This window comes from Gracilinanus agilis, chromosome 3 (genome assembly GCF_016433145.1).
Source record: "Gracilinanus agilis isolate LMUSP501 chromosome 3, AgileGrace, whole genome shotgun sequence".
NCBI classification, from domain to species: domain Eukaryota; kingdom Metazoa; phylum Chordata; class Mammalia; order Didelphimorphia; family Didelphidae; genus Gracilinanus; species Gracilinanus agilis.
The window spans coordinates 58,243,187-58,385,894 of NC_058132.1; the positions used below are offsets into that span (position 1 = coordinate 58,243,187).

Consider the following 142,708-nt stretch of genomic DNA (forward strand, 5'->3'; position numbering starts at 1 on the left):
GGGGGGGGGGGGGGGGGGGGGGGGGGGGGGGGGGGGCAGCTGGGTAGCTCAGTGGAGTGAGAGTCAGGCCTAGAGGCAGGAGGTCCTAGGTTCAAACCCAGCCTCAGCCACTTCCCAGCTGTGTGACCCTGGGCAAGTCACTTGACCTCCATTGCCCACCCTTACCACTCTTCCACCTATGAGACAATACACCGAAGTACAAGGGTTTAAAAAAAAAAAGTTTAAAAAAAAAAAAGGCTATGGCAGGGGCAGCTGGGTAGCTCAGTGGATTGAGAGTCAGGCCTAGAGGTCCTAGGTTCAAAGCCAGCCTCAGACACTTCCCAGCTGTGTGACCCTGGGCAAGTCACTTGACCCCCATTGCCCACCCTTATCGCTCTTCCACCTAGGTGCCAATACACAGAAGTTAAGGGTTAAAAAACGAAAACAAAAACAAAACAAAACAAAAGTCTATGGCACTATTCCAGGCAAAAGATGATGAGGGCTTGAAATGTATTAGGTGCAAGAGATATTGTAGAAATAGAAACTAGATTTGGCAATTGACTGGGGATATGTGGGGTGAGGAAGATAAAGAGTCAAAGTTAAAGCTGAGGGTGAAAATTTGGGTGAAAGAAAAGATAGTGATGCCCCTGAAAAAGCTAGGAAGTTCAGAAGAGGCAGAAGACAGATAATGAAGTCTGTTTTGGAAATGTTAAATTTGAGATGCCTACAGGACGTCCATATGACTTGTGCCTAAGAGATGGTATAAGAGAAACCATCCATGGCACGTGAAGAAGGAATAACAGACAGATAGACTAATGGTTATATGTAGAATCTATGAAATACACATTCAGGTTGTCCCCCAGCCCTTCCTCTTGTGGTGGCCTTCCAAGATGGGGAGTAATATCATGGAAACCTATATTTACAAACCTAAGTACTTAAATGAGCATACATAACTTATGGGTATTTCCCTGAGCAATCACTCAATGGTCCTTCAGTCAGTCATTCAAGCAATCTTTTTTTTTTTTTTTTACCCTCCCTATAATGTCATTGGCATAGGTTGGCAAAGTCCTACATGTGTCTAGTCCAGGCTTTAGTGCAGGGAACTCCTCTATCATGGTTATTAGTAGCTTAGTATCTCTGGTAAATCAGTCAACCAGCATTTAGTAGAAACTTACTAGGTTTCAGGCACTGTGCTAAGTACATTGCTTAGTAAATGTTTAGTAAATGCTTAGTAAAAAAAAAAAAATGCTTGTTGGATAATTTTAGAGTCTTCTAGTTTGACCTTCCTGTGACCATCTTGGCGGTTTTCCCCCCTCCTGTCAAAGTCAAGTGAGTCTTGCAGGAACCCTTTTTCTAAGTCCAGTCCTATCTTCTCCTTTATTGTAAGACCTCTATTTGCAGAGAATCTTCTGACCAGCTAGTAATCGGACCAAAAAGCAAACAATGAAACCCAACTGACCTTGCCTCAATTCCCAAAAACTAACTCCTGAATTTAAAACATGTCAATCAAATCTAAAGAACAAGAAAACTGGAATGGCAGAGCCAAGAGGGTGGAGAAGGTACACAGACCCAGCTGGATTCTACCTATTATCTTCCAAATAACTATGATATAATGACTTACAAGTAGATTTTGCAGGAGTTTAACTCACCAAAGACTGGCTGAAATAAATTTTAAGCCCAAAACAACTTAGAAGGCTAGCATGAAAAAGATATTGCTCTGAGTTGGAAGCAATATGCCAAGGCAGGGCTCCCCCCCCCAAAAAAAAAAAAAAGCTTTAGGGGTGGCCAAATCAGCAGCAAAGGCTTCTGGAATTCTTAGCCACAGATAATAAGGGGAATTGGACAACTGTTCAGAAGCTGATGAGAGGGGTCCTTTTGCTGCCTCTTGGTTTAAGACTCTTGTTGCATTGCCTATATACAGGACTGATCCAGGTTGTAATCCTGAGTTAGGGTCTCAGGGTGAGGAGGTACACTAACAGACACCAGTGCTTGTAGCCACTGAGGAGCAAGGGACCCTGGTCACAGTTCTAATGTAGAAAACAGTGCTTGGGGTTACTCACAGACCAGAGTACAGGTGAAGAGACTATTAAACATACCTCTCTTTATATCATATCACCTTGGAAGAACTAAAAGCAGGTAAATTCCCCAGAGCCAGCTCTAAAGACAGCTTCATAAAGATCTTGAAATTTAAAACAGTGATCCCTTCAGCAAAGTTATAGAGCCCAATGTTAAAAGTTTTTTAAGTTAAAAGAAAAGAAAAATGCTGGAAAATGAACAAACAACAACAAAAATGGAAACTCAACATAGAAAGTTATTTTGGTGACCAAGAAGATAAAAATACAAATTCAGAAGAATATAACAAAATCAATAGTGCTGTATCCAAAGTCTCAAAGAAAAATATGAATTGCTCTTATGCCCCAAAAAAGAATGAATGGAGGAGCTCAAAAAAAAAAAGATTTTAAAAATCAAATACGAAAAGTAGAAGAAAAATTAGGAAAAGAAATGAAAATTATACAGAAAAATCATGAAAAAAAAAGTCAACAGCTTGATAAATAAAGGCAAATAAAGAAATTAGTATCTTAAAAAACAGAATAGGCCAACTGGTAAAAGAGGCACTAAAGAGAACAACTCTTTAAAAGTAGAATTGACCAAATGGAAAAAGATATACAAAAATGCACTGAAGAACTTCGTAAAAGGCAGAATTGGCCATATGGGAAGAGAGGTACAAAAATTCATTGAGGAAAAGAACTATTTAAAAAATAGAATTGGCCAAATGGAAAAAGAGGCACAAAAACTCACTCAAAAAAAATCACATATTAAAATTTAGAATTGGGCAAGTGGAAGCTAATGACTTTATTGTAAAAGTGAAATTTGGGGAATGCCATTCTAAAAATATATATATTTCTATGGACAAGGGAAATGTATCAAAACTACATTTCCCGTGATCCAACATGGTCCAACTGATTTCCGTTTCCGACGTCTTGACGCAGGGGAGAGCTTAAATCTCCTGGGTTAGGAGGGAGTGGCCTCTTTTGCGAGTAGGCCATGGCCAGGAAACAGGAGACAAAATGGAGGCGGCAGTTTTGAATGCTTACAAGCGCGTGGTCTAATGATTTTATCTATCAGCATGGCTTTAATTAAAATACTAATATATATATTTATACCAGCCTTTATCATTTTTCATTTTTATAATTTTGGCAACCTTACAAAGTTTGGAAATAGAATTCTCAGTTTTCTAGATAGCCTAAGAAGAAGCCATGTGGCTCTGGGACCCAGAGTCTCAGAAGCGATTTTTTTCCTTGCCCAGTCTTCTCCCAGTTTTCCCCAGCCTAGAGGCTATTTCACGGGGAAGAGAGACAATGGCTTTAATGGCTGCAGGGCTGCGAATTATTTTGCTCAATGCACCGGGCCTGGTGACCCTTGAGGATACTAAAATGCCGGAGCCCAGCCAGTGTGTCTCTGCTGCTGCTCTCTGCTGCTGATCTCCATTCCTACTGCTGATCTCCTGACTACAAGCCTACACCATCGTCCCAGTGCCTGTGATCTCAGATCCTGACTGCTGGAGTCCAGAACCCCGAGCTCCAACATGGAGGACCCCCAGCTGCTGCCTTTGCTGACTTGCCGAGACCTCCAGAGACTGCTTCAGCTCTGCCGCAAACCATTTGGGTAGTATATTCCCCTTTTTCCCTATTTCTAGCCTTCCACGTGTTTCTCTAAAGGCCTAATTTAGCCACCCACACAAGCTCTACCTGTGGGATTTTCTACAATGACCCAACACCACGTGGACCTAGCGTTTACCCTTAATGGGGCCGAATGGCCTATTCAGACTTGCTTGTGATTAAAAACTGAACTCAGGGGAGAAATATTCACCCCCATAACTGCTCAGAACTTTGAACTTTTAGAAGAAAAAAAAACCCTTAAACTCAGCAGAACTCAATCAAAAGAACCTTAAATTGAAACCAGGGGTGAACTTTTAAAACCTCGGAACTGAATGAGCTTTATTTCTGTTTTAAAAAGACTGTATCTTACTGTATATTGCTAATTACTTTTGTTAATTAATCTTGCTTATTTCGTTGATTTTCCTGTTGCACTGAATCATTTTACGCTAATGAAGTTTCTGTTTATGATGTTATTATATTTACTAATTTACCTAAAGCTTACTGTATCAAAAACAATGCAGTTATATGTACCACCTATGAACATCTTATAGAGCACATGTCTTTTAAAAATTTATTCCGTCTTGGTAATTGCAAAGAACCTTGAAAGTTTCCATGCGTTAAATATTACCTTGTAATTTTACAAGAGATCTTTTTAACTTTTACTTTAAATCCTTAAGAATTGTTGCCTTAAATGGGTAGAAGCATTCCTACCCAGGATTTTTTAAAACAGGAAGCCAAGGAGCTCCTGTATATTCTTATCTGAGGATGATTATACCAGAAGGGTTCTTTTTTAAATATCACATTTTGCTATGGAAGCAATAACAGCATTTGCCAAGAGTTAAAAGTTGTAACAAGTATATAATTTTAAACATCACATTATTGTTTTAAAATGTGCTATTGGAAATAATGGTACTCTATTTGAATGTGCATTATGAATCTGCTATTTTGTAAAACCCACTTTCTCTCACAGAAAGTCTCATTTTTGGGTAACATAACCCTTCTAGTTCTAAGCTATATATATTTTTTTTTGATTTTAAAACAATTTTTTTAATGAGAGAAATTGATTTTCCCCTTTTCTCATCTTGTACTGGAAGTACATATATAATCATTATTTATCCTTTTTCTGATTCTACAGCAATACCTGAGCGTATAGGACTGTGAATTAAATGCCTCTCCGATTCCAGAAGGGAATATGAAAGCCATTAATAGTGCTAAAGAAAGCACATGGTCAGAGACTTGACTGACTAAGATCTGCATAATTGCAGCAGTTCTATGCCAATACTTTAGGGCGTGGAAATTGGGGTTTGAGTCCTGGAGTCCCAGTCTTTTCTAAAACTTTAGAGGACGTGGGTCCCCTCGACTTAGATTCCTAGAAAGCACCTAAGATTGGTTATTTATTTGGCTCACTTCCCTAAAAAGCTGATGATAAGTCAGATCAGAGAGAGACATTTCCCTTTAGTCCTGGCCCTGGATGGGTAATTGCACACTGCTGAATTCACTTTAATTAGACCTTCATTCAAAGGTCTAAGTTTATTTTCCCCAGATTTTTGCACATTTCATTTTCAAGTTAATTTTTTCTTCTTTTTTCTTGAATTTTCTTCTTTGTATTTTGCCATCCTTAGCTGACCTGAGGTACCTTTCTTTTTAGAAAAAAGGTGTGTTTAAGATTTACCTCACGGGGATATCTGTTAAGTTTTTTAAAATTCGATAATGTAAAAATATATGTATATTTATTTAACTCTTTTAGGAGTAATTTCACGGGAATTATATAAAATCTTAGAAGAAAATGTATGTTTTGTAATCTATAATGTAAAGTTTAAATTCTTTTGAGAATAATTTCAGGATAAGGATCTTGCCATCTCCCCAAAATCCAGACAACGAACTTGTTTTGGTGAAGACACTATGAAGATGTCTGAAAAGCCTTCACTGTACCATGAAGACCAAAAATTGAACTTTGGGGTGCAGTTGATTGAACTATGGGGAGTTGAAATTGAGTTGTATGTATTGTTTTAATTGTACACTGTTATGCCAGTGGGGGACAGCCCCCAAATTGGTTTTTTGTCAATGCGTCTAATTTTAACCATTTGTTCATCTATTTCTTTATCCCCAAATTCCTGAAAAATTTAGAAGTTGTTTATTTTTACAGGTCCAGCGAAGAAAAAAGGACTAACCTTTTTTTTTGCCGGACCTCACGGGGAATTGTAAAAGTGAAATTTGGAGAATGCCATTCTAAAAATATATATATTTCTGTGGACAAGGGAAATGTATCAAAACTACATTTCCCGTGATCCAACATGGTCCAACTGATTTCCGTTTCCGACAATTTAAGCTTTTGAGAATAATTTCAGGATAAGGATCTTGCCATCTCCCCAAAATCCAGACAATGAGTAGGCCATGGCCAGGAAACAGGAGACAAAATGGAGGCGGCAGTTTTGAATGCTTACAAGCGCGTGGTCTAATGATTTTATCTATCAGCATGGCTTTAATTAAAATACTAATATATATATTTATACTAGCCTTTATCATTTTTCATACTTATATTATGAGACATCAAGAAACAATCAATCAAAGTCAAAAGGATAGAAAAAATAGAAGAAAATGTGAAATAGCACAACTGATCTGAAAAATAAATTCAAGAGGGATCATCTCAGAATTATTGGACTACCTGAAAGCCACGATCAACAAGAGCTTAGTCATCATCTTTCAAGAAATTATCAAGAAAAACTGCCCTGATATTCTAGAACCAGGAGGTAAAATAGAAATGGTAAGAATCCAATAATCACTTCCTGAAAGAGACCCAAAAAGGATAACTTTCTAGACTATTATAGCCAAATTCCAGAACTCCCAGGTCAAGGAAAAAATATTACAAGCAGCCAAAAAGAAACAATTCAAATATTGTAGAGCAATAGTCAGGATAACACAAGGTTTAGCAGATTCTACAATAAAGCACAGAGGTCCTGAAATATGATATTCCAGAGGGCAAGAGAGCCAGAATTTCGATCAAGAATCACCTATGCAGCAAAACTGAGCATAATCTTTCCCCCAATAGGGGGGAAAATAGGTATTCATTGAAATGGAGGACTTTTGAACATTACTTATGAAAAGTCCATAGCTGAGTGGAAAATGTGGCTCTCAAATATAAGACTCAAGAGAAGCATAAAAAGGTAAACAGGAAAGAGAAATCAAAAGACATTTAATAAGGTTAAACTATCTATATACCTATAAGGAAAGTTGATTCTTGTAACTCCTAAGAACCTTATCATTATTAGAGCAGTTAAAAGGAGTTTACATAGAGAGTAAGGATGTAAGTTGAATAGATGGGATGACATCTTAAAAAAAAAAACAAAAAACTGGGAACAGCTGGGAAGCTCAGTGGATTGAGAGCCAGGACTAGAGACAGGAGGTCCTAGGTTCAAATCTGAACTCAGCCACTTCCTAGCGCTGTGTGACCCTGAGCAGGTCACTTGACCCCCATTGCCAACCCTTACCACTCTTCCGCCTTGGAGCCAATATACAGTATTGACTCCAAGATGGAAGGTAAGGGTTTAAAAATAAAATAAAACTAAGGCATGAGAGAGAGAAATACATTGGGAGAAGGGGGAAGGGAAAACAGAATTGGCTAAATTATCGTACATTAAAGGGGCATGAAAGAGCTTTTATAGTGGAAGAGAAGATGGGAAGCTCAGGAGGGGAGCATGTGAACCTTACTTTCATCAGAATTGGCTCAATGAGGGAAAAAATATAGAATTATATATATATATAAAGCTATCTTGCCCTACAGAAAAATAGGAAAATAGGAAGGGAAGGGGATAACAGAAAGCAGCTAGGGCTGATAGAAAAGAGGGCTAACTAGGGGATATGGTAGTCAGAAACTAAACAAGGGGAAATAGGATAGAGATAAATACACAGTAAACATAATGGTGTGAAAACTTTTTACAGATCTCTCTAATAAGGGCCTCATTTCTCATATACATAGAGAAATGAGAGAAATATCTATATGAATACAGTCCTTCCCCAAATGATAAATGGTCAAAGGATATGAAAAGGCAGTTCTCAGATAAAATAAGTAAAACTCTCTATAGTCATGCAAAAAAAGTTCTAAATCACTATTAATTAGAGAAATACAAACTAAAACTAAGGTACCACTCCACCCCTATCGGATTAGATATTATGACAGAAAAGGAAAATGATAAAACTTAGAGAGGATGTAGGAAAACTGAGACACTAATGCACTGTTGGAGTTAAGAACTGATTCAACCATTCTGGAGAGCAATTTGGACCTAGACCCAAAAAGCTATAAAATTATATACATTCTTTGATCCAGCAATACCATTACTAGGCTTGTATCCTAAAGAGATAAAAAACAAAAAGGGGAAGGACCTATATATACAAAAATATTTAAAGCAGTTCTTTTTGTGGGGGCAAAGAATTGGAAAGTGAAGGGATACCCATCAAGTGAGTAATGACTGAGTACATTATTGTATATGATTTTGATGGAATACTATGGTACTATAAGAAATGATGAGCAGGAGGAGCTCAGAAAAACCTGGAAAGACTTACGTGAACTAAAGCAGAATGAAGTAAGCAGAACTAGGAGAACATTGTACATAGTGACAGGAATGCTATATAATGAATAACTGTGAATAATTTAACTATTCCTAGTAATACAATGACCTAAAACAATCCCAGAGGATTCATGATTTAAAAGAAAAGTTGGGGGCAGCTGGGTAGCTCAGTGGAGTGAGAGTCAGGCCTAGAGACAGGAGGTCCTAGGTTCAAACCTGGCCTCAGCCACTTCCCAGCTGTGTGACCCTGGACAAGTCACTTGACCCCCATTGCCCACCCTTACCAATCTTCCACCTATGAGACAATACACCAAAGTACAAGGGTTAAAAAAAAAAAAAGTCATTGCTTTCAGAGAAAGAACTGACGGAGTCTGAATCCAGACCAAAGCAAAAACTTTTCCCTTTCTTTCTTACTTTTTTTATTGTTTCCTTCCACAAATTAATAACATGGAAAAATGTTTTCCATGATTGTACATGCAAAATCTATATCAGATAGCTTATAGTAAATCTGGGGGAGACAGAGAATTCAAGGCTCAAAATGTTGGAAACTGTTTTTACATTTTACATGGGGGGAAAAAATAAAATTTAATTAAAAAGAAAAATCTATTCCCTGCCACCCCTTAGCTGTAACCCAGCCTTGCCTCCTCTTCCAAAAGACTACTTAACAACCATTTTTTCCTCTGTATCTCATTGAAGACACCCAACATGATAGTGAGGAGGAACCAAGACTATAGTCTTTCAATGGTAGTCCCATATGTATAGAAATATACAACCTTTTTTGTTGTGGTAAAGAAGTAAAAATTTAGGAAATGCTCATCAATTAGGGAATAACTGAACAAATTATTATTGGATATGAATACAATGGAATACCTTTGTGTTCTACAAAAGGAGCAAAAGGGATTGTTTCAGAGAATCGTGGGAAGTACTTAAATGACTTGTCCAGGGTCACCCAGTAAATGTCTAAGGCTGGATCTGAACTTGAGTCTTGCCTCTCTCCACTGTGCTATCTACCTCAAAGAAGCAGAGAGGGAGCATTTCACGTTTCTTCTTTGGGACGAAGCTCGGCCATCATCATTTTGCAGCATTCTATTTCATCTTCTCCATTTATGCGGTTATCATCAATGTATATATGTTGCTTCCCTGGTGCTGCTGACTTCACTTTGTATCAGCTCAATTAAGTCTTCCTGACTGATGCTGTTCTCATCATCCATCTTCATTGTTTCCTACAGCACAGTCTTATTCCTTTCCATTCATACATTACTTTGTTTAGCCATTCCTCCGGAGATGGGCCTCTGCTTTGTTCCCATCTTCTGCCACTACAAGTGTTGCTAAGAAATTTCTGTTGTCTTCGGGGCATTTCTTTTTTGTCATTGACCTCTTTGGGGTAGATTCCAGCATTCAAGTGCTCTTAGCATTTGATGCTGCCTCTCCAGACCTCAGCCTAATAAAGTGAGTCTTGGGAGCCTCATGTCTGGACCTCCCTGGACAGTTCATTCTTTTTCCTCAAGTTTCCAAGGTAGCGGGACTGGGGAGGAAGGCAGGGGCTCTTACATCCTATGGCGTCCCCTTCCCAGAATCCGGGGGCTGAACAGGATCTGAGCTCCCTGATCATCCTTCTCACTCCTACCCCCCATCTGGCCAAGGTCCCATATCTCCATGGCAACCCCAAGATACAATCCTGACCCCAAGGAAAGTAAAGCTCAAAGAAGCATGAAGAGACCCATAGAGACTTGCCTGCTCCTCCTGAGCCCTCTCTGGAAGCAGCCTTCACTCTGAACTGGTCTGGGCAGGGAAGAACCTCTCTTCACCTGAAGCCTTCAGCCTGTCCGTGTCTCAGAGGGCTGGACACTGGCCGGCTGCCTTGGGGACAACACCAGTCTGGAAACAGACACAAGATGGACTGCCTCAAACCAAGGACTGCTTTCCTGACACTTTCCCTAAGACTGCTTTTGCTGGGGGCCTTCATTCTGGAAGCATCAGCTCTAGAAGTAGGTGGGTAGGACGGACCACCACTGGGGTGAGGCCCACAGGCCTGTCCTCCTGTCCTCCTGTCCTCCTGTCCTCCTCCTCGGAAATACTCCACCTTAATGGGCCCAAAAAGGAGAGTGAGATAAAGTGTTTGGGGAGTTCTAAGCGTAGTATGGGAACCCTTCCTCTGGGCGCTTGGAGATCTCTCCTCAATGCCCTCTCAAAGCCCTGTCTGGAGGGATGGATTCTTGTTTAATCAAGTCTTCTCCCCAGAGTTCATGGAGACAATCCGACTCTTGGAGTCCTGAGTCTTCAGGTGGAAGTACAGCATTTCCCCCCATCTGCCACCTCCCACCTTGAGCCTGGCTGTACCCATGACATGGTAAAATTGGTACCTAGTGCTCTCTCTGACTGCCTTCTGCTCCCATCTTTCCCCAACATCCAAGCAGAATGGGGGTGCCCAGCCCCGCAGAACTTATGTGTGAGGGAAGCCCAATGCCGAGGACACCAGCTTTGGGTCCCTCTCCCTTCCACCCCCCCTTCCTTCCTTCCTTCACCCCCGTCCGTCCTCTCTTCTCTCTAGTCAATGTGGTGGATCTCTGCGGCCAGATGCTCCGAGGGGAAGGGATGATCATCCGCTCTCATTCCGCTTCGCGGAGATTCTACTTCGTGGCCCTAGAGACGGACTGCTGGCTCACTGTGCAGGCTGCCTCCCCTCAGGACAGAATCCTGTTCCAGTTTCGTTTCTTTCTGGTCTACAGCCTGACTCAAGCGCCTCCTTCTGAGCCGCCCCAGATAACCTCCTCTGGGCTGCCCGGCCGCCTCAGAGAGGACCCCTGCACCGCCGGTTCCTATGTACAGTTCTATGATGGGTCCAAGGAGGGTCCCCGCCTTGGGAAACCACTGTGCGGACTGACCATCCCAGGCCCCGTCCTGTCCACGGGCAGGTCCCTGAGCCTGCGCCTGGTGACCAGAGGCCGGCAGCCCAGGGTGGATTTCGTTGGGGACTTCACCTCATTCCGTCTAGGTACCTTGTTGGGGTGATGAGAGGGAAGATGGGGCAGGATGGGCAGTTCAAGATGGCGGGAGCTAATGAGGAAACAGCCTGAGATAAAAAGAAAGAATCCTGGATTGGGTCATAGAATGGGGGGCAGGAGCGGCGTTTATCTCTTAATGGTTCCAACCATGATAAGTCTCTTTAGCTTTCAAGGATTCCATTTCTTTCTGTATATAATGATAGGTTCTACCAGGGCATCATGGGATGAGAGATTTAGAGCTGAAAAGGACTGTGGAGGACTTCTATGCCCTGATTTTTACAGAGAAGGAAACTGAGGCTTACAGAGACTATTACAGAGACTAGGGGACTTGCCCAAAGTCACACATGTAGTAAGTAGCAGAAGTAGAATTCATATTCAGGTCCTTCAATTCCAAATCCAGCATGCTTTCCATTTACACTTATCTCTACTCCATTCTGGCTCTGACATATTATTCTGACCTTCAAAGTCATCCCTTTCCCACTCCCAACCCTTATTCTCCAAAATTCCCACCACAAAAAAAAATAAATTAATATTTATATAGCACTTACTCTGTGCCTAACATGGCACTAAGTGCTTTAAAATGATCTCATTCGATCCTCACCACAACCCTGGGAGACAGGTATTATTATTATCTTTATTTTTCAGGTGAGGAATCTAAGGCAGAGGGGTTTAAGGGACTTGCCTGGGGTCACACAACTAGTTAGTATGTGAGGCTGAACCTGAACTCAGAGCTTTGAGATTCCAGGCCCTACTTCCTACCCAATAACCACACAGTGTCTGCCTTAGGTGTTAGAGGACACCAGCTCCCTAAAGACTCGTCTTAATAGTAATAATTGCTAGCATTTACAGAGCATTTCAAAATTTCAAAGCGCTTTATACACATTATCTCAGATAATCTTTACAAAGACTCTGAACTAGATACTACAGGCGTCACCTTTTTACAGATTGAGGAAACTGAGGCTCAGGGTCAAACAGCTACCAAATGTCATAAGTAGGATCCAAACATAGGTGTTACTAACTTTTTTTTTAAACCCTCACCTTTCATCTTAGAATCAATACTGGGTATTAGTTCCAAGGCAGAAGAACAGTAAGAGCTGGGCAATGGGGAATAAGTGACTTGCCCAGGGTCACCTGGCTAGGAAATGTCTGAGATCAGATTTGAACCCAGGATCCCCCATCTCTAAGCCTGGCTCTCAGTCCACTGAGCCACCCAGTATCCCTGACTCTTAAGTTCAACTCTGTTTATTATACCTTTCTCCTTCTGTGTGGTAAAGGGTCAACTCTGAAAGGCAGGAAGATGCTTTGGGAGGGCACTTGGGCTTCTTGGTGGTGGATGGAAGGAGACCAAGCCTCCAAAGAGAGACTCCTCTAGTAAATTCCCCTGCAGGAAAAGGAGAGCTATGACTACTATGACTATGGTGTGCTGCGGTTTGGAGGGACCAAGCCATTGTCATCAAACCCATTCACCTAGAGCAAGGGTCGGCAACCTTTTTGGCCGTGATAGCCGTATAGTGCTCACAGTGCCGCTCCTGTAACAGCACCTGAAAAAAAAAATGGACTTTATGGCTCCTGCAGAAAGAGCCATATCTGGCCCTCAAAAGAGCTAGATATGACCAGCTAGATGGCAGAGTGGAGATAGCAAGGCTTGGAGTTAGGAAAACCGGAATTAAAATCCTACTTCACACACTTGTTATGTGACCCTGAAGGAGTCATTTAAGCTCTGTAAAATGAAAATAATAACACCACTTTTCTCCCAGGGTTGTCAAGAGGTTCAAATGAGATATTATTTTTTTTTAATTTTATTCAATTAATTAATTTAGAATATTTTTCCATGGTCACATGATTCATGTTCTTTCCCTCTCCTCCTACAAGCCCCCTTCCTGTAGCCAATGAGCAATTCCACTGGGTTTTACATGTGTCATTGTCAGATATTATTTGTAAAGTGTATAGCACAGTGCCTGGTATGTGGGAGGTATTTAATATGTGCTCCCTTCCCCTTTCCTTCCTGTCCATATTCCAGAAGTCTGCTTCTATGGGCTCTGCTCTATGACGGGGTTATTCAGCAACCCTATTCCTTTTTTTTTTAATTTTTAAATTTTATCTTTATTTTATTCCAGTAACAAATCTACACATAAGTTTTCCAAAGTTATATGATCTATATTGTCTCCCTTCCCCCTCCTGGAGTTGACAAGCAATCCCACTGGCTTATATGTGTATGCTCAAAGCATAAGCAACCCTATTCCTAAAGAGTTTCAATCCCAAGATTGACATTTCTAGAACTAAAAGGGACTTAAAACATAAAAGGTGAGAATTAGAAATGATCTTAGAACAGAGAATGTCAGAGCTGAGAAAGATGGTCTAACACAGAATTTCAGGGCAGGAAAGGGGTTTTAGAAGTCATCTAAGGGGCAGCTAAAGTGGCTCATTGGATAGAGTGCCAGGTCTAGAGAGGGAAGGAGGTCCTGGGTTCTAATGTGACCTCAGACACTAACTAGCTGTGTGACTCTGGACAAGTCACTTCACCCCCATTGCCTAGCCCTTACCGCTCTTCTGCCTTGGAACCAATACATATTATCTGTTTTCCTCCAGAAGGTAAGGGTTCAAAGAAAAAAAGTCATTTAGTTTAATCCTCTCATTTTATAGATGAGAAAACTGAATCCCAAAGCTATAGGACCTGGTCAGCTGCATATACACACTCCTTTACCCTTCTACTCATGTTCATACACTCAACATCTGCTGAAACACACACACACACACACACAAGATGTTCTTGTGTATGCTCACTCAGCAACACATTATCACTATAATAAAATCTTTCACAAATTGGAAGAATCTTTTCAGGCATCTTGTCAAACTTTTCAACCAGCAGAAGGATGCTCTCCTCACCACTTCTTTTTTTTTTTTTTTTTTTAAATTTTTTTAAACCCCAATATCTTTTATATATATCCTTCTATATTAATTTTATTTGTTACAGGGCTAGGCAATGGGGGTCAAGTGACTTGCCCAGGGTCACACAGCTGGGAAGTGTCTGAGGCCAGATTTGAACCCAAGACCTCCTGTCTCTAGGCCAGGCTCTCAGTCCACTGAGCCATCCAGCTGCCCCTCCTCACCACTTCTTGAATGCTTCCAGTGATGGAAAGTCAACTGCATCCTTGGGTCTCTTGATAGTCAGCCCTTATATTCAGCTGAAATCCAATTTTCTGCAATTTTGACCCTCAGATCCTTTAGAACACACAGAACAAATCTATACTTTCTTCCATGCCATGAGCTAACTCCTTATTTCATCCTCTAGGAAGCTGACTCTTCCCCAGACTCGACGTTCTCAGAGGCTCCAATGGATCCTTACGTGGTGGTTTTCAGACCCTTCACTGCCTTTCTCAGTCTCTTGTTTGTCCTCTCACTTGTTGATTTTTTAAACTGTGCCTCCCAGAGCTGAAAATCAGAATTCCATCTGGGGTCGGACATTACAGAATATAATAGAACCACCACCACCCCATAATCTCCATGTTCTGTGGCTATGGATGCAGCCCAAGATGGCCTTAGATCTTTCAGCAGCTGAATCATCCTTTTGGCTTTGAGTTTGCCCATTGACTAAAGCTATAGTCTTTTTCATGTGTTTAGAATGCATTCCTGCCTTCCCACCTTCTCCCTAGGTCTTCCTCTAAGGATGGAAATCTTCCTTAAAATACCAGTCTTTCTCCAAGTCTCCACTCACATCCCTGTCTCTTACAGGAATTCTTCCCTACTCTTCCTACCCTCTAACAAGATCATGGTACTTTTTCCTCCATAAATTGTGTGAGGCCATGGAATGAACATGGACTCTAGAATCAAAGATCCTGGGTTCAAATCCTGCCTAAGATACTTCCTGTGTCATATAGAGGTGGCTTGGGAAAGGAATCAAACATTTATTACATATCTACTTATGCCAAGCATTGTGTTAAGTGCTTTACACATATCATCCTTGATTTTCACAATAGCCCTGGGAAGTATTATTCCCATTTTACAGATAGGGATCCTAAGGCAAATAGGTCAAGTCACTTGTCCAGATTACACAGCAATGGTGGTAAAATGGATAGGGCACTGGACTTGATGTCAGGAAAACCTGGGTTCAAGTCCTCCCTCAGACTCTTACCAGTTGGATAATCTTGGACAAATCTGTTCTCCTCTGTACCTCACTTTCCTTTTCTGTAAAATGAGGAGATAGGACTGGATGAGTTCTGACTTCTCTATAACTATCCAAAGACCTTGTGTTTTTCTATTTTCATGCTTGTGATCTCCCACAGTAGGATATAATAAGTTTCACAAAGGCAGGATTATTTTCATTGCTTCCATTCCCAACTCCTAGAACAGGGTCTTTCAATAGAAGGAATTTAAGAAATGTGTTGTGTTTTTTTTTTTTTTTCCAGTTTGCAATGTGTTCTGGGGAAAGCCATGATAATTGTTAAGATAAGTTGGAGTTATTGTCCCAATAAAGTTCTTTCAGTGCAGGATTTAGAAGATCTTCTCCCATGTTATCTATGCACATCTTCTAAGACCTTCATCCAAAACTTACATTAAAATAGGGGGCAGGACCAAACTTTCTGAATGCCTCCCTAAAGGGATTCTGGTTTCTTTAGTTGACTTGGAGCCAGGAAAACAAGTCTTCAAATCCCAGCCCAGCTAGATAAGGAATTAGGAGGTGAACTCCCTGAGCTTCCTTTTCCTTATCTGGAAAAGTTGTATTAAATTCAAGATTACCTGGAAAAGATGGTTCTTCTCTAGGCCATTGTGAAGAGAGTATCTGTAAAGGCTCAAACCCTCTAGGAATATGATTGATTGTTTTAAAAATTCCTAGAACCTCTTTCCTTCACCTCCTTCCTCTCGCCTAGCCATGGAATTGTGCCTGTCTTTCCTCAGATCTTTTCAAAATATCTGGTTTCCCCCAAACGTGGACAAAGTTTCCCTTTTTGCTTCTTAGGAATACTAAGGGGCTCAGGTCACTCTTGTCCAGGGTACCATTTCAGGAGCCAGGTCTTGTCATTTACAACTGATCCCAAAGGGAAAATCTCCTCCTTAACAAATGAATTCCTTGTAAAGCACTTATTGCAGGGCCTGTTCCTTTACTATCCCTTCTCTCCTTAGTCCCCCCCAAAGATGAAATAGACAGCAAGGCAATTTAACACTTGCTGAATGAATGAATGAATGAATGAATGAATGAATGAATGAATGAAGCTGATTTAGAATAAGAAGGCATGAGACTGAAATCCTGGTTCTGCTACTTGACATCTTGAGTGACTTTAAACAAGTTCCTGAACCTTCCTTGGCCTCAGTTTCCTCATCGATGAAATAAAGGAATATATCTATGTGGAAAGAATGTTGGGACCTGAAATCCTCCATCTATTACTCTCTGGTCTCTGGGCGGTCTTGGGCAAGCCTTCCTGGGCCTCAGTTTCCTCATCTATCAAATGAAGGGTCTGTATGCTCTAAGTAGGTCATTTCTACAGTTCTTGCCAGGGTGGATTCATTTGTCTAACGTGACCCTATGCTCTTTTCCTCCAGCTTTCCTGATCCCAAGGGACAGCATTTCTCCCTGTGGTCTGGGTGGCTATTTCCTCTGCCGTAACAAGAAATGCATCCCCCAGAGCCTGGTGTGTGACGTCTGGGGCATTGACAACTGTGGGGATGGCAGTGACCAGACTACATACCCCCCTGCCAGCTGCGGAGGTCAGAGTGGTAGGTATAGACCCCCTTAGTGGGCATTTGGAGCAGGGGAGACAAGGCCCTGAAAGCTCTTCCCACCTGAGGGCAAGGTTTGGATGGGCTTAACAAGCTGCCATTTCTACGGCACACTGATCTTGGCAAAACACTTTTCTATGATGACCCTACGAGGTGGACAGTGCAGAGAGGGAACTCGGGCTCCGGCGGAGGAAAGAACAGCGGATACCCTGGAAAGGGGCTCAGGATGTGAAGCTGAATCTGGGATCTACCATTTCTAGCCTGATGAGTCTGGGCAAGTGTCCCATCTTGGCCTTTCATTCCCTGCTTTTTGAAATAAGAAGGTTGGGCCAGATCAGCAGATCTCAAAGTATGGTCCCGAGGAGGACGTTTTAAGTGGGGTCTCCAAGATCAAAACGTTTTATGATACTAAGACAGACCAATTTCAAAGATGGTAAATGTCAGTAGATAGAAGTGACATACACAAAAGCTTTTTGGAAGGGGTCCTTAACCATATTAAGGAAGTCTCTAAGATCCAACTATTATTGCACTACTGCTAAGATATTAATTTCTAATATGGCAAATGTCAACAGATATAAGTCACATAAACAAAGAGTCCTTAATACTTTTTAAGGAGGTCTTAACCAAAATTATTATATTTTTCTTTCTTTCTTTTTTTTTTTTAAACCCTTAACTTCTGTGTATTGGCTCCTTGGTGGAAGAGTGATAAGGGTGGGTCAAGAGACTTGCCCAGGGTCACACAGCTGGGTCAAAATTATTTTTATAATAATATTAAGACATCATAATTTTGAATATGGTAAATATCAGTAGATATAAGCCACATAAACAAAGGGTCCTTAATATTTTAGGGGGTCTCCAAGATAAAAATTATTTTTGTAATAATATTAATATATGTTATTTTTGGAATATGGTAAATATCAGTAGACATAAGCCACATAAACAAAAAAGGTCCTTAATATTTTAAGGGGGCCTCTAAGATCAAAATTATTTTATAATAATACTAAGACATATTAATTTCTAATATAGTAAATATCAGATGACATAAACCACATAAACAAAAGCTCTTTGGTGGAGGTGGGGTTGGTTGTTAGTAATATTTAAGAATGCAAAGGGATTCTGGGACCAAAAAGTTAGAACTGCTGGGTAACTTCCCATATCTCCTCCAGCCCTAGATTCTGTGACCCTGACTTGCTAAAGCTATCCAGCTGAGATTGGAACCCCGGTCATCTGATCTTAGCTCTTAGGGTCCTTTCTTGATTTGAAAGTAGCAGGAGAGATGGCAAAGCCCAGAGGATTCTGGGGAGCAATGGCAATGAGCAGTGGATAGAAGAAGAGGATGAACAGCTGTTCAGAGTTTGCTCTGGACCCCACAGGAGGAAATAAGGTTAAACTATAAAGCAAAGGGGGAAGTAGATGGGAAGCAAGGAAAACCCTCAGTCACAAGGTAGAACTCCTACTTGGATAGGAGACCAAAGTCTAAAGTCCAAGACCAGCCAAAGAGTCTCTGTCCCTCGGTGGTCCTGAATATTTTAGTACTCAAAGGTTCACAGAGAGCTTTCCTCCCAGCATGAAGTATTATCATCACCTTTTTCCAGAAGAGTAAACTAAGGCTTAAATGGTAAAGTCTCTGGTCACACAGCCATCCTTGTGAGGAACCTGACCAGAATGTTCCCCCTCTATGTATTGTCTTCTCCTATTAATCTGAGGGAAGGGTTGGCATAGAGTAAGCACTTGATAAAAGCTCCCCCCTCCATTCATTTAAGCCCAAGAGCTGGGATTCACACCCAAATCTTGTGACCCCCACCCATGTCCAGAATCCTTTTTATTATGCCACTCCCTCCCTGGCCCCCAACTTTTAAGGCTTACAGTCAATTAATTAGCTAACAGTCATTTATTAAGGACCTCCTCCAGGCCAGGCCCAGTGCTAGGTCCTGGGGATTCAGAGCCAAAGGTGTCCGCCATGTTGTAGCGGCAGGTTGGAATAGATACCCTCTGAGGTCCTTTTCAGCTCTGACATGCTGTTTCCAGCTGTGACTGCGGCCACCCCGCCGTCTCCTGCCTTCTGGACATCTCAAGGGTCTCTGAAACCTGGCAGCAACAGCAGCGAGTCAGAGGAGAGCCGGCCTGCCCTCCAGGAGAGATCTGCCACAGGTAGCCTGGCTCTTCTTGGTCCTTGCCCAGTCTGAGGGCAGAAAATCTAGCTCTGGATGCCCAGAGCCCTCCCCCAGCTCCCAGGCTTGCCCAGGTCTCCCTTTCCCTTCTGTCACCCTGCAAGTCAAAGGAGGAATTCAAGGCTGAGTTTAGGAGATCTCTGTGAGGTCCCCTGGCCAGTAAGGGGCAGAGAAGGGACGGGAACCCAAGTCCCTTAATTCCACATCGGGGGCTTCTTTAGTTACACTGTACTGCCTCTCCTTGGCTGTTCCCTCATCCTGGCATGAGAAAACGGGGGAGGCCTTGGAGGCCAGGGGCTTCAGCCGGTGCTGAGGAGGTCTCTTATTCCTAGGGCAAAGGTCCCCAAGGACTCTGCTGGCATCCTTGGTGCTCCTGGGCTCTCTGGGCTCTGTGGTAGGCCTACTCTGGTGGTGCTGTTGCTGCTTCCCAGGCCCCCTTACCAGGACCAGGACCTTCAAAACACTCCCTAGCAACAGCTTTGTCTACACCGCCTGCTGCCCTGTGGATCTGCCTGGTTGCCTCCGCTCAGACCAGGTCACCCCTCAGGGGGTGGCCTCTGAGCATGTTGGCCAAGCTGGGGGGCAGGAGTCAGCCCTACCAGGGCTCCCACTACAGCTGGGGCTCCAAGGGAGACCTACCTAAAGCCCCCAGATTTCCCTCCTCCCCTCCCACCCAGTCATGTGCGAGTTCTGTCCCAAGATGTCGCTTCCCCCACTCGCCTGGGCCATCATCATCACCATCATTGGTAGCTAACATTTTTATAGCCGTTTTAGGCCGGCAAAGTGCTTTACACAGTATTTTATTTGAACTCAGCTGATCCCTAGATAGAAAGGCAAGGCACCTTGGATGGGGGTAGCACCTTTTATTAAAGAAAGACAAAGACCACAGGAGGAGCTCCCCTCCCCATTCCCACCCTCTTGCCCGGCAAGGGGCCACATTCCCTGAGGGCACCCAACAGGAAGGACCTCAGGGAGGTTTGTGGGGAGCCAGGCCTAGAGGTGGAGGGAGACTGGAAGAGAGATGACCTGGCTGCAAGGAGGCATTTTCTCCACCCTGGGCCTCCTCAATCCCTCCTTAGATTTGCTGTGGGGGGTGGAAGGAAACCGAAGCTCAGATCTGAGCTCTCACTCCTTCCCATCAGCCTCAAATACTTGGCATTCCCTGGTTCCCTCCAGCTAGTGCCCCGAAATCTCCTATTTCACCTCTTCCTTCCTGTGCATCCCCACCACATGCAAGCAGCAGCAACAGATGGTCAACCTTGGCCACCCCCTCCATCCTCCCACTAACCCCAGCTAGACTGATTCTGGGGGGACCCCAGCTATCTCCTGGCTGGCCTCAGGGATGCTATTCCCTCAGCAGCAGCCAGGCCCAAAACCTGACCCAGTTTTCTCTTCTCAGAGCTTTGCCTCGTACAAATGCTCTTTTGAGCTGGCTGTGCAGACGGCCCATTGTCCAGATGCGTTTCTCTGATGGCGCTGTGAGAAGGTTGGTGGGCTAGGTGTCCAGCTGTATGGGAGGGGGTTTAAGGAACAACACACTGATTCGGTGGAGACCAGAGTGCTGGGGCCAGTGGGGGCCTGTGGTGGGCTGGCACCATTCTCCCTCAGGTTCCTCTTTATCCCCGAGATTAAATTCCTAGGGGCCAGGGCCTGCCTTGTTTCCTCTTCTTCCCTCGAGCATCTAGCAGAGTGCCTGGCACATAGGAGCTTTAGAAATGTTCTGAGTTTCAGGGAAACGGGGCATGGCAGATGGATGATGGGGGTGTGGAGAACATGGCAGGCTGGTGCTGTCGGGTGCATGGAGGTGAGCGAGAGAATCTGCCAGGCTAGGGTGCTGAGTTAGCTCTGGCCAGAGAGTTGGCAGAAAGGGCATGGGGTGCCCCTGCTCCTCTCTGCCCAGGGTGGGGGGATGAGAAAGCTGGCTACTGGCTCCAGGGACAGGAGGGAACCCTTCAGCTGCAGGGCTTAGGTGGAAAGGAAGGAAAGCGGAGGAACAGGGGAATACTGAGCATATTCTTGTATCCCCAGCTGGAGATTTGGGGATTTTCTCTACCCAGTCTGCCAGGTGAGACAGGCAGCATGAGTTTCCTGCAGAAAGCAGGGCAGACAGGAGGGGTCCTGGGGCCAGATGCTGCATCCCATGGCCATCTGGTTCTGGCATTGCAGAGGACCTAGTTAGTTGGGTCCTCCTGTTCCCAGCCTGAAATTCCACGGATGCTGCTAGCTTTTCTGATGCACACGGCATCCCACAGTGCCTATCCCCTCCCCACCTCACCCTGTGGCTTTGCCCCCTGCCAACCCAAGGGGCAGGATCAGCCCAGCCCCAAGGCGGGTAGCAGCAAAGCATGATGGTTGCCTTTGTTTCTTACAAAATAATAATAATAATAATATAATCATCAATGTTGTCCTATCCAGGGGCAGTTGGCCCAGGAGTCTGCATAGGCACCTAGGAGGGGCAGGGGCGGGTGTTGGCACCGGCCTGGACGTGGTGTTGCAGGTCCAGGGGCTGAGGGGGAGGACCACCAGGGCTGGCACAGTGCAGCACCAGGTTCTTGATGCAGCCCGTGATGCCCGCGTCAAACCTGCCCCCGGTGAGTGTCGCTGCGTCCGGAGCCCCACCTGTCAGGGAGGAAAGGCTCGTCAGCATTAGGGGGATGTAGCCAACCTTCCTTCCTGCTTCCTCTCATCCCAGAGGAAGGAGGGGTCATGGGATCTCACAGATTTAGAGCTGGAAGGGCTTCTCAGGCCTTCTTTGTCCAATCCCCTCATCTCACTCATGAAGAAATAGTAAAGATACTTGTCCTAGGCCTGGGTGAAAGCTGAACCAGCTCTCCCTGCACTAGGGTGTTCTAAACCCGGTGGTCCTCTTAGGCTAGCCCTGAACCCCAAGAAGGTTCTTCTGGCCTCCTCCCCATCAGGCTCAGGGCTGTCCCCCCAGAGAACAAGGGAAGGCTATGTCTTACCAATGTAGATGCTGCCCTTGGTGTTGACTGCCACATTGGGTCCTGGAGAGCGGCCACTCACCATCTCCTCTCCATCTACCTGGATGGAGCCGCTCCTGCCCTCTCTGTAGGAATAACTTGGGTCAGGTCCTCCCTCCCTGCCCCTCCTGGGCTGTCTTGGGGGAGCTCCCCAGGGCCTTCCCTCCACCCCACCCCATTCTCCAAAGGTCACACCCACCTTGCTTGGTGGAACCTCCCATCTCCCCAAGGGTCAGCCCTCCCAGCACCAGTGTCCCAAGGCTGGGGGAGCAGAGCATCGACCCAGTGTAACTCAAGTGGTCCCTCCCAGAGATAGGCTGCCCTTGGTCCTACCTAAGGGCCGTCACTTTGTGCCATTCGCCATCGTTGATGGGATCCTCAGAGATGATGTGGGCCTCGCCACTGCCCAACTGGTAACTGTACACAGGGACCCAAGGAGGCATGAGACCCGGCCAGATAGGTGACCGGTCAGAGGATCTGAGGAACCTCCTGCCTCCCCTGGGGGACCCACAGTCTCTCTCTGGGAGAGCCCAGGAAGGGCTGGGCTGGGCTGGGGGAGTGGGGCCAGAGGAAGAAGGGAAGGGAGGGGCACAGGCCTGGCATGGATGGAGGGATGGAAATCTCACCTGAACACTAGGTGCCCATCCTTTAGCCCCAGGCTGATGAAGTCCTTGCCACGGCCTTCCTCTCTAGCCTCCTGCCACAGAAACCCACAGCTGCTCTGGAGGCCTGGCGGTCCCTCACCAGGCCGCACTATTCTCCCCCCTGCTTAACCACCCAATTCCCACCCATCCTTTACAACCCGGCTCCAGCACCACCTCTTCCAGGAAGTCTTCCCTGTCCCCTGTGCCACAGAGACCTTAGAAGCTAGATCGTAAACTCCCCTCCCCTTATAGGTGAGGAAACCGAGAGCATTCTGCGTCACCCTGAGACGTTTACTCTAAATTGTTCTATTTCTTTTTGTAGATGGCATCTCTCCTAATCAAACTAAAGGGTCCTAGAGGGCCTTTCTTAATCTGTTAGCCCTATCCCACTCCCTACCCCACTGCTCTGTACACAGAAAGTGCTTAATAAATGTTTTGGAGTTGATTCTAAATCCAATGCAAAAAACTTTCCTTCCTTAGCAGGGCACAGGGTTCTGTATACAACAAATGGTTAATATATGCTTCAATTAAATTTCACCCAAAATGGACAAGGGGAGAAGAGACGCCGAGGAGCCTGACTCTGAGTCTTGTGTTCTTTCTACTGTAGACAATAAATGCTTAATACATGCTTCAACTGAACTGAACTGCTGAAAGTTTCACCCAAAACTGACATGGTGAAGATTTGATGCCGAGAGGCCTGACTCCCAGTCTCGTGTTTTTCATATCCTGTTTGATAAATGCTTAAAACATGCTTCAATTGAATTGCCAAAAAATTGATGACAAAGTGAGAAGAGAGCCTGAGGCCTCCCCGCCGGCCCCCCAGCCCTGCTCACCACTCCCTGCCAGAGCAGGAGGCCGTTAGGAGTGTGGGTCCGAACTTCCAACTCGATGGTCTCGGGAAGGTCAGGGAGGCTGGACGAGGAGGAGAAAGGCTCGTTGGCTTTAGGCCCTTTAGAGACCCTCTAGTCCCATCCCTTTGTTTTAGAGAGGCGGAAACAGAAAGCTGAGCCTCCGTCTTGAGACCCAAATCCAGGCCGCTCTACCTCTGTGTCCTGAACCAGATTACAGTGTAACTGGGAAATGCAGAGCCGAGTCCAATACAGGAGAAGACGGATCATGTTAATATGGGCTTTTGGAAGTCATCACATACTTGGCACATATGGTCTGGGCACCCCCGTTTCTAGTTTTCTATTCTGAGTCTGACACCCTAGAACTGCCCTGTGGCAGGGCAAGCGAAGGGGGTGTGAGGGGCCCCAGCCATGGTTCACTTCAGTTCTAGTCTCCTCTGATGCACTGTCTTTGTCTCCTCCCCCAGAAGGCAGAGGATAATACTCAGAAGAGCCCAGCCCCCCTTTCAAAGGGCTTAAACTTTACAAAGTAAATTTCTCCTCTGTGTGTGTGTGTGTGTGTGTGTGTGTGTGTGTGTGTGTGTGTGTGTGTGTGTGTGTTACAGAGGCCTTACCTCCTAGGGAATACACGGCTTGGGAATGACAGGAATCCACCATCATGGAAATAGGCTCCATACTGTCCAGGAGCATCTTGGGAGGGAGAATGAATGAATGAATGGATGAATGGATGGATGGATGGATGGGGCCATCCTGTACAGCTTCTATTTCTCTAGATTCCCTCTCTCACTTTCAAGGACTCTGGGCTGTTGCTCAGGGAAAAAGGTTCCCCCACAACTTTCATTTTCCTTCCCATCCCCGGGCTACCTCAGGTCAACAATGCCCCCATGCTCTGTCCACGCAAAGGCAGACCCACTCACTTGGTACGGCCAGCCTGGCCTCTAAACTTTGTAAACCACTTTCTCTTTGCCACCCCCAATCCCCTATGCAAAGGTCTATAGGGATATGCACACGGTTAATTATTTGGCTAAATGCTTGGTGAATTGAATAAACCCAAGAGAGGCACCCATTTAACAGTCTGTGCCAATGGAGGCCTTCCCTCTTGCCAATCTAGACTAGACAGAAGCTCTGTGAGGCAGGGACAGTTTCTTAGCTAAGCTCTGTGCTTCTCCCACTGAAAGGACCGGAAGGAACTGATTGTGCCCAGACAAATGTGCCCACTGGCTATCCTGGGTGGGGGAGTCAGGGAAGGGAACCCCTGTGACCAGGGACCAGAACCAAAGATGAATACACACCATTGCCTCCACTGCCCTCCAGATGCAAGTCAGCTTCAGGAGCGCCTTGACCTGTGGGGAAGGGGGCAAGGCCTCGTCATCTGTCAGGCACTCAGCATTTGTCCATGCAGAGGCTAGACGTGGGGCCTAGAGTCAAATAAACTCTCAGAACATTGGAGCTAGAGCAGACCTCGGGCTGTCTGGCTCCCTCTTTCCCAGATGTGAAAACTGAGGCCCAGAGAAGGAAGGAGATTTCTCAAGATGACCTGGCAGTGCCAGGACCCAAAGCCAGGCTTTCCGACTCTAAGTGCAGCATGCCCACCAGGACATGTTTCTTCCCAGGAGTGGATCAGGGGCAGAAGGGCCTGGGCAGGAGCCAGGGGAAGAAAGGGTGAGTCACCTTTCTGACATCGAGGTCCAGTGAATCCAGGTGGGCAGAGGCAGCGGGCACCCTGGCAGGTACCTCCATGAAGGCAGGGCTCTGGCAGGAGGCAAGGGTTCTCAGCATGCTCACAGCGGTCTCCTGAGTGGGGAAAGACAGTAACTGGCATTGGGTACCCTGGACACTGTCATGACAGGTCTCTTTCCTGGAGGGCTAGGCAGCAGGCGAAGGAGAGGAGTATTCTTATTTCAGGCAGCCTCAGACAGGCTCTTACTTGTTACCCTTCCCCCAGCAAGGGAAGAAAGGTCTAGTAGAAAGAGAACTGGATTGGGAGTGAAACTCTGAACCAAAGTGAGTTGGCTCTAGCTCCTAAACCTTTTATCTCCAAAGTGTCAGAGCTGGGATTTGATCCCAAGTCCTCAGGCTTCATGGATAGCATTCCTTTCCCTCCAGAGCTCTGAGAGCCAACTCTGGGGCTTTAGAGAGCACCTGCTCACCTCCCTTTCCTGCCTCCCTCAGGGAGAGACCCTCTGCCCCTGGGCATACCCCTCTTCCCCGCTGCCCAGGGAGAGAACTCCACACACCTTTGAAACCATCACGGCACAGGCACTGGAAGTCATACTCGCCGCCAGGCATGCAGGTGGCACCATTCTGGCAGGGTTGGCGCTCACAAGGAGAACTGTCGTAGCACTGGCCGACTCCTCGGCTGCCCAGGAAGCTGTAGGTCAAGTCCAGTCGCTTCCCGTTCACCGACACCTGGGGCCAAAGAAGCAGAATGCTTGGATGAGGGGAGGTGAGGCCCACAAAGGGCAGCGATGTGGTCGCTGGCTGATTCATAATGGGCCAAAGCAGAGCCGAGGGCTTGGGAGCCCTGGCGACCTGGCGGCCAGGCGGCCTGACCTCATCTCCTCTGGCCTGCTGGGTGGGAGGCCCGGGGAGGTGACCTCTGCTCCCCAGAGTCCCAGAATCCTGAGCACATTTGCAGAGCCAGGGGACAGTTGAGGAGCCTGGAGGCCAGGAACGAGAAGAGAAAGATGTGTCTGATGCAGGAGACCCAGTCTCTGCCCAGGATGTGCCCAGCCCCCTCTGGGCTTCAGATGCCCAACTGTCAATTGTCAGCTGTCAGCTGGACTATTGCAAGAGCTGCTTGCCAATTGGTGCTCCTGCATCAAGACTCTCTTCTCCAGGCCATCCTCCAAACATTAAGGAAAGTGATTTTCCTAAAGCACGTCTGACCATTTTATCCCCCTACTCAAACTGCCATGGCTCCCTATTGCTTTTTTTTTTTTTTTAAATATTACCTTCTGTCTTAGAATCAGTATTCTGTATTGGTTCCAAGGTAGAAGAATGGGAAGGGCTGGGCAAGTGGGGTTAAGTGACTTGCCCAGGGTCACATAGCTAGGAAGTGTCTGAGGCCAGATTATAACCTAGGACCTCAAGTCTCTAGGCCTGGCTCTCCATCCACTAAGCCACCCAGCTGCCCCCAGCAAAGCAATTTAAATAGATGATCTCATTTGAGAATCACAGTAACTCTGTGAGGAAGGGGGTGGTAAGTGTAATTATTCCTATTTTACAGAAGTGAAAACTAAGGTGGAGACTTGCCTGCAGTTACAGTTTGGCAGGGCCAAGAGGTAAGAGCATGTTGGGACTTGAAAATGGCAGAAAGTAGAGTCCAGGACTGGGAGTTGGAAGGCTCACCTCACCGATGCAGCCGTGGAAGTGGGCACTGACGTTGGCAGCAGGTGGCAGAGCCACCGAAGGCTCCACACCGCCCAGATAGAGGAGGGTGTGCAGGTTGAGGCCTTGGCTCTTGCCAGGGGAGGATCGCTGCACTGGGTGCCTGCCATCTACACGGAGACTGCCATCCTTATTGAGTCGCTCCGCGGACACGTGGTGCCAGCGGCCGAGGGTCAAGGGCTGGGTACTCCGGAGCACGGCCGTCCCTGCAGTGTGCATCAGGCAATGGCGGGCTTAGTGTTGGCCCAGTTCTTAGGGAAAGGGAGAGGGTGAGTAAAGGGAGAAGGAACAGGAGCTACTAAAATAGCTTGGCACAGAGCCTTGGCATTTCAGACTGGCATTCAGCTGGGTGCAGGAAATGTATTTTGGAGTAGTCGTCCCAGCTGCCCTCTTGTGGAGTCCAGCTCGGGGCACCACGACTGGCACCCAGATCCAGCCGTCTATTAGAGGTAGCAGGGGCTTCTGGGTCCGTCTCCCTGGCACCCGGCGCAGGGTCCATGATTCTCACCCTCCTACAGCACAGGGTACTCACCCGAACCCAGTTCATAGCGGAATTCCAGGTGCCCACCAGTCATCGCCAGGGACACAAAGTCTTCAACAGGGGCGCCCTTCCCACCGCTGAAGAGCAGGAGTCCTTCGGGGGCCAGTGGTTTGAACTCGAGGTCCAGGCGGAGCTCGTGGTGGGTATTGGTGAGGGCAGGTAATGCCAGGTAGGAACTGGCACCCGACAGGGCTGGCGTTGTCACTGTCACACCTGGAGCAACAATGAACACCTTCAGCAAAGTTTCTGGTTATAAAATAAATCCATACGCATCACTGACATTTCTGTACGTTACCAATGAAAGCCATCAGAAAGAAAAAGAGAAAATTCCCATTCACAGTAACTACACACGATAGAATATAACAATCTGCTAAGACACACAGGAACTACAGAAACATAATTACAAAGCATGCTTCACACAAATGCAAATAGATCTAAATAATTAGAAAAATGTTATTTGCTCATATAATTAAAAAATACCTAATTTACTTATTCAATGCCATACTGATCAAACTACCAAAAAACTGTAGAGCTAGTAACAGAAGAGCAGCTAGGTGGCTCAGTGGATAGAGAGCCAGCTGGATTTGGGGGTTCCTTGGTTCAAATCTGGCCTCAGACACTTCCTAGCTGTGTGACTCTGGGCAAGTCACTTAACTCCCATTGCCTAGCCCTTCCCACTCTTCTGCCTTGGAACAATGATTCTAAGATGAAAGGTAAGGATTTTAAAAAATATAATAGAATTCATATGGAAGAACAAAAGACCAGGAATAGCAAAGGAATCAATGAAAAAAAAAAGATGGGAAGGAAGGTGGCCTAGGCATGGATCAAGATCTCATACCATATACCAAGATAAGCTAAAAATGGGTGCATGATTTAAACACTGAGGACAATATCTTAAGTAAATTAGTGGAACAGGGAAGAAATTATCTGTCAGATCTATGGATAAAGGAAGCGTTCATGACCCAACAAGAGAGAGGAAAATAGGAGATAAAAGTGATAATTTTTATTATATAAAATTAAAGTTTTTGTGCAAACAAAATCAATGCAACTAAAATGAGAAGAAAAGCAAGAAAATGGGAGAAAAGGGTCTTCAAAACAAGTTTCTCTGATAAAAATCTTTCTTTCTTTTAAAAAAATTTATTTATTTTTAAAATATTTTTTCATGTTTACATGATTCATTTTCTTTCCCTCCCCTCTTCCCTCCCTGAGCTGACAAGCAATTTTACTGGGTTGTGCAAAAGTTATCACTTGATAAAAGGTCTTATTTCTAAAATACATAGGGAATGGAATCAAATCTACAAGGATAAATTCCATTTCCCAACTGATAAATGGTCAAAGGATATGAGGTAGGCAATTTTCAGAAGAAATCTGAGTTATCAATAGTCATAAAAAAATTCTCCAAAGGGGTAGCTGGGTAGCTCAGTGGATGGAGAGTCAGGCCTAGAGATGGGAGGTCCTAGGTTCAAATCTGACCTCAGATACTTCCCAGCTGTGTGACCCTGGGCAAGTCACTTGACCCCCATTGCCTAGCCCTTACCACTCTTCTGTCTTGGAGCCAATACACAGTATTGGCTCTAAGACGGAAGGTAAGGGTTTAAAAAAAAAATTCTCCAAAATACAATTGATTAGAGAAATGTCAATTAAAATTTGGAATATACCACCTTACACATATCAGATTGGCTAAGACAAAAAAAAAAAAAAAAAGGAAAAATTTTAAATGCAGGAGGGGATGTTGGAAAATAGATACATTAATCTGTTGGTTGGCGCTATGAACTGGTCCAACTGTCCTATAGAACTAGTTGGAACTATGCTCAAAGGACTATAAAACTGACCCTTTGGCCCAGCATCACCACTCCTAGGTATGTATCTCAAAGAGATCAAAGAAAATGGAAATGGACTCATGTGGATAAAAATATTTAGAGCAGTGGTGACAAAGAATTGGGAACAGGAGCTCCTCCTTGTTTGGGGACTGGCTGAACAAGTCGTGGTATATGAACGCAGTAGAACACTATTGTGCTGTAAGAAATGATCAAGGGCCTGGTTTCAGAGAAACCTGGGCAGACTTGGAATTGGGAAGATAATCAACTTTGAAAGACTTAGTAACTCCGATCAACACAAGGACCAGCCACAATTCCAAAACACTTGTGACATAAAATGTAATCCATCTCCAGACAGAGAACCAATGGACTGGGTGCAGACTGAAGCATATTTTCTCCTCTTTGCTTTTTTTGGACAAGGCCAATGTGGGAATTTGTTTTGCATGACTATATATATTTGTTATGTCTCCCTGCCCCGCCCCCCCTTGCATTCTCAAAGCAGGGGCAAAGGAGAGGGAAAGCAGAGAATTTGGAATTGAAAGAAAAATAAATTAAAAAAAAGAAATTTTTTTGCTTAAAAAATTTTTTTTGGACTGAAAACAGCCTGAATGCAGACTGAAGCATATTTTTAAAACTTTCTTCATTATTCTTGGTTTTTTATGTCTGAATTTTCTTTTGCAACATGGTTAATATGGAAATACTTTGTATGACTGCACATGTATAATCTATGTCAAACTGTTTCCCTCCTCAAGAGGGGGGTAAGAAGGGAAGGAGAGAATATGGAACTCAAAATTAAAAAAAAAGAATGTTAAAAAAATTTTTGTTTACATATAATAGAGAAAAAAATTAGATAGGAAAAGAAGTCTCTGATCAGCATGCATGCTTTCTTTTTTTCCTTCCTTCCTTCCTTCCTCTCTGCTCCTGCTTCTTTTCTCTCAGTCCCATGGCCCATCGCCCCAGTTTATGGCACAGCCTGGCATCACCCACCTTCCATACACTTCTCCCCAAAGCGGCCCAAGTGACAGCGGCAGGAGTAGCCCCGGCCGTCTGGCCGGTTCACACAGGTGGCATCAGGTCCGCAGGCCTCTGGGGAAGCAGAAGGAACAGGGTGGGTGGTGAGGATGGCGAGGGGGAGGCACATCTGGGCCAAGAAAACGCCCTCTCTTTCAAGACATTGGGAGAAGGGAGGACACAGGCAGTTAAGGACGAGGACATTCCTAGGGTACCCCATAAGGGCAGGGATGGAGGCCGGAGCGGGCGGTAGAGACCGGGGGTGATGGCTATTAGAGGCCTAATCATATCTGCTGAACTCATAGTCTAGAGGTTCGGGGCTGGTAATTGTTCAACCTGGCTCTGGGTATGTGACATGTTTAAGTTTAATCTGTAGCGGGCAGCTGGGGGGGCTCAGTGGATAGAGAGCCAGGCCTGGAGACACAGGAGGTCCTGGGTTCAAATCTGGCCTCAGATACCTCCCAGCTGTGTGACCCTGGGCAAGTCACTTGACCACCACTGCCCAACCTTTACCACTCCTCTGCCTTGGAGCCAATACACAGTATTGATTCTGAGACAGAAGGGAAGAGTCACGTAAATGCTAGCGATGGTCGATTGTCGGGATTATCGTGCCGTCCCCTGCCCTTCCCACTGTACGGGCTGCCCCCCTTGTATGAGCCTCAGCGGTGGGGTGCTCCATACCTGGGTGACAGTGCAGGGCCTGGGAGTGTTCGCAGCGGCTCCCGGTGAAGCCAGCAGGGCAGGTGCACATGTAGCTGCTGCTCTCGGAATCCCGGCAGAGCCCCCCGTTCTGCAATGCGCCCCCCTGGGTCAGTCCTCTGGTGCTCTCAGGCCCTCCCTCCTCCCAGCCCCAAGTCCTGGTTTCCCTTCCTGGGGCAGGAGAAGGCTTGTGGGTGGGCAGGAAGGATGGGGGAGGGGGCAGAAGGGAAAGGACTTGAGGAGGGTATCGGGGGCGGCCCAGGCAGGAGAGAGGAGGGCAGAGGAGAACGTCACCTGACAGGGTCTGTCCTTGCAGGTGGGGCAGTGGGAGATGCCATGGGCTGTGAGGTTGAGATCCTGGAAAATCACTTCCTCGCCCTGGATCCGAAGCTCCCGCACACAACCTGAGGAGGCGGAGGATGCTGGGCCAGGAAGATGCCCCGTGCCCCGGCGTGCCCAGCCACATTCACAGACACTGTGCCATGCACCTCCCCTGGGGGCACGACTGAGGCAAAAGAGCCTTCTCCTGGAGCAGGCAGTTTTGGGGAACCTCAGAGGTCTGGGATGGGGTCCCCTTGGGGAAGGGAAGGTCGATCGTACCTACAAAGCCGCTGCTTAGGCCAGCCTTGGGGATGGCACCATAGTCTGGGTAGCCGCCCAGGTAGAGCTCCTCATTCAGGTCCAGCCCTTGGAATTTGCCCTGCAGGGGGATGCATGAAGGGACTGATGGGATGAAGAAGTGGTAGGAATCCCTGAGGACCCTCGGACCCTCCTCCAGCTGCCCGGCCTCTGCTCGGCTCTAGGCCCCCGGCTGTAATGGAAGAAGGGCCGAGCTCCTTCTGTGTCCCCTCTGATCCCGGGGCATGCTCCAGACTAGCAGGGACATGAAATAGAATTTTGCCTCCATCCCAAACTGGGGCAGAGCTGGTAGGAGCCCTTGGAGGGCCTAGAAAGAGCTCATGGGTGCTGGGGTTGGCATCTGGCTCATCTTCCCTCAGAAGAAGGGCTCCCCGAGGTCACGAACTTGCCTCTCCCAGGAACCCAGAAAACTGGCGGAGGGGAGGCCGTTTTACCCTTCTCATCCTGGGGGCTCCCTGTGGCTCTGTCTCCCCCGCCAGCCAGGCAGGGTATGGCTCAGAGGGTCAAAGAAAAGGAAGGGGGAGGGAGAGAGTGCCAGTGTCTCACCTGGGATGTCCCATTGATGGGGGACAGGTTGCCCACAATCAGGGAGCCCTGGGTCAGGTTTCGAAGCAGGGTCACCGTGTGGAATTGGCCCAGTGCCAATGGGGTGGGGTGGCGGATGGTAGCCATGCCAGAGCCGGCATCAAACCTGCTCAGGTCAAGAGGTCAGTGACAAGAGAGACAGGGACTGGGAACCATGGGAATTGGGGTGACATCAGTCTGGGGCTCTCCTACGTTCTGGGAGGCCTGGGCCACCCCAGAAGCTGAAACAAGGCGGGAGGAGTTCCTGGGTCCCACTCTGGACCCCAGGCCATCCACGCCTCTATCCCCATGCCCCAAACAAGATGGCAGCCCTCTCTTCAGGCCTATGTTTGCCCTCTCATCTGAATCCAGACCCTTTGACTGACTCTAGGAAGCCTAACCAAAAACTTATGTGTAAATTGTCATTAAAATAAAATAAAAGATAAAACTAAACTAAATTAATAAAATAAAAATTATATGGAAATAAGTTTTGCATGATTATGTGTGTATATATAAATATATATAATGTATATATGTACATATATATGTATATATAAATTTATAAAAACACATGATTATGTGTGTATATATAAAACCCAGACTGAATTGCTTGTCAACTCCGGGAGGTGGGAGGGAAGAAGGAAGGGAGACAACATGAATCATTTAATATTGGAAAAATTATGTGGAAATTGTTATTAAAATAAAATTAAAGATGAAACTAAAATAAAAAATAAAATAAAATGATAGAAAGCTTTCCCAGATGAAACCCATCTAGTCCTGCCCTCTAATTACTCTAGCAACACTTCCCCACTCTCCCACAGGAGGAGCTTCAATGGATTGCACTCATTTGCCTTTGGCCTTCACAAAGGGTTTGGGGCCAGGACCGTCTCCTCTGTCAGCCTGGGATTTCTTCAAGAACAGGGGCTGTAAGCTTCCTTGTCCCCCAGCTGCCTGACTGTCCCATGGCCCTGCCTCAAACCTCTTTAGGATTCTGAGGGAAAAAGTGGGAGTGTGGGGAGAGGAGGGCATCTCACCGGAACTCCGGCCGCCCGCCCACCAGGCCAAAGGAGATGAAGTCAGGTTGCCTGGCTGCCAGATTGACGGGGCTCCCAGGCCCAGGGATCTGCTTCTGCCCATTGTATATCAGCATGCCTGTGTTGAACAACCAGGTCAGAAGCGTCTTGTCCTTCAGCCGCTTCCCTCTTCCCATGTCCCTGCCAGAACCAGGCTGGCTCTGCTCCTACCTAGCCTCCCAACCCCTCCTTGCCCTTTGCCTCTTTCTGGGACAGCCTCTCACCCAGCTAGGCCTGCCACTAGTGGCCGGACCTCCCCCCGCCCCAGCTTCCCCTGCGGGAACCCCCGGAGTAGAGGGAACCTGCTAAAAAGCGACAGAGAGGGGAGAACTCATGCCCATCCCCACACAGCAATCGGTTAAAATGAAGAAAGCCCCAAAGGGTGTGTGGGGATGGCGGGAGACTTACCGGAATAGAGAAGGAGGGCTGGACAGGCAGAAACAGGGAAAAGTGGGGAGAGGCGGGCACGGCGAGGAAGGGAGGAAGAGGGAGGGCATGGATGAATAAGACAGAGAAGGACGAAGAACAGAGTGTGTTGGAGAATCCCAGGAGGGGAGGCACCGTGGAGAGAGAAGATGGAGAGATGAAGAAGAGAGAATGAATGAGAGAGAGAGAGAGAAAGACCAACTACCAGCTGGCCTGTGCTCTGAGAGCAGGGGAGAGAGAATAGAGAAAGAGAGGCTTGGGCTCAGGAAAAGCCCCGGAGCCCTGGGAGGGCTCAGATGGGGGGGCTGATATCACAGGGAAGGGGTCCTACAGAGAACTGGGTCTTCACTAGGCCTCCATCCCCACGGCTGATAGGTAGGGGACCCCCCACTCCACCCCTGGAACCATCCTTCCTCTTACCATCTGCAGCGTCAGGCCTGAAGTTGATTCTGATCTCAAACTTCCTGTAAGCATCCTTGATGGTGGGCAGAGGCAGGAAGGAGTGTGGGGTCTGGGTGAAGTAAGGTACCACCCTCTCTGTGGACAAGGAGACACAGTGGTCAGAGGGGTGGGAGCCGCCGGATGTGACAGGGGAGAGCTGGAGGCTGGCATCAGGGCAACCTCACCTGGCACCTGGAGGCGGGCAAAAGCCTTCACTTTGCCCTGGCGATTGGTGGCAGTACAGATGTAGGTGCCGGCATCTTGGGGCCGGACGGAGGGCAACGTCAGCACATTGTTCTCCAGGAGACTGTCTGGGGGTAGGTCTCCCTCCAGCTGAAATGAAATACAGCGGCTCCAACTTGGCTCAACCCCCTTTGTTGCCTGGCTCTGAGGCCCTCTACTGTATCCTGTCTGTTCTCTGGGAGAAGCCCCTGGGTCCTGCGGGGCAGCTGGTGACCTCGAGTGAGCCTCTCAATGCCTCCGTTTCCCCCTCTGTAAAATGAGGGGTTTGGAGGAGGAGCTGACCTCTAAGGTCCCCCCAGCTCTCAGATGTGAATTCTGTGTCCCTTAGCCACCAGCATCCGCCACAGTCTGTGTCTGGCGGGTGAGGATTCACGAATCCCTGCTTAGGAAGTCTGCCCTGAATCGGGGGCACGGTAGGCAGGAGGGTTTTTGTCTGAGTCAGTGCTTCTATGTCTCTCAGTTTCCTCTTGACCTCCTCCCTTCAGTCCTTCCCTCTTTCCTCTTGACTTTCCTATTTCTCCCTCTGCCCACAGAACTTCCTACCTTGGTCCAGGTGATGTCAGGCATCGGGAAGCCAGAGGCCATGCACGGGAAGACGGCTGCAGAGCCAGCGGGAACTCGAACCTCAGGAGGGGCTGAGATCTGGGGCAAAGCTGCAGGGGGGTAGGAGGTACCCAGGGTGAGATACTGGCATCATGTGTGGGGCTGGGATGGTGTGGGTGGGGGTATCTTAAAGAAGGAAGTAATGGGCATGGCTGGGTGAGGAGACTGGGGTTTTGGGGAGGGCATGACTGGCATGAAGTAGGACGAACGGTGGGCACAGCCACATCTGAAGTTCCGAGATACCCAGGTCATGGGTGGCATGGGCAAAGGGGAAAATGATGGATACAGAGATGTTTGAGAGATGAAAGACACGCGGGATCCGGGGGGATGAAGGCCGGCCCTTACCTTGCACGAGCAGCAGCACGTGAGACTGGGTAGTGCCCGCAGCGTTGGTAGCTGTGCATCGATACTGTCCAGCATCAGCCTGCTCCACACGGGCAATCCTGATGGTACCCCCACTCTGCACAATGCCTGAGCGCAGGTGGCCCCCTACTTTGCTCCAGGTGACATGGGGCTTGGGGTCACCCAAGGCCAGACACTCAAACTCCACAGCATGGCCCACTACCACCGTCTGCACGGATGTCCGAATGTTAATGAGGACAGAAGGAAGAGCTAGGGAGAAAGAGAAGGAGGGAGGGCTAATCTCTGATTACCCTAACTAGTAGGCTTTTACCATGATCAAGGAGGCAGTGATAGGAAGCCAACAGCCTCAAAATGGCGCCCTATCTCTCCCACTCCAATGTGGTCTCTAGGCAATTTATAGAAGTTCAGAAAGTCCAGAAGGTGAATCTGTCTTATATACTGAAGAGCCGCATGTATTGACAGGAAGAATAAGAGAGAATTCACTGAGATCTCTGGGCACAACAGTTTAGGGAGTTTGACTACCAAGCTGGCTTTGCCATTGCCAATGTTCCTAGGACAAGGCTGTATACCAGGCTAGGCTGTAAGCTGCCTGAGATCTTTTTTAAATTTTTTTTATTTTAAACTCTTACCTACTATCTAAGTAACTTAGGAACCAATCCTAAGTATTGGTTCCAAGGAAGAAGAATAGTAATAAATATTATATATACATGTAATTTATGCATAAATCATATAAAAATAAAGAAAAATATAAAACAATTTATATTTTATTATACAAGTAATAAAATATAAATTTAAAAAGTAATGGAGTGGTGAGAGAATTTGAGAATCAAAATTCTTTTTAAAATGCTGGAAACATGAGCAGCTGGGTAGCTCAGTGGAGTGAGAGCCAGGCCTAGAGACAGGAGGTCCTAGGTTCAAACCCAGCCTCAGCCACTTCCTAGCTGTGTGACCCTGGGCAAGTCACTTGACCCCCATTGCCCACCCTTAACAATCTTCCACCTATGAGACAATACACCGAAGTACAAGGGTTTAAAAAAAACCAACAAAATAAAATGCTGGAAACAGTTTTTACATGTAAATAGGGGAAAAATAAATTTAATTTAAAAAAAGTAATAAGGGCCAGGGATTTTGGATTAAGTGACTTGCCCAGGGTCACATGGCTAGGAAGTAGCTGAGGCCAGAAGTCTCTGATTTAAAAGGCTGTCTAAAGTCCCTCAGATCTGTTCTTTTGTTAGGCTCCCTTCTGCCTCCCAATTGATAGAGGCTTGAGGCTCAATAACTCTAGATTTCCCTGATTAGACCAAGACTTTCACTCACCTTGAACAACTAGTTGGGCACTAGCCTGGGCCTGGCCCCATGGCCCATGTGCACGGCAAATATATGTCCCCTGGCAGCTCTGGTCCAAATTCTGGATCCTTTAAAGAAATCAAAGTCCAATATTGATGCGGCTGATAAACGACCAGGATGACAACAACAATGATAGAAAGAACCACAGCGGAGTTTTCCAGCGGTAAAGTATTCTAAACTATTCAAGTCACTCTCCTGGCAGAAATCCACCAAGTACCATTCTGTGTTATTTGGAATTTTGGGGGGTTCAATTGAGAGTTATTTGGGGTTCATTTGAGTTTTAAATATTTAGATATATGACAAACTTCCTGTGGATGTTTAGGGGACTTGGAAACTACATTTCCCATGATTCAATGGGTTTCCAGACTTACATGATGACGTGAGCGAACATAAAGTGTAGCTTAAATAGAGAGGACTTGATTGGGACATGCTCTTTTTGGTAGGAGGGAGCCAGGAGAGAGAAGGTATGGCGGGGAACTTGAATTAGATCTTAGCAGGTGCGTGGTCATCTTATATTTTACCAACATGGCCTTAATTAAAATACTGATACTTCTCTTAATATCAATCTATATTTATCTTAATCATAACAGTTCTCGACATTCCGGAGATGAACATGAACATCTCTCTGCCCTCGAGCCTCTGGGTTCTCTCCTGAACTTTCTCTGCTATGAGCTCACTTCATCCCGTCTTTCTCTCATCCGTGCTGGCTCCCCTCATTAGAATAGAAGCTTGAGGCAGGGATCGTCTTTTTTACTGCTGGTTTCGGAGTTAGCCCTTTGAACAGTGCTCAGCACATAGGCTAGGCTGTCTTTAACCTGTTTTTTTAACCCTTACTTTCTGTCTTAGGACAGCTCTAATGCAGACGGGCAGCAAAGGCTAGGCAATGGGGGGTTAAGTGATTTGTCCAGAATCACAGAGCTAGGAAGTATCAGAGGCCACATTTGAACCCAGGACCTCCTATCTCCAGGCCTGGCTCTCAATCCATTAAGCAAAGTCCTTAGTCAGTGTTTACCGAGTGACTGGTTAGTTAAGTGACCTCATAGAGTGACAGTGAGGACATTTCTTTGTAAACCTTAAGCACAGCTGCTCCCATGGAAGCTGCTGTTAGGAGGATGCTGAAGTCACTACATCCTCTACATGTGGAGCTTGAACCCTGGGACCCTTGGGCTCCCTATCATAGACTCCATGGAAGGGACCCAAGCACAGACCCTGCCCCCCATGTCAGCCTCCCCATCCTGCATGGGGTGACCCCAGAACCCCCCATTGTAGGCTCCATGGCAGGGATGCCAGAGACAGCACCCCCCCCCCAAGTCAGTCTTCCTTCCTTCCTTACTGAAGCACCCTATCCTGTGGAGTGTGAGCCCAGGGCCCCCTATGATCAGCTCCCAGGGACAGACCTCCCACCCTAGTAGAGGCCTCCCCTCCTCACTAAAGCACCCCATCCTGTACAGGGTGACCCCAGGGCCCCCCCTATCATTGGCTCTATGGTGGAGACCTCAAGGACAGACCCTCTTTCCCCCCATGTCAGCCTCCTCTCCTCACTGAAGCACTCCATCCTGTACAGGGTGACCCCAGGGACAGACCCCCCATCAGCCTCCCCTCCTCACCGAAGCACTCCGTCTTGCACAGTATGACCCTGAGGAAGCTGCCCTCCTTCTTTGAACCAGTGGATCTGGGCTCCAGGGTCGCTAGGTACAGTGCAGTGGAACTCGACGCTGCCCCCGATGCCCCTGGTTTCCTGCTGGGGGGTGATGTGCATGGCTGGAGCTGAAGCCGCGGGGAAGGGGCCTGCGGGGTGGGCTCCTGCAGAAACAAGGCAAGAGGTCATGGCTCCACTACATGGGAGGACACAGCTCCTTCCTGGCCCTTCTGCTGGCACAAGAGGCTGGTGGGTCCTGACTTGTGGCACTTCATATTTCATTTGCTTTAAACATTAGAAATAGAAAGGCAGACTAGATGCATAGGATAGAGAAATCAGATGTAGTTCCTGACTTTATCAATCTATTTATTTAAAAAAGTTTAATATTAATTAAAAAAATGTTCAGTGACAAATTCTCTCCCTCCTTCCAGCCCCCCATGGAGCAAGTTTCTGACTTTAAAGAGACCCTGTTGTCTGCCTAGGCCTCATGCTCCTAGAATCCGTCGGATTTTAGAACTGGAGGGGACTTTCAGCCGTTATCCAATGCAGGGATCCAGGCTCCATCTCATAGATGCTGAGATGAAGCCCAAGACAAAGGATCTGCCCAAGGGCCAACGAATCATCAGAAACAGAAGTAGAATCTAAAAGCAATAGAACGGGGCTAGCTAGGTGGCTCAGTGGATTGAGAGCCAGAAGGCCGTGAGTTCAAATCTGGTCTCAGTCACTTCCTAGCTATGTGACCTTGGGAGAGTCACTAAACCCTACCACTCTTCTGCCTTGGAATTGATACTTAGTACTGATTCTAAGACAGAAGTTAAGATTTTTCTTTAAAAAATAAAAATAAATAAAAGCAAAGAATGTAAGTTCCTTGAAGGTAGTGATTGTTTCATTTTAATCTTTGTAGGAAAGTGCCCAGCACATAGTAGGTGCTTAGTAAATACATGTTGAATTGAATTACACCAAAATCAGGTACTCTGATTTACAAATGATTTCATCTAGCGTTTCTATTTAATAGAAAAAAAGAAATAATTTGCACTTCTCTGATATCCGGCCAGGTGGCAAACTGGAGATAGAATTGGACTTAGAATCAGGAAAACCTGGGTTCAAATCCTACTTCAAATTCTTAACTAGTTTTGGGACCTTGGGGACACAGACTTCTCAGCCTCATTTTCCTCATCTGTCAAATGGAGATAACAATAACACCCATCTCACAAGACCAAAGGTATAGACAGGCATAGTAAACAAAGTGCTCTACAAGTGATTTAATGTTAATTATTATCCTAGGATCTGAGGTTCATAGGTCTAGAGCTAGAAAAGACCTCAGGTCATTGAATTCAAATTTTATCGATTTGATTTTATTGATATAAAAGTGCACCCTAGGAGAAAGCTGCAGAATCCCACCCTGAGACCCTAAGGCCTTGGATCCTTGAATAAAGATCACAGACCACTGGTGAACAACATTCCTGCAGCTCTTCCTTCTCGATACAAAGAATAAATTATTTCACATTTCCAAAAATAAAAACAACATCATTTTATTGATGAGGAAACCCCAAACCAAAGAGGCCTTGAAGGGCACAGGAGCCAGGACGCCCACCCATATCTGCAGACACCATATTGGTGACGTGTGGCATCTCGATTTCCTGTGATACTTTCTCTCCTCTTCCTGTCCCCTTTTCAGAAGTCTTCTCTTCCCTCTAGAGCTCTGATTAGGGCCCACTTTTTTCCTGAAACCTTCTCTAACACCCTACAGGAAATCTTCTCTTCCTCCCCAAATATCTATCTTCAACTCTCCCTAACAGTAATGGTAATGCTAATAACTGTTGTTGAGTTGTTCTACTCTTCCTGACTCCCTGTAGGGTCTTCTTGGCAAGGATACTTGAGTGGATTGCCCTTTCCTTCTCCAGCTCATTTTTACAGTTGAGGAAACTGAGGCCAACAGGAGGAAGGGACTCGTTCAGGCTCCCACAGTGAGTAAGTGTCTGAGGTTGGATTTGAACTCAGGAAGAGGAGTCTTCCTGACTGAAGGCCTGTTATTCTACCCACTTCAACCCTTAGCTGATCTAATGATAATAAAAATAGTTAGCTTTTATGTAGCCCTTACTATGTGCCAAGCATGTTATAAAATCATCTCGCTTGATCCTTGTGACAACTCTGGGAGATAGGTGTTGTTATTATCTCCATTTTACAGATGAGGAAATTGAGGCAAACAGGGTTAAGTGACTTGCTCAGGCTCACACAGCAAACAAGGACAAATTTGAACTCAGGTCTTCCTGACTGTAGACCCAGCTTATATAAAACTTATCCAAGTACATGCTGTACCCCATTAAAAGCCAGGAGGTCACCAATGGTTTTGTTTCTCATTTCTATATTTCCATCCCAGAGGCCAGAGCCTTGTTTGTAGAATGAACTCGATCAAGGTGTGGGTGTTTAGAGGTGACGGGGCATCTTTGGGTCTGGGTGAGGGCCAGGGAGCCCCTGTGCCCAGGGAGTGGCATCCCTCATCCCCTTCCATGTGCCACTCACCCTGGATTCGGAGGTGGGCAAAGGCCTGGGCAGAGCCCACCTTGTTGGTGACCAGGCACTGGTACTGGCCGGCGTCCTCGAGGGCCGTGGGGTGGATACGCAGCAGGTCCCCCCGGACAGCTGCGCGCCTGGGGAGGCTGCCGTTCACCCGACTCCAGTGGAACGTGAGTGGGGGTGTCCCGTGCGCCAGGCACTGAAACTGCACCATCTCTCCTACTCCGACCAGGGCCTCCTCTGGGATGGTCGTGGCGTAGGGATGGCCTGCGGGAGAGAAATACAAAAGGAGTGTGATGCGGGGGCGCAGAGCACCGATCAGGGGGGCTCCCGAGGCCCGGGGCCTTACTCTCCACGTGCAGGATGACAGTGGCCTCGGCGTGCCCGGCCGAGTTGGTGGCGTTGCAGATGTACTGGCCGGAGTCCTGCTGGGCAACCTCCGGGAGGATCAGGGTGTTACCGGACAGCTGATGCTTCCAGGGCAGAGGCGCCCGAAGCTTGGACCAATGCACGGTGGGAGCGGGGCTGCCTAGTGGGGAGAAAGGACAGGAGGAGCTGGGGTGAGGGCACGGCATCCTGGAGCTCTCTCTACGGTTAACAGGAGTTAGAGGTAGAAGACACTTTAGAAATAATCCAATATAACCCCCCCAAATGACTCTTATTCCATTCAACCATCCCCCTAGCTCCCTTTGGGCCTCTAGAAAACATGCCCTCCTCTCCCACCCCAAAGGCTGTTAATCTCCTCAGTTTTGGAACTCGGGCCCCACGGGATTCAGGAGCCTCCTTAATGATGCCACCCCGGATCCTAGACCAGACAAGACGAGTCAGCTTTATATCCTATCAAGCCTTCCACCAAGCCATCTTGCCACCAGCACAGTTCCCTGGAGGGTACCTCACTGCCTACCTTCTCCCACTAGCTAAGGGATCAGATAAACGTTACGATTGTTCCTAGAAAGGGTGTGCCAAGCTGGGACTTGGGGCTTCTGCTCCCCATCTCTCCCTGACCTCCACCCCTCCAAAGGAGTCTGCTACTCCTGGAAAAATAATTCAACACAGGGATTTAAATATATATTTATTTATGTATTAATATATATTTATATATTAATATATATATTTAATTATGTATTAATGTATTTATAAAATATGCTAACATATTTTATATACTATAATGTTATGCATTAATTAAAAACAATGTAACAAATATATCAAATAAATATGTTAAATATATAAATCTACATATGTATATATTCCCAGCACTATGCACAATGGATGGCACATTATAGACACTTAGGTTTTTCATTCATTTATTCTATAGGTGCTCCTGACCAAGAGCAATCTCTTGGAATCATGGTTCACCTCCTGTCTCAGACTGGCCTGTTTGACCTTGGGGAAATCATTTATCTTCAGTTCCTGGGCACTTCTCAAATGGCTTATCTGCATTAGTAGGGGACCCAAAAAATTTTATTGTTCCATTTTACAGATGAAGTTGACTTGCTAATATGTCTGAGGTTGGATTTGAACTCGGGTCCTCCTGACTCCAGGACTAGCACTCTGCCCCCTAGCAGCCTACTTCAATACTTCCCTCACCCATTTCTGGGACACTTTAACATTTACAAATGAGTTAGGAAAATAGGGGATGGGATATTCCCATTTTATTTAATTTTTAAAAAAAAACCTACCTTCCATCCTAGAATCAATACTATGTATTGTCTCCAAGGCAGAAGAGCAGTAAGGGCTAGGCAATGGGGGTTAAGTGACTTGCCCAGGGTCACACAGCTGGGAAGTGCCTGAGGCCAGATTTGAACCGAGGACCTCCCATCTCTAGGCCTGGCTCTCCATCCATGGAGCCACCCAGCTCCCATTTTAAAGAGGAGAAAATTGAGGCTCCAAGGGAGAAGTGATGGGAAGAACTCAGTCCCCCACCAGCTAGTATCAGAGATGGGGCTAGAGGTCAGAGGACAGGTTTAATAGATTGAAGGCTGGAGAGGACCGCAGAAGGTAGCAAATCCAACCCCTTCATTTTCCAGATGAGGAAATGGACCATATGGAGAGATAAAAGATTTGTCTAAAAACATGCACTAGGCCCCGGTGAGACGGGAACCCTGGTCCCCCTGACTCTACATAGGGCTCCTTCTCCAGTGTTCAATCCTGCCGCTCTGAGCCCAGTTCCCAGAACCATCTTCTGACCCTATGTCGGAAGGCCTGTCCCTAAGGCGGTCCTGACCCTGACCCCTGACCCCTGACGCGTCCCCTCCCTTACCTGTGGCTGAGCAGCGCAGGACGGCCGTCTTCCCTGCTTCCACAGTCATCTCTGCCTCTTGCACACGCACCTCTGGGGCCCCCAGGGCCGCGGCGCCCGTCTCCACACTCACCTCCACCCGGGCCTGAGCAGAACCCAGAGCATTCTGGGCCAAGCAGACGTAGGTGCCTGCGTCCTCTGGCTGGGCCTCTGTAATCTGTGGGTAAGCACAGAGAATGCCCCCACCGCAGGGGCAGCCCCTTCTTTTCACTTTATTTTCTGAACCCTTATCTTCTGTCTTAGAACCCTTAGGAAGCATCCCTTTCAAGACAGAAGAGCATGAAAGGCCTAGGCACTTGGGGTTCAGTGACTCGCCCAGGGGGCCCCAGTCTGGAAGAATCTGAGGTCAGATTCGAACCCAGGCTCTCCTGTGACTCCAGGCCTGGCTCTTTCTCCTCTCCTGGAGCTTGGCAAACCATTTGATCTGGGTTATAGATGCATTATCAGAGCATCCCCATTTCTTACCCTACCATACCCCCTTCTTGGGCTGGCTTTTTAAAAGAACCCCCTAGCCCGCCTGGACCCCAAGCTTCACCTGCAGCACAGCGTGGCTGTCCATAGGCCCCAGAGTCCGATGACGATCCACCTTGAGCGGGGTCCCAATGCGCATCCAGCGGGCAGAAGGACGGGGCTCTCCAGCACTGACACACTCCAGAGAGATGGCTTTGCCCAGCTTCACCTGCACGGGACCCTTAGGGAGCACGGACACTGTGGGGGGGCCTGAGGGAGGCAGGGAAGCAGGGTTCAGGGGATCCATCTGGGCTAGGCCCCCAGGAACATCTCCATCACCCAGAGATGGTGCCTTCCACACTTACCCTGCACGCTGAGGCTGACGACGCTGTGGGCCACACCGTAGGGGTTGGAGGCCACACAGCGGTAGGTCCCGTGGTTGCTGGGCCGAGCACCCATGATGGTGATGATGGAGCCATTGGGGCTGAGATGCACATTGTCTACAAAGGAGAGTGAGACAGGATCAGCTCTGGTCCTAGTCCTCCACCCTTTTAGGCCCCTATGGTCCCTCATGCTTCTCCCCATCTCCAAGTGCTCTCCTCTCTTAGGAACACCCAGAATGTCAGAGCTGGGAGAGACCTTAGAACAGAGACTGTCAGAGCAGAGAGAGACCTTAGAACAGAGAATGTCAGAGCTGGGAGAGAATTTAGAACAGAGAATGTCAGAGCTGGGAGAGACCTTAGAACAGAGAATGTCAGAGCTGGGAGAGAACTTAGAACACAGAATGTCAGAGCTGGGAGGGACCTTAGAACACAGAATGTCAGAGCTGGAGGGAATTTAGAACACAAATTGTCAGAGTTAGGAGGGACCTCAGAACACAGAACATTAGATTGGGAAGAAATTTTGGAATAGTAAGTATGAAAGGGACCTAAGAACATAGAGCTGAAAAGAACCTTAAAATATGAATGTTAGAGCTTGGAGGGATCCTAGAACAACATCAGGACTAAGAGGGATTTTAGAGCAGAAGGCATAGAACCGGAGATCTGAAAAGCCCTTAGAACACAATTTCAAATGGGAAAAGGTCAGAGAACAGAGAAGGCCAGAACTTGGAGGAATCTTAGAACATAGGATGTCATTTAGGAGGGACCTTAGAGACCACTTAGTCCAGCCACTCATTTTACAGATGAGGAAAATGTGTGCCAGACAGTTAATATAATTTGTCCAGGATCTGGTGAGATTTGCAATTTGAACCCAGGTCTCCTGATTCTGTGTCTAGAGGTCCTTCCACTAAACTCTTGCTTCTCAATGGGAAAATGTCTCTTGATATGATCAGGGCATCTCCAGTTGGGCCTCATGATTCATGACTCATGTTACCCATGTCACGATCAGGTGGTCTGGTGTTTGTACATATCCTAAGGGAGGGTTCATGGGATCAAATGGTATCCAGAGGGGTAGCTGGATGGTTCAGTGGATAGAAAGCCAAGTTTAGAGACAGGAGGTTGTCCTGGGTTCAAATCTGGTCTCAGACACTTCCTAGCTGTGTGGTCCTGGAAAGTCACTTAACCCCATTTCCCAGCTCTGCTGTCTTGGAACTGATACACTGTATTGACTCTAAGACAGAAGATAAGGATCAAAAAAAACCTGAACCCCAAGGCATCAAGTCGTAGCCTTTGAGAGCTATATCATGACCAAGTCCCCAGTGTGGCTCCACCAAGTGACCAACCCTTCACCCACTCCCTGAAGGTGGGGAGCTCATGCCCAGACTCAGCAGCCAAGGCTCTCAGGCACACCAGCCTCCTGCTCTCCCTATTTTCCTAGGACGACCATGTCTTGCATAGGCAGTGTAATTAAGACCAGCATCACTAACACCCTGCTTATTCCACATGTCAGAGTCCATCTAATCCCCATTTGAGCAGGAATCCTTTGGAGGAGATCTTTCCCAGGTGGGCTCTGCACAAGAACTCCAGGGAAAACAGATTCTTATTGCCTCAGACCCTCCTCGGACCTATTCTCAAAAGTCATACAGAATCAGGAATCCTCTTTATAGAAGTTCTTTATTTGAAGAGCTCTGGTGATGAGAAACTCACTACCTTCCAAAGGCAGCACATGTCACTATTGGATATATCTAATTTTTAATGTATGGGCAGTCAGATGGTGCTAAGGATAGAGTGCTGGTCATGGAGTTAGGAGGATCTGAGTTCAAATCCGGCCCCAGACATTTATTAGCTGTGTGAGCCTGGGCAAGTCACTTAACACTGTCTGCCTCAGTTTTCTCATCTGTAAAATGAGCCAGAGATGGAAATGGCAAACCACTCCAATAACTTTGCCAAGAAAATCCCAAATAGGGCCACGAAGAGCTGGACTCTACTGGAATGACTGAACAACAACCATTTTTAAGGATTCCCCTTTATATTTAGTCAAATAAAATCTGTCTCACTTCAGCTTCTATTCATAGCTCTGGTTCTGTTCACTTGGGCCAAATGAAAAAGTGCTCATTAGCAGACACAGTGGGCACAGAGTGCTGGACTAGGAATAAGAAAGATCTGAGCTCATAATCCTGCTTCAGATCAGCTTTGTGACCTTGGGCAAGTCATTTAACCCTCTAGCCTCACTGTCCTCATCTGTAAAATGGAGACAAAGCGCTTTGCATTCTTATGAAGATCAAATGAAATATCCTTTATCAAGTGCTTTGGAAGCCTTAAAACATTATACAAAGGCTGGCTCATATTGAATAAGTATTGATTAATAATATATCCATAAAAATAATATTAAGTTAAAAGTTTATGTTAAACATCTATTAATAACATATTAATAAGTTATATTAAATGCTTATATTAAATAAGTATCTATTAATAATGTATCAACAAAAGCAATATTAAATTAAAAGCTCATATTAAATAAATATGTTAGTAACATGTTAAAATTAATATTAAATAACTCATATCAAATAAGTATCTATTAATAACGTCAATAAAATTACTATTAAATTAAGAGCTCTTATTAAATAAGTATTTATTAGTAATAAATTAAAATATCCTTCTTTGATGTAAGAGCCTTCTAACTATCCAAAGAATCCTTCCTTAGAAGCCTAACAGACAAGCTTCCCTTCCCTTAAGACTTGGGGTTATGGCTGCGGACCCCTGACACCCTTGGCTTTCTGTACAGACAAGTCTCTTGCCCTTGGGCCTCCCCCCTCCCCTGGTGGACACTCTTGGCTTACTCAGCGCCCCCCTAGGCAGGGCTGGGTCCCTCCAAGGCTCTGCTCACCTTCCAGCTCCTGGTTTCGTGCCATCTTCCATTCGATGCTGATGGGGGCCGCCCCGTCGTGGATCAGACACTTGAAGGTGGCATCCTGGCCCTGCTGCACGGTGGCACTGGGAGGGTCGATGGAGATGACGGGGCTCTGCAGGCCTGGAGGACAGGCAGGCTCAGTGGGGCAGGAGGGCTCGGGGTGAGGGACTGGGGGTGGGGTGGGGGGTCGGGGGAGAAGCAGGGCAGGGCCTGCTCTCTTTGTGGGGGCCCGACTCACGGTAGGATTCAGCGGTGGAAGGCAGAACAGCGATGGAGAAAGAAGCTTCCTGGGGAGGGCCAGAGCCACCGATCACGCGGCACACGTACTCGCCCGCATCCGTGCGAGATACCTGGTACAGCCTCAGGAGGGAGCCGTGGACCTGAGGAGGAGTCGGGGCCAGAGAAGCTCCAGATGGGCCGGGGAGGGAGGCCACCTTCCAGGCTCAAGGAAGCCACCCCACCGGCCAAGAGAGGGCAAAGCCGGGGAAGGCTCAGGGGTGAGGGAGGAGACGTTGGCCCGCTCCATACCTGATGTCTGGCGGGGAGGGTCCCCCCTCTCTTGTACCACGTGACTTGGGCCTGGGGCTGCCCAGCGACCACACAGTGCAGATCCACGGTGTGCCCTTCAGTCACTGATGGCGTCGAGGATTCAATTCTGATAGGTATGAAGGTGGCAGCAGCTGCGGGCACACATGGCGGGGGATGGGGCAGGAGGTCATCGTCCCTCAAGAACTCCAAGTTCAATTTAATTCAAAGGGTCTCAGAGCTCAGGACATCTAACTCCTTGTGGGACACACGGGGAAACTGAGGCTGGAGAAGTTAGCACCTTGGTCAAGAACACTGGGGCCTTCCCTCCCCTGGCACTGGGCTATGTGGACACGTTGGGTTGAAGGTTGTCTCTCCTGGGAGAATGGAGCTCTTTGAGGCCCAAGCTGGATCTCCCCCTTTCCTGAATCCCCAGTGCTTCCCCAAGGCTCTGGCACACAAAAGGCACACACTCCCTCCCTCCTTTCTTTCTTTCACAATCCCTTACCTTCCATCTTAGAATCAGTACTATGTATCAGTTCCAAGGTAGAAGAGTGGTTAGGTCTAGGCAATGGGGGTGAAGTGACTTGCCCAGGGTCACACAGCTAGGAAGTGTCTGAGGTCAGATATGAACCCAGGACCTCCCATCTCTAGGCCTGGCTCTCTATCCGCTAAGCCACTTAGTTGCCCTGACAATGAGCTCTTCTTTAATGCTGCCTTCTCCCTCCTGGGCACGTCTGCCAAAGTTGCCCAATACCTGGGACACCTTCCTCAGAGCTCCCTAGTCACAGAACCTTCTCTCCTCTCAAGACTGAGCTTAGAGATCACCTCCTCTCATAAAGCCTTCTATTATCCCCTTCAGCTAAAAGGGAAGTCTCTCTTCAGAAGTTTTCCCCACTTTATCTGTATTGTTGTGAGGAAGATCATTTAAGATTAGTTACATATAGTTTATATGGACCTAGTAGGAAGGGCTGGAGCATTCCAAGATGGAATGAAGAAGCAGGAAGTAGGGCTTGTCCACTTGCTGAAAGCCTCCACCACTCAGGATCCCAGGGAATCAGGATGCAGGCCTGAGATCTCCCAGGGCTAGCAACAGTTTGTACCAACCACTAATGGAGTCTCTCTCAGAGCACAAGCCCTAATTCCTGCTCCTTCATTCCATCTTGGAATGCTCCAGCCCTTCCTGCTAGGTCCATATAAATTATATGTAACTAATCTTAAATGATCTTCCTCACAACAGTATCTATCCTTCACACACTCACCCTTCCCTAGAAGACTGTCATCTTCTAAAGGGTAAGGAGAGGCCATTTTTCATCTTAATATTCTCAATGCCTAGCATTATCCATTCAAAGTGTTTTTTTGGATTGGATTGTCCCCAAGTCGTTAGGTATTTGAGGACATATAGCAGAGCTCTATCTCCCTCCCCTGGGTGCCCCCTTTCTTATTTCTTAAACAGAAGATCTATGGCCTTTAGCCTGACAGACATGGCCAGGTTCCCTCTGGCCTTTGGGGTCTTCCAGGAGATAGGAGAGAGAGAGAGAGAGAGAGAGAGAGAGAGAAAGAGACAGAGAGAGACAGAGAGACAGAGAGACAGAGAGACAGAGACAGAGAAGAGACAGAGACAGAGAGGAAAGAGAGACAGGGATAGATAGAGGGAGGGAGAGAGAAGAGAGAAAGGTAGGGGAGAAAAAGAGAGAGAGAGAAACAGAGACAGAGACAGAGAGGAGAGAGAGAGGGAGGAGTGGGGGGAAAGAGAGAGACAGAGACAGAGAGAGAATGTGTGTTGGGGGGAGGCACTACAGCAGGGCATAGGAGATGGTCAAGCAAAGTCTCAGCATCCATACATTCAGGCCCAGGCTATTCCTGATGGCCACCAGGATCCCCAGTTTCTTCCCAAACCCCAGAATCGGCAGCAGCCCCACTTCTAATTCTCATGGCCTCAGCCACCCAAAGGCACTCACTTGGGACGACAGGGCCAGGGCCAGTGCCGGGGCCTAGGGCTTTGATGGTGACCAGGATAGAAGTCTCTTGGGGACTGGGGCCACCAAGCACCCGGCATACATACTCGCCAGAGTCAGCTGGGGATGCCTGGTTCAGCCGTAGCCGGGAGCCATGGACCTGGGCAGGGAAAGAGGACACAGGAAGGTAAGGAAGCAATAGGGGAGCAGGGATGATGACTCTGAATTTCTCAGGCCCTTTGACCAGCCATATATACTGCTCACCACCGCTGACCACCAGGACCCATGCTCTTTCTTTCTTTCTTTTTTAAAGAAATGAATATTGTTTATTTTTGTTTTAACATATTTTGTTATACTTTTATTCCTAATTATCCAAACAGATCATTACATTCCCTGACCATTCTGAAGGCTATAACTGGATGTATGTCTCAGGAATCCTATAAATAGTGTAAGGACTCATGCTCTTTCACCCACCTGTGCCCTCTAATTATTCCATACCCTCTGATTCTCTCTGCTGTGCCCCTTAATTCTTCCCTTCACTGCTGAGTCTGACCCACCTCCACTGTGCACCTCAGGGGCTTCAAACCATTTCTTTTCCTGGGCAGGACGTGAGCAGAGGGACCTTCTCTCTGATTTCTCCCTCTCCCTGAGGTTTCCCCAGCCCCTAAATTCCCCATACCTGGTGCCTTGCAGGGAGGCTGCCCCCGCGCCTATACCATGAGACTTGGGCATGGGCCTGTCCTGCCACCACACAGTTCAGATCCACTGTCTGTCCTTCTGCCACAGAGGAGGAGGAGGACTCAATCCTGATGGGCGGGATGATGCCTGGGGCTGTGGGCACAGAAGGAGCATCAGCAAACAAGGACTCTCCCCACATAATGGCTATCTCCCCCTGCTCCAGCTTTCTCTATCCCCACCTTGAGCAGCCTAGACTGACTCAGGTTACCACTCCTGATTTAGGACCCCACTTTTTTTTTAAACCCTCACCTTCCAGCTTAGAATCCACACTGGGTATTTGTTCTAAGGTAGAAGAGTGGTAAGGGTGAGGCAATGAGGGTTAAATGACTGCCTCAGGATCACCTAGTTAAGAAGTGTCTGAGGCCAGATTTGAACCCAGGACCTCCCATCTCTAGGCCTGGCTCTCAATCTACTGAGCTACCCAGAATGCTATCCACCTTCAGAGAAAGAACTGTTGGAGTAAGAATGCAAAAGGAAGCCTATAATTTTTCACTTGTTTATTTGGGGTTTTGATTTTATAAGATTATTATAAATTATGATTTGGGGTTTTGGTTTTCTAAGATTATTCACTTACAAAAATGAACAATATGGAAATATATTTTGCATGGTATAATCTAGATTGAATGGCTTGCCAGCTCCAGGAGGGGGGAGGGGAGAAGGGAGGGAGACTATCTGGATCATATAACAATGGAAAACTTACGTGGAAATGTATTGAAATTAAAAATTAAAAAACCTGAAGTATAGCCCATAAGGCTCTGAGGAGCCTTAGTCAATTCCTACCCTCCCAGGGGAGTCTCCAGAGCAAGGCTCACTACATCTCTCTTCCGAGTTCTAGTGGTACCCTTGAAGGCAAGAGGGATTCTAGAATGCCGTGGCTTGAGCGCCCCCTGGAGTGCCTCCCCAGATAATGAGCTGAGAATCATTTTAGTTAACCAGCCTTAAGTAACTTTTAGAAAGGAGTATTTACTAAAAGGTGCTATGGAAGGAAACATTTGATCACAGAGATCAAGGAGAATGGGCTACTTTAGGAAGGAGTGAGTTCCCTGCCACGAAAGGATCAAAAGCAGAGGCTGGATTAGATATTCTCTGAGATCTGTTTTGGTTCAGAAAGCAGACAGAACCAGGGCTGCCGGCTCCATTCCTGGCCTCCTTGCCCTGCCTTGAATTCCACCTTCCCTGCATGATCTCTCCTCCCTCGGTGGCCCATTTTCCCTGATGCCAGAGGCCTCACCTGGGACAGAACCAGAGTTAGGGTGAGCAGCCTCAATGGTGACAAGGACAGAAGCTTCTTGGACACTGGAACCACCAATCACTCGACATACATACTCTCCCGAGTCAGCTGGAGAAACCTGGAAAAGCTTCAGCTGGGAGCCCTGGACCTGAGCCCGAGAGAAAATGATCGAAGGAACCCGTTGTTGTTGAGACACTTGGACCAAGTCCCTTTGATCCTGCCTTGACCTGACATCCCTCCATGCCTGCCGACCTCTCCTGGAGCCCTGGCAGACCAGGGCCTAGGGCAACACACTCCTGGCTGAAGGAATCCTTTAGACTAAGGCCCCATACCTGGTGCTGGGCAGGGAGGCTGCCCCCACGCTTGTACCATTTGACCTGCACATGGGCCTGACCAGAAACGAGGCAGTTCAGGTCCAGGGTCTGTCCTTCGGCTACAGATGAGGAAGAGGATTCGATCCTGATAGGCGATGTAGCTCCTGGGGCTAAGAGGAGAAAGGGCAGGTCAGAGGAGCATACAGACAGAGTTAGAGGCTGTCAAGTTTAAATTAATTTCCATCATTAAATTAAATTCCATCATTTTCAGAAGGATAAACTAAGTCTGAAAGATTAAGTTAAGTGGCTGGTTAGTAAGTATTTAAGCATGGATTTGAACTCAAGTCTTCCTAACTCCATCCATCCTATCCACAATGCTAGTGAAGGCACAGTTTACTCTGAGGACTATGTATTTATATTTTTATATTTTACCAGTGACACGGAACAACAAATTTCCACACCAGTTTTCCTAAGTTATATATCTTCCTCCTTCCCTTCTCTTCTCTTCTTTCTCCCGGTGTTGGCAGGAGATTTGATCTGGGTTACACACGTCGGAGGATCATGTATCTAGTGGGCTCCTTGGTTATCCCAGGCCAAGCCTGCCTATGGAGACTAGACTGTTGCTTTTCTGGGATCCCAGGGCAGTGGTTTGGGGGAGGTAGGGGAAAGGGTGAGTCAAGGCACTTTCCCCAAAGTGTCCTAATAATAACAATACCACAGCCTCATATTATTTTACCCCTGATATTTTCAAATCACCCTCTTATTAGTTCTGGGAAAGAAGAAGGACAAAAGTCACTAGATTTAGTACTGGACAGTAAAGGCCACCTAGCCCAATCCTGACATTTTACAGATTTAAAAAAACAAGGGCAAGTGACTGTCCAAGATGATACAGAAGGTTCCTAGGACTGTGTATGATGACATCATGCTTTGTTGCATTTTATAGAGAAAAAATGAAGCCCACAGAGGGAAGTGACTTGGCAAGGGAAAATCGAGGAGCTGGAAGAGTTAGGATGAAGACCCAGGTCACCCAGTGTTGGACTGGCTCCTAGTGGTAGAGTACAAGCCCCTGGAAGGCAGGCATGCATTCATTTTTGCCTTTGCCTTCCCAGTCCCTCTAAAAATGCCCCACACAAAGGAAGCACTTGATAGTGGAACAGCTGAACTGATGAGTCAATGATCAGGATCATACTCACAGGAGGGGTTGCTGGGGTTGTTGGAGGGGATAGAGATCACGATGGAGGTCTCCTGGGCTTCTATGTTGTTGTTAGCTCGACACACATACTCTCCAGAATCAGACGATGTCACTTGGTTTAGCCGGAGCCGGGAGCCGTGGACCTGGGATGGAGGAGAGGAGGGGATGGAAAAAGAAGGCTGACAGAGGGACGTCAAAGGCAGAGCTTCCTCCTTGCCTCCCCTCTCACACTCTTTGGCTGCTGATAACCCAAGGCACTGGGACTCATAGGTTATCAGAACCAGAAGAACCTTAGAGGTGATTCAGGCTAATCCCCTCATTCCCCTGCCCCAAGAGATCACTGAAGGCTAAAGCAGTCAAGGACGTTTTCAAATGCCAAGTGGGCTTTAAATGGGGCTTTGAAGGGTGGGAAAGACTTGGTCTCGGCCACACTAACCCCTTTCTCTACCTTTATGTTCCTTGAGTCATACCTATTCTCCCCATCTGCCTCTATGAACTTTCATCTTACTTATTTCCATGCCCACTTTTGACCCCTTGCTGTGCCACAAATATCACTAGCAACTACCTAGTTGATCTCGTTAATGACTGGTTAATGACACAGCTGGACCTTGAATCCAGACTTCTGATCTGGTTCCGAGTTAAACATCATTACTGCCAGACCATGTTTGTTGCCAGGGGTCCCAACTAATGAGGGTCTCCAGTTTTAGAGGAGGGTTTCTAGCAGGAGCCAAAGAGGCTCAGGGGTCTCCTGATAATAGGGTCACAGGTTCAGAGCTGGAAGGGACCTTGAAAGCCATCAATCCCTTATTTTACAAGTAAGGAAAGTGAGGCACAGAGGGATTAGAATGACTTGCTCAGAGTCAGCCAAATAGTAAGTGATTGAAGTGGGATCTGAACTAGGTCTTCCTGATTCCAAGCCTACCTTACGATGCACTATGCATTTTGAATCTTAGATTCCCCCCATCCCCTGCCCCCCAGAATTGCCTCTCCTTTCTCTTCTTTTTCCCTTTTCTCCTTCCCACACCCTGTGTCCTCATTCAGGGGTCCTTCCTACATGGAGATCATCCCTTGCCCAACCTGTACCTGGTGGCGGGCAGGCAGGCTGCCCCCTCTCTTGTACCACGTCACCGTGGCTTGGCTCTGCTCAGGGACTACACAGTTGAGATCCAGGGTCTGCCCCTCAGTCACCACTGGGGATGAAGACTCAATCCTGATAGGAGGAGTGATGCCTGAGGCTGCCAAGAGAGAGGGTGGGTAAGAAAGAAAGGCGAGGGAGGCTGAGTGATGCTGGGCTTTCCCCAGTATGGGACCCCCGCCGGGGCTTGTTTATCATCCCATGCTCAGCTTTTCTACAACCCAGTCAAGACTCCTAGTCAGCCCTTGCCCCCAGCCCAGTGAGCCACCCAGAAGACCCCTGAAGGACAGAGAAGAAGAAAAAGGGGCCTTACAATGGGAGGAGCCACCCCCCTGGATGGTGACTATGAGCGAAGATTCCTGGGAGCCGGCCCCGTTGCTGACATGGCATACATACTCTCCAGAGTCAGCAGGGGTGACCTGGGGGATCCGCAGTCGGGAGCCCACAATCTGGGGGAAAGAGAAACAGACTTTGTCCCTAAACTAGCAATACTTCCCATGGACCTGGGATTGAGGCCAAGCAGGGGTCAGTGCCACCCTTGAGACAGACATGGGATCAGGGATCAGCATAATAATGATTCGTCTTGTATTTACTGGTGCCAGTTCTTATTTCCTCCAGGACAATGGAAGTCTCTTGAGGGCAGGGACCTTTTCATTTTTTATCCAGCCCTGCTCTATTTCTGCTGCTCTAGAGTACCACAGAAATATCATCAATCCTCTTTTATACATCACAGGCTAACCTCAGAGACTTTATTCCAGCAGTTCTGAACTTTTTTGGTTTCCTAGACCCCTGGGGAACCTGGGAAAGCCTCTAAAACCTTTCTTTGAAGCATGGTTCAATGCATAAAATAAAATTACACAGGAAATCCCATATCCTGAAATACAGTTCTCAAAAGCTTGCAAACCAAAGTCCCAGACCACAGGCTAAGGATCCCTGTTTTGACTGATAAGGACAGGAGCCCCAGAGGGGCGGAGCCTTGTCCAGGGTCCTGACTCCTGGAAGTGTCTCAGGCCAGGCACTTGATTCCAGGCCATAGGCCTTTCTACTACAGCCCTGGGCGAGATATTTAGAATTCCTCTCACTCCCAAACCTGTTTTCCTTTTCCCCTCCATCTTCTATCTAGAATTTCCTCTCCTGACTCCACAGAAACCCTCATACCCGATGTCGAGCAGGAAGAGTGCCTCCACGCTTGTACCACGTGATGGTATGTGGTGCTTGACTGGCCACCAGGCAGTTGAGGTCCAAGGTCTGTCCGTTGGCCAGGGAGGAAGAGGAGGACTCAATTCGGACAGGATACACAACACCCTGGGCTGAGGGGGAGACAGGAAAGGAAGGGTAAGAATGTAAGAGAGGAAGGAACCCGGTGGGGTCAGAGGGGATAAAAAAGCACTAGACTCTAGCTAACGGGGCATGAAAATTAGATCTGGAAGGATCATGGGGTTATCAATTAAGAGCTGGAAGGGACCTTAAAGGCCATCAAGACCAACATCATTATTTTTCAGATGAGGAAAACTGAGGCCCAACAGTATTAAGTAATTTGCTAAGTAAACAACTAAGTGTGGCAATAGTAAGGTAGGATTTGAAACCAGGTCTTTCTGATTCCAAGGACATTGATATATTTTCTACACCAATATCTACTCTGATCACCTTGTTTTATAGATAAGGAAGTCTAAGCTTAAATGACTTAATCAACAAAGTCACAAGGGTAGCAAATAGTAGAGCTAGAATTTGAACCCAGGCCATTTGCATCTCCATCCACAGATGATTCCCAATAACAATGATTAGCATTTGTAGCATTTAAGGTTTGCAAAACATTTTATCTATATCATCCTCACAATAGCCCAGTGGGGTAGGTGCTATTATTATACCTATTTTGCAGATGAGGAAACTAAGGCTGAGTGGGAATTTTTGTGTGTGTGTCGAGGATCACACAACTAGTAAGTGTTTGAGGCAGGATATGAACTCAGGTCTTAATTCCATATCTAGTATGCTATCTACTATGCTACCTAGAGCAATGAGATGACAGCAGGTTCTGGCTAACTCCTCCCACTTACCCCAGGTGAACTCACCGTGGACGTGGTGGCCTGGCCGCTGCTGGATGGTGACGAGGACAGAAGCCTCCTGGGGGCTGGAGCTGCCAAGCACTCTGCACACGTACTCGCCCGAGTCGGCTGGTGACACCTGCGACAGCCTCAGTCTGGTGCCATGGACCTGAGCCAGGGTGGGAAGAGGGGAGGTTGGGAGGTGAGCAGGAGTCAGAGGGGCATGCTGCCTTTTCTCCCACTCCTCACCTCCTTGACTTGTCTTCTTGGCACCATTCTAAGCCCAGCTACAGAGAACCAGGTACTGGCCTCCTTTTCTCCCTCCCTCACACCCCCAACTTGGACTCCAGGGCCTTGGGCCATACTGAGGCTGCTGAAAGAATCAATCACTTTAATTCAGTTAGACCTAATCCCGGGTCTTCTCAAATTAGTATCTTCCTTCCTTCCTTTCTTTTTTCTCTCCTTTCCTCCTTTTTCTTTCTTCCTTGTTCCTTTCTCTCTCTCCTTCCTTCCTTCCTCCCTTCCCTCTTTCTTCTTTCTTTTCCTTCCTTCCTTCCTTCCTTCCTTCCTTCCTTCCTTCCTTCCTTCCTTCCTTCCTTCCTTCCTTCCTTTCTTTCTTTCTTTCTTTCTTTCTTTCTTTCTTTCTTTCTTTCTTTCTTTCTTTCTTTCTTTCTTTCTTTCTTTCTTTCTTTCTTTCTCCCTCACCTTTTGTCTTAGAATTGATGCTAAGTATTAGTTCCAAGGCAGAAGAGTGGTAAAGGCTAAGCAACTGGGGTTAAATGACTTACCTAGCATCACCTAGCTAGGAAGTGTTTGAAGCCAGATTTCAATCTAAGTCCTCCTGCCTCTAGGCCTAGAGCTCTACCCATTACCTAGCTGCTACTCTCTTCAAATTTTGATTGAATTTTTCTTTTGTCCAAACACATTAAAAAAATATTCATTCTCCCTATGGCTCCCAAGTTGAATATATAACAGCCTCTTGCAGGCCTGTTTCCACCACTGATTGCACAGAAGCTTTGACCCACACCATTTTTCTGTACTAAGTTTTTTGGGACACTCTTTATATATGTTATATGTGTTTCATCAGTAGAATGTAATCTCCTTGAGGGCAGGGATTGTTTCATTTTTTAAAAATATATTTGTATCGCTAGTGCTTGGTACATAAGTGACTGTATATGCTGAGCATAATGCTTGGCCCATTGCAAAAATTAAAACAAACAAACACTTATTTTCTGTCTTAGTAATGATTCTAAGACAGAAGGGTAAGGGGCTAGGCAAACTGGGTTAAGTGACTTGTCCAGGGTCACACAGCTAGGAATTCTGATAGTAAAAAGAAGTTCCTTGACATCAGGGTCTTCCTAATTTTCATCTTCATATAGTCAGTGCTGAGGGCAGTGCCTAGCTCATGGCAGGCACTTAAAAATATGACTACTGAATAGAATCGGACAGGTGGCTACTATCTGCAAAAGACAAGGAACACAGGTATTCAGAGTGGTTTCATAAACTCTGCCCTGGGAGACTTAATGCAAGTACTCTTGGTTTCCAGGCCTCCATCATCAGAGCTAAGCAGCCTCTTAGAGGCCCAGCAGCTGGAATTAGGTCCAGTTTGGGCTTGTGCCCAAGAGAAGACGGATGATCAAGAGGGTCCCCTGCCTCACCTCCCTGCCATCCTTTTGGATTTCTGGAACCCATTCTTTTCCTGGAAAACACGAGGTTGAACAGCCATGCCTTTCTTACCTGATGTCTGGCGGGAAGGCTGCCACCACGCTTATACCAGGTAACCTGGGCATGGGCCTGTCCAGAGACCAGACAGTTCAGCTCAAAAGTCTGTCCTTCTGTGATGGATGAGGAGGAAGACTCAATCCTCACTGGGGGAGTGACTCCTAAGCCTGGAGAACAAAGAAGTTTGATCAGGACTTCTTGGATAGAGACAACAGAAAGCAAAAGCATAAATTTATAGGTATAGTGGGAACATAATAATAATTAGCTAACATTTCTTTAGCATGCTATGATTTGCAAAGTGTTTTATATATATTATCTTTAAATATATATATCATGTATCTATTTATATACTATATATATTTATATACATATATAATATTCACATATATCCTAGAAGGGAGATGCTATTACTTATCCCCATTTTACAGATGAGAAAACTGAAGCTGTGACTTGATCCTTGAGGCTTGAGATTTGTCCCACGATCATCAAGCTATAATAAGATTCTAAGGCAGGAGTCAAACTTGTGTCTTTCTGACTCTAAGCCCTGCACCAACCAATTGCCTAGAAAATGATGGTGGCAAAGTATCATGGAAAGATTCCCAGACTTGGGAGTCATAGAATCATAGATTTAGGGATGAGAGACTGACAGGTCACCCAGTCCAACTCCTTCATCTTGTAAATGAGGACACTAAGGCCCAAATGAATAACAATGACTTGCCCAAGGACCCATAGGCAGTAATAACCAAACCAAACCAAACCAAAACTATCATCAATACTGGAAAGGAAAGGATGCTGTATGACTCCATTCACAATCTCTGTGACTGCCCAGTTCAAAACTTTCTTCCCCTACCACTAAAAATGATTATATTTAGGGGCAGCTGGGTAGCTCAGTGGAGTGAGAGTCAGGCCTAGAGACAGGAGGTCCTAGGTTCAAACCCGGCCTCAGCCACTTCCCAGCTGTGTGACCCTGGGCAGGTCACTTGACCCCCATTGCCCACCCTTACCACTCTTCCACCTATGAGACAATACACCGAAAGTACAAGGGTTTAAAAAAAAAATGATTATATTTAGGGAGCAGCTGGGTAACTCAGTGGATTGAGAGCCAGGCCTAGAGATGGGAGGTCCTAGGTTCAAATCTGGCCTCAGATACTTCCCAGCTGTGTGACCCTGGGCAAGTCACTTGACCCCCATTGCCTACCCTTACCACTCTTCTGCCTTGGAGTCAATACACAGTATTGACTCCAAGACAGAAGGTAAGGGTTTAAAAAAAAAATGATTATATCTCCTATTAGATTGTAAGCTCCTTGAGGGCAAGGGCCATCTTATTTTCTTAAAAAACCCTCACCTTTCATCTTAGAATCAATACTAAGTATTGTTTCCAAGGCAGAAGAGCAGCAAGGGCAAGGAAATGGGGGCTAAGTGACTTGTCTGAGCTCATATTTGAACCCAGGAGCTTTCTTCTCTTGTCTTACTTTTCTATTTGTATTCCTAGATTTAGTGTCATGCTTGACCTGTGGCAATTTTTAAAAAAATGCGTACTTTCTTCATTAATAACAACTCTAAGACAGAAGGGCAAGGGCTAGGCAAATGAGTTTAAGTGACTTGCTCAGGGCTACCCAGCTAGAAAGTCCCTGAGACTCAATTTGAGATTGGCCCTTTATCCATTATGCTGGCCCCAAAGCAAGCGTCTAATAAATGCTTCTTTTGACCTGGGTAGCAGACCTGGGATTCTGGCCTCAAATCTTGGAGGATTCTTCTCACTGGTTCTTGGTACAGGAAACCTAGCTTTGATACTGACTATAGATGGAGCCATTCTCCTTTCTGAGCCTCACTTTCCTCAGGGGTACAAGCAAGTCGCTGAAACCTGATCGTCTAGCCCTTGCTGCTTTTCTGTCTTAGAACTGATTCTAAGACAGAAAATAAGGGTAAAAAAAACCCCAACAAATTGAAATATTGTGACTGTGATGGTAGCCCAAGTCAGGCCGAAAACCTGCCTGGTCCTGAGGATCAATCTTTTGCTTCTACTACCACAGGGTATATAAAATTGCCAAGCAAGGGCCAAGGATGGAACAGGGCTACTCTGAGGTTATACATCATCCCAGAAATCTAGAAGAGTCCTTACCAGGAACAGAACCATGGCTGGAACCCTGGGCCTCAATGGTGACAAGGACGGAGGCTTCCTGATGGCTGGAGCTGCCTACTACCCGGCACACATATTCTCCCGAGTCAGCTGGAGACACCTGGTATAGTTGAAGCCGGGAGCCATGGACCTGATACCAGAGATAAAGAGAGGATTGGAAGTGGAGTCAAGATGGTGGGTAAAGGGCAGCCACCCAGCTGAACTCTTCCAACATTCCCCTCCAAACAACTTTAAGATAACATCTCAAATCAAATTTTGGAACAAATAATGGAGGAGAAAATTGGGGGAGGGGATGGGGAAGAGCCCAGCAGGCAATGCTCAATCCCTCTCTCAATGGAATTGGTTCAAAGGGGGAAGAATATATACATATATACACACTCAGTTGTGTATAGAAATGTAACTTACCCAATAGAGAAATAGGAGGGGAAAGGGAAAAGCAAAAGGAGGGGAAGAGATGGTAAAATAGAGGAAGGATTATGGAAGGCAGTGGTTAAAAGCAAAATAAAAGAGTGATAAGATAAAAAGAAAGAACAAGAAACAGAAGAAAATGCAATGGAAGAAAATACACATAACTGTGAATGTGAATGAGATGAGCTCACCATAAAATGAAAGTAGATAGCTAAATGGATTAGAAACCAGAATCCAACAATATGTTGTTTACAAAAGACACAGTTGAAATAGACAGGCACACAATGGATTTAAAAATGAAGGTCTAGAGCAGAATTTATTATACGGTAGCTGAAGTAAAAAATTGTGGAGGTAGCCATCTTGATGTCAGACAATACAAAAGCAAAAACAGATCTAATTAAAAGAGATAATCTGGGAAACTACAATATACTAAAAGATACTATAGACAATGAGGTAATATAAACATTTTTACAAGTTTCTCTGATAAAGGCCTTCTTTCTCAAAAATATACTGAGTAGGAAATGTGCATCGGCCATGGGTGGGGGGAGAGCTGGGGGTGAAGGGGAAAGTAGGGGTATGAAGCATGTAAAGAGGTCAAAAATGAATATTAATAAATGTTTTATTTAAAAAAATATACTGAGTATAGAACTGGGTCAAATTCATAAATATAAGAGCCATTCTCCAACTGATAACTGGTCAAAGGATATAAATAGGCAGTTTTCAAAAGATTCATGTTTTTTCCCTCCCCTCTTCCAGAGCTGACAAGCAATTCCACTGGGTTATACATGTATCATTGTTCAGAACCTATTTCCATATTATTAACATTTGTCATAGAGTGATCTTTTAAAGTCAACATCCCTAATCATATCCCCATTGAACCATGTGATCAATCATGTTTTTCTTCTGCATTTCCACTCCCACAGTTCTTTCTCTGGATGTGGATAGCATCTTTCTCATAAGTCATGTTTATTTCTTTGTTCTAAGGTATGCCATGATGTAAAAATGAAAGGCATTCCTTTGTAAAGCAACAAAATATGAATGAATGAAAATCTGACCTACTTAGAGGGCACACTGAGTTAGAAAATCTCAGACTTAGAGATTATCTAGTTTAATCCTCTCATTCTAGATGTGAGGGACCTGAGCAGAGGTATCCAGAGTATCTTGCCCAGGGTCACTGAGATGGTAAATTGCAGAAGGGAATCTGAGCCCAGGTCACCACTAGGTGGCGCCATAGCACACAGGGTGCTGAGCCTGGAGCTGGGAAGAGCTCCTGACACACTAGTTCAGACATTTACTAGCTGGGTGACCCTGGGAATGTCACTTAATTCTGTTTGCCTCAGTTTCCTCATCTGTAAAATGAGCTAGAAAAGGAAATGGCAAACCACTCTAGGATCTTGGCCAAGAAAATCCCAAATGAGATTATGTAGAATCAGAGATGACTGAAAGCAATGGAACAATCTTTGACTCCAGAGTCTCTTTTTTTTAAAGGTGTCTTAAAAAATTGAACGTTTTTTAAAATTACATAGAAACAAATTTTGACAATTGTTTTCTGACATTTTGTGATTCAGATTCTCTCCTTCCCTCCCCATCTCCCTGACAAATAGTCTGATATAAATTATATCAAGTGCAGCAGGTGTCTTTCTGTTCCCCCATTCTGCCTTCTCATGATGCCCAACCTCCTCCTGAGTTGGCCCTTACCTGGTGCTTGGCCGGGAGGCTGCCCCCTCGCTTGTACCATGAGACCTGGGCGTGGGCCTGACCGGCGACAATGCAGTTAAGATCTAGGGTCTGTCCTTCGGCCACAGACGAGGAGGATGACTCAATTCTGATTGGGGGCGTGATGCTCTGGGCTGGGGATACAGAGGCCTGGTTGAGATCTTGGCACAGCCTTGCTAGGCAAGGAGATGGGGAGGCTGGGACAGGGGAATGGGGGTGATATATCCTAGTGGGGAGATGGAAACTAGTGTAGTGGGTTTGAGTGGGGGGGGCCTGGGCTGCCAGTAGGCTCCCAGGCAAGTCCTCAGTTCCTTCATTTCTAAAAGATGAAGATGGGATCTGATAACTTTTTTCAGTTCCATATTTCCCTCCTTAAACTCCAGTTTTTCTGACTTAGTAACAATTCTAAGGCAGAAGGGCAAGGGCAAGGCAAACAGGATTAAGTGACTTGGCCAGGGTCAAACAGCTAGGAAATGTTTGAGGCCAGATTCAAATCCAGGTCCCAATTCCAGGCCTGGCACTCTGAACACTGTGCCACCTAGATGCCCTTAGCTCCACATTCTTTAACTACTTACAATGACTTAGGCTGGGACCGGGAGTCAACTCGGAGCTATATGAGCCACAGGAAGAGTGGGGATATAAGAATTTCCTAAGCACATTCTGGAGAAGAGGAGAGGCTTTGGGGCAGGGCTTTTCTGGGGTTGCATGAACTGCAGCAGCTCTATCCATGACCCTGGGACTCTCACCAGGGTTGGAGCCTTCAGGCTCGATGGTGACAAGGACAGAGGCTTCCTGGGGGCTGGAACTGCCAACCACCCTGCACACATATTCTCCAGAGTCTGCTGGGGACACTTGATAGAGTCGTAGTCTAGAGCCATGGACCTGAGCAGTGAAGAATGAGAGAAACCAGAAAAATGGCTCAGAAATTCTCCAGGGTAAGGCCAAGGGCTTCCAAGAAGCTCCCCTCCTGAGCAGGAAACACCATTACAAGGACCTGAGGCCTCTTGACAATGAATTGGGTGGAGAATGAGACATACTGATAAACATACATAGGAAACATATACATTCAATTGAAAACACACATGTACACATTTTTAGGACCTGGTCCATGTAGAAATTTGTTGTCCTTGATTATGTATATTTGCTATAAGGATTTTGATTTCCTCCCCCTTTTTTCCCCAAGGGGGGAAATGAGATAGGAGAGAGAAAGTCAAAGTCTTGTTAGATGAAAAAAAAAGTTTAAGACAAAAACAAGGAACTTGGGGAACCCATCATGGGGAGCAGAGAGCTTCCAACCCCAAGCCCTTCAGGTCTGTCTCCCGACCTGCCCCAGATTGATCCATACCTGGTGCCGGGCAGGGAGGGTACCACCACGCTTATACCATGTCACCTGGGCATGGGCTTGCCCTGCGATGATACAGTTCAGGTCTAGGGTCTGGCCTTCAGCCACAGATGAGGAAGATGACTCAATCCTGATTGGCGGTGTGATGTCCTGGGCTGGGGATACAGAGGAAAGGTCAGGGCCCTGGCACAGCTTCTCTGACAGAGATGGAGACCCCTGAATAGAACTATGGGGCAGGGGGACCCCAATGTCCCAGGGCAGACCCCCAGGATTGCCCTTGAGTTCATCAGCTTCTTGACTCCCCTCTCAGTGGGGAAAGAGTAGGAGGTTTCCCTAGACATCAGCCAGGGAAGACAGAGGTGCCTGGGCAGGATTTCTCTAGGGATGCCCAAGGCCCAAGCCCTTCCTGACCCAAGGTCACTTACTCTGGACAGAGCCGTGCAAAGAGCCCTCAGGTTCGATGGTGACAAGGACAGAGGCTTCTTGGGGACTGGAGCCGCTGACCACCCGGCACACATACTCGCCTGAGTCAGCTGGAGACACTTGGTGCAGGCGTAGCTGCGAGCCATGGACCTGATTCCAAGAAATAATTCAGTTCAATCAGGTTCAAGGAGCTTTGATGAAGGATCAAGGAGATGCTAGCTAGGCTAAGTCACAGAGACATGAACAAAATGGTCCTTGCCCTCTAGGAGATCATGCTCTATTAGGTGGTGGGGAACAGCATCAAACCCCTCCTTCACAACTACATATACACAAGAAAAATGAAAAACAGCAGTTGTGGGATGGGTGAGCACCAACATTTGGAGAACTCAGAAAGGTCTCTTGAAAGAGGTGGCCTGTTTTACAATTCTGAGGGATTTATGGAAAAGAATGCTATCCACATCTAGAGAAAGAACTGTAGGAATAGAAATGTAGATGGAAACAGGATTTATCTCTTGATTATCTGGGTTTACATTTAGGGGTTTGGTTTTATAAGATTATTCTTTTACAAAAATGAAATAGGTTTTGTATGATAAGCCAGTTTGAATTGCTTGTCAACTCCGGGGAGAAAAGAAGGGAGGGAAAGAACGTGAATTAGGAAACTTTGTAAAACTTATGTGGAAATTTGTAATTGGGATAAAATAAAGATAAAATTAAAAAAAAAAGGAAGAAGTGGGACAAAAATTTGAAGAAGGAAGGTGGCACGCTGTGTCTGGGGAACAGCAAAGAGGCTATTTGGCTCCGGTGTACAGTGAGTGAGGGCAGTGATGCGTAATTGCACCGAAAAGGTGGGAGAGAGGGAAAGGCTTTCTGTGCCCAACAAGGAACTTTGTACTTGATGTTAGAGGCTGCGGGGAGCTGCTGGAACTTCTCGGGCCCCTGAGTGATGTCAGGAGACCCGGGCCTTAGAAATATCCCTTTGGTAGCTGTATGAAGAAAGGATGAGAGAAGGGAGAGCCCAAAGGCAGGGAGGCCAATGAGGAAGCCCCCAGGCAGGAGGCCTGGCATGGGTGGCAGCCCTGAAGGCAGAGAGGAGGAGATACATTCAGGAGAAGTGGGGTCATGAATAGAAGAGGGTTGTCTGAAAGGCAGCAGGAGACAAGGGTGGCCCAGGAAATCGGATGCTGAGGCCTTTCAAGGCTCTGATTCTCCATCCCTCTGCTTTTTTTTTTTTTTTTTTTTTTTTTTTAAACCTTACCTTCTGTCTTAGAATCCACACAGTGTATGGACTCCAAGGCAGAAGAGCAGTAAAGGCTAGGCCATGGGGGTCAGTGGCTTGCCCAGGGTCACCCAGCTAGGAAGTGTCTGAGGCCAGATTTGAACCCAGGACCTTTTGACTCCAGGTCTGGCTCCCCATCCACTGAGCTACCCAGTTGCTCCTGCCATGTGCTCTTCAACCAGGCCTTCCCTCCTCAGTGCCTTCTATGTCCTCTGACCCTGACAGCGTCTGTGCCCTGGTCCCATGTCCTTAACGGTGCTCCTGCCTGCTGGGCCTGGGGCCATCCTCAGGAGGAGGAGGGGCTGGAGGGGAGGATCCAGGCCCATAGAGAGCTCCCAGCCTCATTCATCTTCCTGCCACCATTCCTAAGGCCTTACCTGGTGCCTGGCTGGAAGGCTGCCTCCTCGCTTGTACCAGCTCACCTGGGCATGGGCCTGCCCAGCCACCACACAGTTCAGAACCAGGGTCTGCCCCTCAGCCACGGTAGAGGAAGAGGACTCAATTTTGATTGGGGGGGTCACTCCAGGTGCTGGGGGGTGGGGGACACACAGGGTGGGTTAGGGGCCACTCCAGGGGCTCAGGGCTCCCCCAGACTGGTCTCCTGCCCCTCCGGGGCCCCCACTTACGGTAGGAGAGGCTGGCGCCCTGGGATCCGGTGACGGTGACTGTGAGGGAGGCCTCCATCCCATTGGCTGCACGACACACGTACTCCCCAGCATCGGCGGGGGCGGCCTGGAAGATGTACAGGCGGGAGCCACGGACCTGCAGGGAGGCAGAAGAACCTCAGAGACGGAACCAGAGCCCTCTGGGCATCTAGTCCAGCCTTTACCTGACCCGTCAGCAGCTCAAGCCACAAACCTTTTATTTTAGTTTTTAAATGTTTAAATAAACCCTTACCTTCTATCTTAGAATTGAAACTTAAGTATTGGTTCCAAGGCAGAAGAGAGGTAAGGGCTAGGTAATGGGGGCTAAGTGACTTGCCCAGGGTCTCACTGCTAGTATCTCAGACAGGATTTAAATCTAGCTCTTCCTGCCTCCATGTCTGAGCTGAGCCATTCACCCGTTCCTTCTTTAAGGTTGAAGTCAAATGCAGCCTCCAGTGGGCAACCTTTACGGATTGCTGCAGCTGGGGTTCCTTCTTGCCTTCAATGATCATGGGTCTACCATTTTTTAAAAATATGCATTACTTCCTGGTAGAGAGTAAAGTCCTTGAGGGCAAAGGTGGTTTTTCCCTTTGTCTCTGCATCCCTCCTGCCCGGTCCAGAATCTTTTTCTTTGCACACAGCACACAGCTCCCTCCGAGCCTCTGGTGAGAGACTCCATACCTGGTGCCGGGCAGGGAGGCTGCCTCCTCGCTTGTACCAAGTGACCTGGGCATGGGCCTGCCCAGCGACCACACAACTCAGGTCTACCGTCTGCCCTTCCACCACGGTTGGCGATGAGGATTCGATCCGGACCGGCGCGGGAGTGGCTGGGGCTGCAGTCCCAGAAACAAAGGAGATGGTGAAGACACACGACGCAAAGATGGGGAAATGAAGACTGTAGAGAGGGAGATGGCAGAGGCGGGTAGAGGAGAATCCTGGGCATGGGGGAGAAAGGAGGAAAGAGAAGGCAGGGCCCCAGGGGGATCACCTGGGATAGAGCCGTCGCTGGAGCGGGAAGGCTGGACCGTGATGACGAGGGAGGCCTCGTGGGGACGGGAGCCACGGACCACACGGCACACGTACTCCCCAGAGTCGGCCGGGGTTAGCTGGTACAGCCGTAGCCAGGTCCCGTGGTCCTGTACAAGGGGAAGGAGGAGGGAGAGAGATGAGGAGAGACGCCCTCCACAGGTCCGGGGGCTTCTGGGGCTCAGGAAGGCCGCGGGGTGCAGTGGCAAGAGAGCGATGCTGGAGCTGGGGCTCCATGGCCCCACGAGCTGTCACCGATGAGTTCTAAGCCCTCACAGGGACCGGGAGGCAGCACACACTCTAATCCCTCCATGGCAGGCTGGTTGTAACGAAAGCACTTTGTGAACCTTGACTATTACGGAAATGGCAGCTCCCAGGGAAGGGGGGGCTGGGAGATGGGGGGGCCTCCCAGGCTGATGGGGAGTTCTGGCTTAGATGGTTTCTGTCATCAGATGAAGGCAGTGCCTTGGGGCAAGGAGCATCGGATTTGGGTTCTAGGTTTGAACTCAAAGAATTATTAGTCCTAAGCACTAGCACCTTACAAATATGATCTCATTTGATCTTCCTAACAACAACTCTGGGAAGTAGATGCTATTATCATTCCCATTTAACAGAGGAGGAAATGCAGATAGACAGAGGCTAAGTGATTCATCTAGGACATACAGCTGGTTAATGCCTATGTTAAGATTTGAACTTGGGTCTCTCTGATTCCAAGTTCAGAGTCTTAATTTCCTCATCTGTAAAATGAGGAAATAAAACCAAATGATCTTTAAATTTTATTCTGGCTCCAACTCTTATGAGTCTATTACAGGTCTGGACCCTACCTGTCTCTTGACAAGTCTCCCATACCTGACGTCGGACGGGGAGACTGCCGCCACGCTTGTACCATGTGACCTGGGCATGGGCCTGTCCAGTGACCACACAGTTCAGATCCACGGTTTGTCCTTCAGGGATTTCTGTAGAGGAGGCTTCAATCCTCATGGGGAAGCTGGCATCAGAGCCTGAGGGCAGACAGGTGGTTCAGGGAGCTGGGCACAGGCACCTGGTTCCAAGGCTTGGCTGGCAGTGTCACTGAGAGCACAGGCCCTTCCTTCTTTCCTCTCTCCTTTCCATCCTTCCTCCCTCCCTTCTTTTCATCCTTTCTCCCTCCTTCTCTTCCTTCTTTCCTTCCTTTTCCCTTGATCTTCTGTCTTAGAATCAATGATTAAATATTGATTCTAAGGCAGAAAAGCAATAAGGGCTAGGCATTTGGGGTTCAGTGACTTGTCCAAGGACACACATCTAGGAAGTGTCTGAGGTCAACCCCCGACCCAATTTGGAACTCTATCCAGTAAGCCACCTAGATGCCTCTCCTCTTTATTCTTCAAAGTTTATATCATGTGACTACTTTTCCTGGGTTCTAGAATCCATTCAACGTGGACTCCCCAGTATCCCCTATTCCCTTCTACCTGCATTGCAAGAACTGACCACCGAAGCCTTCCCTTTCCTTCTAGACCTTGAGTAGAGGCCTCCTTTTCCATGATGCTTTTGCTGATTCACCCTTCAGGCTCAGGGGGAAAGGCTTTCTTTTACCTTGAATTTTTCTTAGCACCCACCTTGGGCCTCTCTGGGGCAGCCCTGTCACCCTGCTCCCTGTGATCACAGCTATTTGTGTATTTGTCCTTTCCCTACCATGAGTCTCTAAGTCTCTTCAGAGATAGAGGCTTGAGCAATAGCTACTTGAACATCTTCCCCAGCACAAAGCAAAAGGCCTAATACACAGAAGCCACTTAGTGTTTGTTGAATGAATGAATGAATGAATAAATGAATGACAGGGTAAAGCATTAGCCAAGTCCTTTCAGGCTTCAAAAGGAACAAGTCAATTCAGAGGTCCAAGTGACTTCACTCTTTTTCCAGGGAAGCAAGGCCAAACTCTCCATTTTAACTTGGTCTTTTGAAGGATGCCTCCATATTATATTTGTATTCCCAGACTTAGCATGATGCATGACCCATGGCAATTTTTCTTAAACCCTTGCTTTCTTTCTTAATAACGACTCTAAGACAAAAGGGCAAAGGCTAGGCAAAGGAGTTTCAGTGACTTGCCCAGTGCTACACAACTAGGAAGTACCCGAGACCAGATTTGAACCTGGTACTTTATCCACTGTGCCACCGAGCAATGACAGAACAGGGAATATGTCTCAGGGTCAGCCTGGCCCCAGCCCAGCCCACCATTGTGGTTCCTCACCTGGGGAGTGGCCAGAGCCAGGACTGGCTGCATGGGAGACAGAGATGTCAATGAAGGCTTCCTGGTGGCCTGAGGTGCCATCAAAACGGCACACATATGTGCCCGCATCTGCTGGGGTCAGCTGGTAGAGTCGTAGCCGAGTGCCATGGGTCTGAACAGGAGGAATTAAGGGATAGAGGGGACAAGAAGGCAGGGAGAGAGTGCCTCTTGCCCTCTTGTCTCAGGTCCCCAGCTTGGGGGACTCAGGACAGCCCCTTCTACACTCTCTTTATGTCCCAGCACCCATTCCTCAAAATAACAGTTCCATCTCCCAAACTGCATCCGCCTGGCTTCCCTAAGGGAGATTCCCAAAAGTACCTGGTGCTGGGTTGGAAGGCTCTCACCACGTCGGTACCAGGTGACCTGGGCATGGGCATGCCCAGTGACCACACAGTTCAGATCGACTGTCTGTCCCTCAGTCACTGATGGGGAAGAAGACTCGATCCTCATGGCAGGGACCAAGCCTGAGTCTGGAGATTCAAAAGGAAAATGGGCAGACCATTAGACTAGACTCTAGAGGAAGGATCCATCTATTATTGTCAACCCCCCTCCCCCACCCAATTACATAGTCTAACAATTTTTAACATTTGTTTTCTGCTGTTTTCTGATCCACATTTCCTCCTTCTCTCCTTTTCTCCTCAGTCTCTGAGAGGGCAAGTAATGGGCTATAGATGATACTTAGGGGCAGCTAGGTGGCTCGGTGGATAGAAGAAAGCAGGGCCCAGAGCTGGGAAATCCTGGGTTCACTTTGGCCCAGGCACCTTGGACATCCTGCTCCACCCCATACCTGGAACGATCACCACTTCCATGCGGGCCTGGGCACTGCCAGTGAGGGTGTTAGAACTACAGACGTAGATGCCAGCATCAGTTGCTGTGGCATCTGGGATGAACAGCATGGTATGTTCCACACGTGCCTGCAAGGGCCAAGAAACATGTCAGGACCACAGAACGAGACAGTATGGGGCAGGAGGGAGGATGTGTCTGCGGAACAACCCGGGGTTGGGGGGGCAGTGGGGCAGGCAGAGAAGAGCCCCATTGTCTGGTCCTTACTGCCCTTCTTCCTTGGGACCAATACAAAATATTGATACTAAAATGGAAGGGAAGGGGTTTTATTTTAAAAAATAAAAAAAGGGGCAACCAGGTGGCTCAGTGGATGGAGAGCCAGGCCTAGAGATGGGAGGTTCTGGACTCAAATCTGACCTCGGACACTTCCTATTTGTGTGACCCTAGGCAAGTCACTTAATCTCCACTGCCCAACTATTACCACTCTTCTGCCTTGGAATCAATACTTGGTATCAATTCTAAGACAGAAGGTGAGGGTTAAAAAAAGGGGTTACTGAAGTCCTCACCTTGGGGGGCAAACTTCCTCCCTCCTTAGTCCAGACGATCCTATGTGGTGGGTTCCCGGTCACCTGACAATTCAGCCTCACGATGTGGCCCTCCTGCACCTGGGTCTGCTCAGGACGTGGCTGGACATCGGGCATCCAACCCCCTGTCCAGAAGAGGCAGAGTGAGTTCCACCTGGGGTACCCTTTTCCCTGGACTCTATAAGCTTCACGCTGCTCCTCCTCTGGGGTTCATCTTTCCCGGTCCCATCATTGTCCCTAACTCTTCCCTTGTTTGTAACACCAAGGTAGGCCCCTGCTCACATCCCTGGCCTTCTCGTTCCAGCTCTTACCATGCACGTGGAGAACGGCTCTGGCTACATGCTGCCCAGCGCTATTGGAAGCACGGCATATGTACTGGGCTTGGTCAGAAGGCTCTGTGGCTGGGAGGCGTAGGATGCCACCATGAATCCAGGCCTTCCGGGGCATTTGCCCCCCAGGACCCCCTAGAGTCAGAAGAAGGGAAGCCTGGTCAGTGGTAGGCCTCATTCTCTCCATCAAGAAGAGTAGATAGAACCATGGAGTTTTTCACTAAATATTGCATATATTCTTAGATCAGGCTGCTAGGTTGGTTAGTTTTGTGATATTAACTTATTTTCCTATTTTAATTATTACTTGTAATAAGGGATAGCTCTCTGGGTAGAGATCAGGGAGGGAAATATTTAGAAGTAAAGGTAATATAAAAACAAAAGAAATCAATAAAAATATTTTAAAATGAATTAATCCCCAAACTCTTCAAAGTTCCCCACCCCCTAGGAGGCAGCTAGGGGGTCCAGTGGACTGAGAGCCAGGCCAAAGATAGGAGGGCTTGGGTTCAAATCTGGCCTCAGATACTTCCTAGTGAACCTGGACAAGTCACTTAACCCATAACATTCTTCTGCCTTAGAACCATTACATAGTATTGATTCTAAAACTGAAGGTAAGGATTAAAAAAAAACAAAACAAAACAAAACTGTCCCACCTTCTTTTCCTTAGAGTGTTCAGACTAAGTCCTGGCTTTGCCAAGTGTTATAAGACCAAAGATTCAGACTTGGAAATAACCTCAGAAGTAAGATAATCCAACCCCCTCATTTTATAGATAAAAGGGCTGAAGTTCATTGTCTTATCCAAGCTTACATAAGTAGTAACTGGCAAAGGGCAGCTAGGTGGCTCAGTGGATAGAGCTCAAGGCCTAGAGTTGGGAGGTTCTTGGTTTAAATCTAACTTCTGACACTTCCTAGTTGTGTGATCCTGGGCAAGTCACTTAACCCTCATTTCGGAGCCCTTACCACTTTTCTGCCTTGGAACCAATACTTAGTAGCAATATTAAGACATAAGGTAAGGGTTAAAAAATTAAAATAAAAGTAATCCCGGAGGGGAGAGGGAGATAGGTTACATAGTAGAGAGAGTGCCAGACCTGGAGAAAGGAAGTCCTGGGTTGAAATCTGGGCCCAGACATTTCCTAGCTGTGTAACCCTGGGCAAGTCACCAACTGCCTAACTCTTGTTGCTTTTCTGTCAGAATTAATACTAAGATATAGAAGGGTTAAAAAAAAAAAGGGTTAAAAAATTAATACTAAGATATAGAAGGGTTAAAAAAAAAGTGGGCAGAGAAGGGATTTGAACCCAGGGAATCTGACTCTCAATCTCATGTTCCTGCCCTTGTACCAAGCGGCCCCTATGTGACTGCCAACAATGAAAGGCAGTACTCAGCATAGAAGTCTTGAAAAGGTTTCACAAGTGTTCTTACCTGACCACTCCAGGCTGGGTGCTGGGTTTCCAGTGGCACTACAGTGGAACTCTGCCAGCTGGCCAGGTTGCACCGTGAGCTGCGGTGGGTGGATAGAAACCACAGGTGGTGACAGGCTCCCTGAGGCTGTTAATAGAGACAGACAGGTAAGGCCAAGACAATGGTCCAAGGACAAGAGGGAAGAGAAACATAATACCAAGAGGGAATATAACATGAAAGAGCCAAGGAGGCCAGAGAGAAAGAGGAAAGGTCTTGGTAGAGTGGATGAGGAGGGGCTAGGGTTGGGGAGAAAGAAGATACTGAAGTGAGAAGACAGGATCTAAGGAGATAGAGAGCCAGGAATAATCATCATCATCATCCACAGAGCACTCTACATGGGCATCACTAGGGGAGGGAGTGATAGGGGCTGGGGATAACACCAGTAACAGTAATAATATAGTAACTGAAATCCACATAGCACTAAATATATATGGGTGTAGATCATGGGGGAGGAAGAAGAAGGGGCTCCCCTGAATGTGCTAGGGGGTTGGAATAATAACAGTAACAATAATAAAGCAATAACTGAAATCCACATAGCACTATATATGTATGGGCATAGACCATGGGGGAGAGAGTGGTAGGAATTCCCGTGAAGATGCTAGGGAGCTGGGAATAAATAATAAAAACTGAGATAGATAGCATCTTGGATTTAAAAATTATATCAAAGGCCACCTCATTTTACTGATAAGGAAGATGAGTATCAGAAGGAGAAATCAAATCTGGGCTCAGACTCTTCCTGGCTATGCGACCCTGGGCAAGTCAGTTAATCTCCATTTGTCTAGCCTTATTGCTCTTCTATCTTGGAACCAATACACAGTATTGATTCTAAGATAGAACATAAGGGTTTTAAAAACAATTTTCTAATTAAAAGAAAAAAAAGAAAGAAATGTGACTTTTCCAGGATAATATAGTAAGTGGCAGAAATTAGACCTGAACTCAGGGTCTTTGGACAAGAAACTTACTATATCCAAAGGTTAAGAATGAAGAGAAAAGGAGAGTAGGGACTGGACCTAGGTTGGAGATAGAGGTGGGCAGGGAGAGAGGAGAGTCCAGAATGGGGGGGGGTTATACCCTGGACATGCAGCATGGCAGTGCCCTGGTCCATGGCGAACATATTGGAGCCGGTGCACACATAGGTGCCTGCATCATTGGGCTGGACATCCCGGATGGTCAGGATGCCATTGAAGTCCATGGCTCGTGAAGGCAGCTTCCCATTATGTAGACGAGTCCACACCAGTGTGTAGGCTGGAGACTAGGAGAGGCAGAGGGACAGATGGGCCCCACAGGACTTCTGTCGTCCTCTCATCATCTGCTTTCTCAAGCTAGACCCAGCACCCAAGAGGAGCTGCCGCTTCCCCCTTACCTTGCTTTTGGCTGTGCAGATGAAGGTGACGTTAGCCCCAGCCCGCACACTCTGGCTCGTCTGCTCCTCCACCGTCACCGTGATGGCCTTGGTGGGGGCCTCTGTGCCAATGGGTGGAGAGCCACAGTGAGTACCGGCCCCAGCCTAGGTCTGATCCTAGCTCCAAAGCTCAGCCCCAGCCCTGTTCTAATTCCAAGGAAAACCCAGCCCTAGCCCTTACCCCACTCCTGACCCAAGCTTTAACTCTGGCCTCATCCCAACCCCTGACCTAAGCCAAATTCTGACCCCCGCAGCAAAGAAAGCAGGGAGGGACAGCCTGGAAAAAGGGGAAAGAGAAATTGTAGTGCCATCGGCTACCAGAACTGCAGGACCAGAGGAAGAGAGGCATGGAGGAAGGAGAGGGGCCAGGGGTGCTCACCGGCGACCAGGATCTCAGCCCGGCTGGTGTTAGCATGGTATAGGTTCCGGCAGGTACAGATGTAGACGCCCGCATCGGAAGGCTGGATGCTGGGGAAGTGGAGCTCAGAACCTGGATGAATTGGCAGGGACGCTCAGAATGGCTTTGCCCAAAAACTTGTACCCCTCCCTCCTCCTACCTCCTTCAGCTCCTTCCACACTAGACAAGGGCCAGAGGCAGTAGGGATGGGTTGCAGGGAATTGTGGCCCGTCTTTGATGGAACTGAAGTTCCCATTGCCACCCACTGCCTACTAGGGCATCGTGGGGCATCTAGTACCTTGCTGGCGCTGTTGAGTGGTGCTAGGAATGGACCGTCCATCTTCTCTGGTCCAGTAGTAGTAGTATGGGGGGCTTCCACTGACTTGGCATCGAAGGGAATGGGAGCCACCCTGGGGCACTGTGCTCCGGGCCGGGTGGACCTGGACTACCAGCAGAGCCTGGTCGGCTGAAGAGAAAGAAGGTCAGGGGGCCTCCAAGCCTGGTGAACCTCACCCAATACTACACAGTGACTCTACTTTGACTTCTGTCCCTAAGCAAGAGGCCTGTGGGATTGAGGATCCTTAGAACAGGGAATGTCAGAGCTGGAGGGGCCTTTAGAACAGAGAATGTCAGAGCTTGGAAGGGTCTTAGAATAGAGAACATCAGAGCTGGAGGGGCCTTTAGAACTGAGAATTCAGAACTGGAAGGGGCCATAGAACACAGAATGTCAGAGCTACAAGGGCCTTTAGGACACAGAATTTCAGGACTAGGAGGGCCTTTAGAACACAGAATGTCAGAGGTTGGAGGAATCTTAGAACAGAGAATTCAGAACTGGGAGGAATCTTAGAACACAGAATATCAGAGCTAGAAGGGCCTTGGGTCCAGGGCTCCCAACACCAACACACTAATCCCCCTTCCCAGGACCCCTCCATTCCCTAGTCCCCTTCAGGTCTCCACTTACTCTGAGGCTGGCAGCGGCCTCCTCGAACACTGGGGTTGCCCACGTAGCCTGGAGCACACCTGCAGGAGACATGCCACCCTCATCAAGCTATCCCCAGCAGGGCTGGTTGGAGCCCCTGCGATGCCTGGGGAATCAGAGTTCAGCCTCCTGCCCAGTGCCCTGGTCAGGCTAGGGCCACAAGCACTTCTTTGAGGATAAAAAAGGACACAAGGCAGAAAGTAGAACTAGCCCCAAGACTACTGGGCCTCACTGGATTCAATTGGGTTGGGGGCTTGTTTCTACTCCAGGAAAATCTTCCTAGAATCCACCCCCCCCCAGCTTCTCATGGTCCCTCCCCTTCACTTCTTCTTCCATTCTCCTTTGGGTTATGCCTCTTCTTGGACCCTGAGCCCAAGAACCATCCCCTATCGCCCCCCAAGCCACATGAAGACTTACTGTTCACAGTACTGGCCCGTGTAGCCAGGCTCACAGGCTGTGCAGCGGTACCCCCCAGAACCGAGGCTCTCACATGTCCGGGAGAACCTGTAGCCCAGGAGACCAGGGGTCAGACCTGTGTGCGTCCCTTATCCTCTTGGGAACTATTCCCATATTCCCCTGTTGGAATGACCCCCTCCCCACTCCCCTCTTCTGGGTGCCAATCTCCTAGACTTGGCCCAGCTCTGGGGTGTCCACTTGTCAGAGGGGACTCTAGTCAGCTTTGGATTGGGGTAACTGACCACCACAAGAGTTGATTCAGTGATTCCCCATATCCCTTGGCACTGGGCAAGGCTACCTACATGTTCTCAGGGTTGGTCAGGGGGCAGGCGCAGGGCTGGCAGTCCTCAGGAGTTCCCGCGGTGGCATCACCATAGTAGCCAGGGGCACAGAGTTCACAGAATTCACCGGCCGTGTGATGCAGGCATTGCTGGGGATAGAGCGGTCCCACTCTGGCCCAGCTGCCCCTCCTATCCTGTGCCAAGCTGTCTCCCACTGAGCCCTCCTGACTGGGCACTCTGAGATTAATGGGTGTCTCACGTACACCAAAGCCATCCAATGGACTCTTGCGTGGATCCTCCCCGCCTCAATGACTCTATATTCAGCCTTCCACACTTGCCCCTGGATTAGCCAGTCCCACCGCGGATACCTCCCACCTCCAGTTCCTTACAAGGAGCCCTTCCCTCACCTTCAAGGCTTGCCCCGACAGAAACCCCTAAATGACCCAAAAACCCCTTATAAACCCCTTCCCTTCCATCCTGGAATCAATACTGTATATATTGGCATCAAGGCAGAGGAGCAGTACAGGATTTAAGTGACTTGTGCAGGGTCACTGAGGCCAGATTGGAACCCGAGTCCTTCTCTACGCCTAATGTTCTGTCCGCTACACGAGCCAGCTGCTCCTCCTCAGGAATTATGACACACTCACCGAACAGCTCCCCTCCCCCCCCCCAGGGGGCAGCCATCGCTTTTGGCAGACCTTCCACACGGAGCCTTTCCCATCACCACCCAGACACACACGTGTCTCCTCCCTCCCCAACCCCAGCTTCCAGCCCCTCTTCCTTACAGAGCAGGCCCCGGTCTCTGGGTGGCAGGTGTCCGAGTGCCCGTTGCATTCACAAAGCTCACAGTGGCCCAGGTAGAGGCCGCTCCCTGTGCGTGTGTAGCCAGAGGCACAGTCCTGGGAAAAGAGAAGGGAAGGTCGGGTTGCAGTTCAAAAAGAGCCTCTGGGAGTGGAGGGAGTAAAATTCAGAAGCGTTTAGCTCAGAGACACCACTACCATGACTTGGATCTCCTGGGGGAACTTCATGGTCAGCAGGTGCAAAGGCATTTCTCTCCCCATCTCAGCTTGGCTTCTGCTTTCTTACAAGAAGGATTTACCAAAAAATAGCTCTAGAACATTAGGGCTGGGAGGGACCTTAGAATAGAAAATGTCAGAGCTCAGAGGGAGCTTAGAACCCAGAGTGTCAGATCTGGGGGGGGGCTCTTAAAACCTAGAATGTCAGAGCTGGAGGGGCTCTTAGAACCTAGAATGTCTTAGAAGAACTTTAGTACAGACAAAGGCAGACCTGAGATTGGGTCCTAGAACACTGAATGTTAAAACAAAGACTGTTGAATCCAAAGGGGGCATTAGAACAATGCCAAAGCCAGAAATCCTTCCCTCACCTGCTAAGATTGCCCCTGAAGTCACGCTCTCAATGACTCTTTTTTTTAATTCCTTACCTTCTGTCTTAGAATCGATACTAAGTATTGGTTCTAAGGCAGAAGAGTAATAAGGGCTAGGCAACTGAGGTTAAGTGATTTGCCCAGGGACACACAGCTAGGAAATACCTGGGACCAAATTTGAATCCAAGACCTCCTGTCTTCAGGCCTGGTTCTCCACCCAATTGAGCCACTTAGCTGCCTCTCAAAACTGGTCCTCTCCTCTCCTCTCATCCTATATAACCCCTAACTCTTCACTGATCCCCCTTCACACTGATCTCCCCATACTGAGGATACATAAAGAATATGTCTCTGATTAGAGTTCAAGTTCAAACTGTTAATTTTAAAGAAAAAACAAAAAACAAAAAAAACAACAACCCAGCCCTGAGGCTTAGAGGCAAGTGATTTGCCCAAGGTCATTCTGCAAGTTAATAACAAAGGCAAGACTAGAAGACCGGTCCCTTGATTCTTAATCTAGGACATTCCTGAAAAAAGGTCAGAACCACCTTGCAGTTTGTCTCACCTGACAGGAGAGGCCCCGATATCCAGGGGGGCAGCGGCATTCCTCCACTTCCAGGGCCCGGGGTCCAGCTGCAGGACCAGGAAGGGCTCTCTCCATGCTGACAGCACCAATGCTGGCTGCCAAAGGGACCGAGGAGAAGGTGGCGCGGATCAGGATCTCATCTAGGTCAGCTAGCACCATCAGCAAATGCTCTCGAGTGGCTGGCTGCCCATCTAACCTCCTCCAGAAATGCTGGTTTGGGGAAAGAAGTGTGGTGAGTAGGAGTCCTGAAGACTATCCTGCTTCTTTGACACTTCTACCCCCACCCCCAATCTGGTCCTTGTCTCCTTTGTTCAAGAAAAGGCAAGTCAGATTATTAGGTTAGGATGGCAGCTGGATGATGCCTGAGGAGGAGTGAGGGCAAATTGGAAATTGATCATGATCAGGTTGGGCACTGGGGTCAGTCAGGCTTCTTGCTTTGGCCAGAACCAGGGTCTGAGTTGATGTCATAGTTCAAATCAGAGTTGATCATGGTCATGGTCAGAGTCGGGATCAGGGCCATGGTCACAGAGTTATATTATGGCCATGGTCAGAGGTGGGACATGGTTCCAATCAGAGTGGGGAACATGATCATGGTAGATCATGGTTGACATCAGAGTTGACATGTGATTGGTCTCATAGTCAGGTTTGCTGTTGGGAGGTCAGTGCTGGGGATCTTGGTCCTAGTCAGACAGGGTCCAGTTGATCCCTTTGTACCTCTCTGAACATTATTTCGAAGCTCTTCCTCTCTCGGCCTTGCAGCTCTGGTTGGGTGGCTACTAGAGTGATGTCATTCCCCTGTGGAGACATGGTGGGATAAAAAGAATCATCCCTTATAACATTATAGTACTGGATAATTACAAAACTTTTTCACATCCTCCATCTTTTTTTGGTCCTACAAGGTTTATAAGGCAAGCATGACTCCCTCACTTAACAAATGAAAAAACCGAGCTGCAGAACACTGAAAATGATTTGTCCAAGGCAAATAGAGAATAGTGCTAGAGCTGGGGAGCCTCTGACTTGGACACTAGGAGGCTATGAGATAGGAGAAAATGTTCTCAGTGGCTGCACTGAAACTGGCTGCTTTCCATTATCTCCAGTCCCTGTTCACCCCACCTCCATTCTCTCTTTAGAGGGAACAGCAGGGATCTCTGCCCATAACCTGCCAGGGTGGCAGCAGGACCCAGAAGCCCATTCTACAGTACATACCTGGGTCAGTATTCCATGAGTAGGCAGATTGTGGGAGAAGAGACTCCAGGGGAGCTTAGTCCTTTCCTTGTAGACAGCCACCCCCTTCCCTACAATCCCTACCTGGCTTGCCTACCTCTTTCTCCTATGGTCTTACAGCAGGGAGAGCTCACCGTGATCTGCACATCAGGATCGGAGAGGGGGCTGCCCTGGGCTCCAGTCGTGTAGGAGAGGATGTACCGGAGCTTCCCACCATAGGCGTCCACCTGCAGGGGACCAAGCCTCGGGTGTCACCAGCCCTATTTTGCCTCTCTGGCCCCTTTGCCCACTCTTCCCCATCCCAACTCTAGTTCCTCGGACAGGGAAAACTGGGTAAGTGTACCCAGGGTGTGGGTTGGGTGCATGAACTATGCTGCTGTTCTAAGAATCTTTTCTTCCCCCTACAAGGCTGAATCCCAAGGCACAATCAGTGCCAGAGGACACAGGGTGGATCTCCCCATAAAAATTGCTGAGATCAGTCCAACTTAATCTTGGAAGCAATGATGAGGGTCAATTTTCCCCTACCCATAATCTAAAATATTATGAAAAAACAAACAAACCCTTACCATAATCTGTCTTAGAATCAATATTGTGTATTCGGTTCTAAGGCAGAAGAGTAGTAAGAGCTAGGCAACTGGGGTTAAGTGACTTGCCCAGGGTCACACAGCTAGGAGGTATCTGAGGCTAGATTTGAACCTAGTCTCCAGGACTGGCTCTCTAGCAATGAGCCACTTAATTGCCCCTTCGAAATCTTACCCATCTTTAAGACTCCCCTTAAAGCCTCCCATGATCCTCCCAGCCTGAAAGTATGGTCCTTTCCATGCTACCCCAACCAAATGAAAACACATGCTCCTAATAATTCATGTTTACATCAACTAATCAATAAATTTGCTAACCACATACTATGACTACACCCAGGGGACAGACTTATTATTATTAAATTACAATTTATTTTTATCCAGCACATTGAGCATGTAGTACTGACTCCTTGTGGGTGTGCAGTCTCTCTGTTTGACTATTTATTCCATTAAATCAGGATCTTGTCTTAATTACTTGTGTCTCTCTCAGTACCTGGTCCTGTTTCCAAAGATATTTTTTTTACTGAACTTGCCATCTCATTGTTTGTAGTGGCCTCCTACAATGGAATATCCTCTTAACAATGCAGGGCTGGGCTTTTTATTTTCAGCTTTTTTTCAGAGCGTTTGGGGCACTGAGATCAGTGACCTGGCCAAAGTCACACAGCCAGGATATATCAGTGGCAGGATTTGAACTCAGGTCTTCCTAACTCTGTGGCCACCCTCTATTCACTAAGCCACAGTGCCTTTCTCTCAGAACTCATGAATGGTTTCTGAATAAATGACTGACCATTAGGTGTCGCCACAATTTGTTTCTATGGTTTTGTAATCCCCATCCATCCTCTAGTCCATTGATGGGCAAACTACGGCCTTCGGACCAGATTTGGGGGGGGGAGGGCCTGAAATGTTCTATCCAGCTGCAGGACATTAATTCCTAATCTGACGAATATAATGAGTAGGATACAATATAATGAAACTTCGAAAGAGTTGCCTTAGAAACAGACTGACAGATGAGCATTTCCTTTCCTTTGGACTCTCTTTAAAAAGTTTGCCCATCACTGTCTAGCCTTTCCTGACCTCCTCAGCCTAGAGGATCTTTCTCTACCCTAAGGGAACTCTTATGGGCCCACCTGGTCTGTCCCACATCCTGGTTCTCCTCTTTCTTTTCTAAAAATTAAGACCCTTACTTTCCTTCTTAGAATCAAGACTGTGCTTTAGTTTTAAGGCAGAAGAGAGGTAAGGGCTAAGCAATGAGGGTTAAGTGACTTACCCAGGGTCACCCAGCTTCTCCCAAATCCTGGCAATCCATTGTGCTACTAAATATCCCCCTCCCATTGGATTTTAAGCTCTTTGAGAGCAGGGACTATGCCTTACCTATCTCTATCAAACAAATGGCTCTAAGCACCAGGCCTCTGGACACAATCAAGCTTGATAACAATGACACTGTTTATTGGATTTTTTTTTGGACAGTACTCTAACCCCAGCAGGCCTCACCTCCCTCCTGGCTACCATTTATCCCTCTGTCCCATGATGTCTTGGTTCCCCAGCCCTCAGGACCCACAGAACCCAACTTGTGCCACAGCTAACCAAGCCCAACTGGCTTCTTCTCTTGGTCCTCCTACAGCCCAATTATAGCCACTGGACACAAGGCCTGGTGCTATGGGAGAAGCCAGAGGCGGTTGGAGTGTCCACTGAGCCTGGCTGGGCTTCCTAATCTTTGTTTCCTGGGTATCAGCCCTCTGTTCCCAGAGGAGAGGCCAGAATGACTTTCTTCCCCAAGGGATGCTCTTGGGATCTGCCTAGGATCCAGGGACCAGCTCTCATGGGGGGCAGAGCCCCTTTCAGAGACCCAACCTTGATTTAATGGTGACCTGGGGCATCTGAGCCAGGCCAGCACACAGGAGCAGCGACATTAAAGAGATGCTAAAGGAATCCTGTCTTGAGGTCTCTGAGAGCTAGTCAGGAAAGGATGCTAGAACAAGCAGAGAGTAAAGCAGGAAGAAACAGGAAAGTCAAGGTTTTATTGTAGCCTGCCTGGGTATATTTCCCTCCCAGGGTCCTGGACCCTTCCATCTTGTACAATCTGGCTTCCTCTTGAAAATGTTTAAACCAGAGGCCCATCCATCCATCCTCCCCACCATTACCTTGTCCCCTAGGAAGGCTCTGGGAAGTTGCCAATAATAGACGCTTTCCGGAAGCTGAGAGAAGGCCTTGTAGGCAAGAGAGAACTAGGACAGAAGGTGGAAAGACCAGTGAGAGCAGGAAGGAGGGAGGAGGATGGGGTAGGGCCACTCCTGGATTCAGGAAAGGCCTAAGAACCCCAAAAGGTAGACAGAGGAGAGCTTCTGTTATCATTGTGGGCTCCCAAGACTCAGACCCTGGACAAAGCCTAGATAGAGGGAGTGGCAATTGTCTCTGAGACTCCAAGGGATGGTGAGAGCTGTCCTCGGTGCTGGGGAGAGGATCTGTTCACTAGGCATCCCCATCTCTTCCCAGGGGGGGAGGTGGAGGCAAGAGAGCCAGATCTTCAGACTATGCTAGCAGAGATGGTCTAGCATGGAGCTTGCAGCTATACTTGATAGAGTGGTCAGGGTTAGGAGGAGACGGGAAGCAGGGCTGGGCAGGGTCCCAGAGGACACAGTGTGGCTGTAATGCCTGCCACCTACCTGAGAGCCAGTTGGCCTGGCAGCAGTGCCAGAGCCAGGGTTTGCAGAGGAAGAGAGGGAAGCCACTGGAGAGGAGGAAGAAGAAGAAAAGGAAGGAGGAGGAGGAGCTGCCTTTAGGGAGGCTGCAGGCTGAGGGTGGGTAGACCCTGCATGGCCTGGGCCATGAGAAGTACCCTGGGCATGGTGAAGTGGTGATGGAGCGGCAGCAAAGCTGGAGAGGAGCTGCCAGATCTCTGCATCCATTCGTCTCTGAGCCTCATCCACCTGGAATGCAGGTGGGAAGGAAAGGAGAAAAGGGAGGGATAAAAGGAAGGGAGAAGTGATGAGAAAGGAGGATGGGTAGAAGAATGGAGGTGAGAAAGGGAAGGAAGGAATGAATGGAGAAGGGAAGAAAGGAGGGAGAAAGAAAGAAAGGAGGGAGGAAGGGAAGGAAGGAAGAAGGAAAAAAGAAAAAAGGAAAGAAGTAGGAAAGGAGGGAGGAAGAAAGGAAATGGAGGAAGAGAAGGCAAAAGAAACAGAGAAGATTGCAGGAATCAGCAAGACTTAGAAATTCCTTTCCTACTCTCACCCCTCAATCTGAGGATCTATCCAGGCTTCCTTCTTGGCACCCCTCTCTATTGCGAAGCCTCAAGATTACCCAAAGGGTATTAGGGGCAGGACTTCTCTTGGTACCTCCACAAGGGACAATAAGGCTCTAAGACCTCTGTCTTTCCCTTTTCCTCACGCATTGGGTTGTGACTGCCTTGATCCTAGAGGGCAGGTGTTACTAACTGGAAGGGGAGATTGGTGAGCATCCAAGGAAGATATGGGTATTGCCTAATGGACAGAGTTGCCAAAAAAAAAGGTAACTAGATGAGCAAAGGATGAGGAGAGGTCCTCAAAAGTGGCTGTTGGGATGCACACATTGGGCATTCAGGGGTATGGGGAGGAGGCAGGCACAGAACATGCTCTCTTGGCCTTAATAGCCTTCCTGCTCTAGGATATATTCCAAGAGGAAGCATGAGTGGTCAGTCAATGGTGGCATGGGTCAGGGCCAATGCTAGAATGGGGAAAGTGGGCACAGATGAAGCCTGTTCCCTCAGTTCCAGAAGCACTTTCTTTGGCTCTGGTATTTGGCCTTCTTGTTAGGGTCCTGGGCATTGCCAGGCACAATGGTTACCTGGGAGGCTCGGGATGCCCGGCCACTGCCCACAGGGGGCCCCAGAATCTTCCCAGCTGCCACAGCCTCCCGCAGCTGCTCCTCTGAGAAGGATGTGCGGTTCTGATAGAATGGATGGTGGGTCAGATCTCCCCGAACCCTGCTCTGGCACCAGAACCCCAGGGCAGTGCCAACCCTTCCTAGCTGTCTGCCAATGGGAAGTCCCCGATCTGTATCATGCCATGAGTCACAGTTTCTCATTTCTGGCTTGGCACATGGAAAATTAGCTCCAGGTGATTGGCAGGTCAGTGCCAGTGTGACCTGGTAATGTGGGGTGACACAACGGTTACCTCCTCCTGCCAACCCATGGTTGGTACTGGAGCCCAAACCATAGAGTAGTTCCAGGAAGGTTGTGGAAACTGCTTTGCTCCTGGGTTGGCCCGTGGAGCCCCTGACTAACTACAGGCCTGGATATGCCTGTAATGGGACAAGCAGTGTGTTGTTCCTGGGGTGTCACTCTATCCCTACCGTGAGCCCCACTCTGGGCCACCACAGCATCCCATATCTCTCTGGATCTGCACTGCATGCTGGGCTGAGGTACCCCAATTACACACCATGAGCATGCCACACCACATTCTGCGTGCTGTACCTGATGTGCCCTCCGTAGCCGGGCAAAGTATGCTTCCCTCTGGCAGCACAGGGTACCAGGAGAAAGAGAGAAATGGGTTCCAGAGAGGTAAAGGCCCAAGAAATCGCAGGAGACAAATACAAAGGGCAGAAGAGAGATAAGGAATAGAGGACAGAGAACAGAGACAAGGGTAGAGATGGGAAGGGTGCAGGTGAAGGAATGGAGAGCAGAGACTGATGTACGATAGCCAGATATGAAGGAAGGGTAGGCATCCCGGGACGGACAGACAGGGGAGACAGAGGTGTGGATGGGGGGCAGAAATGGAAGAAGATGAAGGGACAAAGCAAAGGAGCAATGAAGAGACAAGGGACCAACAACAGGCTGGAGACCCCTGGGAGGAAGAAGGGGAGAAGCCAGGGAGGGTCTCAAGGATGGAAAGAGCTATACGCCTCCAGAGCTTCACATGACTGAGAAGCTTGAGGGACCCTCTCTCTGCTGTTCCCTGACTCAGTCCCCGTTCCACCAACGTTCATCGTGCCCTTACCCAGCCCGCTGGCATCTCCTTGGACACCGCTGACCCCAACCCTCACATTGTAACTCAAAGGTGAACCCTTTCTACTTTAGCATTCACCTCTCCTGTCATCTCCATTGCTGCCACATCGTCGTCCTTGCCCCCAATTTCACTGTCACCTTAGCCTGATCATCACAAGCCATTCTGAGTGTGGGGAACAGGCTGGCCCCCGTTGCCCACCCTGTGCCCTCACACCCCGTACCTTGTCTCCCTGGTAAGTCTCGGGCAGCTGCCAGTAGAAGGACTCATGGCCCAGGTGGGCAAAGTTGCTAAAGGAGAGCTGGCTGCCCTCGGGCATCAGCTCCACTGTGAAGCCCCCGGCCACCCGGCTGCTTCGCTGCCGATTCACCAGCGTGAAACCTTGGAAGTCACCGGGAGCAAAGGGAGTGGAGGTCTGGCAGGAGAAAAGAGTAGGATGGGGTCATTTTGGGTGCTGGGGACAGGACAGTGAGGGGACTGGCATGGTGGTGGGCACCTAAGAGAGCTGAGACTGGCCATTGAGATGGCTATAGGCACTGAGGAAGGCTGGAGATGGGCACGAAAAGCTATGAGAATGGGCAGAATAGGGGCAGACACCAGGAAGAGTTTGGGGGGCTGGGGGGACAATGTTGAGGACAAGTCCTCCAGGAATAAGGCTCTGGCAGAGGGGAGAGGGGCTGAAGTGTGTTAGGGAGCTCAGGAATCCATACCAGGTGGCGGGTGTAGGAGGAGCTGGCACACTGCTGGGTGACGCCCATACAGAAACAGGGCAGGCAGCCTTCGGGGTTGGCAGCACTCAGGAAGAAGTGATGAAGACGGCAAGAGCTGCAGGTGGGGCCCTCCACCTTGGACTGAGGGGATGGGGCAGACACACAGGAAGGTGAGCTCTCCTTTTTGGTTCACTAGTTCATTAGCAGTCCCCGAGCTGCCTCTACCCCAGGGCTGCCCCTTCCACTCCCTCTAGGCCTGTGCCACGGTCCTGGCATAAGGGAGGGGACAGGTTTAAGAGCAGGGTGTGGGGCAGCTAGGTGGTTCAGTGGTTAGAGCCAGATCTAGAGTCAGGAAGACCTGGGTTCAAATCTGACCTGGACAAGTCATTTAACCCCCCATTGCCCAGCCCTTACCAATTCTTCTGCCTTGGAACCAATTTACAGTATTGATTCTAAGATGGAAGGTAAGGGTTTAAAAAATAAACATAGGGGGGCAATTAGGTGATTCTAAGCCAGGGCTTAGAGGTGGAAGGTCCTGGATTCAAATCTGACCTCAGACACTTCCTAGCTGTGTGATCCTAGGCAAGTCACTTAACCTCCATTGCCTAGCCCTTCTGTCTTAGAGTTGTTATTAAGACAGAAAAGTTAAAAAAAAAAAAAAAAAAAAGAAGAAGAAGAGCTGGGTGGCCTGCCTCAGAGACTAACAACAGCTTATATATTTCAGTAGCAAACAGAGATTTATAGAGTACTCTGCTCACTCAGGTGAAGAAGGTAGTATCATTTCCATTTTAAAGATGAAAAAACCAAGGTACAGAGAGTTCAAATGACTTGTCTAAGGTCAACCAGCAGAGTCAGGACTACAATCTGGGTCTCAGACTCCTATATCCAATGGTTCTTCTGACTTTTAAATTAAACTAAAATTTTCTCTTTTTCATTATGAATTCAACATTTATAGTAAATATGAACATTTCAGGATAGGAACAGAAAAGAAGTTGATGTAGGAAACTGTTACATACAGTTTGGATTTGGAAGTTATCAAAATGGAAAGGCAGCATTGGTATAGTGACTGATAGAGGGCTGGCCTTGGAGGCAGGAGGATCTGGGTTCAAATCCTGCCTCAGATATATCTGGCTCTTTGACCAACCTCTACTTTCTGTCTTAATATCAATTCTTTCTTTTTTAAACCCTCACCTTCCATCTTAGAATCAATACTGTGTATTGGTTCCAAGGCAGAAGAGCAGTAAGGCTAGGCAATGGGGGTTAAATGACTTGCCCAGGGTCACACAGCTGGGAAGTGTCTGAGACCAGATTTGAACTAAGGACTTCCTATCTCTAGACCTGGCTCTCAATCCCCTGAGCTACCCAGCTGCCCCCTTAATATCAAGTCTAAGACGGAAGGGGAGCAAAGGCTAGGCAATCAGGGTTAAGAGACTTGTCAAGGTTCACACAGCTAGGAAGCATCTGAGAGTCCTCCAGACACCAGGCTGGGCGCTCTATCCCCTGAGCCACATGGCTGCCCCTTCTATTTATTTAATATTTTACTGATGCATGTTTCTAACTTTTCTGTGCATCATTAACACCAGAGCCCAACTCCTTTCCCCCTTTCCCAAGCCTCCCCTGGCCTGCACAAATAGGTAGAATCCAGCATCTAGGGGTCCCCTGCCCCCCAGTACTTACCTTGCACCGACACTGCCCTGAGGCTTCGTCACACTGGGTGCTGAGACTGCCCGCTGGGTCACATCTGCAGCCATCAGGGACTGGGCCAGGTCTATCACCTGCAGAGGGAGATGGAGGGAAAGCGGCTGCTTTTCCCCCCTCTCCAGACACCCCCACTGCTAGCCCTCCCCTCTATGGACAGAGTGTGGGGGCCTGGCTGGGCCAATCACCCCACTGCATCTCCCCCATCTTCTGCCCTTTTGGTCCCAACAAGCCCCAACTCACTTCGGCAGGACTGGCCCAGGCTGGGGTTGCCATGGTAACCAGGAGCACACCTGGAGGAAACAATCAATTTCATGAGCCATCCTTTTTAAAGCCTCACTCTCCATCCCAGCAACAGCTCTCACATAGAAGAGGGCCAAGAATGAGGCAGTCAGGGTTAAGTGACTTGCCCAGGGTCGCACAGCCTGGAAGCATCTGAGGGCAGATTTGAACCCAGGGCCTCTGAACTCCAGACCTGATGCTCTATCCACTGAACCACCTAGCTGCCCCCATTGGCCATTAATATTAAAGCTTAGCTTAAAAATATATGCAAAGCAATTTCTCCATCTGTGATTTCATGGAATCAGAGGTGTGCTGGTGCCAGCTCAAAATGGGTCAAAGAGAGCCAATTACTAGATTTTCAGTGTGGGCATTTATACCTTAGAAGTTAGGAAATGCTACAAATCAGAGCTTGATTTTTTTTTGTTTTATTGATTGTTTATTTTTAATACAGTGAAGGAGAAAATGTTAGTGTAGATCAATGATTCCCAAAGTGGGCGCCACCACCCCCTGGTGGGTGCTACAGTGATCCAGGGGAGCAGTGATGGCCACAGGTGCATTTGGGGACAGTGAATAACTGTAAGGGGGCAGTGATAGTATGTGACAGGGGGCGCTAAGTAATATTTTTCCTGGAAAGGGGGCAGTAGGCCAAAAAAGTTTGGGAACCACTGGTGTAGACTGAAGTTAAAAGTATGTCCTGCACACACTCCCCAACTCCTCCCACCAGAGAACCAGTCCTTAATGTTTCCCAGTACACCCCTGCATGGGGGCTTCACAAGATAGATAATACAAGAATGATTATTATCCCCATTGTACAGATGAAGAAACTGAGGATGAGCCATGCCCTAGATCACACAGTGAGCCTGGATTCTAAGCTAATTCTTTTGCTCCAAGCCCAGTAAGCATTCCACCTATGTGACATGGGCTGAAAGGTTTCTAAGCAATCATCTAATCAGGGGGCAGCTAGGAAGGACAGTAGATAGAGCCCCAGGCCTGGAGATGGGAGGAGTTGGGTTCAAATCTAGCCCTAAACACTTCCTAGTTGTGTGACCTTGGGCAAGTCACTAAACTCCAATTGCCTAGTCCTTGAAACCACTTATCCTTGATTGCCTAGTCTTTGTCATTCTTCTGTCTTAGAATTGATTACTAATACAGAATTTGAGTTTAAAAATTTTTTTTATTTTAATAACAAATTTCACATAAATTTTCTGAAGTTATATGATCCAAATTGTGACCCTCCCGTCTTCCCTTCCCCCTCTTGGTGCTGGCAAGCAATTTGATCTGGGTTATATGTGTTTTATCCCATAAAACATATTTCCTTATTGTTCATTTTTTGTAAATGAATAATCTTAAAAACCCCAAACACCAAAACATATACCCAAAAAAACAAGTGATAAATCATACACTTTCATCTGCATAGAATTTAAGTTTCTAAATTAAAAAAAAAAAAGAAGAAATCATGTAATCAGGGGGAGGAGAGGGAGGGATTTGGGAACTCAAAAAAAAAAATGACATCTCCTAATCCTATTTTCCTCATTTTACAGGTTAAAAAAAAAAATAACAAGGGTGAGTCCCACAGCACATCTAAGGTTAATAAAGGGCAGAACCAGCACCAAGATTTAGGTCAAGCATCAAACATCAATCAATCAAAGTAAATCTCTGCCCACCCCTTAATTCGATTCTATAGAACTGACCTGAAAACCATAAAACACTCTCCCCACCCACCATGGTCCAAGGACCCAAAGGCTAATCTCACCTCTAAAGCTTACACGACCTTAGATAAGTCACTAAACTTTCCTAGATCTCAGTGTTCTCATCTGGAAAACAAGGGGTTGAGCTACAAAGCCTCTGAGGCCCCCACCAGTTGTGGGACCTGAGAGATGCTCCCTCCTCCTCCTCTCCTGGGGACATACCTCTCGCAATGGCGGCCACTGTGCTCTGGGGAGCAGGCATCGCAGGTGGGGCGGCCGTCGGTATCCAGGAAACAAGTATGGATCCCCCTGTAGTTTGGGGAGAAGAAACCAAGATGGAGATGGATTTGGGCTGGGAGCCAACATCAAGGGAAGCAGAGGAAGTAATCCTAGAATCCAGAACATTGGCACTGGAGGCCACCTGGGCTCATGGAACATTGTTACAAATGGTCATCCCATGCAGATGAAAGCATGTGCTTTTTCACTTGTTTATTTGGGTTTATGTTTGGGGTTTTGGTTTCATATGATTATTCATTTATAAAAATGAACAATATGGAAATATGTTTTGTGTGATATAATATGTGTGTAACCCAGAAAAAAAAACCCAAACCCAAAAACAAATGATTATTTCAGAAGAGTAGAACAGAGGATGCAATGTTAGGTGCTGGAAGGACCCTGGGGGTTGAGTTATCTAAGCCGGGGGAAATAGAAATGTGCTCAGGAGTTTTGCAACTGTGAGCTTGATCTTGATGCCTCTGGTCTGGTCTGATCCTCTCTTTTTATTTTATTTTATTTTTTAATGTGTTTACATTTTATTTAAATTTTTTTTCTTTAAAAAATTTCTACACAAATTTTCCAAAGTTACATGATCCAAATTGTTTCCCTCCCTCACCACCTCCCAGAACTAGCAAGTAATTCAGTCTGGGCATTATCACACAGAACCTATTTCTATATTATTCATTTTTGTAAGAGAATGATTTTATAAAACCAAAACCCCAAACATACACCCAAACAAACAAGGGATAAATCATATGTTTTCAACTGCATTTCTACTTCAACAGGTCTTTCTCTGGAGCCTTTTTTTCCATAAGACTCTGATTCTCTCATTTTATAATTTTTAAAATTTTATTTTTAAAATTTTAAAATGTTTTCCATGGTTACAATTCATATTTTCTCCCTCCCCTCATCCCTCCCCACTCCCAGAGTTGACAAGCAATTCCACTGGACTTGATTCTCTCACTTTAGAGAAGAAACCAAGGATGGGAGAAGGGGAGGGACTTGGTCCATGTTACAAGTTTAGTAATGAGTGAAGTTGAGCCTCCAACCCAGATTTTCTGATTTCAAATCAAATCATTTCTATACCATGTTGGCAAGGGGTGAAGAGGAATGGGATGGGCGAAAGATGATGAGAAAGAAGGGAAGAGAAAAGAAGAATCAGGCCCAGAGCATGGGGAGGGCAGCTCAGACTTACTGGTTGTTAGAGGGCATCCCGTGGCAGGGGCAGGGCTGGCAGTCTTCAGGGGAACCTCTCTGGGCATCACCGTAGTATCCGGGTTGGCAGCGTTCACACTTGGCGCCTTCTGTGTGGTGTTGGCAGCCCTAGAAAGGAGATGGTCAAGACCATGGCTGCCTCTGGGTCCATGAGCCAGCGAGCCCCTTCTCCCCATTTCCCCTCCCTGTTGTGCCCAGTCCATCTTCTCCAATCCCAGGCTCAGGGCGTTGCTCCTTCTCAACTGTGCTGCCCTAGGGATAAGGGCCCTGGAAGACACTGGCACATCCAAGAGCCCTGGTGGGAGGGCACCAGACTGGGGGGGCGCTCACCTGGCAAGCCCCGGTCTCTGGGTCACATATCACTGAGTGTCCGTGGCAGCTACAGAGCTCACAGGTGCCCAGGTAGAGGCCGCTGGATGTACGGGTGTACCCCACATCACAGAACTGTGGGGAGAAGACAGGTCAGGGAGGGAAGAAGGGAGGGGGCAAAAGAACTTCCTCTCCTCCCATCCCAGGGCAGAACTTCTTGGGGGGGGCTCAGCTGTTTGCAGAACTCCCCAGCTGGAGGAACCACAAATGGGGGGAGCAGATGAAGCCCCCAAATGGGCAAAGAAGAGTACTGCAAAGAGCCAAGGAGGGCCCTGAGAGCAGAGAATTTAGGACTGAAAGGAAAACGAAAGAGAACATCAGGACCAGTCTCATTTACTTTAAACCTGTATCTTCTGTCTCAGCATCAATGTGGTGTATCAGTTCCAAGGCAAAAGAGGGGTAAGGGCTGGGTAATTGGGGTTCAGTGACTTGCCCAGGGTCACACAGCTAGGAAGTGTCTGAGGCCAAATTTGAACCCAAGACCTGTCTCCAGGCCTGGCTCTCTATCCACTGAGCCAACTAGTTGCTCCCTAAACCAACCTCATTTTACAGAAATAGAAACTGAGGTTCAGAGTGACTTGCTAGAGGTCGCCCAGGCACTAAGTAGGAGAGGCAGGATCTGAACTCGGGCCTTCGGACTCCAGATGCTCTCTCCAGGATGAGGAGTGTAGGGGAATAGGCTGGAGGCTGGGTATACAGGGTGCCGGGGCTCACCTGGCAGGACGGTCCTCGGTAGCCAGGCGGGCAGACGCACTGCTCCACCTCCACAGCCTGCTCCAGCCCCGTGACCTGGGGCACAGCCACATCCATGTGTAGTCCAGAAAGCCTGCCGGGGGGAGGAGGAGGCCAAGGGCAGAGAATGGAGGCCGCGGAGTCCTGGGCTTTAGAGGTCGGCCAGTGCAGCCCCACCCGTGACTCCAAAGGCCAGCTCTTCTACTACACCCTGAATGGTGGAGGCCCGTGTGCCATCTTCCATCCCGGCCCAGCCTCGCTCTAGGACCCCAGAGTCCAATCTGCTCATGCTATGGATGGGGTGACCGAAGCCCAGGCCCCAGCCGGTCTGGGTAAGAGGCAGGGTTTGGCCCTGCCGGCTCCCAACTCCAAATTCAGGGCACTCTGAAGCTTTCTCGATGCCTCCCCAAGCTCACTTTAGAGTTCATTTCCCAGCATCCTCTGCCGACCGACCCCCGAAACCAGGCAGCCTCCTGCAGGGACCCCCCCAAGCTCCTCCCGCGGGCCGGGGTTGTGCCATTCTCCAGGTACCTGCTCTCCACCTGGCTCTCAGCATAGGACGCCCGAATCATGATGACATCGATGTTGGCCAGAGCCATGAGCAGGTGCTCGCGGGTGGCCGGCTGCCCGTCCGCCCTGCGCCAGGCATGCTGTGGATGAGAAAGCACACCGACTGCCCTTTGGGAAGACCACGGGAGCAGGACTGGCCTAACAGGGCTCAGGAGGAGACGACCGACCGGCCCCCCGGTCTGAGGACCAGTCTAGAGCCTTTGCTAGAGATCAGGGAAGGCCGTAGGGCTGGGGACAGTGCTGGGGCTCACCTCACGGAAGGGCACAGAGAAGGTGCTGGGCTGGCCTGGCACAGGCTCCTGCTGGGGGTGATGTTCTAGGGAGATGGCATTGCCCTGAAGCAGGACCAGGGGCTGCCCGTGCAGGGCTGGCGAGCCTGGCCTGGGCTGCTGGGTCACGGTGAAGTGTAGTTCTCCTCCATAGGAGGTCACCTGGGGAGTGGAAGACAGTGCTAGATTATATCCCATTTGGCTGGAAAAGGGGGCCCCAGAATAATGGCAGGGAGGAGGCCTGGGTTTGAATGTTACCATTAACTGGCAGTGAGCCCTCAAATAAGTCTCTGATCTTCCCTGTGCATCAGTTCCTACTCTGCAAATTCAGGGTAACAGATTAGACTAATCTATTAATCCAGATGTGGCCCCCTGAAATGTTCTATCCTGCCACGGGACATTATTCCTAATCTGACAAATACAACGAGTAGGACACAATACAATGAAACTTGGAAAGAGTTGCCTTAGAAACAGACTGACAGATGAGCATTTCCTTTCCTTTGGCCCCCTCTTTAAAAAGTTTGCCCATCATTGATTTAGATGATCTCTTCTTTTCAGTCCTGTCATTCCAGGTTGTAAGGGACCTCCTAGAGCTAATACTCTATAGTCTAATACTCCCAGCTCTGACATTCTCTGTTCTAAGTTCTCTCCCAGCTCTGACATTCTCTGTTCTAAGGTCTCTCCCAGCTCTGACATTCTCTGTTCTAAGGTCTCTCCCAGCTCTGACATCTTATGTTCTAAGGCCCTTCCCAACTCAAAGCATCTAGAAGTTGTGACTTTATGCCCCTCCCTCCCACATCCCAGCCATGCCCAGGGTGACCCTTCTCACTTGATGAACACAACGCTGACCACTTGTTCTCCAGGGATCTTCAGGTATTCAGACTCCAGCTGGTGAGGGACACAGAACCATTGGTCTCCTTGCAAGCTCCCCTCCCATCCTCCTCTGAACTCCCACCCAAAGCTCTCTGATGTAGGGAAGCACTCCCTAGGTTAAGAGCAAGGCAATTGCCCCCCTTCCTTCCTGCCGCTCCTCCCGCCATCCCTCCAGGCTGGCTGCCTTCGTCTCCACCTCCAGGATCACCACCGTGACACCCCCCCCCCCCAGCCCTTACCGTATCCACCACGGCCTCCGACACGTCTCGGAACTCCTGGGAGCCGGCATCCTCCAGCTGGGGGCTGTAGTCGATGGACCGTGTGAAATTCACCATGGCCCGAAAATAGACTAGGAGGAAAGAGAGGCGAGCTAGGAGGTGTCTGAGGCCACACTGGAACTCAGGATCTCCCATCTCTAGACCTGGTTCTCCATCCACTGAGCCCCCTAGCTGCCTGCTGGGATTTTCTTGGCAAAGATACTGGAGCGGTTGGCCATTTCCTTCTCAGGATCATTTTACAGATGAGGAAACTGAGGCCAACAGAGTTAAATAATTTCTCTCAAGTCACCCAGCTAGTAAGTGTCTGAAGCCAGATTTGAACTCATGAAGATGAGTTTTCCTGATTTCAGGTCTATCCCTACTCCTCTCCTTTAGTATAACCAAGTCCCTCTGGGGCAACGGGGACCTCTGACTGCCAACGGTGACCGAAAGGAGGGAGTCAGTCAAAGAAATCAGGCCAGGACTCCGTTTCTCCCTCTGCCCTCTGTCCAGGGAATTAGTGCCACAGTCTAGACCAAAGAGGGGACCTTCACATTTTTAGGTGTTCCGTGATACATAAAACAATGAAAAGAGCCCTGGATGTGAAGCCTAGGCAAATCCACTTCACCTCTGAGCCTCATTTCCTCATCTGTAAAATTGAAATACTTGTATTACCCACTTAAGGGTTGTTGTAAGGAAAGTGCTTTGTAAATAATAAAGCACTTTATAAATGTAAAAAAAAACAACCCACCACATTTTTAGGGGTTCCAGACCCTTTTGGCAATCTGATGAAACACAGAAGCATTTCTGAATATTTAAAAATAAAGTTTAAATGCATAAACTATAAAGAATTACAAAGGAAACCCATTACAGTGAAATACAGTTATCAGAATACCTGGGAAAAACCCAACCGGCTCACAGACTCTGGGTTAAGGATTCTCTGGGCTAAAGAGAGGGAAGTATATTCTTCAAGTGTAAGAAGGGGCCAAACCAAGGCCAGTGGAGTCATGAGGCCCAGAGTAGAGCTGAGGACAGGTTGATTCAGGATTTGCATATGCACAACCAGAAATGAGACCCAGAGGAGAGTGACTTGTCCAAGGTCACACAATAAATAAGTAGCAGAAGCAGGATTCAGTTCCTCTACCTCCAAAACGAGTGTTACCAGGGATCCAACTCTCCTGATTGCCTCAGGGGACTCCATGCCCACACTGGGCCACTGGGGAGGCTGTGGTGGGCAGGAGGGGCAGGGGGCAGAGCGCCCCCAAGCCTGGGCCACAGAGGCCCCCTTGTCGGGATACACAAAGGCCCATTCAGTCAGGCTACTCGCCATCCCCTCCACCGCCCCACTGGCCCTCCCTAGAACTGCCCAGCCTGCCTGCCCAGGAATGTGCCCGCTCCCCCGGGGAGGAGGGGAGGATCCAGGCCCCACAAAGCCCCTTTTTTACTGTGGGCTGGAAAGGGCAGTGGGCAAGGGGCGGGGATAGGGGGTTGGGGAAAGAAAACCTTGAGGATGAGGTTACCTCATCACCTCTCTCTGGGACAAGGACAGCCACTCCCTAGGATTCACTGACTCAGAGATTTAAGCTGGAAGGAGATCAGTCTTTCATTTTACAGAGAGAGAAACTGAGGCTCAGAGAAGGGTCACGAGTTGCCCTAGGTCCAAGCCACAGTTCTTTCTCCTTTCCATTGCCTCTCTAATTCATCTTTGTATCCTCAGTAGACATCAAAGGCCCTTTTCCTTTCCCCACTAAGACCCTCTGGGGAGGGCATTCCCAGTGAGGAACCCCCTGTACCAGCCTTGGAGACTTAAGAAATCTTTGTGAGTTGCCGACTACAAAAGGGACTTGTCCAAGGTCAACCTGCCAGAATAGAGCAGAGGTGACCTCAGAGGTGACCTCATTTCTAACTCTTTTGCACAGTTGTCCTGGATGGGTCGAGCTTAGGAGAAGCTGAGAAAGAGACTCAAAAGGCTGGAAGATGATCCAGGGACGTCTACCCTGGAAATCAGACCTAGAGGGCAGGCAGACTCCAGGGAGTGGTACCCACACTCCCCACCCCCGAAGGCAGGTGAAGCTCAAGGCAGAGGCCTCTGGGTAGCCTGCCAACCTCCTTATCCTATCTCTGGCAGTCATCAACTAGCAAATGATGCCAGCTGGGCACAAAGGCCAACCACTCATTCTCATCTTGAGCTAAAGCCGGAGAGTGTGAGGGCGGGGAAGGAGAGGATGGACCATGGAAATAGGCTCTACACTTCTTGGTTTTGGGATGGGAGGAAGCATGGTATTACAGGAAAAAAACACACTGGACTGGGAAATCAGAAGACTTGGGTTCAAATCCCTGATCTGTCTCCTCTCATCTTTTTTGTCAAATGAGGGAATTAGACTCAATAGCCAAGTACAGTGAGTGTTCACATAGGGCAGGGGAATGGGAATAGGGCTAGGATGTACCCAAGGGATAAATGGGAGGAACAGGCAGAAAAGGAGGGGCAGGTCCCCTAGGCTCATTAGGGACAAATAACACAGAGAAGTAAATGAGAAGGGAGAGATAGGAGGAAGGGGATGCAGTGGTGGGTGGGAAAAACAAAGGAGTCTGTTTCCTCTCTCTCTCTCTCTCTCTCTCTCTCTCTCTCTCTCTCTCTCTCTCTCTCTCTCTCTCTCTCCCTTTCTCCGTCTCTCTGCCTTCTCCTCCCCTCTCTCTCCATCAAAACCAGAGCTACAGAAGGGGCTTGCAGATCTCTAATGAAAAAGCTATCTTTACAGAGAAGAGAGATGGGAAGAGGAAGAATAGAATGCAGACCCAGGGCCAATGAACATTTCTTTTTAACTGAACATGCACTTTCACTGGTATAAGGAGATCTTGGTGAGGAAACTTCCTCCCAGTTGAGAGCCTGGCCTGCTGTTTACAGTCTTAGAGGTTTGCCTGGTACACTGAGAAGGGAGGTGACTGGTCCAGGCACACACAGTCCGGAAGGGTCAGAAGGGGGATCTGAAGACCAGCTCTGCAGCCACTAAGCTCCATGCCACTGGGTCAGGAGAATAGCTACTTCCTAAAGCTTACTGAACTGAATAGAAAAAACATGATGACTACAAAAAGGGTCGCTGGGAGCTTGCCGAGCTGGGGTGAGGAGAGGGGGTGGTACCTCTAAGACTCGAAAGGGGGGCCACAAAGGCAATAGATGGACAGCAGCTGGGGGTGGGAAGGAGGCAGACTTGCCTCTCAAAGGGCAGTTGTCAGGTGCTTAGAGGATTGGGGAGGGGGTGTTCCTCTTCCTCCTCCTCTAAACAATCCCCCAAGACTGCTGGCTCCAGTCCCTGGATGTTCCCCAGCTGGACTTGAGGTTCCCACCCCTTCTCTTCACACCCCAAACCGCCTCCGCCCCTGGCTCCTGCCCCTTGCAGCTGTTTTCCCAGGAAGATTTCAGGGGGAAAAAGAGAGGAAAGAGAGGCTAAGGCAGAGGGGAGGAGGCCTGAGAGTGAGATCTGGGCACGGTCTGGGAGGGTAGGAGGAAGGGGCATGGACGTGATGGACGGGACCAGCCTGGGATGGGCAGTCTCTGGGAAGAAAGGCCTGGGCTGTCAGAGTCCCAAAGCACAGGCTGTGAAGGAGGAGGAAGACCAAGCAGACCGGGCCCCTTGGAAAGGCCAGCTTCTCTTCTACTGCCCTCCCCCCAGGATGCTTTGCTCCAAAGGCCTGGGGAGTCCTATTGCGTGGTCCATGGACTCTCTGGCTAGTGAGATGGCAGGAGGGAGCACTCGGGTCCAGGCTCCTCAGGAGCGAATGTTCTCAACATCAATGGCCCTGCCCGGAGAGATTCTAGGCCCTAGTATTACCACAGACCCTTCTGACTCTCCGGAGAGCTGTTAAACACAAGGCCCCCTCCTCAGGAGTCGGAAGGCCTGTTTTTACTCCCTCCCTCTGGCCTAAAACAGTATTAATGGGAGGGGACAAACAGGAGAAGCCCACAGAAGCCCACTGAGACTGTCACCTGTCCAGGATGGAATGCCAGGGAGACCCCCTGCCTGCTTCAGGCCCCAGGACATCCAGGGAGCTGATTTGAGAGCTCTGAGCCAGTCTGACCCCATCAAGGGAGTTCCCCACACCATGCCCTGAATGGGCCCAACTCTGTCATCATTGCCTGGCTGGGTGCCCAGCACCCAGACCACATAACAGCCTTGGGTCAGCCAGCTCCTATCCCAGGAATGGCAGGAAATGTCTGTGGCTCCTTGGGTCTTGTTCACTGGGCTGTTCCCTACCTGGGATCCTGGACTGGTTTGGGGAGAGGAACAGGGTGGAGATCAAGGGTGGACAAGGGGGTCTGTGGCCCAGAGCTTCCAGCTGGCCTCTCCTTGTCCCCCGTCCTAATCCAGACTCTTAGTGGTACTGATTGCCTGGAATTCTGAGCTTAGTCCTTGGGAGTGGAGCCAGGGAGAGGGGAAAAGACAGATGGATGGTTTGGCCTGTATCTGTCTCCCCGGGGCAGAGAAGATGGGTTCTGATAAACACACACACCCCTTTTGTCCCCCAGCCCGGAGGCTGAATGCAGCTGGTTGCATGTCAAGACTCTGAAGGATGAGAGGATTTAGGACTGAGAGGGGTCCAAGAATACCAAATATCATTTCTGGGAGGGCCCTTAGAACTTGGGATATCAGAGCTGAAAGAGCATTTAGAATCCAAAATGTCAGAGTTAGAAGAGAATTTAGAACCCAGGATGTCAGATCTAGAAGAAAAATTAGAACCTAGAATGACAGAACTGGAAGAGAACTGGAAGAGAATTTAGAACCTGGGATGTCAGAACTGGAAGAGAATTCAGAACCCAGGATGTCAGAACTGGAAGAGAATTTAAAACCCAGAATGGCAGAACTAGAAGAGAATTTAGAACCCGGAATGTCAGAGCTTGAGGAGCCTTGGAATATAGGAATGTGAAAACTGAGAGAGCCATGAAAAGACAGAATGTCAGCATTGGAAGGAATCTTAGAACTGAGAATATTAGAACGTAGGTTGTTAAAATTGAAAGGGACCTTAAAGTTCAATTATTTCAAATTCCTCATTTTACAGATGAGGAAGGAAAATAAGTCCCAGGGAAGGGAAGTGTCTAAGCTAAGAGAATTCAAGTAATAAACAGCAGAATTGTAATTCCGGACCATATTCTAGTTTTCTGGATCAGGAACAGGGTATACACTCTCTTCTCTTTGCAAAAAGGATTCAAAAGCAGGCAGCTCTAATGTCATTTATCATCACTCTGCTCCCAAAAGTCAGTGGGGAAAAGGGAAGGAGTCTCCTGACTCTGAGCACCCATCCCTGAGGTTCCCGGTCCCCTGGGGAAAGGTAGCGGGCTTTTTAGCTTTCAACATTAAGCATCGCACCTTTGGCCTCTGCAGAGAGCTGTCTTGAGGTTTAGCTCCTGCCTCACCTCTAGTCAGAGCGCTGACCTGAAGTGAGTTCCCTACCATACCCTTCTTGGGCAAAACAATGTCTCAAGTCCATCCCCTTCCCCCTATTCCCATCACCCTTTATTATCCACTTGTCTTTTCCCCAGGGGAGAATCCTGACTCCAGGGGCCAGCTGGAGACAGGATCTAGGCGGCCTGTGAAAGTTCTGGAGGGTGGAAAGAGAAAGCTGGGCTGAGCCGGGCTGGGCTCTCATATTATTTTGGGGGGGGACTTACCCATCTGAAAGTCTCCACTTCCCAGGTCCCCACTGCCGAGGCCATCTGGAAACAAGAAAGACACCAACCAGTGAGGGAGAGATGGGCGCAACATCCCAGCCATGTGGGGCCGGCCCCATTTCAAAGGTCTTGGTGGGGAGAGAGGACAACTTTTCCTAATGACAATCGCAAGAATATTTCATTATTCCAACCTGAAAACTGTGAAACAGCCAACAGAGTGCTCCCCTCCTCCCAGATAGTTTTTTAGGGTTTATTTTAAACCCTTATTTTCTGTCAGTATTAAAATTCTAAGACAGAAGAATGGTATGGGCTGGGCAATCGGGGCTAAGTGACTTGCTCAGGGTCACCCAGTAAGGAAGTGTCAGAGGCTATATTTGAACCCAGGTCCTTTTAATTCCAGTCTTGGAGCTCTATCCACTCCCCTTCTCCCAGGTAGTTTCCCCCCCATTTCTTGATATTATTCTATTTTTTTCCTTAATGACCTATAAAAACAATTTTCTACATTTTTTCTGGCATTTTGTGATTCGGATTCTCTTCCTCCCTCCTTTCACCCTCTCCCTGAGGCAGTAAATGGTCTGTTATAGGTTAGACCAGTGCTTTTGTACAATACATGTTTCCATATTCCCTAATGTTGTGGCAGAAGACACCTATCCCATACACAATAAAAAACTCATGAAGGAAACAAAATGACAGATAGTGTGCTTTGATCCGCAATCAGATTCCAACAGTTCCTTCTTTGGCTGTGGATAGTGGTTTTTTTTTTGTTTGTTTGTTTTTGGATTTTTTTAAAATCATGAGTCCCTTGGGGTTATCTTGGGACCTTATTTTGCTGATAAAAGTTTAGTCTTTCACAGTTGATCATCGTACAATATTTCTGCCACTCTAGACTCGTTTTCTCACAGGTAGTTTTAAGGAAAGTGCTTTATAAGTCTTAAGAGGGACAGAGAGCCTCGAGTCATTAGTCTTGAGATTAAGTCCTGATTCAGATACTTAATATTTGACCTCAGGTAAGTCACTGAGGCAAATCTGGGCCTCAGTTTTCACATCTGCAAAATGGAAAGGGTTGGATGATTTAGGAGCTTCCTTCGAGTTTTGAATGCTGCAGTCCTGTAAGTAAGGAAGCCAGGCTTTCATCCTCCCTCTCCAAGGCCAATGGCTCTTGCCACTATCTTGGTTTGCTGGTCATTTTCGGACCACACTTTTAGTTTCACTGGGATGAGGAACCAGGGGAGAAAACTTTCTCTACCAATGCAGGCTGGCCCTTTTTTTTTTGCATTTTGCAGCCTCAGTGGGTTGCCCAGAGGAATCTCCAGCCAGGCAGGTATCAGAAGCAGGCCTAGATCCTTCATCTTTTCTCCCTCCCCATTCGTTTGGTGATGCTCTGGGCTTCCTTGGCTCCAGCATGCCTCCTGGAGGCTCAGTCCTGAGGATTCCCCCCTCCATCCTTTGCTGTTTCTCAGCATCATCTTGGGGCCAGCGTGGTTGGTTAAAAGTTTTTACAGGCCTCTGATTAGGACTTTGAAGTTGCCCTTGTAAGAGGCTCCCAGGACCTCATCAGAGGCTTTCTGGGGTGTTAAATGCCACCCTGACCCTACTCTGTTTCGGGGCCTCCCTAGCCTCCTCCCTTGGGCATTTAGTGCTATGTGTGAGATATCTTCTCAGAGGACTAAGGGCTTCCTGTCCTGCTCTAGTTCTGGCAGGGACTGTTTGCGAAGCACCAAGTGTTAAATACTTTAGAGAAAAGTGCTAGATTTGGGGGCTGGGAAGAATGGAGTTTGAATCCTGCCTCAGATACTTAGCAGCTGGTGAAATCATTTGGCATCCCCAAGACTTGGTTTTCCCAACTGTAAATTATATATCCATTTCAGGGGCAGTGAGGTGGCTCAGTGGATTGTTATAAAGAAAGAGACGGTCCTAGGGAGATATAGATACCTAGTGAGGTGGATGTATCTCTGTGTTTTCCCTAGGTGCTGGTGATGGGGGAACTCCAACTCCAATCACCCTAGCTAGATGTTATAATTTCCCCTTTCAATAACAGTTGCCCAGGGAAGGACCCCGAAAGGTTAGATGGATGGGTAACCCTTTCAGGTCCAACCTGGGGTTGGATCAATTAATTAATATTGGGCTCTGATTAGCCTTGGATCACGTTTGTTATCTGACTGCGTTTGCTCCCTCCCCAGGGGTCATGATATAAAAACCACTCAGGAAGGTACTTATTAAACACTTTTATCTGTAATCTATAATAAGGGAAAGGATAATCAGGATAAGGATTGGGGATTGGAGACCCTGTCAATCTAATATTTATAATCTATAATCACTCAGGACTGGAGGCTATTGATTTAGTAGAAGCTGGATCTTTGTTCTTCACAACCCCTCTGGCTCAGCTTGGCCACTGCCAAACCAGAGAAAGTGACTGCTCTTGCTGCAGCTGTGTTGGTGATTTATTCTCTCAGCTTTCTTACTATTAGTGTTTGGTAATGCCTTAGCTCTCACAGCCTTCAGGAAATATTCAGATCCTACCAACCCTCTGCTTCGTAGAGCTCCCAGCCTCCCTTCATCACCCAGGGACCCAGAGACCTAAAGAGCTAGGAAGATTCAGAGACCTAAAGATCTAAGGGACCAAAGTCCAAAGGAACAAAGACCAAAAGCCAAAGACCCCTCTAGGTGGCTGTTAAGAGTTATTTATACTCCCAGGTCAACTGACTTTTGTGGCATCTGGGAATATTCCAATCTCTCCAATTGCCTCCCTTGTCAATCAAGGTGACATCCAACATTTCTCAGGATTTGAATATAACAGGATTGAAAGCCAGGCCTAGAGATGGGAGGTCTTGGGTTCAAATATGACCTCAAACACTTCCTATCTAGATGTGACCCTGGGCAAGTCACTTGACCCCCATGGCCTAGCCCAGTGATGGGCAACCTTTTGAGCTTGGTGTGTCAAAATTCACCAAAAAACTGAGCATAATTGGTGTGATGTGTCACTTCGAGAAAAAAACCCATAATTTTGCGATATTTATAGTTTAAATAACAAAAACGTATAATTGTAATATATAACTGTATTTAATAAACCAAAAACTAATTATTTAAACTTACCTGTTTAGTGACTTTTTTGTACATCTATCAATTGCTTTCTTTTGGTTTTGATATTATTTAACTTGTGTGGGGTGCCCTGAACTAAGATAAGTGAGGGGGAGGGGGAATTCTTTAACTAACCTGCCTATTAGTGTGGCCATGTGTCATCAAAAATGGCTATGGATGTCAGTGTTGACACACATGTCATGGATTCGCCATCAGGGGCCTAGTCCTTATAGCTCTTCTGCCTTGGAACCAATATACAGTATTGATTCTAAGATGGAAGGTAAAGGTTTTGGTTTTTTTTAATTATCTTTTTATCTATTTATTATTTTATTTATAAAGGGCTTTGAATGTCAAACAGAGCATTGAGTATTTTCGGTTTTTTATTTTTACTTTTTTATTATCTTTATTTTTATCATCTTTGTTTATTATTTTATTTATAAAGGGCTATGAATGTCAAACAAAACACTGAATATTAGAATCTGGAGGCAAGAGGGGGTCATTGGAATCTATTTAGCAAGAGGGTGGCATGATCAGATCTGGGCTTTGATTCTATCACTTTTCTTTTTATCTTTCTTTTTTTCTTTATCTTTTATCTTCTTTATCTTCTATCTTGGCATCTGTTCTAAGACAGAAGAGTGGCAAAGGCTAGGCAATTGGGGTTAAGTGACTTGCCTAGGGTCACACTGCTAAGAAATGCATGAGGGCACATTTGGACCCAGGTCCTCCCAAATCCAGACCTGGCGCTGCCCCTATCATGCCCTTTTTATTTCCATTTCACAGGTTCCTTGGACCAGAAGGAAGCTTAAGATCCCCAAACTCTCCCTAGTACGATAGACAGGGATGGAGGGCACCTGCCCCAATTCTCCTCCAGGAATCCTCCCTGCCCAGAACCTTCTCAGCCCCTTCTCCCACCCTGCCAGCCTCTGCGCCATCCACTTACCTCCAGAGGCCTCATCCGCCAGCAGGTCTTCATCATCAGAGAGGTCGGTGTAATTCCAGCGAGGCCGGACCACTGCGGTCTCCCGCTCTGCATCTTCAGGTAGGGACAACCCATCATATGCTGTCCGACCGTGGACCACCTGTGGGATACCAAAGTGTCCATCCTGAGGCCTCATCCCTCCAGCCTCAGAGAAGTCCCCCCCAAATACCTCCCCCCAGCCCAGGGAGCTGCATTGAGTAAGCTTATAACAAGGGCATGGAACGGGGTGGGGGGGGGGTACAGCCTAAACAAAGGAAGGGGGAGAAGGAGGAACAGCAGCACCAACAACATTAACAACAACAACAACAGGACTTCTGACTGCAATGGTACAGCTGACACTCCTGTGAGAAAACTCCTAGCACCACAGTTAGCATCATCACTTTAATGTACAGTCTGGGCTCTTTAGAGCACCAAGAAGTAAAGAATTTTCCCTGGGCTACACAGTCCTGTGTCAGGACCTGAACTCAGGACTTCCTGGCTCTGAGGGTAGCCACCCCCACCCCCCCATCCACCATTGCTTGTAAATAATAACATATATAAATGCGAAGATTTCTTTAAAAATTATTTATTTAGAATGTATTTCCATGGTTACATGATTCATGTTCTTTCCCTTCCCTCTTCCCTTCTCCCTCAATGGGAGGATTTTTGAGAACAAAACCAAGCTAGGTCACTGGGACCAGAAACAACAAAAAAGTTATTAATATTGAAGAACTGTAATTATTCATCAGGGTGACTGTACAGAAAAATGGCAGAAACTGTTCAATAGATTATTATAGGTGACAAAAATGCTGCACCCACAGAATGTACCCACTCCTTCTTATTGACAATTATAATCAGGGAGTCAGAATTCTATACCAGATGATTGCTCTCTCTTATGAACCAACCAGCAAGATATCTCTGTATTAAAACAACAAACTCTAAACCTTCCCTAAAACCTAGAGCAGTGAAGTTAATCTCAGATAGAAAAGAGACCACTACGACACACATAAAGATCCCTGTGGGCTGCAGATGATTTATGAAAAAAAGCACATATTAATATTATCAGTCTTCTATTGTATTTTTATTTATTTTGTTAAATATTTTCCAATTGCATTAAAAAATACCCTTTATATACTTTATATGGTATCTGAAGGTTGATTAAGTCCTTTGTGCCCATTATTCCATTTTATCCTCACAACAACCCTGTCTAGTGGTTCTAAGACGGAGGAGTGGTAAGGGCTAAGCAACTGGGGTTAAATGACTTGCCTAGGGTCACCCAACTAGGAAGTATCTGAGGCCAGATTTGAACCCAGGACCTCTCATCTCTAGGTTTGGCTCTCCATCCACTGAGCCACCCAGCTTTCCCCTCCAGCTCATCTTAAAGGCAAGAAAACGAAGGCAAAAAGGGTTGAGTGACTCACCCAGGGTCACCCAGCTAATAAGTGTCTGAAGCCAGATTTGAACTCTCGAAGATAAATCTTCCTGATTTCAAGCCTGGCATGCTACCCGCTTTGCCATCTAGTGGCCCTAAGTGTCCGCTAGCTGAGGGCAGTTTCTTTTGAACTTTTCAATTGTTTTACATCAATTAAACTCTCCGCATGGGAACAAAGTTGAAGGTCTTTACTTCTTCCCATGTCCCATCTATCAGAACCCCCAACTCGGTAGACCATCCTGATCTAGAGAGAAATGTCGTCATGGAAACAGTGTCGCTTTCATTCTGTCTGTTTCACAAGATCGGCTGTGATTGGCTGTTTAGTCTGACTTTGCTCTAACCTGCCGATGATCTTACTACGGGTCGGAGATTGACTACATCCCAAGAGATGATTCAGAAATGACTCCTCCATCTGGGCATTTCCAATTGGTTAAGATGAAGTTAACGGCATTTTTTTCCCCTCATGTCTTTCAGTTCTTGCCACATGCGTTTCCTTCCAATTTTCTTCTGGAAGAAAGTATTCATCAGGCAGGGGGTGAGGTTTCTGAATTGTCTCCAAGCCTATGGTCTCTTTCCCTCCTGGATCTCCAAACATATTTTCCAACATAAGTGTTCACTGTCCTGCCCTGGGCCCACGCTCACCCTGAAGTCACCGTCTAGAAGCGTATACATTGACTTGGCTTCAAGCCTCTTATTATGAGGTGAGGGAGGAGAGCGTGGGCTTTAGCAAGGAGAAACCTGAGCACAAATCCCAGCTCTGTCTGACTTTCCTTTTTTTTTTTGGTGGAAAAATTACATGGGAATTAAGATCACAGAACTAGAACCGGAAGGGATTTTTCTCTATTGGCCACTTATCCAGTCTTAATTCTCATTTTACAAATCAGGAAACTGAGGCCAAGTGAAGTTAAGTAGCTTTTCTGCAGTCCTACAAGGAGAGGCATCAAAGGCAAAGTTGAACCCAGGCTCTCTGACTCTGGAGACAATACCCTTTTTCATTGCTTTCCCCTCTTTTTAAAAGAAGGGGGTTTGACTAGATTGAATTGCCTGCCAGCACAGGATGGGGAACGGAAGGGAGGGAGGGAGGGAGGGAGGTAAGTTTGATCATATAAACTAGGAAAACATGTGTGGAAATTTGATATTGCACATAATCGGTAAAAAATAAAAATAAAAATATTTTTTAAAAAAAGGAGGTTGAGAGGGCAGCCAAAGTCAAGAGGACATGGGTTCAAATCTGACCTCAGACACTTCCTAACTCTATGACCTTGGGTAAATCACTTAACCCTATTTATCTAACTCTAACCCTTACTGTTCTTTTGTCTTAGAACTGATACTCAAATGTTGATTCTAAAACAAGAAGGTAAGGGGAAGGAGGGAAGGAAGGAAGGAAGGAAGGAAGGAAGGAAGGAAGGAAGGAAGGAAGGAAGGAAGGAAAAGAAAGAAAGAAGGAAGGAAGAAAGAAAAAAATATGAGGTCTCTGGGTTCAAATCAAGCCTCTAACACTTCCTGTGTAACTTAACTCCCATTGCCTAGCCCTTACCACTTTTCTGCCTTGGAACCAATACTTAGTATTGATTCTAAGAAGAAAGGTAGGGTTTAAAAAAAAATGTCTGAGTTCAATGAAGCAGCTAGGTATTATAGTGGGTAGAGAGCCTATAATTGGGAGAACCTGTGTTCAAATCTGACTTCAGATACTTCCTAGCTGTGTGACTTTGGGCAAGTCACTTAATCCCATTTGCCTAATATTTATTGTTCATCTTTCTTAGAAACTGATACTAATACTGAAGGCAAAAGTTTAAAAAAAGAGAGAGATGAACTGAAATCCTGTCTCAGATACTAGCTGTGTGACCCTGGGAAAGTTACTTAATCCTGTTTGCCTCAGTTTCCCCATCTATAAAATGAGCTGGAGAAGAAAAGGCCTAATCCAGCTTCAGATCCTAGCTGTGTCACCCATAGAAAGTCACGAAAGCATATTTGCTTCATTTTTCTCATCTGTAAAATGAGCTGGAGAAGGAAGTAGAAAACCAGTCCAGTATTTCTGCCAAGAAGAACCCAAAAGAGCTCAGGAAGAGTTAGACACAAGTGAACACCATCCCCAAATCTCACTACAGCCCCTGAATAAGGACCTCAGGGCATCCAATATTGCTCCCATTTTACAGATGACTAAACTCACTTTTAGAGACACTCTGGAACTTTCCTTTGGGACTTTGTACAGTATTAAGAGTAGAATAAATCTTAGCTGAATCGAATTAGAAGGGACAGGGCTCAAACCCAGGTTGTCTGATTCCTAGGTCTTGCATTCCCCATTCCTGCCTTGGTTTCCCCATTTATGCCACTGAAATAAATTTACTTCTGCCCAGGGTCACTCAGCGTTAGAACTCAGGTTTTCTGGAGTCCAGGCCCAGCGCTCTGCGTCACCCTCTGGCCACTCCAAGGAAGAAGGGACAGGAGGGAAAGGATAATGGGCTTGGAGTTGGGGTGGGAAAGTGGAGGGGAGACAAGAATGTTTCCCAGCTGTGGACTACATCACAAGAGTTGATCCGTCTTGCCTTTTTTGTTGTTGTTGTTTTTTTGGTCGTTACCGTTGTACATCCAAATCTACAGCCCAAGGGAAACGCATTCCAGACACTTAAGTGAATTAGGTTGAAAATTTGCAGAAACACTGACAACAGCATCTGTGCACACCCCCCCCCCAACACCCTCAAGTTCAGGGGAGGGGGAGCAGGCCAGCTGCTGGATGAGTCAATCGGGGGCCAGATGTGGCACCAAGGCTCCAAGCTTTCCTCGGTACCCCGAGAAGGCCCTCCAGTGTGGGCCCCATCTCTGCCCCCAGATGAAGGAAGAAGGCCTGTCTCGGTGCCCAGACTCTCGCTGGCCCCATCACAGAGTTTCTCGAGAAGAGAGGGCCCTTGTCTTAGAGGAGGAGAGAAGGGGAATTGGGAATTAGGAGGAGAGGCACAGGTAGGGGCATGGAAGGACCTCCAAAGACAGATTGGAACTCCAACAGCCTTTGGACTGATTTTGAAGCTGGGCAAGTTTCTTAGTGAGTGTGGCTATTTCTGCTCCACGTAAGCCTGGCGCTGCATCCCTGGGCACACACAATTCTCAGGCTCTGTCCCAGGTGAGGAAATCCCCTGGTTACTCTTTGCCGGCCTGGCTCGATGCCCAACTTGGACTGGCCTGGAGGACCAGGAGAGGATGGGGACAAGACAGGAAATAGCAAAGTGAGATTCAACTTAGAGCCCAGTGAAGTACACACATCTGGGAGGCTTGCAGGGAAAGGGAGGGAGGGAGGGAGGCAGGAAGATGTCCCGTCCTGCAGAGGCTTCAAGGGTGGACACAGGGAGAAAGCGAAGAGGGGAGCCAGAGGGGGAGCGAATGCCTGCCCTGCCCCCCCAGATCCAGGGTCAGCTCAGGGGAGGCTGGGATCCAGGAGACAAACAGGCCATCGTGGAGAGTTGGCCAAAGAGCTAAAGATCAAAAGAACAAAGCAGCTGGATTGCACATCTGGGGGTGAGGAGGGTGGAGGAAAAATGGAATCTGAAGCTCTAAGGTGGGGCCAGAAGGAACCAAGACAGCAAAGAGAAAGAGAAAGAGGAAGAGGCCAGTGGAGGAGGAAACTGAAAATTCTAGAGGGGGAAAAAGGTGAGGAGCCGGGACCAGGATCCCCTAAATCTTTCAGGATGGGACGGAGATGGTCATTGCATTGATACTATTAACAATTCGCATTTAGAGCTTCATAAAGCCCTTTACCAATACGATCTTGTCTGATCATTACAGCAGTCCTGGGAGGCAGGTACAGTGATTATCCCCAGTTTATAGAGGAGGGAATTGAAGCAGGTTAATTGACTTATCCAGAGTAACACAGCTAGTGTCGGAGGTCACACTTAGACTTTCTAGCTTTGAGAAACACCTAGCTGCCCAACAGTGACGCAGATTATCCTCAACATAGTGATCATCAGATGGGAGAGGCTTAGAACCCAGAATGTCAGAGCTAGGAGATGCCCCCTCCTTAGAAAAGAGAATAGAGCTGGGGGATCTTAGAACTCAGAACATTAGAGTGGGGAGATCTTAGAATCCAGAATGTCAGGACTAGGAGACCCTTAGAAAATAGATTAGAGTTGGAGATATCTTAGAACCCAGAATATCAGGATTAGGAGTCCCTTAGAACAGAGAATGCCAAATTTGGAGGGATCTTAGAACCCAGAATGTCAAAGCTGAGGGGATCTTATGACCCAGAATGCCAGAGCTGTGGGGTTCTTAGAATCCAGAATGTCAGGACTAGGAGACCCTTAGAAAAGAGAATAGAGCTGGAGGGATCTTAGAACCCAGAATACCAGGGCTAGGAGAGCCCTTAGAACATAGAATGTCAGAGCTGGGGGAGGACTTAGAACATGAGATTTTAGAGCTGAGAGGGAGAACACAGAATGTCAGAGCTAGACGGAACCTTAGATACCACCAAGGTTTGAACTGGTAGGTCCCTCATTTTACAAATGTTTAAACTAGGGGCAGCTAGATGGCTCAGTGGATAGAGTGCCAGGTCTAGAGATGAGGGGTCCTGGGTTCAAATATGATCTCAGATACTTCCTAGTTGTGTAACCTGGGCAAGTCACTTAACTTCCATTGTCTAGCCCTTCTGCCAACAGTTAGCATCAATTCTAAGACAGAATGTGAGGGTTTAAAACGTAAAAAATGCTGAAGCTAAGAAGGGAAGTGATTTGTCCAAAGTCACACAATGAATGGACTTGAGGAAGGATCAGTATCCAGGTTTCTTGACCCTCCATCAAAGGTTCATTTTACTAAACCACTGCAGATGCCTCTATAAGAGTTTGAGTCCAGGGGCAGCTGGATGGCTCAGTGGATAGAGCAGCAGTCCTAGAGATGGGAGGTCCTTGGTTCAGATCTGACCTCAGACACTTCCCAGCTGTGTGACCCTGGGCAAGTCACTTGACCCCCATAGCCTAACCCTTACCACTCTTCTGCCTTGGAGCCAATACACAGTATTGACTCCGAGACGGAAGGTGAGGGTTTTTAGGGAAAAAAGAGTTGGAGTCCACAGTTACATAAAGTAAGGCATGGGACCCTGAGACTTAGAGCTGGACAGGGCCTTGGAGATCATCTAGTCCGATCCCCACTGTTTCACCAAGGGAAAGTGACTCCCCAAACCAGAATTAGTACCCAGATACTGGAACTCAGACCAGTGCTCCTCCCAGCTCGCTACCATCTCTGCTCTTCATTAGGGGAGGGACACCAGCCCAGGGCCCTCCTCAGCTCAGCCTGGGCCCATGGAGCAAAGTTCTAGGCCTAGGGGTGGGGTCCAGGAAGGCTGGGAACCGGCTCCAAGGTCAGAGGCAGAAATAGAACCCAGGCTTCCTGACTCCGAGTCTCTGTCTCCAGCTAGCAATGGGGTCTGCTTCCTCCCAAAGGAACGAGCTACTTAGAAACGATGGCTTGGTCAGCCGGCTCTCTTGGCAGCTGGGAGGGGATGGAGCAGTAATGGGGGACTTTGGGGGGGCAGGCAACTGCCAGGAGCTGGGGAAAACCAGGAAGGAAGGGGGAGGGCGGGAGGAGGGGATTCTTTGGGCTCCTTGGGGAGCAATGGGGTGTCTGACTCAACCCAAGCGTTGGGAACAAGCATGAACGGACATCCTGCCAACAACATTCATGTGAGGCCAGGCCAGTGACTCGGACTTCCCCTTCGTTTTAATGGTGCTAGAGAAGCAGGGAGTCTGGACACCTGGACTTCAGGCCTAGGGGACAGGGGAAGGGAAGGAAGGCAACGGACCCAGGATTAGCCTCTCTGCCTGCACTCCCTCCCCAAAGGGATCCCAGGAGGTAGAGACCTTAGACTGGGCAAGGAGATTAGACAGGATCTCATTAAATCCCTCCATTCAGAGGAAGAAAAGTTGAGGCTGAGGAAAAGAAAAGTGACTTGCCTAAGGTCACACGGTTTCATTTAAAAATAAAGAAATACACATCAATAAAAAATAAAATACAAATTTGGACCTAGGACCTCCGCCTGAAGAATCAGGATTCAGACTGGCGAACCAAACGATCTTTTCACCACACAATGCCCCTCTTTATTGGCCCAGGCTACCCTGGCTACCATGGGGCATCGTGCCCAATTCAGCTACTCGGCAATAGTGCCGGAGACCTTCCGTCGGACACTTGCTGGGCCAGAGGACGGTGTTAGGTGCGAGGAGATGGAAAGAGCCCCAGGATTACAGATTCAGAGCTGGAAGGGACATGGGAAGTCACTGAATCCATTTTACAGATGAAGAAAGGAAAAGTGAGAGATGAAAACTCTCCCAACCCTGGACCTCTGACTGCACGTAAACCTCGGCTCTGATGGCCGGAAGATTCTGCATCCCTGCGAGAGACAAGCATTCATTCTGAGCTTCCATCTCCTTTTCCACAGAGCCAGTCTTGTCCTGGCAGCATCACACAGACGCCGTGAGAAAAGTGCTTTATAAGGTATAAAGCACTACAGAAATGGGTCCGGCTCCGGGGATGAGGTCACTGGGCTCTGAAGGCCAGTCATCGCCCTGGGGAAGGCTCTGAAGGGAGAGCTCAGCTCCTTGGGCGCTCCAAGGCTGGCCTGGGGCCCTCGGCCAAAGCTCCAGTCATCCGTCCTGGTGGCTACCCAGCCCCGGGGCTTTGGTTCACCCCCACCCTCTGGCAGGGAGACATTCCTCAAATGCCTTGGGAAGCCTGCACGCCAGCCTCTCCAGGAGCCAGAGGTCCTCACCACCACCGGCTCAGGCTGGGCCAGGCCGCAGAGTCCAGTTCTGCCCCCATCGCCTCACCATCCCTCCTCACGACACACACGGCCCACACACTGGGCAAGAAGGCCCAGCTGCCCCACGGCCCTAAGGGTCAGAGCCTGTTCCCAGCATCTGGGCCCGGATGAGCTCATCCTTTGGAATTCCAGAGAGGAGAGCTGGGGAAAGGTGGCAGGATGCCCAGAGGGGAGGGCTCAGCCCCAGCAGGCGGCCTTTTAGCCCCTCCATCTCTGACTCTCCCCATCACCCTTCCCAGGAGACCAGCCTCAGCATGGACTCAGCACCTTCCAATATTCCTGCGTGGGGAGAACATGGAGCCCTGACCTTCTATATCTGAAGATCATAGGACCATAGCTTTGAAAGTTGGAAAGAGCCTTTAATGTAATCCAGTTCAATTACTTATTTTACTCATTGGGAAACTGAATTTGGGAGATGGAAAGTGACTTATGAAGAGCATCCAGGGAGCATCACCATTAAAATAAATCACAGACACTCAGATTCCAAAACCAGGGCTCGTTGCCCTCAACTTCTGACTATTCCTCCCAGCTCTGATATCCTGTTTTAAGGGCATTCCAGTTCTAATATTCTGTATTCTTGAAGGGCAGGATGGTATGGGACCACAAGTCTCTGAGGTTCCTCCAGCTCTGACATTCTCTGTGTACTAAGGGATCCCCCAACTCTCATATTTTGTGTTCTAAGGTTCTTCCAAGTTCTGACATTTTCTGTCTTCTAAGGGTACTGCCAACTCTTATATTCTATGTTCTAAGAGATTTCCCAGCTCTGATATTCTGTATTCTAAGAGCCCACCTAGTTCTGACATTCTCTGTGTGCTAGGTGTCCTTCTCTGTTCTAAGCTCTCTCCCAGCTCTAACATTCTGTGTTCTAAGCTCTCTTCCATCTCTGACATTTTCTGTTCTAAGGTCTCTCCCAGCTCTGACATTCTCTGTTCTAAGGTCTCTCCCAGCCCTGACATTCTCTGTTCTAAGCTCTCTCCCAGCTCTGACATTCTCTGTTCTAAGATCTCTCCCAGCTCTGACATTCTCTGTTCTAAGGTCTCTCCCAGCTCTGACATTCTGTGTTCTAAGGTCTCTCCCAGCTCTGACATTCTGTGTTCTAAGCGCCTTCCCAGCCTTCACATTCTGTCCTAAGGTCCTTTCCAAGTCTGTTACTCCATGCCCAGCTTCCCCCAACTCCACACCTACCCACTATCACTCTCCCAGGTCTTTCCAAATCCACCAATCAGCCTCAGTCTGTATAATCTTCAGCCTGGCTCAAGCTCAGGTTCTGGGCTAGTCACAGGTGACAGTGCTCAGGGTGCCCCTCTGGTGCCCGGGGGCAGCAGACAGCCAAAGGGGCAGGAATCTGTCAGGGCAGCACTTTGTTGTGCAAACTGTCTAGGGGAGGGGCAGGGCAACTACAAAGGGAGTAGCTGGAGGCATGAAAGGCCTTTAATCCACCCGGCTGCCCTAGAGGGGAGTCCAGGCCGGAAAGGAGGTGACTGCCGAAAGCTGGCAAGCTGGTGGCTTCCCGTGCCAGAGTGGCACAGGGCCATCTTCCCACAGTCCAGCCCCCAAGGTGGAAGGCAAATCCCAAGTCCATGCCCAGTACCTCCGGAGCTATTGGTTGGCCAGGTCTCCCTGCAGGAGCTCTTTGCCAACTTGGGCCAAGGAATTAGGTTAAGGAGTAGGGCTGGCCACAGAGAAGAGTACCTGAGGAGAGGAGGCCTCTGCATGGGTCTGGGCCTCTCGGGGAAGACTGGGAATCCCTAAACTCACCATGCTATACAGTGCTCCTGCCTCACCATCAATGGTGGGTATGCAAATAACATGCCCATTTCATAGCTGAAAAAACACAGGTTTTGAGAAGGCGTTACAAGGTGCTTCTGGTTGCAATGGGGAGTATACTCCATTCTAGGGATTCAAAGTGTGGCCAAGGGACCCCTGGGAATCTCCAAGACCCTTCTAGCCAGGGGGAGGGTCTAGGAGTCAAATGATTTTCATAACAATGTTAAGATATTTTAATTTCTAATATGGCAAATATCAGTAGTTGAAATCCACATTAAACCAAAGCTCTTAGAGGGGTCCCCAATAATTTGGGGGTCTGAGGACCAAAGTGTTTGAGAATCACTTAACTACTGTTAATCACTTAACAAGTTAAGAATAACTTAACTTGCACTTGTGGGGTTTGACTACAAAGCCAGTGTTTAGTCTGCTCCCACACCACAATGGGCTGGGCAGGCAGACAAAAGACCTGGTTAGCTCTGCTGCTAACTTCCTGGGATACTGTGGGTACCTGGGCAGTGTGGTACTACCCTGAAATATTTGTCTTCCCAGGAGGTGCCATCTTAGCTCTGTTCCTCTGATTCCTCATGCAAGATTCTTTCCACTACCCTCTTCTGCTTCTCTCAGAAGCTCGGGTGAGAGCAAATGGGACCCTCTCAAGGGGTTGCTGCCACGTGGCCCAGTACTACCATTGTGCCAGGGCAGATAAGCCCGGTGCTACCTGGCAGCTTTGCCCACTCCAGGGAATACACTAAACTAAGAGCACAGATCTCCAGGCTGCTAGCAGGTGGCAGACACGAGAGGCTACAGAAGGCTCACTGGCATGGCAGCAACCAGAGGGTAATGTTTGGTGAAGGTGAGGCTCCCTGGGGATGGCCAAGGAAGATGTTTTGGCAGGAATGTCTTGCTTTGCCAGGTCTGCTGGCCTGGCTGATTCTGGTGCCAAGGTCTAGGGCAAGTCCTAGGGATAATGTAACATCAGAGCTGGGAGAGCCCTTAGAACCGAGAATGTCAGAGCTGGAAGAGACCTTAGAACACAGAATGGGAGAGCTGGGAGAGACCTTAGAACAGGGAATGTCAGAACTAGGAGAGACCTTAGAACAGAGAATGTCAGAGCTGGGAGAGACCTTAGAACAGGGAATATCAGAGCTGGGAGAGACCTTAGAACAGAGAATGTCAGAGCTGGGAGAGACCTTAGAACAGAGAATGTCAGAACTAGGAGAAATCTTAGAACAGAGAATGTCAGAGCTGGGGGAGATCTTAGAATACAGAATGTCAGAGCTGGGAGAGACCTTAGAACAGAGAATGTCAGAGCTGGGAGGGAGCTTAGAACAGAGAATGTCAGAGCTGGGAGAGACCTTAGAACAGAGAATGTCAGAGCTGGGAGAGACCTTAGAACAGGGAATGTCAGAGCTGGGAGAGACCTTAGAACAGAGAATCTCAGAGCTGGGAGAGATCTTAGAACAGAGAATGTCAGAGCTGGGAGAGACATTAGGACACAGGATGTCAGAGCTGGGAGGGAGCTTAGAACACAGAATGTAAGATCTGGGAGAGTTCTTATAACAGAGAATGTCCAGAAGATGTCAGAGCTGGGAGAGAGCTTAGAGCACAGCCTGCCACAGCTGGGAGGAACCTCAGACTCCAGGTCTCATACAATCCTGCCCTTCAACACATGAGGGAAGTCCAAGACTGACCTGCTCAAAGTCACAGACAGATAAGCCCAAATCTAAGCTCCTTATTCTTTTTCTTACAATATACCAAGACCCTCCCCTCTTTCTGGGAAAGAGGATATTCATTCATTCATTCATTCATTCATTCATTCATTCACTCATTCATTCATTAGTTCATTCATTCAAATACTGTCTAGGGTTTTTCTCTACGCACAGCCCTATGTTCCTAGCAGTGAGGTATTTCTCAGGTCCCCCAGCCCTGGCAGTCTATAACTGAATGGCTTCTTCAACCACCTTTCCCTTTGCCCCTCCTCCAGCAGCAGGATGTAAAAGAAGCAGCCCAGAAACCAAAAATAGCCTCACAGGGAGGGGAGAAGGTCCTGGACTGGGATGCCAGTGGTGGCAGAGCCAGGGCCCGCCCATGGGCTGACCTGAGGACAGGGTACATTCACACTCACACAGAGGCACCTTCACCTCCCCACACACGCCTGTCTGTGTCCCTGGGCCTCCGCTGCCTGTCATCTGACACGTTGATCACGGAGGCCTGGTTCTTCCCATCCTCCCTCTTTTCCTCCCTCCTTGACTCTTCCTTTCCCACATAAGCCAAAAGGAAGGCCTCAACTATCCCAAAGCACCAGGAGGGTCAGAGATCAGCATCCCAGAGCAGCCCCTCTCCCTTGTGGCTAGATGCCAGGAGCCCACCTCTCACTTGGGACCAGTGGGGTCCAAAGCCCTGTTTTGGACACCAGATTCCAGAGCTGGCTCCACCCAGCCTCCTGCCTATTCCAAAGCCAGTCAGACTTTCCAATGATCCCTTTCCCTAAGCCCGGCCCTTCTCAGACTCCCCCATCTCAAGACCAATCTCTCCATTATAAATCTGGGTTTCCGGCAATACAATGATCCAGGACAATTTGGCGAGCCTTAGGATGAAGGATGCTCTCCACCTCCAGAGAAAGAACTGCTGGAGTCAGAATGCAGATGAAAGCATGCGATTTATCCCTTGTTTATGTGAGTTTATGTTTTGAGGGTTTAGTTTTATAAGATTATTCACTTATGAAAAGAATAAATTGGGGGGAGGGATAAATCAGGTTTCCAGATCTTTTAAAATCCCTGAACTCCTTGGTTTTCAGTAAACCTTCCTGTATATATATACCCTGCTATCCAGGAAGAAAGGGAATCATTTCTCGAGCAGATCATGCCTAGGCACACAAGAAATAAAATAAAAAGATTCATTTCAATAGAATATAGTCATTTACTCAATATTCCCAATAACCCCTTGACAAGCCTGGTGTGCAGCCAAAGGGTATGTATATTCCAGGTTAGGAACCCCTGTTTTAGAGCCTTCCCATCCATCATCCCCCCTAAACCTACCTTCCCAGGAAATCCTAAACTCTACTATTTCCCTTATTGCAGAGCTGGGCCCTCTGGGAACAGCCCTAACAAAAGGCTGGCTTCTCTTAAGACCCAGAAAGGAGTCTCTGGGGCCAGCTCCTGAGTCTCTCCCCCCACTTCTCCACTACAGGGCAATCCCCTAGTTCTTCTCCGGGGCCAGCCCCTCCCAGGATCCCCACTCTCGCAGCTGCAGGCTGGGACAATGCAGGCTATTCTGGGGAACATGGGGCTGGGAGGGTATTTAAAGAACTGGCAAGGAGTGGTCCCCTGGGGAACAGGCAGCCTTGGCCCCGGCACAGGCTTCCTGACATTGTTGCTACCTGGACTGATGAGGATTTATCCCATATCCTCCCCAGACTCCACCCCAGCCCTGCCTTGCTGAGGCTATGGTTTAGATCAGGTAGCTGTGGCCCTGGCCAGGAGGAAGGACCCTTCTCCCTGCCAGGATGCCCATTGCCCTTGAATGACCAGGTGCTACATACTGGGCTCCCCTCGGACTCTACCAGTCACTTAACTTGGGCATCTGGTCAGTACTTGCTCTGAGCCTGGCATGGCCTTTCCCCACCTCTACTCAGTGTGGCCTGCTGCTAGACACGCTTAAAACCAAGAACCCTAAGGTGGGAAATAAAGGAAGGAGCCTTAGAACAGAGAATGTCTGAGTCAGGAAGGACCCAAGGGCACAGAAGATCAGGCTCAGAAGGAGGTGAATCAATCGATCAATTAGCCTATACCACACACCCATTACATACTAGGCCCAGGGCTAAGGGACGGAGATAAAAGGATAAAAAACAAACCATTCCCTGCCCTTAAGAAGCATACTTTTTTTTTTTATCAAGGGAGACCCCGTGTACAGATACACAGAGAGATAAAAGGAAAGACAAACAGAAAGATAAGTAGACCGAGAGACAGAAAGAAAGATAGAAAGATAAATAAATAGATAGGTAGAGAGATAGAGACACTGACAGATAGATAAAAGATAGATAAGTAGGTAGATAGACAGAGACAGACAGACGGATGGATGGATAGAGATGATAAATATAGATAGGTAGATAGGTAGACAGATAGATAAGTAGATAGACAAGTAGACAGACAGACAAGTTAAGTAGGTAGACAGACAGACAGATGGACAGATAGCTTAAATAGGTAAATAGGTAGACAGACAGATAAATAGATAGATAGACAGACAAGTAGACAGACAGATGGATGGACAGACAGACAGACAGACAGATGGACAGGTGGGTAGCTGGATGGATGGATGGATGGATAGATAGATAGATAGATAGATAGATAGATAGATAGATAGATAGATAGATAAAGACAGATANATAGATAGATAGATAGATAGATAGATAGATAGATAGATAGATAGATAAAGACAGATATGTAGGTAGATAGGTAGACACAGACACTTAGATAAGTAGACAGATAAGTAGATAGATGAACAGACAGATAGTCAGATGGACAAATGGACAGATACTGCAATAGGGGGATTTTCCTAGGGGGGGGATAAGGAATGGCTTCATATAGAAGGCGGAAGCTGAGGAAACTCTGGATTCCAAGGAGTAAATGAGGAGGGAAAGCCATCCAGGGATGGGAAGGACCTGTGTCACCCAGGGCAGACTGGTATAGCAGAGCAGACAGAGTACTGATGTGCTTATCATGGAATATCAGAGTTGGGAGGACTCATAGAACATGGGATGTCAGAGCTTGGAGGGTCCTTCGAACAGACTATTAGAACTGGAAGGACCCTTAAGACGGAGATTATCAGAGCTGGAAGGGCCTTGAGTCACAGAATGTCAGAGTTTAGAAAGGCCTTAGAAAGGAGAACGTTAGAGCTAAAAGATCTTTAGATTCTGGAACTCCAGAGCTAGTGGGGTTGTTTAGGAAATAGAACATCAGAACAGAATATTCCAACTGGCCTTGGAAACCAGCTAATTTCAGCTTCTAATATTATAGATGCAAAACTTGGGGTCCATGGATGGCAAGTGACTTGTGTAAGGTCATATAGCCTAGCCAGGACTGTTCTCAATGCCAGCTTCCCTAAAGCCACATAATTAACTGTTGTAAAGGGCAGGGGAATGGACTGGAGGGTGTCCATGATGTACCTTCTGCCCAGAAAGTTCTCTTCTTGATCTTCCTGTACAAATTACTATTACCCATCAGGGCCAAGCTCACCTTCCTTTTCCTCAAAATAACCCAGACCAGAGATACCAAAGGACTGCAAGCAACCTCAGACTCCTTAGGGCTGTGGAACCAAAATAAAACAGAACTGGGAAATGTTTAAAAAAGTAAATAAAAAATACAACTTAATTACTCCCAGCTTGTTTAGGGTTATCTTTTCTTATGCAAAGGGATCATACTCTGTTTTTCTGAGTAGAACCTAGAGCACAGTGCTGAAAGCATTTTTAAAAATCTGAATAATGGGGAAGAGGAGGGTGTGGCGGGGTCCTGGGCAACAGTCTCTCCAGCTGAAACAGATCTACCCTGGGCATCCTCAAAATAACCAAGGAACCATGTCCTGCACTGCCCAAAATAGCTGCTGAAGGCCAATAAGCAGAGGAAGGGAGGAGATGCTGCGAACAAGGGGTTTCCTAGGAGCTGGATTCACTTTCTCGTCTTTGGCCTCAGGGATGCTCTTCAAAGTTTTCCAGCAGGAAGGGGTATTCTAAAGGACCTGGGTTCAAATCATGGTTCTGAACAAATGCTAGCTGTGTGCCTGGGTCAGATTATTGGACCTCATAGCTGTAATGATCATGCAGTCCCCCCATGCAATGAAAATAATGTGTTTTGAGGCTCAGATGAAATGTAAAACACTATTTCCTTCACCTATCCAGGATTCATTGATCTCATGATAGCAGGCTCCTCAACGTTCCTTTGGACCCAAAACACTCCATCTCGGCTCTGGGCATTTTCTCTGACTATCCCTCATACCTGGAATACTTTTTCCTCCTCATCGGCCTCTCTAGGATCCTTCAAGTTCCACCTAAAATCCCCCTTGTCCAGCAAGCCTTTCCTGATCCCCATGAATGCAAGTGTCTTTTCTTTACTGGTTATCTCCGATTTATCCTGATTATACCTTGCATGTACCCCGCAGTGTACATGTTGTCTTCCCCGTTAGACTGGGAGCTCCTTGGGGCAAGGACCATCCTTTGCCTCTCTTTGAAGCCACAGCACTTAGCACAGTGCTCGGCACATGGTAGGCCCTTCCCATAGGCTTCATTTGACTTGATTTTCTGTAATATAAAGCCCATTTGTAAGGGACTCTCCTTCCTGGAGAAGAATGACAGTTCAGCCTTCCATTCCTGTCTGACATGGCCTTGGTGAGAGCTCAAGGGAGAAGAGAGATTCCAGCCTCTGGGCAACCCCAGAAAAGGAATAAACGCAGTAAAATGGACATCATTTAAAGTGTTATTAGCAAGAGCAATAACAGGGCCCATCTTCATAGACTATAAATTGTGTGAAGACCTTTATATATAATATACATACATATAACATTTGTAATATATATTATATATAACATCTGAAATATTTATTACATATAAAACACTTGCAATACATATGTTATATATAACACCTGTAATGCATATATACACATAACATTTGTAATACACATACACAAAACACATGTAATACATATGTCATATATAATATTTGTAATATACATATAACACTCGTAACACAAATATTATATATAACACGTGTAACATATATTTGTAATACATATATAACATTTGTAACACATGTTATAGAAGACATTCGTAACACATTATATAACATTTGTAACATGTATATTTTAAACACCTATTATATATAACATTTGTATCACATATACATAACATTTATAATGCATATTATATATATCATTTGTAATACATACATTATATATAATATTTGTAACATATATATAACATTTGCAACACATATAACATTTTAAATACATATTACAAATATGTAATATATTACATATATGTATATAATACCTTAGTTGAGCATTACAAGACAGAAACAAGGGCTATTACTATTTGCATTTAACAAAGAAGGAAATTGAAACTCAGAGTGGTCAAATGACTTGCCCAGGGTAATATAGTTAGAAAGCATCTTCCTAATTTTTTCCCAGGTCTTCCTAATTTCAATGTCACTCCTTCATATTGCAATATCTCTTTCTCCCATACTCCCACCCAAGGATTGCTTAAGCAGAGGTATCAAACACAGCAGAATCATAACTAGGAGATGTTTAATAAAAATAGATAAAAATACAACTTGACATAGATAATGTGAATTTATGGTTTTCTAAGTCAATATACTGCCAGCAGGGATCCATCTTTATTTGAGCTGGACGTTGCTGCTTAATAGCAACAAGCAAATAGGAATTGCTGTATTTATTGATATTAGTCCTATTTCCAGTGTTCTGGAACTTGTTCTGTGCTTTAGCCAGATTTGCTTAAATCCAGTTCACTCACTCCCATTCTGCTCAACCTTGTCCCTGCTCCATTCTCCTGGATCCTGATTCTATACATACTTCAAAGCTCAACTTAAATCCTTATCTGCCCCAGGAAGCTTGACTGAGCATAGGAGCACAGATTTATTTTAAGGTCTAGAAGGTGTCTTTAGAGGCCTTCTAATACGACCCTGTCCCTCATTTAATGGAGTGGGACGCTAAAGCCCAGAGGACAAAGGTGACTGGCCCATGCCTCCATAGAAAACAAGAGGCAGACCTGAGATTTGAACGCAGGACCTCTGACTCCAAGTCCAGGACTTTTCCCACTGCATCATAGTGGTGCCCACATTTCAGACGATAGTAAAGTCTCCCAGGAGGAAAACAGAACAGGCACTCTGACTGTATTACTGTATTCCATTTACAACTTGGTACAGTAGAAGGATCCCTGGATATGGGCTAAGCAAAACACAAGATCAAAGGTTCACAGATCTAATCTGAGAGAGCCCTTAGAGGCCACTTCATTTTATAGAGGGGGAAATTGAGGCACAGAGTGTTAAATGACTTGCCTTGAGTCATGCAACTAGTCTGAGGCAGAATTTGAACTCAGGTCTTTTTGACTTCAAATTAAATATGCTATTTATGATACCATGTTGCCTTTCAAAGTCAAAGGGCAATGGTTCAAAACCTCCTTTGGCTATTTAATAGCTGCATGACCATCAGCAAGTAACTCTTTCTCTGAGTCTATAAAATAAGGGAGCTGGTCTAAATAATTTCTACTTTCTTCATTCTAACTCTCTCTCTCTTTTTTTTTAATACCTTCTGTCTTAGAATCAATTTTGTGTATTGGTTCCAAGGCAGAAGAGTGGTAAAGGCTAGGCAATGGGGGTCAAGTGACTTGCCCAGGGTCACACAGCTAGGAAGTATCTAAGACCAGATTTGAACTCAGGACATCCCATCTCTAGGCCTGACTCTCAATCCACTGAGATATCTCATCGCACCACCCCCACTTGTAATGTCTAAGCTGTGCAGTCTAAGCCTCTTAATACACAATAACAGAGAGATGAGCAATCACCCACATTCTAAGAGAAAGGATGGCCTCAGGGTGCAGAATGATGCATTCTTCTAGAGAGTGGTAAGTGATGGAATTTGTTTTACTTGACTATCCATATTTGCTACATAAAAGGTTTGGTTTTTTCCCCCCAAAAGAAGAAAATAGATTTTATCAGCATTTAATTTTAAAAAGATAGTTGGCCCAGCCCCAGTAGGCACAGCTGTGGCCCCACAAGTGTCTTTTCCTGTCTGGGAAATGCCACCTTTGGCTCCCAGCACTTCTAGCTTCCATCTTTTTTGACCCTGGGCTGGTGCCCACCTGTCCTCAGATTGGAAATGGACAGGCCCAGCAGGAGACTGGGCATGGGAGGGGAGAGGATGGTCTGGAGAGGGAAAACTCAATCTCAGGGATTCAGGTTACCGGAAACAGCAAATCCCCCCCCCCCCCCCCCCGCCTGTCACTTCCAGTAGAAATACCTCCCTCCCTGGGAGAACATCCTGTTCTGATGGCTCTCTGACACCACCGGGCCTGCTCTTGGGGCCCCGTCCCAAGCCTGAGGCAGTTAGGGAAAGGGGAGTTTGTCAGGAGAGGGCAAAGTTTGGTCTGAAGGAGGAGGGTGACAAATCTCTGCCAAGAACCTGATGCCACCAGCTGGCTCCTGCCTAGGAACCATCAATAGCAGACTGAAACATCCCTGGATAATTAATGAACCAAAGAGTCATACGCTGTGCTAAGAGGAGCCTTAGAATCCAGAATGTCAGAGCTGGAGGGGGTCTTAGAATCCAGAATGTCAGAGCCAGGAAGAACCTTAGAAACCAGAATGTGAGAACTGGGGGAGCCCTTAGAACAGGGAATGTGAGAACTGGGGAGGAACTCTAAGAACCCAGAATTTAGAACTGGGAGGATCTTGGAATCCAGAATATCAGAGCTGGGAAAGACCTTAGAAACTAGAATGTCAGAGCAGGGAGAGTCCTTAGAACCCAGAATATCAGGGCTGGGAGGGAGCCCTTAGAATTTAGAATGTCAGAGCTAGAGGGAACTTGGAACCCAGAATGTCAGAGCAGGAAAGGGCCTTAAGAAATCTATTTCTTAAGGAAAGGCCCTATATCCTATAATTTCATTTATCATCAAATATTAAAAAGATTCATTGAGCTCCTGCTCTAGATTCAACATTAATTACTGATGCTATAGATCCAGTTTAGATCATAGAGGGAAATGGAGAGAGAGTACTTATTCTCAAGTCTAGCACTCCAGCCCTGGGCTCTGGTTTCTCCTACTAACACTCTCCTGGCCTCTCCCTCTATGGCTCAGAAAACCTCAAGAGAGAAGGAGCCACCTAATCTGCCTCTTGGAATTTCTAGCCTCCTTCCAAGCTTATCTCAAGCATCACCTCCTACTTGGGGCCTTTCCTAATCCCCTCCCTTGGTTGCCTTCCTTCCAGTTTACCGGGTCTTTACTTTCTACATATTTTGCATATCCTTGTATGATCATAGTCTATTTCTCAAAAGAACAAAAGCTCCCTGCAGGTAGGTCCTGTTTCAATTTTGTCTTCATACTCTCAGTGCCTAGTATGTAGTAGGTACTTTAGAAATGCTTACTGATTTTAGGGGCAGTTAGGTGTCTTGGTGGATGGAGAGCCAGGCCCGGAGATGGGAGGTCCTGGGTTTAAATCTGGCCTCAGACACTTCCTAACTGTGTGACCCTGGGCAAGTCATTTAATTCCCATTGTCTAGTCCTTACCATTCTTCTGCCTAGAAATCAATACTTATTATCAGTTCTAGGACAGAAGGTAAGGATTTCTTTTTTTTTTTTTTAAATACTTGCTGATTTAAAAAATAGAAAGAACCAAAATCAAAAAGCCCCAATGAAACTGAAAACTATATAATTCTAATGACCAAAGCGAAGAGATGGGAAAATGGACCTCTCTCCCTTTTTTGAAGAAGTGGGGAACCACGGATGCAGAACACTGCATATACTTGCCAGACTCCATTAACATGTTGGCTAATTTTCTTGAGCTGCTTTTTTCCATTAAAAAAAAAAAATCTAGAATCGCCTGCCAATACCAGGAAGGGGAAAGGAAGGGAAGGAGGGAGATAAGTTCAATCATATAACTTAGGAAAACTTGTGTGGAAATTTGTTATTTCATGTAATTGGCAAAAAAATAAAAATATTTTAAAAATCTATTACATGGGTTTGGCTACACAGAAAACTGGGAAGGAGGAGGAATATATTTGGGAAAAGGTGATGTAAAAAAGAGATCAATAAAAAATTTTTAAATAGACAAAGAGATAAAATATTTATCAAGTGCATAATCTGTTCCAGGTACTGCACTAATTAATCGATTGATTAATATCACCCCAGCCAGAAGTATCCCCCTTTCTCTCCAGGACTGAACCCAGGACAGCTCTGAGCATGGGTGGGCCTACCTTGAGCTCCAGAGCAATGTGCAAGGTCCCCTTTCACCTTAAGTTCTAGAAGGTCCCCCTTCCTTGGTCTTGCCCATCAGTGCCCAGCCATTAGTTGAGCTTGAGCCCAAGGCTGGGCGAGGGGAGAATGGCCCAAGGTGGTAGAGATGAAACATCGTCTCCTTTGTTATCAGAGGTTCCAGACAGGGCCTGCTCACATGGGCAACATGCCAGGGCTGAGGACCTGAGCCAAGTACAGACAGCATGCTTGGCGCCCAGATCCTAATGCTGCGGGGCGGGCAGGCTGCCCACTGACCCCCGTCACAACAATCCCTAATCTCCATTCTGCCCAGGGCCAAGGCATGACATGCTAGGGCTCAGGAGGACTGTGGGAATGAGGCCTCCTCATGGCATAAGCCTTCTCCCTTCTCCCTTGCCCCTCGTCCCTTCCAGGAAACTGGGAGTGGGAGGTTGGGGGAATTCCTATGTACCCCAGCTGTGGAGCAGCAGAGCAGAGGGAGAGGAGGGGGTGGAGAAGATCTCAGAATTCCAGGAGAGGCCTGCTTGCCTGCCTGCCTGCCTGCCTGCCTTAGAGGGTGGAGGGTCAAAGATTCTGAAAAATTATGGACAGGGCAGGGGAGGACTTGGGGGAAAGAATTCCACACCAGCTGCTGCCCAGCTTCAGCTGTTATGGGGATAAAAGGGAAACAAAGCGGAATCCTAGGACTTCATCACATGTTAAAGCTGCTGTTCAGTCATGTTCGACTCTTCATGACCCCGTTTGGAGTTTTCTTGGCAAAGATACTGAAGTGGTTTGTCATTTCCTTCTTTGGTTCATTTGACAGATGAGGAAACTGAGGCAAACAGGGTGAAGTAACTTTCAGAGGGTCACACAGCAAAGATTCTGGAGTAGTTTGCCATTTCCTTCTCCAGCTCATTTTACAAATGAGGACATGGAGGCAAACAAGGTGAAGCAGCTTACGCAGAGACACAGCTAGGAAGTTTCTGGGCCTAGATTTGAACTCAGATCTTCCTGACTCCCGGTCCAGCACTCTATCCACTGTACCTCTTAGCTGGCTAGGAAGCTAGGAAAGTCCTTAGCTTATGGTGCCTCAGAACACAGACTGCTAGAAGAGATGGAAGTCCAGTCTTATTGTTGGAAGGGCCTTAGAAGGGGTGGCTTGTCTAACATTGATTTGACCAAGAAACTTCTACCATATCTCCCAAGAGCAGTCATTCAGCCTTTGTTTGAAGGGCTCCAGTGAGGAGAGGGAGAACCTCATTCTTTTCAGGACTGATCATTTTGAGGTTTTGCTGATATCAAGCTGACTTTGCAAAATAATAATAGTAACAACAATGACAACCTTAGCATTTAGATAGTACTTTAAGGTTTACAAAATCTTTACCAACACACAATCTCATCTGATCCTCACAACTACCCTGAGAGATAGATGCTCCTACCTCCATTATTATCCCCATTTTACAGATTAGGTTCCTGAAGCAGGCCAAAGTTAACTGACTTACTCAAGATCATATATTGATTAAGTCTCCCAAGCTGGATTTGAACTCATTTCCCCAACTATTCAGTGCTCCTAGTCCTGCACTTTGAGACTAAACTGGACAAGTCTAATTTTCCACGTACAATGATAGTTCTTTAAATACCAAAATCCTTGAAATTAATGGAACGCCACTAAGTTTTCTCTGATCCAGGCCAAACACCTCCCCCTTCCTTTAACCAGTACTCCTAGGCCATGCTCCGAGAGTCATTTACAGGTCTGTTTACCTTTCTCTGGACACTCTCCAGCTCATCACTGTCTTCCTATTACAGATAACTAAGTATAACACATATATGTATGTATGTTAGAACTCAGTATATCAGAGTTGGGAGAGACCTTAGAACAGAGACTGTCAGAGCTGGGAGAGACCTTAGAACAGAGAATGTCAGAGCTGGGAGAGAACTTAGAACAGAGAATGTCAGAGCTGGGAGAGACCTTAGAACAGAGAATGTCAGAGCTGGGAGAGACCTTAGAACAGAGAATGTCAGAGCTGAGAGAGGTCTTCAAACACAGACTGCCCCCCTGATTCTGCTGGAATAGATATCCCCTATGGAGCAGAGCATGTGTACTCTGGGGTATAGGTACAGACTTTGTTTTTTCCTAACATACATGAACAACAGCCCTTAGTTGGCCCTCAAATTGAATTCACTGGACCAGGAGGCTGTATCAAAAATCATTGTCAGTTGAGCCAGGAAGAGCCACTTCCACATTGTGCTAGGTAAGAAAGGAGGAAAGTAGTCCAGATTACCTACCTATGGTCCCCAAAACTGACCCCAAATGTTCCAGATATGGTCTGGCCAAGTCAGAGGACAGAGGGCTCATACCATCTTGGTCCTGGACACTAGGCTTCTCTTAATGCAGCTTTAGAGCATGCTAAGGTTGGTTGGTTGCTTTTTTAGCATCCATATCACACTGATAATCCATATTGAGCTTTACAGTCCACTAAAATTCCCCAGATCTTTTTCAGTTGAATTTCTATCCAGCCCTACCTCCCATCTTGTACTTGAGAATACTCTTTAAACAAAGAACTACATTCATTCCTATTAAATATTCTCATTTTAGATTTGGTACAGCTTCTAATCTGTTAAGCTCTTTTTGGACCCTGACTATAATAATAATAATTGTAAAAAAAATTACTTACATTTATATAGTGCTTTCCACTTGAAAGATACTTTATAAATGCGATCTCATTTAATCTTCTTAACAACCCTAGGAGGTAGGTGCTACCATTATCCCTATTTTACAGATGAAAAAATTAAGACCAAGGTTATGTGACTTGCTCATAACCATACAGTTAAGAGTAATATTTGAAGCAAAATTCCCATTCAGGTCTTCCCAATTGCAATTCATGTCATGTATGCATCCTTCCACCTAGCTGCCAATCATCTTCCCCTTTCTGCTTTGTGCCATCTGCAAATTAAGTAGCTGTGCCTCCATCCAAATCACTGATCAAAAGATGAAATCATCATCAGTCAAGTATCAATTCTTCCAGTTCACTGGCTCTCCTAAAGTCCTGTGCTCAGCTCCCATCAGGTTCTAATTCTCGGTGCGGAGTACTGTGTACATCTCACTCCATCTTGTCCACAAAGATGGTGCCAACTCATTTTTCAGCCACTTCGCTAAAATGTAGGTGTCATTCATAATATTCTGCCCCCTGAAACTAGTTATCAACTATGCCAAAAAAGAAAATGTGGTTAATCTGGGCATGACACGTGCTTAAGAAAGCCAAGCTGAATCTGTGGTCACTGCCTCCTTCTCCACATGTTAGTAACCTTCCCTTTAATAGTCCATCCTGGAATAGTATCAAGAATCAGAATCAAGCTCACTGCCTGCTCCCTTGCCTTTTTTTGAAAACAGAGATGGCATCCACCCTTCTCTCATCCTATGGCACCTATTCAGTCCTCCAAGGTCTTTCAAAGGGCACTGAGAGAGGCTTCATCTCTCAGGATATGGGTTGGAGTTGCTCTGATCTGAATTCTTTAAGGGCAGCTGGGTACTCTTTTATGCTGTCTTCACTCATTTCAGGACTGCCCTTGCCCATCCAAAGTCCACCCTATCCTTATTTCTTTCTTGATCTTCCTCTTTTCTCCAAAATAGCTTAAAAAAGAAAAACCAACTCCTTTTGGTATCCTTAATATTCCTTACAATCCTCAGCTCCATCTGAGCTCTGTCACACCTGTTCTTACTGTTATAGGACAGGAGCACACTTGGATATCCATTCTCCACTGGCTCCTCTTGCTTCAGAACTGGACGGTACAAGGGACCGCACGGCTTAGTGGCCCAAGAGCCAACATAAGAGAAAGGAAGACCTGAGTTCAAGTCATGCCTCTGACACATATTGGCCGGGTGACCCTGCAGGTCAATCCCTTATCTTCTTAGGAGTCCAGTCAACTCTCTAAGATAGGAAGGAGCAGGAGAGTTATTGACCTGATTGGTACAAGCAGTCTCCTTGCTGGGAAACTTTTAAATCAATAAAATCACAGATTGGCTCCAAAAAAAAAAAAAGGTTCCCTGTATAATCCTCATGAGTGAATCATTTCCTGTTTGACTTCAAAGATCCTCTAGTTCAACTTTTCATTTTATGGAAGAGAAAACTGAGGTCCTTGTTGGGGAAGTCACTTGTGAAAGGTAGAGCCTTCCAGAGGATTAGTTCCCTGGGCAAAGAAGGAAGGGGAGTTATAGTAGGAAATGAAGGATGAAAAAAGGATGAAAAGGGAACAGCTCTCAATAAAATATTAAAATCAAATAAGGGATAGTAGGAAGGAAAGAAAAGAAATTCAAGGAGAAGAGGAGGAAGAGAGGGAAAAAAAAGGGGAGAGGAGGGATTCTGTCCTTGGGCTGAGACAATCACACCTCATTCCTTCCCCTGCCCCTGGATGAAAGGCACAGCTACTTAATCTGCAGATGGCACAAAGCAGAAAAGGGAGGGTGATTGGCATCTAAGTGGAAAGGTATAGACATGACATGAATTGCAATCGGGAAGACCTGAGTGAGAATTTTGCTTTTAGCTGTGTGACTCTGGGTGAGTCACTTAACCTTAGGCTCAGTCTCTTCATCTGTAAAATAAGGATAATTATAGCTAGCACCTACCTCCCAGAGTCGCTATGAGATCACCTATATAAAGTGTCTTTCAAATGTAAAAAAAGGACTGCCTTTTGGGGGGTCGGGAGGGAGGCCCTTCCTCTTAGGATGGGGCTACACTAATGATCACTTAGATGTCAATATCCCTTCCTTAATCCCTATCAGTGGAGAGTCAGCACCTCCCTCCTTTATCTCATAGGGGAGGGGGAAGGAGGGACCCATCTGGGATGGGATGAGGAGGATGGAGAATTCCAACCTCCCTCCCAGAGCTGGTAGAGGCCAGCCCGGAGAGCTGTCCTGGAGGCCTACACAGTCCCCCCCAAACCACTCTGGCGACAGCCTCCCTGCTGGGCCCAGCCACTCGCAGCCCTTCATCTCCTTATAAAGCATCCGCCCTCGTGGCTCTTTCTCTAAGAGCAGTTTAATTTTATACAGAGCAAAGGCACTCTTCTATCCCTTCTGCCTCACCCCAGCCTGCTGAATACATTCCTCCCAGATCAACATTACCTAATTTAACCACGGCTCCTGAGTCCCGGGCTCTCTCAAAATAGCAGCTGCCAAGGGGGAAAAAATACCCTAATGTTATCAAAATAAACAATCTCCCCAACTCCCCAGCCTGCCCTGGGTCTGCCTGGCCTGGCCTGGCCTCCCTGGGGAGGAGGCACAGTCCCCAGGGCCCTAGTTGGAGGGGACCAAGAAGAAGGCCCAGGTCCTATTTCCTACATCCTTCCTGGCTCTTTTCCCACCATCTCCAGTAAGGAGAGTGCTCAGCCTGTCCAGGGATCACTTCCCACAATTTCCTTTGTTTTCTTCCCCTACCTGCCTCACTCACCTCCTGGGGAGTATAGGTCTAATTGGGGGCCCCACAGTATGTGCCTCTACTCCAAATAATCGTTCCCCCTGGAGCCTTGGAGCATGAACTTCTTACCCAAGCCCAGGCTTAGGAGCATCACAGAACAAGCACTTATTAAGCACCTTCTATGTGCCGGGCTCTGAGCTAAGTACTTTACAAATATTATTTTATTTGTTCTAAGGAGGGACCTTAGAATATAAAATGTCAGAGCTGGCAAAGCAGGGGTTCTTACCTTGAGGTCCAAGGACCTAAGATTTCAAGGGGGTCTGTGGGCTTGGATAGGGAAGAAAAATGGCACATTGATTGCAACACTGATTTTCCTTGCATTCCTTCTGTGGATTTTACTTTCTAGCTAATAACATAATTCAGAGAAGGAGTCCACAGGATGCTCCATACCAACAAAGGAGTCCACTACACAACAAAGATTTGGAATTCCTGCCTTAGAGCAGAGAATTTCAGGGCTGGGAGGCTTCTTAGGAGATTAGTACCAACTGCTAGTTCCTTCCTTCCCATAAATTACCTTCCACTTACAAGCCTGTCAAGGGAGCATCTGTTTGTTTCTTCTGATAAAACATAAGCTTCTTGGGGGGTAGGGATTGTCTTGTGTTTTTTTTTCTTTGTATGCCTGGCTTTTGTCACAATGCCTGACACATAGCAGGGGCTCAATAAATGTTTATTCCCCTCCTGGTTCTGATTCTGGCCTCCTAGACTCCACCACCATGCAACAGCTTCACCATGGTACTTCCCTTTGCCATTATAGTCCTCTTCTCCCATTGATGATTTCTTCCCAGAAAAGGGAGGAGAGGTCCAAGCTGGCCAACCTTCATTCCCCTCCTGGTTCTGATTCTGACTTCCTAGACTCTACCACCATGCAACAGCTTCACCATGGAACTTTCCTTTGCCATTAGTCTTCTTCTCCCATTAGTGAGTTCTTCCCAGAGAGATCCAAGATGGCCAACCTTCATTTTCTTCCTGGTTCTGATATCTGACTTTCTGGACTTTGGCACCATGACCCACCCACCTCTAGGCCTCCCCATCCCATAACCCCTTTTCCAGCACTCAGCACAGTGCCTAGCACATAGCTGTAGATGAATACAAGTTTACTAACTGTTATCTCCCAATAGAAGGTAAGCTTCTTGAGGACGTGGCCCTCCCCAGACTTAGCACAGTTCTAGGCACACGGTCATCCTTAATAATTGTTTTTTGATTAATGAATCAGAGATAGAGGAGTCCTTAGGACATTGACCTTGAGAGTTTAGAGGGACCTCAAAGAATGATGGATCAGAGAATTTAAATGTCAGGATATTAGAGCTACAAGAGACCTCTCGGAGCATTTAATCCAACCCCTTCATCTTGCTGATTGGGAAACTGAGGCCCACGGTTTGCAAATGCCTTATCTCTGGTCCTATCAGGATTTTAGCTTCTCAAACCTGTGACTCTAGTGCATACCCTCCTGAAGATTCTCCACCGGACATCAGGGTAGCCACACAGGATTTAAATCTTGGGCCTCCTACTATAGGACAGGCCCCCCCCTCCCTGGCCAGTCATCCCTCTCTTTAGCATCTTTTATTGAGAGAGATCCCCCGTTGACCTTTAGGTGACCCAAAATCTTGATCTTTGGGTGATTTGGGGCCTTGCGGAGTAATATGGAGTGCTTTGTGGGCCTTTAAGGTTCTATAATAAATGGTAGCTATTACCAATTCACAGGAAGGGCTTTATTCCAAGCAGCTCATTTTGAAGAGGAGACTAAAGCCCAGAAAAGGGCTTTAAGAAGAGGGGAGTGACTTGTCCAAGGCACACAAAGAAGGGAAAAGGGGGAGAGGAATTTGTCCAGAAAGGGGTGTGCTCTGACTTACTGACTTATTATTGTAGGGTTTGCTCAGCAGTCTGGAGTCTGGGGGAGGGAGCCGGGCTTTTGGGGGTGGGGGTGGGGGTGGTGGCGGGACCCAGGCTCATTATTCTAGGACTATTTCTATTTCACCTAAGTCCAAGAGAGGCCTGAGGGGAACAGAAGCTGTCCAGACCCAGGCCCTCCCTCCTCATCCCATCCCCCTCACTGGGCTGCTTTGGCCAATTTCTCCCGGGGCAGGAATGTCAGCAGGACAGGAATGTCACACACACACTCCATCCAGAAAAGCTGGAATCCCTCCAGTACCCCCTTCTTCTCACCGGGTTACCTCAACAATCATTAACCCCGGGGCACAGCCCATAGCCAGGCCTTCCCCAAAGAGAAGCAAGTGGGGGCCCCTCGGACTGGACTGAATTCTAGGAGAAGCAGAAGGGGTGGGGGATATCGGGCTCCCCCCAAACCTGGCCACCCCTGCAGGCGGGCTCCCCCCACCCAGGCAGGGCCTAGGCCTCCTCCTGAAAACATTTTACAGAGAATTTAATGGGGCTTCATTCAAACTCAGATCTCTCCATCATCTTTGCCACCAAAATACGAATCTTCCTCTCCTTCTAGGTTCTTTCTGGGGGGGGGGGTCTACCTGTTGGGAGGAGGTGGGGGCGGGGGACAGGTGGCGGCCCCCACGGAGCAGCGAACCCTGGCCAGGGTTGGATCCGGCACCTGGAGTTTCCCAGCTGCACCTGAGACATTCCCAGGGAGGGAGGCCGCTGGGGCTGTGGAGAAATTCCCCTCAGTCACTGAGGTGAAGCGGAGGCTTAGGGTTTTGATCTTATCAAACATTCCTTCCCCTCTAGGGAGGGGGAAGGAGACCCTCTTAACCCTTCCTCCCCTCCCGGCAGCCCCGGCACGGGGCAGGAGGGGCAGGAGGGGACGGAAGGGGGGGGGGAGGGACAAAGGGGAGAAGAGAGGCGAGGAGTAATTGCAAAGTACAAAAAGTCGGTTCCAGCCAATCACAGCCTTTTCTGGGTCCTCTTCCCCACCCCCACTTAACCCTTCGGGTGCCGATGTCCTCCGGACACCTGCCGGCGGATCCCTTCCAAGCGCTCCGGATCCGGGCTGCCACCCGATCCTCCCAATAACCCCGGGAGCTGGACACGATGGGCGTTATTCCCAACATTTCGGGAAAGAAAAAAAGGGGCTACGTTGAAGGGCCCCAAGATAACGGAGTCAGAGGATCTGAGTTCAACCGCCAAGGAAGCCACTCGATTTATATCTGAGGGATGCCGGGCAAACTGCCTCCCCTCTCTGAGCCTCGATTTCCTCATCTATAAAATGGGGTGGGAGAGATGGCTAAGAGGACCCTCGGGATCCCCTCCAGCTCCAAATTTCTGACCCTTTAAAACCGAGGCCCAAATAAGGAAGGCGATTCGCCCAAGCGACACTCCGTCAGAGCCACCGTTATTATAACTGTTATCATTGTTACAAATTTAAACCAAGTTCTTACTATTCTTAGAGTGGAGCTGCCTGTCGCCTGAGACTTCTGACGCCTAAATTGCTGCCACGGGCTGGACTGCCTCCTTCATCTTCCTCCTCTGTAAAATGGGGGTAATAATAGCGCCTACCTCACAGGGCTGTTGTGCGTGAGGATCAAATGAGGAAACTGTCAAGGCTTTGCCAGCCTTGAAGCACCGGCTATTATTATAAGCACTAGCTAGGATGATAGGACCATGATTCCATCTTGTCTCCAGACTGGGCCACTCGCCATTCCTGTCCTTCTTTCTTGGTCAAAACCCTGATAATGCTTATCAGATTGCTGGCCTTCTCAAGGAAGGGAGAGGGAGGGAGAATTGGAATTCTAAAAAATTTTAAATGATTGCTAAACTATTTTACATGTAATTAAGAACTATTTAGTGAAAAAAATTTTAAATTTCATTTTAGAATCATTACTGTGTATTGGTTCCAAGGCAGAACTGCAGTAAGGGCTAGGCAATGGGGGGTTAAATGACTTGCCCAGGGTCACACAGCTAGGAAGTATCTGAGGTCACATTTGAACCCAGGACCTCCCATCTCAAGGATGGATCTCAAGTCACTGAACCATCTAGCTGTCCCCCAAAAATATTTTTTTAATTTTTATTTATTTACTTTAAAAATCTTTTCCCATGTGTCCATGATTCATTTTCTTTCCCTTCCTTTCCCCCTCCCCACTCCCAGAGCCAACAAGCTAGTTCCACTAGGTTGTACAAGTGTTATCACTTGATACCTATTTCTATATTTTTCATTTCTACAATAGAGCAATCTTTTAAATCCCAAATCCCAAATCATGTACCCATATAAACAAGTGACAAGTGATAAGTCATATATTTTTTCTTTTGCATTTCTACTCCCATAGTTTTCTCCCAAAAATATATATTTAAAATAAAATAAAACAGATTCCCTGCCACCATTTCCATCTTCTGAAGGATAGTCCTTCCTTAAAGGCTCAGCTCAAGAATGATCTCCTCTAGAAAGCTTTCCCTAATTCTCTTTTCCTGGTAAAACTGATTCCCCCCACCACTTGATGACATCACATTTTCTGAATAATGGGTGCCCAGTAGAGGGTTTTGTACACAGTGGGAGCCAAAAAAGTGCTTATAGACTTCATGAAACATTGATCCAACATTTAATGTAATAATCTGACTTAAATTAGATACAGACTTTTGGATCGCATACCCTTATCTGTTCATTCTTTTTTTTCCTTGATGGGAATGCAACCTGGATAGGGTATCGAGGAGAGGAGAAGGCGATGAAAATGTCCTAATGACACCTGAGCAGCAGCAGAAATGAACTCCCGAATCAGGCTTAGTTGATTACTAACCTGAGGGGCCAACTTCCAGCTTAGAAAGAGGAAGGCTGGGAACTTGTGGAGTGGTAGGGAAGCCCAGGAAGGTTGGGGTGAAGGAATGTGTGACAAGCAGGTCTGACTTCGTAGGAGAAAATCTCCTGGATTAATTATGGTGGGAGAAGTGGAATGTGACTTGGAAGCCTTCCCCTACTTTTGTCCTCTCTTCTAATGGATAGAGAGGTGGCCGTTCTGTTTGCCCAAACAAACCCCTCTGCATAGACCATTCTTCCTTCTCTAGAAAAATGTCCCACCATCATCCTCATTCATTTTCTCCAGTCATCAATTTCTCCCTCTTTAGTGGTACCTTCTCTACCATCTACAAACATATGTGAGTCTCCTCATCCTTAAAAACAAATGAAAGCTCATCTCCCCGAGATATCTCATCTTAGCTAAACTCTTCAGCAAAGGTGTCAAACAATTTTGGAAGACTTCAGAAGAAGCAGCTAGGTAGCACTGTGGATAGAGCACCAGGTATGGAGTTAGGAGGACCAGGGTTCAAATCTGGTCTCAGACACTTCCTAGTGGTGTGCCCTTGGACAAATCACTTAACCCTGATGATTGCTTAGCCCTTGCTGCTAGAACCAATATACTATGACAGAAGGTAAAGGTTATTTTAAAAAAAGGGGAGAGAGACTTAAGAACAAAGAACACCATGACCAACTGTGATTCCAGAAGAGCCAAGATGAAAACAGTTACTCACTTCGAAAGGCAAGTGGAGAAATCTCCTTTTTGGACGTGGCCAATGTAGGAATTTATTCTGCCTGACTATGCATATGTTTTACAAGTTGTTGGTTTTTTTTTTGTTTTTTTTTTTTAATGAGAGGAGAGTGGGAAGGAGTGAAAAAGATTTTTGTCCATTGAAAAAAATTCTTAAGGAAAAAGACCCATAGATACAAAAATATTTATGTGGTAGTAATATTTATTTGTGTAGTAGTTTATATTTGTAGTACCAAAGAACTGGAAAATAAAGGGGTGCCTGTCAATTAGAGAATAACTGAATAAATTAAAGTATATTAATGTAATGGAATATTGCATGTTAGAGATGATGTTAGAGAAACCTGGGAAAACTTGTATGAACTGATGCAGAATGAAGTGAGCAGAAACAGGATTATCATTTATACAGTAACACCTTGGAAAGACTTAAGAACTCTGATCAACATGATCAAGCAGGATCCCAGAAGACCTATATAGTAAAGCCTCCTACCCACCCCCTGACAGAAAGCCAATGGACTACAGGCGCATATTGAGACATACATTTTTAGACAATAATGACTGAATTTGTTTTGTTCGATTTTTCTCTCTCCCTGAGAGCTCAAAATTGCTCATTTTAACTTTCACTCTAACTCCACCACCCACCATACTCACAAACCGTATCATACCCCAGGGAAGAAGGAACACGATGGGACAACTCAACATCAACATGCAAATGGTCCTGGTGGCTAAGGAATGTCTCCCAGGCCACGATTCTGCCCATTCAAATTCTGTCTTTAAAACAGAACTCAGGGGAGCAGTGAGGTAGCTCAGGGTTCAAATCTGACCTCAGACACTTTCTAGCTGTGTCACCTTGGACAAGTCACCATTGCTTAGCCCTGGATATTCTTCTGCCTTGGAACCAATACACAGTATTGATTCTAGAACAGAAGTAAGAAAAAAAATTAAAAACAGAATTCAGTGTCTTCCCCTCTTCCAAACTTTCTTATTTCTGCTAAGGGTACCATCATCCCTCACTCTTTGTGCTCACTCCTCATTCAAACCCAATCAATTCCTTCAAAATACATGCTTACAAACCCTTAATTCTAGCTGGCCTGTATATGTATGTGTGCCTGGAGGGAAAAGTGGGAGATCCACTGTGGAGAGGGCAGAACAGAGAGGAGGGCACCTGTGGATGTCTGATGGTTTCCTCTGATTCTTTCCCCAACGTTAATGACTTCGGCAGCAGGCCTTAAGGTTTCCTGCTTACAAACAGAGCAACAATATAGACAGGAATGACCCACTCCCTGTAGCCAGGCCAGAGACAATAGGGGATGTCTCTAGGGTCCCCCCACCACCTGGAATATATTTTTCTCTACTTTCTACCTATTCAAAATTGACTCTAGACCCAGCAGGGTCCTTTGAAACATGCTCTTCTGTATGCCTGAAAAAGGGCAAATAATTTGTTCAAAGGCACATTACTTGTGGATGGATGGAGCTGGGTGGTACTCCCACTGGGGTCACCTACTCCAGGGCCACTTTTATGAGAGATGGCTTGGGGTGGCAACTCATTAGATTTGGGTTTGAATTTCATTTTACACTTGATTGATTATAACTTGAAGAAGTCACTTTCCCTCTGGACCACAACTGTCTCACCTGCAATATGAGGGATTTGATGGTCCTTCTTAGCTCTGACATTGTGTTCTAGCTCTAACATTCTTTAAAAGCTAACCCAAAAGGGAATCTAGGTGGCACAGTGAATAGTAAGGACTGGAGATAGGAGGTCCTAGGTTCAAATCTGCCCTTAGGTACTTCCTAGCTGTGTGATCCTAGATAAGTCACTTAACCCCAATTACCTATGCCTTATTGCTTAGAAATAATACTTAGTATTGATTTTAAGACAGAAGGTAAGGGTTCCAAAAAAAATTTTAAGAGCTAATACTTAGCTTAACCTAGTGGAATACTTACTAAATACAGACAAATCTTAAAATAAGCTGATGCTTTTTTAACTCCTAAAGAAAGCTAGGAGCTAAACCCAAGAAGGAAGACAATTTATTACCCCAAGGAAACAATATCCCCCACTGGAAATGTGAGATGGGATAGATAGGATGTGGGGCAAGAGTGGGGGATCAGACATGCAATTTAAAGCAGCCACCAGACAGATGAGGAGACCAGGCCGCCTTCAGACATGCCATTATCCCCCGTAATGTCCTCCCTTCCACCTGTTTGGAGTCTATTCATCCTTCAAAGCTCAGCTAAAGTCCTCTCTTGGCCAGACCACCCGAGCTCCCCCTCCTCAGAATTCCTACTGTGTGACAGCATCTCACACTTTGTACATCAAATATCGAACTCGGCTCTCCCCCACAGCCCCTCAAACCCGACGCGCTTCCAAACTTCCCCAGTTTGGTCAAGGACATCGCCACCCCTCCAGACCCCCCCGGGATCCCAGCCTCAGCTCTTCTCGGGCTCCTCCTTTTCCCTCCTTCCACACTATCCTTCCATCAGGCCCTTCTCTCCATTTACAGGCAAGTCCCTGGTTCAGGCCCTTAACACCTCTCTCCTCTCCCTGAGCAAGCACCCGCCTTCCACCTGGTGTCCCTGCCTCAGGGCTCCCCACTAAGATGCGTCCTCCACGAAGGCCCAAAGACTTCTCTAGAGCACAGGTCCAGGGAGCCGCATCCCTTCCATCGCTCTCTGCAAATAGTCAGAACCCAATGGCTCCCCCATCACCCGAAGCATCAAAAAGCAATTCCTCTGTGGGGCACCTCGAAATCTTCACAATCTGGCCCTATTCAGCTTCATTATACGCTAGCTCCTGCTCTCTGCCCTCCCACCAAGCTGTGCTCTCTTTTCTCTCTCCCTCTCTTTTCCCTCTTTTCTCCTCTCTTTTCTCCCTACTCCTCTTTCTCCCCCTTTCTTTCTCTCCCTCGCTCCTCTATCTCCCAGGTGTTCACATTTCCCTCTCCCCTGCTGAATCATACAGTCTTATAAGAACATAGAGGGTTGGCCCCCATAGAACATAAACTCCTTAAAGGCAGGGACTGCTTTCCAGCACCTGGCATGATGCCTGGCATATAGCAGGTACCAAGCAAGTGCTCAATTAACTGTCCTGCCAGTCTGTACCAACCTTATAGTTTACCTGCTAGGTAAATGGCCACATCTTGATATTGTGCCTTTTTGTTTGTTTGTTTGTTTGAAACCCTGACCTTCTGTCTTAGAATCAATTCTGTGTATTGGTCCCAAGGCAGAAGAGCAGGAAGGGCTAGGCAGCGGGGCTTCAGGGCCTGCCCAGGGTCACCCAGCTGGGCAGTGTCGGAGGCCAGGTTTAACCCTCTTGTCTCCAGGCCCATCTCTCTATCCAGGGAGCCACCTCGCTGCCCCTTGCCTTCTGTTTTGAACATACCATTTCCTGCTGGGGTTTAAGGCTCAGCATGAAGCATCCAAAAATCAGAATCATGCAATGACCAATCTTGGTTCTGCAAGCTTGGTGAGGAAACTCATTTTCCCTCCCCTGATGCAGAATGTCGCAAACTCAGGCAGCTGGGGTGGTTGAGCAAAAGCAGAACTGGTTGGCTTTACTCAACTGTTTTTCTTTGTGACAAGAGTAGGTGTTAAGGCAGAGGGATAGAAATGCATCAATAAAATATTTTTTAACTCTCTGAAAATTGCTCAGAGGCAGGGAGACCCTTACTAGAGCCTGGGAAAGTCATTTCATCCTTTTTGCCTCAGTTTCCTCAACTGGAAAATGAGCTAGAAAAAGAAATGGTGAGCCATTCTAGTATCTTTGCCAAGAAAACTCCAAAATGGGGTCAGACATGACTGAAAGGAGTGAAAAACAAAACCAAAATGGAACAAATAGTACTAGCTCTACCTACTAACTTCACAGAGCTGCTCTGAGAAAATCCTCAGAGGAAAGAAGTGGATTTTTTTTTTAACCCTACCTTCGGTCCCAGTCACAATTCTAAGTCAGAAGGCCAAGGATGGGGCAGTGAGGGTTCAGTGACTTGCCCAGGGTCACCCAGCTAGGAAGTGTCTGAGGCCAGATTGGAACCCAGGACCTCCTGATTTCAAGCCTGTGCCACCTTGCTGCCCCCTGAATGAACTGTGGCAAGCATCTCTCCTAAGGAGCATTTGAACCCAGGTCCTCTGACTTCAAATTGAGGTTTTTGTTCTTTTTTGGTTTTGGTTTTGGTTTTCCTACCCCACGGCTGGACCCAGAGCAGGGTAGGGGCCTCTTGCTCCATTTTTCCAGAAGGAAACATTCCTTCTAGACCCAGGGAGCCAAAGGGAGGAAATGAGCCAGGCAGAGAGGAGCTGCTAAAGTGATAAAGGTCCCCGTGGCCAGGGCGAAGGAGGAAAGAGGTTCAGTCAGTCCAGCTCAGTCCAGCTCAGCAGCTAAGAGGAGGCAGGAGCCGAGTTCCCAACTATTTGAAAAGTGGAACTACCAAAGAAGGAGAAGAATGACTCAGCAGAGCTGGGGAGGTGGGGCAGGCCCATCCCGGGAGCCCAGGGAAGCAAGAGCCTGCTTGGGGCAAGAGCCTGGGGACTTTGCCCTGGAGTGGATGGGGGGCTGTGAGGGGCAATAGGAGTGTAGGAATCAGGGGGCCCCCCTGAGGTCCTGCTCCCCCCTCGGGGCCATGATGGAGCCTTTCTGAGTCTATAAAATGTGGGGGGAGGAAGGGGCAGGGGAGTTGCTAAGAGGGTAGGCAGAAGGAAGACACAGTGGCCTCCTGTCCTCTCTGACCCTCTGTCACCCCCTATCCCTGTCCTAGAGCTGGAGCCAGGCCTAGCTGCCAGCCTTTTGCCTCCCTGGCAGGCCCCGAGGGTCCAGGGGAAGGGATGCTGCCCCCAAGGCATCATGCCCAGCCGACAGCCTCCTCGAGGAGCTCTGGAGAGGCTGGGGTGGGAATCACGAGCTGCAACATCCTCTTCTCACCCAAGGGAGACTCTGGGCCGGATCCCATCAGCTGGTCCAGAGCTCCCCAGCTGTGTGCAAGTGCAGCCTCCAGGCACAGGCCGTGCTCAAAGCACACCAGAGCAGCCTGAGAGGTGGGGGTGATGCTGATAACAGTCAGGGGGCAAAGAGCCCATTAAAGGGGCAGTGAGGTCCAAATACCTCTGAACTCCCACAAGGCTTGGGCCGGGGGCCTGGAACATTCAGGCCTTTACTTATCAAAACACTCATTTTTCTCATTTGATTCTCACAAGAGTATTTGGAGTTGGCTGTGTAGCTCTTGGTATCATGGTATAGCTGAGAAAACTGAGGCTTAGAGGATTCAAGGGACTCAGTGTCCCAGCCTGACAAGCCTGTTTGCCGTTGCTCACTCACAATTCTCCCATCTCTGATTCCCAAGTCTTTGCTCAGGTTTTTTGCTTTAATTTCTTCTTTATTCATTTTTAATTTAATTAATTGATAAATAAATTTACTTTAATTCATATTGAAATTTCACTATTATTCATCAAAAATGAAATGACCCTTTTCATTTTTGATACTGGTCATTTGATTCTCTTCTTTTTTTAATCAAATTAACCCATATTTTATCTATTTTATCTGTTTCTTTATAGAACCAACTCTTAGTCTTATTGATGAGTTCAATACTTCTTTTACTTTCAATTTTATTAATTTCTCCTTTGATTTTTAGGATTTCAATTTAGTTTTTAACTAGGGATTTTTAATTTGTTCTTTTTCTAGTATTTTTTTAGTTACATGCTCAATTCATTGATCTGTCTTTTCTCTAGTTTACTAATAGAAGCATTCAGGGATATAAATTTTCCAGAGTTCTGCTTTGGCTATATCCCACAACTTTTGATATGTTGTCTTTGCCCTAAAATATTCTTCTGAGGCAGCGAGTGACTCAGTGGATTGAGAGCCAGGCCTAGAGACAGGAAGTCCTGAGTTCAAATCTGGCTTCAGACACTTCATGGCTGTGTGACCCTGGGCAAGTCACTTAATCCCCATTGCCTAGCCCTTATCACTCTTCTGCCTTGGAACCAATACACAGTATTGATTCTAAGATGGAAGGTGTTATAGGTAAGAGTTAAAAAAAAAATGTGTGTGTATGTGTGTGTGTGTGTGTGTGTGTGTGTGTGTGTGTGTGTGTATAAGATCACTCTGTGGAGTCTACAATACTCCCAAGTGACCCAAACCAAATTAAAATGTAATTGGGGAATATTTAACAAATCAAATAAAAATACAATAAAACACAGATGATGTGAATTTGTGGTTTTCCAAGCTGGCACAACCTTAGAACACAGAATAGCAGAACCAAATATCAGAGCTGGGTCCTCTCTAGACTATGGGTCATTGAATGTCTATGAAATCACCTTATCTAAGCCTCTCATCTGATGGACAAGGTAACACTGAGGGCCAGAGCTGAAGCCAGGTGAGAGGGGCTGTGTAAAAGGCCCCAGGGCCTTGGACTCCTACACCCTGCTGGGCAGCTGTAGGGCTCCTAAAGAGACTCTCCCATGGATGGGCAGCTAGGAGTGGGAGAGCAGACATGGGGGGCTGGGGGACACCACATGCTTGGGGCTGAAAGAATCTCCTTGTTCCTGCTGCCTCCACGGATCCCCCAGGCCACTCCCTGCTCCCCTCTCAACACAGCTATTGACAAGAGTCGAGCAGGCAGCTCCCATCCCTGCCCTGCGAGTTCCACACATATTTCTGGGTTTCTGTCAGCTCCTCTCTGGCCCCAGAGGAGCCCAGTTCTAAGGCGGGTGCCCCTTGGGGGGGCGGGAGTGGGGGATGAGGGCTGGAGAGAAGGCGTCAAGGCCGAAGGGACGCTGGCCGGCCTGCTGCCCGCCACATTCCTGGGATGGCCCCTTCACAAATGACTTTGACCCCTTCCCACCCACTGCACCCGCCAACCCGGCCCATTTCCCCCTGCAGCCCTACTCCCATGGGCTCCAAGAGAGAAAAAGGAGGAAGAGGTCAGGGATGATCCAGAGCTCAAAGCCAAGAAACAGGGAAGAGCAGGCAAAAAACACTGCTTAACTCTGAGCTTTGAGACCTCACTTTCTGTGAGATCCTAGGCAAGCAAATTCATTTCTCTGAAATTCCACATGCACATCTGTAAAATGGGGACAGCCATGCCTCGACAAACTCCCTCCTGGGGGTGAGGAATACCCTCTGTTAAGCTTGAAAGAGCACTAGAAAGTATTTGACTCCTTGCCCAGCAGTTTTCACAACTTAAGAGTTGAGCTGGGAAGAGAGAATCCTGGCTTTAGAAATTCCTTCCATTCTCCCAGTATTTTTGTTTGTTTCAACCTAAAATCCAAGTGACCCCAAGATCCAGAAGCCACAGCGAAACTTCATGATGCTGGGGCACTTAAAGGGCCTCCCCTCAAAAACCTTCTTGGGCTCCCTACTTATCCTAAATATATGAAATATATAAATATATTTATACCTTTATACCATATATAAACAAAAAACATATAAATAAAATATATTTATACCTTTATACTTATATAACTATAAACACATAAAATATATAAATAAATAAAATGTATTTATGTCTTTACACTTATATAACTATAAACACATAAAATATATAAATAAAATGTATTTATGTCTTTATACTTATATAACCATAAATACACACAATATATAAATATATAAACGAATATATTTATACCATTATATCTTATATAAATATAAATACATAAAATACATAAAATATATTTATACCTTATATAAATGTATATAAAATATAAAACTATATATTCCTCAAATGGGCATTGAAGGGCTTACTAGAATCTGGCTCTTGCACCTTGTCTCCCTAGCTTT

The 142,708-nt window shown here is 47.3% G+C and overlaps 2 protein-coding genes across 2 annotated transcripts; one reads left to right on the forward strand and one right to left on the reverse strand.

The window, feature by feature from the left end:
* Positions 1-10,098: 10,098 nt before the first annotated feature.
* Positions 10,099-19,737, forward strand: LDLRAD2 (low density lipoprotein receptor class A domain containing 2). The gene is made up of 5 exons (XM_044668715.1): positions 10,099-10,195; positions 10,755-11,205; positions 16,769-16,920; positions 18,952-19,074; positions 19,526-19,737. Exons 1-5 carry the CDS (start codon positions 10,099-10,101, stop codon positions 19,735-19,737), a joined length of 1,035 nt encoding a protein of 344 aa, XP_044524650.1.
* A 205-nt stretch (positions 19,738-19,942) lies between these two features.
* Positions 19,943-103,529, reverse strand: HSPG2 (heparan sulfate proteoglycan 2). The gene is made up of 79 exons (XM_044668716.1): positions 103,050-103,529; positions 99,032-99,076; positions 93,349-93,458; positions 93,066-93,124; positions 92,219-92,555; positions 91,929-92,047; positions 91,380-91,491; positions 90,627-90,740; positions 90,277-90,404; positions 89,028-89,114; positions 87,079-87,128; positions 86,815-86,912; positions 85,138-85,278; positions 84,651-84,842; positions 79,005-79,097; positions 78,361-78,441; positions 77,626-77,856; positions 76,468-76,581; positions 75,704-75,831; positions 75,363-75,449; positions 74,928-74,986; positions 74,265-74,432; positions 73,949-74,059; positions 73,531-73,631; positions 73,239-73,419; positions 72,129-72,254; positions 70,694-70,846; positions 70,365-70,507; positions 69,803-69,929; positions 69,334-69,485; positions 68,977-69,127; positions 67,602-67,753; positions 66,715-66,862; positions 66,408-66,553; positions 65,709-65,844; positions 63,387-63,538; positions 62,788-62,923; positions 57,793-57,944; positions 56,083-56,224; positions 55,172-55,323; positions 54,327-54,462; positions 53,962-54,113; positions 52,880-53,021; positions 51,705-51,856; positions 51,373-51,520; positions 50,083-50,234; positions 49,422-49,563; positions 47,449-47,600; positions 47,159-47,300; positions 46,897-47,040; positions 43,995-44,129; positions 43,715-43,899; positions 43,141-43,336; positions 41,230-41,409; positions 40,887-41,147; positions 40,211-40,222; positions 38,332-38,524; positions 36,695-36,792; positions 35,360-35,626; positions 34,955-35,064; positions 34,354-34,501; positions 34,148-34,264; positions 33,263-33,380; positions 32,211-32,355; positions 31,626-31,725; positions 31,320-31,429; positions 31,008-31,116; positions 30,303-30,401; positions 27,490-27,711; positions 26,919-27,163; positions 25,805-25,976; positions 25,239-25,361; positions 24,860-24,931; positions 24,182-24,257; positions 23,553-23,631; positions 22,702-22,772; positions 22,409-22,492; positions 22,058-22,161; positions 19,943-21,713 (listed from the first exon to the last, which is right to left on the reverse strand). Exons 1-79 carry the CDS (start codon positions 103,222-103,224, stop codon positions 21,541-21,543), a joined length of 10,755 nt encoding a protein of 3,584 aa, XP_044524651.1. The 5' UTR covers positions 103,225-103,529; the 3' UTR covers positions 19,943-21,540.
* Between the last annotated feature and the right edge of the window lie 39,179 nt (positions 103,530-142,708).

Excerpts from the sequence above, each read along its gene's own strand:
- LDLRAD2 (XM_044668715.1), top strand. The coding sequence starts at position 10,099 with ATGGACTGCCTCAAACCAAGGACTGCTTTCCTGACACTTTCCCTAAGA. Across the intron at positions 10,196-10,754 it reads AGCATCAGCTCTAGAAGTAG|TCAATGTGGTGGATCTCTGC; the intron begins GTGGGTAGGACG and ends TCTTCTCTCTAG. Across the intron at positions 19,075-19,525 it reads CCAGGAGAGATCTGCCACAG|GCCCCCTTACCAGGACCAGG; the intron begins GTAGCCTGGCTC and ends GCTGCTTCCCAG.
- HSPG2 (XM_044668716.1), bottom strand. The coding sequence starts at position 103,224 with ATGAGGCCTCAGGATGGACACTTTGGTATCCCACAGGTGGTCCACGGT. Across the intron at positions 73,420-73,530 it reads TCTGCACAGCCAAAAGCAAG|TCTCCAGCCTACACACTGGT; the intron begins GTAAGGGGGAAG and ends TGCCTCTCCTAG. Across the intron at positions 69,486-69,802 it reads GGAAGTGGTGATCGTTCCAG|ACTCAGGCTTGGTCCCTGCC; the intron begins GTATGGGGTGGA and ends TTGAATCTCCAG.